This window comes from Manis javanica, chromosome 17 (genome assembly GCF_040802235.1).
Source record: "Manis javanica isolate MJ-LG chromosome 17, MJ_LKY, whole genome shotgun sequence".
NCBI lineage: Eukaryota > Metazoa > Chordata > Mammalia > Pholidota > Manidae > Manis > Manis javanica.
The window spans coordinates 27,375,826-27,520,004 of NC_133172.1; the positions used below are offsets into that span (position 1 = coordinate 27,375,826).

A 144,179-nucleotide genomic window follows, 5' to 3' on the forward strand; every position below is an offset into this window, starting at 1 on the left:
CTTGCTAAATCACTCCTATTATTTCACCCAGGATGGGAGCTGAAAATATTCACAAACCCCACATTCTTTATTCAGTAAACAACCATCAAGTACTTAATACATGTCAGACACTCTGCAAACTACTGGCACACAGCTGTGGCAGGATAGACATAGACTTTGTGCTCAAGACGGGTAAGGTCTAATTGGAGAAACATATAACCAATGTGTTTATCTTACTGGGCTATAATGACCTAGTACATACTGGAAATATATAATCATATCTAATATTTTTCTATGATGCTGATCATAGCACACATAACCCACACACTGAACTTCATATTTACACACATGAACATACAGAGAATTCAGCCAAATATGTTGTCTCCTCTTCTGTACCCTTTTCACAAATGCTCATCCCAATGCCCCCATTCAATCCTCCTATAAAAATCCTCATTTACACAAGCCTAGAATACAGATTTTTTTATTGGGAGTCCATAAGTATAGAAGGGAGGATGGATAGATGGAAGGTAGATGAGTGGGGAGAAGGGATAATATGATGATAAAAGAAGATAAGGAAAGAGAGATTGATGGATGGATGGATGGATGGATGGATGGATGGATGGATGGATAAATTAATGGATGAAAGAAGGAGGGAAGAATAGAAAATGAAAGGGGAAAAAATGGATGGATAGATGGAAAATGAATGTATTGATTCATGTGTGGAAGTTTAACTGCAGGGATAAATAAATGCATGGAGAGAAAGAGGAAGAACTCCACTGAGGGAAAGAGGAATGGACAGATGTGTGGGCAGATAGGTTACTAAAAATTTACAGAGAAATGCAGGAAAGAATAGATGCAGAGGGTTAAATGGGTTGATGGTGTAAGGATACATGGACAGTTAGATATAATGGTTACTGATGTGCTAATAAATAAATAAATGGATAGAGGAATAAATAGAGTAATTGAAGAAGAAAGAGATGGAGGTATGGAAGGTTGGACAGACATTTGAATAGAAAGAGATAAATAGGCAAATGCAAAATGGGAAAAAATTGATGATTGGGAGGCCAGTGAGCAGACAAATCAAAAAGTAACAGAGAGAGGTATGGGTGGAAGTTCATTTGGCTAAAGGAAAGGGTAGATTTATGAGCACATGAATTTAATGCATGAATACCTGGCTAGAGCACTGCATGAACTAAAATTCAACTAACAGATGGATGAGTGTATAAGCATATATGAGAAGACATTGTATGTAATTCAACTGAAATGTGGCACAAAAAAGTGTCATGCAGTAGCTTGGCCTGAAACTGTTTCCAACTGCTTGGGGATGTTAGTCTCTGAAGGCAGCTGAAGTGGTAGATGTGTGGAACCTGACAGGAGATCAAGTTTGGACTGCAGTCACACAGTAAAGGCTTTATGGAGAGGTTGGCACATTCTCCAAAGTGAGCACAACATTGGGCTGAGGAGGGTTGTGAGGGCCCCATCGCTTCCTTAGTGATTGAGGAAGTCCTCCCCTCCTCCCTGCTTCTCTGAGACAATTTGTGCCAGACACTATCAGTGATAAATTGTTTGCTGCTGTTGTTAATTAAATAACAAAGAATGTGGGATGGGAAAACATTCTGCAAGTTCTCAGGTCCTCTCTTTAGCTGTGGCACTTATACACATATTCATTCAATCAGATGTGTGTTTAGAAGAGCCAGCTCTGTGCCAGGCCCCAGGCAAGTTCCATGTGGAGGACAGGAAGGAATTAGAAAGTCACTGGGCTGTATTGAGCCTCCACCACTTACCAGCCACATTACCCTCAAGTCACTTAATCCCCACACCAATCCTATGAAGTACTCTTTTTATCCCCATTTTAAAGATGAGGAAATTGAGGCACATGAAGTTAATATATATAAAACCTTTACTACATGTCAGGCACTGTTTTAATTGTTCAAAAACATTATTAGTTTACTAGTACCCTGCTGTGGTAGACTGTTAAATGGCCACAGTCCTTCACTGACCCCTGTCCCCATGTCTTTTATATGTCACTTTGCAGCAACTCCCATCAAAAGGTGAAGTCTATTTCCCCACCTCTTCAGGCTGGACTGACTTGTGACTGGCTTAGGCCACCAGAATGTGGCAGATGTGATGTGTGCCAGCTCTGAGCCAAGGACTCAAGGGACATTGTGAGTCTCCCATGTCTTGGACTGATGCTGCCATGTGAACACACCCAAGTGACCCTACTACAGGATGAAGGACTGATGAGACAGCCGCCCTGGTCACTACAGAGGAAGCCTGCAGCTTCCAGACATATGAGTGAAGCCATGCTAGACCATTCAGTATCCCCCTCTCAAGTTACCACAGAGACCTGAGTGAGCCAGTGGAGGTTAGCTAAGCCCAGCCCTCCCTGGTCAGCAGAACTGCCTAGCCTCATAAGCAAGACTCATGCTTTTTGTTTCAAGCCACTGAGTCTGGGATGGTTTGGGGAATATAGTGGGAACTCATAAGGACCATGCAATTTTGAAAGACACACATACTCAAAGTGGCCAGGATATAAAGATGTGGGAACACAAAGAAGGAAGGACTTCTCAACAGGGGTCCCAAGAAGGGGTGGTTCTGGAGTCAACAGAATCAAGTACTTCTACTTGAGAAAAGTAGTCAAGTTCCTGCCAGGGTGGGTGGGATCTACAGGGCATCCCCACCCCCAGTAGCAAAGCAGCTGAAGTCTAAGCTCCAAAAGTCCATCCAAGCACCTCAGATGCAGGGATGACTCAGGCTCTCTTCCAGCCACAGGCACCAAGCAGACTCAGGAAATCATTAAGCTGGTCAGGACAAGCAGCACCACACTTTCCCTTGGGTGGCGTTGGGACCAGATTCCTGGATGCAAAACCACAACCCATAATGTCCAGCCAGGTTCTCTCCACCTCCTGCCTACAACCCCCCTCCTCCACTGCCCTCCCCAACTCCGTGCACTATATGCCCCTCCTCCCCCATACTCCATCAGCATTCCTATCAGCTCCCACCAAGAGCCATGCAACTCAAGACTCAGGGATATGTTCAAAACCATGTTCAAAATCAAAATTAGACAAGAGAAACTATGTTTAATTAACAAGGAAGCAAATGGTTTTGGAGATGAGATGCAAAAGACAAGAAGACAGGGGGCGCCAGTCAGCAGCAGTTACTACACTGAGGAACTCCACGTATATGCCAGCCAAGGGGCTGCTTACTCACAGGGAAGCAAATGGAAATCAACCATGAAGCAGGTGACTGCGGAGGAGACCAGGGGTGATCTCTATCTAAGCTGGTTTTGATCAAAAAGGTACACATGTTCATAGTTTAAGAGTCAGGCAACTTTACAAGGTTTGCTACAAAAATAGCAGCCCTCCGCCTCTCTACCCCACCCAACCCCAACTCCCAGAAGTAGTTACTTTCAACTCCTGCTGATTTGTTTGGTATGACTTGGATGCCTGTGCAATACCAAGAAGCGATAGGTGTACTTTTAGTTTTAGGCATTCTTTTCTTCCCTCTGTGGTAGAAAAGATAGCCCTATTTCATAGCTCCCCTCTCCCCACCTTACCACACTTCCCTTCCTGCCATCTTCCCAACCCAGATCCTCTCGAGGAAATCTCTCCCAGAACCTTTGACTTGCTCAGACTGGAGTCTCCAATCTGATACACAGTTGTTGCCCTGAAATCTCCCCTCACAGCTCTCTTGAGTTGGATCCTCCATTTCCTATATCCTATGTTTCTCCTCTTTCTCTTGACTTTAAACCCTAGTTTTGGTGGAGCATATATTCTGATAATTTTGTGACAAAGAATGCACGAGACTTAAATGTTTTAAAACATTATTATTCAACTCTTATGTTTCCTTGATAGCTTGGCTGGATATAGAATTCTATATGGGGACTCATGTTCCTCCCAGGCTTCAAAGACATCAATCCATCATTGGCTTCTAGCTTCTAGTATTGTTGTTGAAAATTCAAGCCATTCTGTTTTTTGATCTTTTGTATATTACACATTTTTTTTTCTTTCAGGAAGCTTCTAGGATCTTCTTTCAGTCCCAAGTGCAATGAAATTTTATTTCAAGAAAAGGAAGCTATTAAAAAGAAGAGCATTCAGGGAATAGGAAAACATTCTGAAAATTAAAAATTAGGCAATATGAACAAAAATTCCTAAAGAAGTATTAGGAGGCAAATATGAAAAAATACTGTAAAATAGAATAGACAAGAGAGGTTGTATTGACCTCTTTCATATTAGAGCTTTTCTAAGGTGTCTGCTGATCCTGAGATGTCAGCTCTATTTAGGGTCAGGACACTAAATGCTGACTGGAAGCTTAAGCAAATGATGGGACTTAACAACTGTGGGCTTCTTTGGAGGGTGATCATGGGGACATTCCATTGAAGAATTTCCAATGTTGGTTTCTCTGGAAAACTGACCAAGAAGAGAGGTCTAAATAAGTTTCCTCTGAACCTCTGCCCATAGAATACAAGCCTGGAAGTTAGCATCCAGAGGCTGAGTTGGGAAAGAAAGCTAGTAGAGAAACATTAAAAATAACTCCATTTTCAGACCCTATTTTATCTCTCTGAGAAGAAACCTTCTCCTTCCCACTTGGTGTAGGAAGGCCAGTCACCATCAACACTGAGTGGAAGAAGATTGGGATTCTAATAGCTTCTATAATAGATTTGTCTGATTTTTCAAGCTGCACCTTTACTTCAAGCTGCACCTGCAGAGATACCTGAGGGTGACATTTCATGAGCTATTAAGTGGTTCTTTGATTTAAGTCAGTCGACCAGTTCAGTTACCACTTGCCCATGTGCTTTTCAAAATCTGTTTTTATTTTCCTTTCCTGTTTTCCTGAGTTTGTGTTTTTAAAATCTTGTTGCTTTTTATTTACTCTCAAAACTTCATAAATATGCCAATTAAGTTATATATTCAATCAGCCATCTCTACTAAACCCTAAAGTGATTTCAACTACCTACAAAATCTCAGCCCTAAGTTAGCAAGGAGAATCAGAGAACACCATAGTTGCTTTCATTCTTTTGAGACCAAATATCCTCCCTGTGAAACTATGAAAGAGAGGAAAAGTCTCACAGTCTCCAGGCCTCCACTGTGGTGGATCATATCAGCTATTGTTTGGGGCTGCTCAGCCCCATACCCTTTCTGTGGATTAGGCATACCACCCATGGCTAACCAGATATAGTACCTCATTACCCAGAGCAGCGATTGGCCCAGGAGTGGACATGTGATCCAACCAGGACCAATCTGAGACCTTCCCTGGGACTAACATTGGGAAGAGCAGTTAGACTTCTAAGATGAAAGGATATTAACTTGGAGCTTCCAGGGGCTATCTTGTCCACCACATAGAAAACACCTTGTGGGGAGTTGGGGTTCCTATGGCCAGGATCCTCACTGAACTTAAACCCCCTGATGATGTAACTGGCCTGTTGCTAGGCTACCGCTTCCACACGTTTAGGCAATAAGCTATTATTGTGATATATAGAGAGCTCGGCCTAGTGCTCTGGGTGGAGGCAGAGACGCTAGTGCTCGACCTACTGCCAGGAGAACAAGCCGGGTAATAAACCCTTTCACCCCAATGAATGTTTTGCTGTCAATTTATTTGGTCACATTGAATCCATAGTGAACTTGCCAGGGCCCGAAACCCATTGGCAAGACACACCTGTCTGTAATGAGAAAACACAAAGCCAAGTAGAGATGTGAAAGAGAAAGAGAATACCAGTGAGAGGCACCAGAATGCTGATAGCATGCAAAGACAGCAGGAAGAGAAAAGGATGGGAATCTCTGGAATAAGATGTGAGGAATTCCATAACATGGACATGAAGACTAGTAACTGATGTTTTTAGTGGTAAGCAGGGGGAAAAGCACCAAATGAGCCAGAGACAGTAGAGCCCCAGGCCCCCAAATACCCGGCTCACAGGTATGTTGGTGGTCGTGGGGGAAAGAGAAATGGGAGGCCCAAGAAGGTGGGGTCTTCAGAGGAGCCACAGAACCAAAAAGAAAAGAAAAAGCTAAGCTTCATTGTAGGTGGCTTTTATCCCAGCATCTTTGTCTCCATTACCTAAACAAAAATCTGTCATGTGCCCATTTTGAGCCTAATTCAATCCTTTTCAAGAAAAGATATGACCAAGGGTCTTGCCTGAGGGTTTCAATTCCAGGCAAGTTCCCTAAGGATTCATTGAGACTGAAAAATGACAACAGAATGTTCTTGGGGTAAAAGCATTAATACCTGGCTTTATTCTCCTGGTGATAGGTGGAGCACTAGAATCACGTCTGCATCCAACAGTCTGCAGGCCCGTGATCCACCTCTGTCTCTGCCTCCACCCAGAGCACTGGGCAGAGCTCTTTATAGAGTGGCTGAGTCAATAACAGCTAATTGCCAACAGGTGTGGAAACAGCAGCCTAGCAACAGGCCAGTTATATCATCAAGTAGTTTAGGTTGAGGTGAGGATCCTGGCCATAGGAACTCCCATTTTCCCTAGACCAAGAAAACTTTTGCTAGGCTTAAGTTTTCCAGTGTGCTCACCTGAACAATGTGGATAGCCTTCTCTTCCGACTTTTCTGACACTGTGTGATCTATAAGAAAACTAAGCCCTCAATACAGCACAACACTTCACACACTTGGACATGCACACACACACACACACATATAAAACACACACATATGTATGCATGCTTACACATACACAGAAATTAACTTTCCCACCATGGAATAATACACTAATATTCAAAATCACCAACTTTGACTGTTACCATGGTGTCTTGTCAATGGGTTTCCACCCCGAGCAAGTTTGCTATGGATTCAATGTGACCAAAGAAATTGACAACAAAACGTTCTTGGGGTGAAAGGGTTATACCCTACTTTATTTCCAGGTGGCGGGTCAGTCACTAAAATCCCATTCACTCAGAGTGAGTCTGCATGCAGCAAACTGGTCTCTGCCTCTGGGCTCCTCTATCTGCATAGTCGTCCTCTGGGCCTCTCTGCCTGAACAGCCATCCCACCCAGTTGTCCTGCACAGCCATTCTCTGGGTCTCTGTCCTCGGCCCTGCCACCACTCCAGCCTCTGCTCTGCTCTCCTGCAGCCTTGCAGCCCTGCTACTGTGTTGCTCCCAGAGCACTGGGCAGAGCTCTTTATATAGAGTCAACAGCCATGTATTGCTCACAGGTGTGCAGTGAGCCAGTCAATCAGGACCAGGTGAGAATCCTGGCCACAGGAAGTCTCATTTTATCCACACATGGTAATGAGCAGCATTAAGTCCTGCTGCTAAAATTTCAAGAGCAGATGAGATGACATGAAGTATTTATGTGTAACTGCATTGTGTAAGGAAAAGAGCTTTTCTTTCATATAAAATATGAGTGTCTCAGATGGGATGGTTGTTTATATCACACTGTTGTCAGATGAATGCAGCCAAGTCTTTCTACCCCTTCACTCTCCACTCCAGCTCATGTTACTTCCAGAAGAAGGTGGAAAGCAAGACAGTAAACAGGGCTCAGCCTCCATGGAAGTACCGGACCTGATCTGGGCTGGAGTCATTCCAGAGACTTTCAGGGGCTCAAGTTTTTTTATATTCCAAATTCACTGGGGAGATTATTTTTATTTCAACTTGTGCAGTTGTACACCTGCTGTCCCCCATAATTGGCTGGCTCCTGAGCCACATTAATCATCATAGTGTGTCAGCATAAAGGGAACCATGCAAATTCAGAACCCTTCATTTTATAGGTGAACATTGAGAGAGCTCATAATTGGATGTTTCTGGAGAAGAGATGTGAAGTCAGTGGAGGTGTCCCCCACACACCTCAGAAGGGGCTGAGCTAGGTTAGGATTGGGCCATACTAACTGTTCCCTCATCCAAGGGCTTTCTCCAGATATTCTAATGTTGTTTTCACAGAGCACCTTCTTTCCAGAGCCAATACTGTGCAGTTCCTTACCTGACAACAACTCCAGCCATTGAACACCAGGCATTGTTTCTGACCACTACAGAGCAGGGCACCAAGCTTCTTCAAGGATCGTAGTTGAACTCTAAAAAGAAACTTCCAGTCATTTGGCATTCAAACCTCATATTCAGGACCAGGAGTAAGAACTTTATTCAATAAGTAAGTTAAGTTTCATGATTATCTTTAATCACACTTTAATGAGCTTTCTGGGAAAGGTAGAGATTTTAAATGAGAATGCACTCATCCAAATAATTCTCTGCTCCTTGAGGGAGGAAATGAATTTGGAGTACAGGGTAACATTTTATTCAAGGGGTGGGTGGTCCCTATGCTGGACACAGAACCCCCATGGAAGCAGCCCTCCTCCAGTGCATGTGGGATTGGGAGGAAGATGGACAGTGGGTAGATGAAAAATCCCCCACCAGTAAAGTACACAATGAATGAATGAATGGTGTTAGAAAGGAAGGAAAGACTGAGGGATGATCAGAGCCAGGAAGATCCTGAAGGAAATGAGCAGGCTCGGGTTGGGAGGTTTCCATGTCCAGGAAAGCCCCAGATGCAGCTGGCCTGCCATTTGCCCTCTGCTCCTGCCCTAGCATGCTCTGCCCGAAATACTTTCTGGGCCAAACCACACCTCACCATCTCTACCTCCCTAAGCTGCTGAACTTTAATGAGCTTTAATGTGTCCCCTATTACAATGCCAGAGGGAAAAAGAGAAGACAAATGAGAAATATAACTTTGATAATTTCCGCTGCCTTAACAAGAGAGTTGTGATCATGTTCTGTGTGCCTGAGAAGGGAAGCTATGGTTCGTAGCTCAAAGATAAAGCCCTTTATTGTGCACCAGTGGGGCCCACTTGCTGGGCCTGTGTCTTGCCAATGGATTTCAGCCCCAGGCAAGTTCACTGTGGATTCAGTGTGACCAAAGAATATGACAGCAAAACATTCTTGGGGTGAAAGGGTTATATCCAACTTTATTCTCACAGTGGCAGGTCAGTCACTAAAATCCCATTCACCCAGAGCGAGTCTGCATGCAGCAAGGCAATCTCTGCCTCTGGGTCTCTCTGCCTGCACAGCCATCCTCTGGGCCTCTCTGCACAGTCGTCCCACACAGCCATCCTCTGGGCCTCTGTCCTCGGCGCTGCCGCCACTCCAGCCTCTGCTCTGCTCTCCTGCAGTCTTGCAGCCCTGCCACCATGTCGTGTGCAGAGCACTGGGCGGAGCTCTTTTTTATAAAGTCAACAGCCATGTATTGCCCACAGGTGTGCAGTGAGCTAGTCAATCAGGGCCAAGTGAGAATCCTGGCCACAGGAACTCTCATTTTATCCACAGCCTGCATCCCCATAAATGAGAAGTCCACAGTCCTCAGAGGGTGCTGGGGGTTAGCTCTCCACCACAGGAGCCCGAGCCTGCTTCTTGTGGCACAAACCCCCACTGCTTCCAGCCCACTGAGCCACCCCAGGCCTTTGCCATCTTTGACATAATCACATCCTATAGTTTGGATGATATTTGATCCTAAAGCATTCCTGGGCTCTGTCTCCCCTCTCAGGTGCACCAGTGTCTTCATGCACTGCTGGGGTTCTGTCAAGCTGCCCTCCATTCTGGTGGCCAAATCATTTCTTGCCTCCACTGGTAAACAAGGCAACAGGGCTTGATGAAGGAGCTCCTTCTTTGTGGGCAGAGCAGCTGCCTTCCCTTCATTAAAATGTTTGTCAGCTGTTTCCTGTTCGCGTCTCAGGCTGGTTTGAATCTTCAGGAAAGTCAGATACTTTACTCACTGGGCAATTATTTCTTCTTATTAAAAATCTCTTTTCCTCCATGTGACCAATATGCAGTTCTCCATCATGGTGTCTCCAAGGGACACTCCTACCTCATCTACCCATCACCACCTCCATTTGGTTTATGCTATGATCCCACCAGCTGAGATGGAGCAGTCAGGCCTCCACCTTTGGAGTTTGAGCCCTACAGGCTTGCCTGCCCTCTGAGCATCCACTTGCCCAGGGAGGGCAAGCTGGCCCATGTTCTGGGCCATTCTCTCCCTCGTCCCTTGTGAAGGTCCCCGGCCATGAGAGAGGGCTGTGACAGTACTCACAGCACAAAACCCATGGTTGCCAACACTCAGAGGACATCCTTACAGCTAGTAGTCAGCATGTGGCATCTCTGCTCCTCAGAGATGATCTTGTCACAGTTGCACTGCACACCCCTTCAGGGCTGTGTCCTCAGGAGTCTCCCCGGTGCAGCTGCCTTGAGGCCTGTGCAAGCCTCTCCTGCAGCTTCCCTGACTTCTTCCCCACCTTCTGCCCAGCCTGCATTGGTTTTCTGCACTGCTGGGCTTGAGGGAAGATGGAGCAAGAAAACTCCAGAAAGTTACACCCAGAGGGAAGAGCCCAGATATAAAATGTTTTAAAAAGAAAGGAAAATGTCCATGGTCTTGGAAATGTCTATGTCAGATTGTTTTCACACCTATTTTGGAAAAGGGCAAGTTCACCCATTGGTGCTGGCCTTCCCCAGCGTACTCTGCCCCTACTTCACCTTAAAATGTAGAAAGTATTGGTTGACTCCTCTGTATCAGGCAAGGTTCCAGGTGCTGCGACAAACTTCTGTCCAATCTGAATTTATCTTTTCAGTGGATGAGAGCAGAACTTCGGCTGACTGGGAAACATTAAGAAGACAAAGTGTGACCTAGAGTGAAGGGCTGAAGGGCAGTGGCTCCTGTAGTCTGGGTGCAGGTCCGTCTCAGAGGAGGCAGCTTGCACCTGTCTGGTCTAGCAGTCTCTACCCCATCCTCCTCTAGAAACAACACTTTCAAGATCAGAAAGTCTAGTAGTAAACCTTGATGGCATTGCCAAAAGCTAAGTAAAGCCTCTAGGAAAGATTTTAATACCTGAGAAAAGAGATCTTCATTCCCAGCAAACAAAAGGGAGACTTATTTTGGTTAAATATCCAATTTCAAGTTGCTTTTATTGTTGTTGTTCTTGTGTTTCTGTTGTGCCAGATAAAGGAGAGGAAAGCTGCAATCCCTTGAAGAGCATAAAAGCAGTAGATTATTGGAAGGCAGATCTGTGGGCATCTTCCTCTAGGGTCACCAGCCATGTTTTGATGCACATACTGGGCGGAGGGGGTTGTACAAAAGGTGACCAGGTGATTTGGCAGTAAGTATCCAAAGCCTTGAAAACACACTTTGTCTTTTCATATGCTCTCAATTATTTCCTTTAAATAAATTCCTAGAAATGGAATTTAGCTGCAGTGAGATTCAACACTTTGAAGTAGTTTCAAGTTCAATAAATGGGCTTCAAAATGATAAAGGCATTTTACTTTTGAACATTTTATTGTACCAACATTTTGTAAATTCTATTTGGCTTCCAATATCTGTCCACATTAGGAACGTTATGGGCTCAATTGTATCCCCCCAAAATTCTTATGTAGAAGTTCCTAACCCCCAGTACCCCAGAATGTGACTGTATTTGGAGCCAGAGACTTAAGAAGTAATTAAGGTAAAATGAGGTCATATGGGTGGGCCCTAATCCAACATGACTGGTGTCCTTATAAGAGGAGATGAGGACACAGACATGCATAGAAGGAAGAGCGTGTGAGGACAGAGGGAGGACAGCCCTCTGCAAGCTGAGGAGATGGGCCTCAGGAGAAACCAATCCTGCCCACACCATGACCTTGGACATCCAGCCTCTAGAAATGTGAGAAAATGAATATCTACTGTTTAAGACACCCAGACTGTGGTATGACAACCCAAGCATACCAATTTGCTCATTATTAAGATGCTCATTTTTAAACTTGGTACCTGCCTCTCCTTAAATTTTTTATAATTGCTATGTGCTAAACCACAGGGTTGTCAACTAGCAGAGAGTGAACTGAGCTCTACAAGGGTTTTTATACTATTTCCCCAAATTCTTAAAGCAATATTTAACTGGAGAAGGGGTGGGGAGTTTCCCCACAAATGTAAAACTTAAATTCTTTTTTAAAAATAAAATGTTTTTTTAGAAACAACTTGCAAATTCCACTGATGCACATTATAAATGTTGGAAAGATGGCTGCCCAGAATTCCACAAAGGTGATGGCCACAACTATTCTGCATGACAGCTTGGAAGAAATGGATTTTGTGGAACTTCAATCATTGTGATAATTCACAGGAGGATTATCTGCCTCATGAGAGATGTTTAAAGCCAAGAGGTACACAATCAATTGCCTAATAACATATCAAACTCAGAAGTCCTGTCCCCCATGCAATCCTAGAGAATAAACTTCTCAGGGGCAGGGGCAGTGGTGGGTAAAGTAGTATACACCTCTACTTTATTCCTCTTTTGAAAATCCCATTATCTGCAACACTTAACACTGAACCAGGCAAAAAGTAGCCAGCACATATTTCCAGATTCACTGACTGATGACAAACCTTAAAACCCACATCAAGGAGTCTGAATATACGTGAACATAGTCATTGACTGCTGGTACAAATAATTGATCTTTTAATAGTCAAAGAAATGTAAAATATTTCAATGTTGTTTTTAATTTTTGTCAATCTGATAGGTGGAAAGTTTTAAACATATACTTCTTAAAGCAGTATGATTCATAATACCCAAAAAATGTAAACAAACCAAATGTCCATCGGTGGATAAATGGATAAACAAATGGTAACACATATGTGCAAGGGAGTATATTCAGCTATAGAAACAAAGTACTGATACATGCTACAACATGTAAGAATTATTATAGTCCAGTGAAAGAAGCCAGACAAAAAAGGGTATATACTGCATGATTCCATTTACATGCTCTATACAGACAAGGCAAATCCACAGAGAGAAAGCAGATGGAGGTGTGGGAGAAATAGGGAGTGATTATTCAATGAGTATAGAGTGTTTTCCTGAGGATAGTGAAAAAGTCTGGAACCAGAGAGAATTGGTGGTTGCACAGCACTGTGAATACACAGTCACTGCTATTCCTTGAAACACCTTTAAGAAATACTTTCACAGTGGTCAAGAGAAACTCCCTTACCTTTTCTGGGCTTAACCCATAAAGTGGAACAATTTGTTGTGAGGAATTAAAATGCTCACACAGTGCAGGGCACATAGGCAGTGCTTAATAAATGGCAGCTTAAGAAAATTTCAGGGGGGAAATAATACATTCAATAACATACACAAATCTTAAGCGAACAACCTGATGAACTTATATGTACACACCTATGTACCCTTCCCAGATTGAGAGCAGGCCTCTCCAGCACAGCAAAGATCTCCTTCAAACCCCCTTCTAAATAGGCCCCCAACCAAAGGTATACCAATTACTCTTTCTTCTGTCATACAGATTAAGTTTGCCTATTTTTTAAATTCCTTTAAATGGAATCATGTAGATTCTGATATTTGGCATCTGGCTTCTTTAACATTGTATGAAAAATTTACCCTTGTTGTTGTATGTAATAGACTGGTCTATGACCAGGCTACATTTACACATCCATCTACTGTTGGTAGACATTTGGGTTCTCTGTAGTTTGGAACTAGTATGAACAATGCCACTATGAACTCATTCCTTGTAGGTCTGAAGCTGGGAGTAAAATTGCTAGGTCATAGTGTGCATATATGTTGAGTTTTAGTAGAGACAATTATATTTTTCCAGTCACCTAAAATGCCCCTCTAAGATATACTCCAATCCCTGACCAGTCTTAAACACTCTAGGGTAACCAACTCACCTGGTCTGCCCAGGATGGAAAGGTTTCCAGCACATGGAACTTTCAGTGCTAAAACCAGGCAAGTCTTTGGCAAACCTGGATACCCAGTTTACAGCACTCTCTCCTTCTCTGAATACTGGATCATTTGACTTAATGTGAGGTACTATGGGACTTTTTCTAGGTTTCTCCCCACCTACGGAAGTTCCTTAAAAGCAGGAGCTAGATCATCCATATTCTTCACATTCTCACAATGCCCAGCAGAATGCCTTATACACAGCATTCTAGTTAAGTCACTGGGTCATTAGTTATTAAGTCACTCAGACATTATCATAGAAATAGTTGAGACAGACATTAAGGAACACTTTAAGACATTAACTGAAAGACATCAGCAAAACTACTTTTTTTTATTAAAGTATTATTGATATATACTCTTATGAAGGTTTCACATGAAAAAAACAATGTGGTTACTACAGTCACTCATATTATCGTGTCCCCCTCATACCCCATTAGTCACTGCCCACCAGTGTAGTAGACATCAGTAAAACTACTAATCCCATCTCTTAAATGAGAAAACATGCAGATGGGTTATTCACATGTTCAAGGTCACATGCTGGTAGATATTACAGGTCAGAAAAAGGAATTTTCACACAAATCTAGATATTTAGAGTTCCGGGCTTTCTGCAAACACACCACCAGGCAATAATGTAACAGCTGTGAGAGATCACGGATTAGCAGATCTGTTTCTTGGCTTGAATATTAATCAGACCTCCTGATTTCAGCAGAACACAAAATAGTGTTAAGAAATAATACGGGTCAGGCAGGGCCCACCACCCTCATTCCCTGAACAGTATTAAGGTACTATTCTACTGTGTCTTCCCTATACCAGGGGTTAATCTTAGCAGCACATCAAATTCTCCTGGGATGTCTTTAAAAATTGTTATGCCTGAACTGACTCTAGACCAGTAAATTCAAAATCTTATGAGGGGAGGGAGTAGGAGGCTAAGCATAAGGCTTTTTCTATTTTAAGTGCACCAAGTGACTCCAATATGCTGCCAAGTGCTAAAAAACATTATACACTTCTCTAGCCCTGTGTCATTTTATAAAGCTAGCAAAGACAAGGAACATAAAAGGGCTGAAATACAGGCTTGGTCTCTAGAAAAGGCTGGAGCAATAATGGGAGACTCAGACTCACATGCATGCACAGCTAATCCCATGAGTGAAGAACCTGAAATTCTACCTTCATATTCTATGGTAATTATCCTTAGAATCTCTAGAAGAAAGTGCTGAAAAAACAAGATATTTATATCTTTCTAATCTCTAAAACAGTATCTTCTGAGAGCCTTCTATACTCCTGACATTTTCCATAACTTTAACACTGTCAAAAATTGGAAAGAGACTTGATCTCTTTCCTCAAGCTCCTAGATGCCCTAAAGACATGCTACAAAAAAATACCTGTAGGCCAACATCTCCATCTTGGGAAAAGTAGTTTAACTTTACTATAGTCAATATTTGCTTTCATATTCTCAGCTCTTTCCATTATGCAGTTAATTTCATATGTATAAGCACTTGCCTAACATTACCAATTCACATCAGTCTCCCTTCCAGAAATACTTCTTGGGTACCGTGTCCCACAGCACAGCTTCCTCCCATCCTCTGCCCCAGCATACTCCCCGCCACCCTTGAGCAAATCAGTCATTACATTCCACAAAGCCAGGCAGAACCATCCCCTGTCAATTCCCGGATAGTCAATTACAGGCTGGACATAGGCACCTTACACTGATTAAAAAAAGAATTACAGCCATTGATGCTGCTTTTCAAATTAAGGGCAACATCTATGTAATATGGAATTACAGAGAATTGGCTTAACAATATGGTTATTTAAAATAACAGAAAATTGGATTTAGAGGAAAACTGTGACCAAGACAATGTGACTTTCCAGAAACGAGTAGGAAATCTGTTACCTGTCTAAATCAGTAAGATCGAAAGACCTCAGAGAACTATAAACTCTAACCTAATATCGAAACTGTGTTGAGAAGTCAAAATGTTAATTTCCTCCAGCACTGGAGAGGATTTGTCTCACTAGCAAATATTAGATAGAAACACCTTGTCAAAAATAATTCCCCAATGACTCCGAGCACTTTAATAATGACAACAGATTTGAAATGCATTTGAGAAGCAATGACAGGGAATTAAATAGATTTCTAGTGCTATAAAGCTTAATATTACTTTAGAAAGTGTTAAACTGTCTGCTCATCTTCCTTGCAGCTCATTTGGTACCTTGTAAGCACTAAAGAAAAGCTAAGGGCAGGAGCACTTTATCAATGTACCAGAAGCCACACCACTATTAGTATGCCTAACACCTTCAGAAAGTTTTTGAAAGATCTAAAATAAAACAGTATGTGAGTTCATAAAAGCCTTGATGAAAAATATCACCATCTATCACCTAGAGAGCTGCCTGTAGCTCAAGGGCCAACTATAAATTAAGGATACTTGATTTTGCAAGAACATTCACAAGTAACTGCAATGTATTATGCTTCCCATGAAAATAATGCAAAGATTTTAATTAGTTCTTAATTGCTTGCTAAATTGGTCTGATTTTATTCAAAATGGCCTTTAAAGAGCTACACACCAAGATTATTTCCAATATTTCAGGGAGAAAGTTGTCAGCCCACCTAGCCTGAAAGTAATAAAAGCTCAACTTCAGAAGTATGCACATGGTGAGTTCACACATGCTTCTTAGTAGGGTAGGATCTTATTTGTCAACCAGCCTTGACCTTACCCACACAAATTAGCCTGAATGCAGAAAACTCTTAATTTTGGATGTGAGCCAACCAAACTAGTTTCTTGCTGAGATTCTGGAATGTGAATATGTTCTACTGAAAGAGTTAATGCCCTGTGAAACCACCCTACCAATACCTCGCTTTATTTAAATGTCCTAAGAATGCTTTTATGATCAAATACCAACCGTTCTAGTAAATATTTCAACAGAAATGAGCTAGAGAAACTTGCAAATTTGACCTAGTTACCAATTGGCTATCAATATAGAGTCATCCACTTCTTTTGGAAATGGTTCCAACCTGGAGAATTCAAGACTTCCAGTTTTAGTAAAGATTGAGTAACAAGTATCAGATTTACCCTCCTGCCTTAATGAAGTAGAAAACTGGACAGAACATATGAGACAATGATTGTTCAGACACAGACAACAAACAGGTAACACGGGCCTCTGATACTTGAGAAGGGAAACAAAAAGGGTAAGCTGTATAATTATAACAGCTTACTGCCTGCAGGCAGTGTCCAGGCCTCAGCACAGGGAGGGTAAACAGACAGTTGATTCACTAAGGTAAGGAAGTAGAAATCAGAGTTCAGAGGTCAAGGCTCCCAGAATTTGCAAAGCAGAGTACTGGAGGAGGGAGATGCACAGATAGAGCTTCAGACACCTGCAGTGGGTGCCCCTGGTATTGGCTGAGTACCAACCTGCAAATGTGTGAGGATAAACTACCCAAGGATGGGGAAAGGTCACTGGAAAGAATAAGCAGAAAAAATCTCACTCCTACTAGTCACAGTGAAAATACTTCATAAGACATAAGTACCAGATAGAATTTCAAAAAAAAAAAAGGGAGGGATGGGAAATAAAATAAATGTTAGACTGAAAGCTGCTCTGGATCTGCCCAAACAAAGCTTAAAAGCAAACATTCAAAGAATCCAAATGATTCCAAATAGCTGTAATTCAGAAAAAAGCCAACACAATTTAAAGGAATAAAACAGATTACATCAATAATATGAAATACTTAATGTCCATCATCCAATCAGAAATAAGCAGACAGCAATGAAACCGGAAAATATAACGCATAACTAAAAGAAAAAAACAATCAATAAAAACAGACCCAGAAGCAACAGAGAGGATAAATCTATCAAATAAGGATACTGAAATAGCCATTATAAATATGCACAATATGTTTTCAAGTAGAAGAATACCCGATTGTGATAAAAAGAGAAAGGAAAGATATTAAAAAGAGTCCCCAAAAAAACATCTTGGGATAAAAAATATATATCTGAAGTGAAAAATTCACTGGATGAGATTAATAGCAGTTAAAACAGTGCAAAAGAAAAGATTAGTAAACTTGAAGACATAGAAATAGAAATGATCCAAAATGAATAAAGCATCAGTGACCTGTAGGACAAAATAAAAGTAGTATGTGCATAATTGGAGTTAAGAGAGATGAGAGAGATGGTGACAGAAAAAATCTGAAAAAATAAACTCACAAAATGAAGAAGTATAAGCTCCATGCAGAATAAACATAAAGAAATCCACACAAAGATACAGGATGAGGAAACTGCTGAAAACCAGTAATAAAATCTTTAAATGGCTAGGAGAAAAAGATACATGTCAGAAATTATGTAAGCCAAATGACAGTGGAGCAACATCTTTAAATAGTGAAATAATCTCTCAATTTGGAATTCTCTAAACAGCAAAATTTATCTTTCAAAAATTAAGGCATTTTCAGGCAGCTGGAAGATTCATTTGCAGCAGACCTGTACTAAAAGAAATGATAAAGGAAGTTATTCAGGATCAAGTTATTTGGATCTTCACGTAAGAATGAAGAGCACCAAAAATGGCATTATATTAGTAAACATAAAAGACATTTATTTTTTAATCTCTCTAAAGGATAATAGTTTAAAGCAAATATAACAGCAAAATATTGAAGAGTTATAATACATGTTAGGAGTAAAATGTTTGATAACAATAGCACAGAAGGGGGGAATGGACCTTACATGTAAGGTGATAAAATATTATTTGGAAGTAGTATGTGTATATTGTAAACCCTTAAGCAGGAGTTACTAAACTCAGGCCACAGGACAAATCCAGCTGCTGCCTATTTAATTTTTCTACAGTTCAAAAACCAAGAAAAGTTTTTACATTTTTACAGTGGGGCAAAGGGAGCAGGCAGGGAGATGTAAGACCATATATTTCATACAAAACATAAAATATTTACCATCTGGTTCCTTAGATAAAAAGTTGCTGAGGCCTGTCTTAGAGTAGGATTTCTCAACCTTGGCACAACTGACATTTTGGGCCAAAATGTCATTCTGTGATGTGGGGGTAATCCTGTGCACTGTAAGCATCCTGGCCTTTACCTAATAAATGCCTTAGCACCCCCACCCATGTTGAGACAGCCAAAAATGTCTCCAGATATTGGCAAGTGCCCTTTTGTGTGGGGTTAGGATACCAAACTTGCCTCTAGTTGAGAACTATTGCCCTAAAGCACAACTTAAAAAAAAAAGTATAGGTAAGAAAGAAGCCAACACTACAGACAAAATGGACCCAGTAAAAAAAAATTTTAAACCCTCAATCCAAAAGAAGACAGGAGAAGAAAAAAAAGATTTTTCAGATAAGACAAAAAAATATGAACCATGAAATAAAATATTGGTAAACCAGACTTAAATAAAATTTAAACTTCTACTGCTCAAATGATGCTATTAAGAAAATGAAAATCCAAGTCACAGACAGAAAGAAAATATTTGCAGAACATATATTTGATTTAAATCTTGTATCTAGAATTAAGAACAAACATACCTTACAACTCAAGAAGACAACCTGATTTGGGAGGGGGTGGTTTGGTGTGGGAATAGGCAAAAGATTTGAATAAACACTTCACTAAAGATACAGAAAGTTAATTAGCACATGAAACTTATTAATCATAACGGAAATGTGAATTAAAACCACAATGAGCTGTCACTGCATATCCACTAAAACACTTAAAATTTTTAAATTGACAATATCATGTATTGACAAGGACACAGAGCAACTAAAACTCTCATGCACTGATGGTACGAAAGCAAAGTGGAATAATCACTTTGGAAAACAATTTGGAGATTTCAAATAAAGTAATGTGCACTTCCTATACAGCCCAGCAACCCCACTCACAGGTATTTACCCCCAGAGGAATGAAAAAATATGGTCAGACAAATATTTTTACCCAAATATTCTTAGCAACTTTACCCATAATAAGCAAATGCTGCAAACAACCCAGTGGCCACAACTGGTGAATGAATAGAAAATACTAAATATCCACACAGTGGAAAACTACTCAACAATAAAAAGAAATAAGTTACTGCACATGAAACAACTTATACATATTTTTATGCTAACTTAAGATGGACACAAATGACTGAGTCATTATTTTTATATGTAATTCTAGAAAAGGCAAAAATGGTGACAGCAGAGCAATGGTTGCCAGGGCCCAAGGGTGGGGGAAAAGGCCTAACTGCAAAGTAAAATGAGGGAACTTTTAGAGATGATGGAAACATTCATTATTGTGATTATTGTTGTTGTTATACACTTGATATTATTTGTTAAGACTCAGAGAACTGTATACTTGAAATTGATTATTGTGATTCTATCAAAAAACTGACAAAAGCTAATTAAGGAAAAAAAACACTCAATAACGAAGGTTTCAAAAAATAAGAATGGAGTGGGAGTGAGACTGTATTTTCCTCAAGTCATTTTATCAGGAAAAACAGCTTGCTACATGTAGGGTGACTATGAAATAGGTCTGGTCAAATTTGATTGAGTGCTAGTGATTAGGATCCTTGTAACACAATATAGACTTAGATGGAGATTATTAGTTAGTGGGTAAACAGTAGGCAAATAAAGAAATTTAGTATGATTGAAAGTAAGGGGTGGAATAAATGAATTATCAATAGTATTGAGAGAACTTGCTAACCATCTGAAGAAAGACTTCTACCTCATACCGTACACAAAAGTAATGATGGATGGATCAGAAATGTAAATTTGGATTAAAGATGGCAGCATGAGAGGTGAATCACAGGTTTCATCCTAAACTGCATAGAATGCAAATATGTAATATAATTAATCCTGAAAGAATAACAGGAAAACAGGCTGTGCCAGACTGCAAACTCCTGGAGAAAAGAATAAACCTCACGGAACAGGGTAACATACAAAAGCCATGGCCCAGCTGGACCCAAGCCCTTCCCCCACCCTAGCTCACCAGCAAGAGGAAGAAAAACGGAGCAGGAGGGAGTGGAGGTCTGGGGCTGCAGAACATCTAGCTCCAGAGATCTCCTCTGGGAGCACAAACCTACATTACATGGTGCTCTCGTGATTGGGGGGGGGTTGGAAAGCTAAGACAGGCAGAATACATGGAGAGACTAAGATTATAGCCACTTGTGTAAAACAGGGATCCAGTCTGGGTGGTCAGTCTGAGAGACTTCCTAACAGCGAGAGGACTGCTAAAGGGGCAAGGATTACACAGAGCTTACTGCTCAGGAGAAAGGAAGGGTAGAAAAAATTATCCAGGTGCACTTGGCCCAGGTTGGGAACTTTCACGATCATCAGACGCTCCATGACCCTGGCTGGCTATGCATCTCCAAGGACCCCCTCCATGATATGCAGCCTGCTGCACCTTCCTCCCAGGCAACCCGTACCTGGCTGACAAAACGGCAATCCCTGCCCTGGCGTCAGGCCAGCAAGAGGGAAGCCATGCCTACAGCAGCGAAAAACACAAAGCATAGAGGCTTATACCTGTGTGTTCAGCCCACGGGTTCAGGCAGTAGAGACAGGGATAGCATCTGGGAAGCAGGAAACAGCTCTTTCCTCCCCCGACGCATCAACACTGATCCCCTGTGAACCCTGCCATTGCTCCAGGGGCTGAGCAGCTCCAAAGAGGAGAGGCTCTGGGCACTAGAGGGTGCCACAGACAAATATGAAACATCAAAGGAAACTTGTTCAAAGCAAAATTATAAATAAATCAAAGAAAGAGTCAAATGAAATTGATGAAATGAATCTTCCTGAAGGAGATTTCAAAGAAAAATCATAAACATGTTCATGGAGGTATAGAAAAATATTTAAGTACTCAGGAATGAATTTCGGTCAGAGACCTAATCATTATAGAACACAGTATCAGAAATGAAACATAAAATGGAAGGTTTTAAAAGCAGATTATATATGGTGGAGGAGATGATAAATGAAATAGAAATTAGAGAAGAGGAACACAAGGCAGCTGAGGCACAGAGAGAAAAAAGGATCTTGAAGAATGAAAGAATATTGAGCAAACCGTGTGACCAATCCAAACAGAACAATATTCACATTATAGGAGTACCAGAAGAAGAAGAGAGAGAAAAGGGGATAGAAAGTGTCTTTGAGGAGGTAATTGTTGAAAACGTCCCCAGTCTGAGTAAGGAAATAGTCTCGCAGGCCATGGAGGTGCACAGACCTCCCAACACAAGTGACCCAAGAAAGACAACACCAAGACCTATAATAATCAAAATGACAAAGATCAAGGAAAAAGACAGACTCTTAAAAGTGGGCACAGAGAATTAACATCACATACAAAGGAAAACCCATCAAGCTACCAACAGACTTCTCATCAGACACTTTACAAGCCAGAAGGAAGTGGCATAATATATTTAATGCAATAAAGCAGAAGGGCCTGGAACCAAGAATACTTTATACAGCAAGATTATCATTTAAATTTGAAGGATGGAGTAAACAATTTCCAGAGGGGCAAAAAATGAGAGAATGTACCTCCCACAAGCCATCTATACAGTGTATTTTGGAGGGAATGCTATAGGTGGAGGTGTTCCTAAGGTTTAATAGCTGTCACCACAGGTAACAAAACCACAATAAAGAAAGTAGAACAATTAATTACCAAGCAAATGCAAAATTAAATCAATAACCTCCAAAGTCAGTCAAGGGATAGACAAAGAGTACAGAATATGATACCTAATATAGAAAGAATGGAGGAAGAAGAGAAAGGAGAGGAAGAGAACCTTTAGATTGTGTTTGTACTAGCATACTAAGTTGTTGGGAGCAAACCTGTGGGCCTTTAGGCAGGCTCGGTTATGAAAGCCTTAAGACAACTGCAACCTTTGAGTAAAGTCTCTCCTGTAAAATCGGAAACAATGTATCCATCCACACGTTAGAAACAAGTTTTCCCCTATTACCAAGAAACGCATTTAGCAAACTCCTAAGCCGGAACTAGTGGTTAAGTTACCTAGCAACCTGTGCTTTTCTGTTCTTTCTACTGGCCTATTAATATTGCCAACATCTTGTTAATCAAGAAACACCCTCTGCCCCAGGGGAAAGCCCCACCCTTGAAACCTCCCTCCCAAGGGCCCCCACCCACAAGATGGCGAACTCCCTCCTTCTCTTCCAGGTCCTCCGCTCCCACCGGCACCAGCCAAGGCCCAATAACCCCTCTACACCTTCCCGCCGGTGCCACCTAAGGCCCAATCACCTTCTGACCCACCCCTTCCTTGCTACCTGTATAAATTGAGCCTGCAAACAATAAACTGTGTCAGCTTGATCAGACATCCTGTCTTGCTGTCCATTCTTTGTGTCTCTTGCCCCTTCATTCTCTCCTCCAGGTCGTCGACCCCTGTTGATAGTCCTGCGGGTCGGGACACTAAGTGAGTTAAGTCAGACTCTTAGATAGTAAGGAAGTTAACTTTGAACCTTTGGTAATCATGAATCTAAAGCCTGCAATGGCAATAAGTACATACCTATCGATAATTACCCTGAATGTAAATGGTCTGAATGGACCAATCAAAAGACACAGAGTAATAGAATGGATAAAAAAACAAGACCCAACTATATACTGCCTACAAGAGACTCACTTTAAACCCAAAGACATACACAGACTAAAAGTGAAGGGATGGGAAAAGATATTTCATGCAACTAATAGGGAGAAAAAAGCAGGAATTGCAGTACTTGTATCAGACAAAATGGACTTCAAAACAAAGAAAGTTATGAGACAAAGAAGGACATTATATAACGATAAAGGGGTCAATCCAACAAGAAGATATAACCATTATAAATATCTGTGCACCCAAAATAGGAGCATCTACATATGTGAAACAAATACTACCAGAATTAAAAGGGGAAATAGAATGCAATGCATTCATTCTAGGACACTTCAACACACCAGTCACTCCAAAGGACAGATCAACCTGACAGAAAATAAGTAAGGAGACAGAAGCACTGAACAACACATTAGAACAGTTGGATCTCACAGACATCTACAGAACTCTACACCAAAAAGTAGAAACACATTCTTCTCAAGTTCAGATGGAACATTTTCAAGAATACATCATATACTAGGCCACAAAAAGAGCCCCAGTAAATTCAAAAGACTGAAACTATACCAACCAGTTTCTCAGACCACAAAGGTATGAAACTAGAAACACAAAGAAAATGAAAAATCTCACAAACACATGGAGGCTTCACAACATGTTTTTAAATAACCAATGGATCAATGACCAAATAAAAACAGAGATCAAGCAATATATGGAGACAAATGACAATATTTGAACACCACAAAATCTGTGGGATGCACTGAAGGCAGTTCTAAGAGGAAAGTATATAACAATCCAGGACTATTTAAAGAAGAAAGAACAATCCCAAATGAAGAGTCTAAAGTCACAATTATTGAAACTGGAAAAAGAAGAACAAATGAGGCCCAAAGTGAGCAGAAGGAGGGACTTAATAAAGATCAGAGAAGAAATAAATAAAATTAAGAAGAATAAAACAATAGGAACTAAGGAAACCAAGAGCTAGTACTTTGAGAAAATAAACAAAATAGATAAACCCCTATACAGAGTTATTAAGAAAAAAAGAGAGTCTACACAAACAGAATCAGAATGACAAAGCAAAAATCATGACAGACACCACAGAAATACAAAGAATTATTAGAGAATACTATGAAAATCTATATGCTAACAAAGTGGATAACATAGAAGAAACGGACAACTTTCTAGAAAACTACAACCTTCCAACACTGACCCAGGAAGAAACACAGAATCTAAACAGATCAATCACCAGCAACGAAATTGAATCGCTAATCAAATAACTACCCAAGAACAAAACCCCCAGACCAGATGGATTCACCACTGAATTTTTTTTAATCTTTGAGCTCATCTTTATTGCAGATCACATTTTTTCTGGTATAATAAATCTACAATTACATGAAGAACATTATGTTTACTAGGCGCCCCCCTTCAATAAGTCCCCCCCACAAACCCCATTAAAGTCACTGTCCATCAGCGTGGTAAGATGCTGTAGAATCATTATTTGTATTCTCTGTGTTGCACGGCCCTCCCTGTGCCCCTCCCCACACACATTATACATGTTAATCATAAGGCCCCCTTTCTTTTTACCCACCCTTACCCATCCCCTCACACCCGTCCTCCCCAGTCCCTTTCCCTTTGGTAACTGTTAGTCCATTCTTGGGTTCTGTGATTCTGCTGCTGTTTTGTTCCTTCAGTTTTTCTTTGTTCTTATACTCGACATATGAGTGAAATCATTTGGTACTTGTCTTTCTCCTCCTGGCTTATTTCACTGAGCATAATACCCTCTAGCTCCACCCATGCTGTTGCAAATTTCACTGCTGAATTTTAACAAGACATTTAGAGAAGACCTAATACCCATTCTCCTTAAAGTTTTCCAAAAAATAGAAGAGGAGGAAATACTTACAACCTCACTCTATGAAGACAGCATCACTCTAATACCAAATCCAGGCAAAGACACCACAAAAATAGAAAATTACAGACCAATATCCCTGATGAACATAGATGCAGAAATACTCAACAAAATATTAGCAAACCGAATTCAAAAATACATCAAAAAAATCATCCATCATGATCAAGTAGGATTTTTATTCCAGGGATGCAAGGATGGTACAACATTCAAAAATCCATCAACAGCATCCACCACATCAACAAAAAGGACAAAAAACACATAATCATCTCCATAGATGCTGAAAAAGTATTCGACAAAATTGAACATCCATTCATAAAAACTCTCAACAAGATGGGTATAGAGAACAAGTACTTCAACATAATAAAGGACAATATATGACAAACCCACAAGCTACATCATACTTAACAGTGAGAAGCTGAACGCTTTTCCTCTAAGATCGGGAACAAGACAAGGATGCCCACTTTTCACACTTCTATTCAACATACTGGGGGTCCTAGCCACAGCAATCAAACAACACAAAGAAATAAAAAGCATCCAGATTGGCAAGGAAGAAGTTAAACTGTCCCTGTTTGCATATGACAAGATATTGTACATTAAAAACCCTAAAGAATCCACACTCCAAAACTACTAGATCTAATATCTGAATTCAGCAAAGTTGCAGGACACAAAGTTAATACACAGAAATCTGTTGCATTCCTATACACTAACCATGAACGAGCAGGAAGACCAATCAGGAAAACAATTCCATTCACAATTGCATCAAAAAGAATAAAATACCTAGAAATAAACCTAACCAAGGAAGTGAAAGACCTATACTTTGAAAACTACAAGATACTCATGAGAGAAATTAAAGAAGATACCAATAAATGGAAACACATCCTGTGCTCATGGATAGGAAGAATTAATACTGCCAAAATGGCCATCCTGCCTAAAGCAATCTACAGATTCAATGCAATTCCTATCAAAATACCAACAGCATTCTTCAATGAACTAGAGCAGATCGTTCTAAAAGTCATGGAACCACAAAAGACCCCGAATAGCCAAAGCAACCCTGAGAAGGAAGAATAAAGCTGGGGGGATTATGCTCCCCAACTTCAAGCTCTACTACAAAGCCACAGTAATCAAGACAATTTGGTACTGGCACAAGAACAGAACCACAGATCAACGGAACAGACAGAGAGCCCTGATATAAACCCAACCATATATGGACAATTGATATGGTATGAAGGAGCCATGGACATACAATGGGGAAATGACAGCATTTCAACAGCTGGTGTTGGCAAAACTGGACAGCTATATGCAAGAGAATGAAACTGGATTATGGTTTAACTCCATACACAAAAGTAAACTCAAAATGGATCAAAGACCTGAATGTAAGTCATGAAACCATAAAACTCTTAGAAGACAACATAGGCAAAAATCTCCTGAATATAAGCATGAGCAACTTTTTCCTGAATGTGTCTTCTTGAGCAAGGGAAACAAAAGCAAAATTGAACAAGTGGGACTATATCAAACTAAAAAGCTTCTGTACAGCACAGGGCACCATCAACAGAACAAAAAGGCATCCTACAGTGTGGAAAAATTTATTTGTAAATGACATATCCAACAAGGGTTAACATTGAAAATATATAAAGAACTCACATGCCTCAACACACAAAAAGCAAATAACCCATTTAAAAAATGGGCAGAGGATATGAAGAAACAATTCTCCAAAGAAATTCAGATGGTCAACAGGCACATGAAAAGATGCTCCACATCACTAATCATCAGGGAAATCCAAATTAAAACCACAATGAGATATTACCTCACACCAGTAAGGATGGCCAGCATTGAAAAGACTAAGAACAACAAATGCTGGTGAGGATGAAGAGAAAGGAGAACCATCCTACCCTGCTGGTGAGAATGTAAGCTAGTTCAACCATTGTGGAAAGCAATATGGAGGTTCCTCAAAAAACTAAAAATAGAAATACCATTTGACCCGGGAATCCCACTCCTTGGAATTTACCCAAAGAATACAACTTCTTAGATTCAAAAAGACATATGCATCCCTATGTTTATCGCAGCACTATTTACAATAGCCAAGATATGGAAGCAACCTGAGTGACCATCGGTAGATGAATGGATAAAGATGTGGCACATATACACATTGGAATACTATCCAACCATAAGAAAGAAACAAATCCTACCACTTGCAAAAACATGGATGGAGCTAGAGGATACTATGCTCAGTTAAATAAGCCAAGCGGAGAAAGACAAGTGCCAAATGATTTCCCTCATTTGTCGAGTATAACAATGAAGCAAAACTGAAGGAACAAAACAGCAGCAGACTCAACAGAGTCCAAGAAGGGAGTAGTGGTTACCAAAGGGGAAGGGTGTGGGAGGGTGTGTAGGGAGGGAGAAGGGGATTGAGGGGTATTATGTTTAGTACATAGGGTGTGGTGGATCACAGGGAAAACAGTGTAGCACAGGGAAGGCAAACAGTGTATCTGTGGCACCTTACTATACTGATGGACAGTGACTGCACCTGGGGTATAGGTGGGGACTTGGTAATATGGGTTAATGTAGTAACCACATTGTTTTTTCATGTGAATCCTTTATAAGAGTGTATATCAATAATACCTTAACAAAATATTTAAAAAATATAAAAAAAAGAAATGTAAACTTAAATAAGATTGTAAAAGTGTTAGAATATATTTTTATAATCGTATGATTGACAAGCCCTATGTAAATAAGCCACAAGACCCAGAAAAGCAGATTTGACCACAATTAAAATTTAAAACTTAAAACTAAATACCATAAACAAAGTTGAGACAGCTCAAGAATATTTTATATATGTATTATATATAAGCATAAGTATACCTATATTTAATACACACACTTGTAATATTAAAGGATTAAAAACCACAGTATATAAACCTCCTATAAATCAGTAACACCTACCGAATAGAACAGGCAAATGTATGAACAGGCAATTTTCAAAACATGGATATATGAAAATATAGTTAATGATAAAATATCATCATAGTAATCGTAAGAACACAAGTCAAAATTATTTTTTTATTCTTCACGAGCATCTTTCTAAATTAACAATATTTAATGTTACCAGAATATGCTAAACCATCACTCCCATGAACTGTTGGTAGAAGTATAAACCAGAGCTCCTTTCCTTAGAAAACAATCTGTCAATAGCTGTCAAAATTTAAATCCACAACCTTCAACCCAAAAAGTCTTTATCCAATAATCTAACCATAGAAAATCTTAGAGAAGTCACAAGTGTTGTATTGAACATTCTTTGATGTATACCTGTACATAATAAAGAAAACCTGGTGACCCGAATTCCCATTAATACAGTAATAGGTTAAGTTATGACTCATCCATCTGTAGCAGACATCTTTATTTTTGCATGTAAAGCAGCCCTGCCATCTTCCAACAAAAGAACCCACCTTTTTCGTCTAGAAACCGCTCTTCCACCACCTGGAGAGTGAGTCAATCACTATTCCACCCTTCTCCGTAAGAGTGAAAATGTGATCCAATGAGAACAGATGATGTCATTTCTCAGGTTTTATAGTGACTGGTCAAAGGACAAGCATACAATACAGGCAGATCTCACCTGATGCTATGTCTCTCTTCCTTCTGGGGCCATAAAGACTGGGGTTGTTGAGGGAACATTTTTATCACCATCCAGAAAAAGCCAACCTGAGGACAAAACCAACACCAGGAAAAGCAGGACTGAAAGGACGGGCCCCTAGCCACACCTCAAACCAGCTCTGGACTTCAGACCTCCTTGTTCCAGAAACCAACCCTCACAAGCATGAGTTGGGTTTTTAATCACTTGCAAATGAAAGAATTCTGATAATGGAGTATAAAAGAATCACCAAAAGAATGAAGTCAAACTTTATGTATATAGACTTCTACAATATGTTTAGGGAAAATAGCAAAAGTAATTTTCAGAGCATTATCATACTATGCATTTCATTGTTCTTAAAGGATATATCCTTTTCTACTAAGACTGATAACTAAGAACAGAGATGTTCATTTTACCACATAAAAGACTTTAAAATTTTTGTAAATATGTAATTTTTTAAATCACAGAATAAAATTAAATGTTATAAAATTAAATGCTATGTATAAACTTGGCTAATCATCAATTTTATCCTATCTTAATTTCCAAAGACTGTGGAACATTTCTTCTAGAAAGGAATAGAATAACAGCAAATCGAATTATAAAGAAACACAAGTGAGATTGCTTGTAGGAAATCATCAGAGATTTATATAAAAGTTTCTTCTCCAATCTCCCTCTGAAGAACCAAATCTGGAAAGCAGATACTCGCCATCCTTCTACAACTAGATGTTATAGAAGTCCCAGAAAAGTGGGTTTATACACTTGAGATCAAATGACCTCTACCTAAATGAATTAAAATAAATTCATATATGTATCTGTAGCAAAGTAAGAATAAGAAACAGGGAGGTACTTCTAGGGAATCTTAAATAAAGAAAATACTCAAATCAAGGTACTACTTTGCTACCTTTATCTGCCATAAATTCAAGGTCACACTAAGGGTAGATAATAAGAACAGGACATATGGTAATTCAATCAACACAGAAGACAGTCCTTTTTCCATGCCAATGTTTTCACAATTGTCAAATCCACATTCTTCCAGAGCTCTCTCTATATTCCCTATACTATGCCAGCTGAGATACTCAATTCTTCACAATTAAGGAAAAATGCACTCTCTGTAACTTAAATAAGAATACATTATGCCTATTAACTAATAACTTATCACGTGAATAAAAATTAATATAAGCTTAGATTTAAACTAAGATAAAAATGAAATCTGGAAAACTATGTTATAAAAGGGAATGAAGAAAGTAGTAACTCTACTTACCTAGCTACTTGTCATTCTCTTGACACTGGCAAACTACAATAGAATATGTAAAATCTAAACTCCAAGATAAAGTGGAAAGTAAACTGAAAAGTCAATTTGATTTATTTAAGTTGAATCAATGGTTTTTAAATCAATATTTAGCTCAAATTGATGCAAAATTAATTAGCATAAACAGGATTTAAAAGGGGTAAAGGAAAATGAATTCAATGGTCAAAAAATCCAACAAAAATCCTTCTACATGTAGTTGCTTCTAAAAAATAAGAATTATGATTTATTCAAATTTAAGAAACAATCACCCTGAGGAAAAAAATGTAATACTCTTGCTGAATACTAAAAAGATATCAAAATATTGTATATACTTCAAAGGATCATATATGGCCCATAGTGCATTTGGAAAAAGATAACAAGATTCATTTTATTATTTGATCATTATAATTTTAATCAGTAGGCATATTAATGTCACATATATTTTCTTAATATATTTTTAAAAGTTGTGTTTTACAATATGATATCAAGAACACAGAACTGATAAAGGCTGTATAGAAAACCATTTTGACTGTGTAAGATATTTGGTCAGAATACTGTTATGATGAAAAAGCAGCTCCTTCTTTTTAATCACTCATACTCAGCAATAGTGAAAATGCTCTACATACACATTAGCTTTGAATAACACATTTCATTTCTGCTTCAAACCTGCTATGCTATCCATTACTCCTTTGATGATTACATAGCTCAACATAAAAATGCATCCCACTTAAATTCTCAATAATAAGTCTGATTAGGTAGATAACCTCCCAATCATAAAAGCTTTTATTTTAAGACAAGTATTATGCAAATACAACATGAAAATCAGACTCACTGTAACTGGGATAAAAGGACAACTATGAGAACACTGCATATTTGACACATATTGCATTTTTGTGCACTCACCCTGCATTCTGCCTTTCTTCCTCCTCCTTGAAGTGCTAAATTAAAGTGTATTTACACTAGAAAGTTACTAATGGGTTTTACAGGAGAGAACTATATTTGAAAAAGCAAGACTTTCTAGATAAGAAATATCCTAAAATTTTCTGTTTTATGTTTTTATGATCTTTCTTATAAAAATGGAGAGTTTTATGTGCAACACCTGCAGATAGAAATAAATCTACATTTCACTCAAACCCAGTTGAATATATCAAATATAAAATACAGACATGAAGAGAGCTATGACAGCAGCAGTGATTCTTGGGGCAGCATGTGCAAAATCCAGTATTTTGCTATCTATTTACATCACAGTGGTCAGAAAAGAAATGTGCCAAAACTCCCTTTCCCATTCCACTTGAACTGGTTCCCCAGAATTGAAACAAACATCTCTTGTGACATTATGTTGTCATCAGCTTGTGTGATGCCCAGTTCACTCAACCGTTTCTTCTTTATCTGGCCTTTTTGTGTGGAGGCAGCAACTAGTTCATTAACAATTTCAAAATTGCCTTCAACTTGCTCAGAAAGGTCGGATCGTGCAAAAAGCTCCATTTTACCAGTTGCACATTGAATCAGGTCTTCTAGATCCACTCTTTCAGCTGTATCTGCCTCTCCACTTGTCTGATTTTTAGGTGTTGTACTTTCTGGAAAGACACAAATTATAACAAAGTTAACAAACCAAACTAACCCAAGTAAAACATGTGTTTTTACAGTCTATTAGAGTTTTCAACTTTTTTCTACCAAGGAGTCCTGTCATCTGACTGGATTTTAAAAACACTTTGCCATAAGCATCTCAACAAGCAGTTGTCTTATTCTTCATACCAAAGTTTCCTGGACCTCAGAAAGGATTACCAAGTTTAAATTCTTTTCTTTTATTAACCTAGAATCTCACTCACTCAACAGACCTTTCCTGGATACTTACATACTAAGCACTGTTAGAAGCTCAATGCAAAGATTAATAAGACAGCACTACTTTTCCTAAAGCAACTCCCAATCTAACAGCTAATTCTCATATTACAAATGAGTGCTACGATGGTCAGAATTCTAGATGGCCCCATGATGCCCACACCCTGGTGTTACTTTCATGATTATTAAATGGCAAAAGGATTTTGCAGATGTAATTAAGGTTACTAATCAGTTGATCTTAAGATAGTTCGGGTACATCTAATCTAATCATATGAGCCCTTTAAAAACAAGGTTTTCTCTGGCTGGATGAAGAAGAGGAAAGCATGAAGAAGTCAAAGCATGAGAGAGATTTTCCTTGAGGGAGGTTCTGTTGCTGAGATGGGAGAGGGTCATGAGCTAGAGCCTGACAGCAGTCTCTAGGAGCTGAGAGCAATCCCCAAACCCCAGCAGAAAAAAAAAAAAAATGTATATTTAGTCCTGCCACTCCAAAGAGATGGATTCTGCCAACAATATGAGTGAGTTCAGATGTAGATTCTCTAAGAACTTGAAAGTAACAGCCTTTCCCAGCTGACACCTCAGTTTTACCCTTGAGAGACAGATAAGCCAGCCAAGCCCACCTGGACTTGTGACCTACAGAACTGTGAAGAGAAAAAGAACTGGAATGGATCCAGTCATTCATTATTCACTATTAGAACTTGTTTTATTAAACTTTCCCCACCAATGACAATGTTTAATCCTTCTCTATGACTGAGATTTCATAGTGATCTGACTTGAAAATCACAAATATCCTAATGAGTTAGCTCAGCTTTGCTGCAAAGAAAGAGTTGACAGGGAGGCATTTACTTCTTCCAATAAAAAATAGAGGCAAACTCCATACTCCCCTCCAGTAAATGCAGTTAAATGCAGCTTTCAACCTGGCACAATCATTTTTCTGCCTCCATCCTTAACAAATGCCAGCAGAAACCACGACTGCTATCATATGCCGATCCTTATTCTATACATTTACATAAGGTCAAGCATGATAAGGGAACTGAAGGACCACAGAAACCACACATAAAGATTTTGAATGAAGAGTTGACCTTGAAAGTTTTTTCTCCCTGAGAGTCTATGTTACAGCTTACAAGCTTTCCTATGTCCATGCCCAAGCATATGCCAGTTATCTTTTCTAAGAACAGGAAGACTCAGATCCTTAATCAGAGTGTAATGCTGAAATAAAGTACATTAGATCTGGTTATTTTTTTAAAAATTACTAAATACAACATACCTTCATTTACATCTTGGGCATTTTCTTGCAGGTCAGAGAAAATTGTAGGTTTCACCAAGACAACACCATAACCTTCATTATTATGTATGACATTATTCACCATGGATATTTTGGGAATGTCATAATGCTCATCTAAGAAGTCCTGTGACATTGAAAACAAATGTTTTAAAGAACTGTCACATTCAACACTGCCTGCTTTAAAAATCTCACTTTTTTCAGGCTATTCTAAAAATGAAGTAGAAAGCTATGCTTATTAATATGGTAGCACAGTCTGAGCTCTGAGTGACACAGTATTCCCATCATTTCTGCAAATCTATAGACAGCAAAGTATTTTCATAAGAAGCTTTCAATCACCAACTATTGATTATTAAAATTTATATATTGCTTACATCTTTTCAAAACCAGAGAATAAAACCCAACATGGAAATTTAATAAAATGTAATTATTTCTTAGGTGAAACCATTCCAATCTTTGGAAAGAGGGTGTTTCAGCAGGTGCTCACCTTAATGAGTATACCTTCCTTGCAGTGATGGATCCCATTGTCACTGAGGGTGCATTTACTTCCAGGATATATTTCTATGCCAGCACCCTACAAGTCATATTTTAAGGTAATGACAATCAGTTTTTAAAAGGCAGGACTGTATTTTGATAACATTATTCAGATTAAACATGGCAGTGTGAGAGGTGAGACAGAGATCTCCTCCTAAAACCACATATAATATGAAAATATAATTAATACAACTAATCCTGAAAGATCAACAGGAAAGAAGGCTGCACCAGACTGCATACACCTGGAGAAAGAGCAGACCTCTAGGAACAGGGTAACATACCAAAGCTGTGACCAATATCCCCTCAACAAAATATTAGCAAACCAACTCAAGCCCTTCCCCCATCCCAGCTCACCAGCAGGAGGAAGATAAACAGAGTGGGGAGAGAGTGGAGGCCCAGGACTGCTGAACACCTAGACCTGGAGATCTGCTCTGGGAGCACGAACCTACATTGCATGGTGCTCTCACGATTACAGGGGTCGGGAAGCTAAAACAGGCAGAATACCTGGAGAGACACAGATTCTAGCTGCTTGTGGAAAACAGGAATTCATATCCTAACAGCAAGAGAGCTGCTAAAAGGGCAAGGATTGCACAGAGCTTACTGCTCAGGAGAAAGGACAGGTAGACAAAATTGTCTGAGTGCACACTGCCCAGCAGGTTCGGAACTTAAATGATCTTCAGGCGCTCCATGCCCCTGGCTGGCTATGCAGCTCCAATGACACCCACCGTGATACACAGCCTCCTGCAACTTTTTCCCAGCTAGCCCGCACCTGAATCACAAACCAGCAGTCTCTGCCCTGGTGTCAGTCATGCCAGAGGGCAGCCCTGCCTATGGCAGCTACAAACACAAAGAACAGAGGCTTACACCTGTGTGCTTGGCCCACTAGTTCTGGAAGTGGGGACAGGCATAACAGTCAGGACACAAGAAACAGCTCTTTCCTCACCCCAGGCACCAGCACCACTCCACTGTGACCCCCGTCATCACTCCAACGGCAGATCAGCTCCAGAGAGTAGAGCGTCTGAGCACTAGAGAGTGCGACATAAAAATATGAAATATCAAAGGAACCTGGTTCAAAGCAAAATCTCAATACCAGACAAAGGACTGAGTAAGACTGAATTAATAAATCTTCCTGAAAGAGATTTAAACAAAGAAAGTCATCAACATTCTAACGGAGGTACAGAAAAATATTCAAGAACTCAGGAATAAATTTAGGATGGAGATCCATCATTGAAGAACACAATGGAGGGTATTAAAAGCAGGATATGGTGGAGGAGACAATAAATGAAATAGAAATTAGGGAAGAGAATTACAAAGAAGCTGAGGCACAGAGAGAAAAAAGGATCTCTAAAAATGAAAGAATACTGAGAGAATAGTGTGACCAATCCAAATAGAAGAATATTCTTATTATAGGGGAACCAGAATAAGAGAGAAAAAGAGATAGAAAGTGTCTTAGAGGAAGTAAGTGCTGAAAACTTCACCAATCTGGGAAGGATATAGTCCCCCAGGCCATAGAGGTACACAGATCTCCCAACACAAGGGACACAAGGAGGACAACACCAAGACATATAATAATTAAAAAGGCAAAGATCAAGGATAAGGATAAACTATTAAAAGCAACCAGAGAGAGAAAAACAAGATCACATACAAAGGAAAGCCCAACAGGCTATCATCAGACTTCTCAGCAGAAACCTTACAGGCCAGAAGGGAATGGCATATTTAATGCAATGAAGCGGAAGGGCCTCGAACCGAGAATACTTTATCCAGCAAGATTATCATTTAAATTTGAAGGAGGGATTAAACAATTTCCAGATAAACAACAGCTGAGAGAATTTAGTTTCCACAAACCATCTCTACAGTGTATTTTGGAGGGACTGCTATAGATGGAAATGTTCCTAAGGTTAAACAGCTGTCACCACAGTTAATAAAAGGGGATAGACAAAGAGTACAGAATATTATACCTAATATATAAAGAATGGAGGAGGAAAAACAGGAGGGGGAAAAAAAAAACTTTAGATTGTGTTTGTAATAGCATACTAAGTGAGTTAAGTTAGACTCTTAGGTAATAAGGAAGTTAACCTTGAACCTTTGGTGATCATGAATTTGAGGCCTGCAATGGCAATAAGTACATACGTATCAATAATCAACCTAAATGCAAATGGTCTGAATGCACCACTCAAAATATATAGAGTCACTGAATGGATAAAAAAAAAACAAGACCCAACTATACCCTGCCTACAAGAGGCTTACTTCAAACCCAAAGACATACACAGACTAAAAGTGAAGGGATGGAAAAAGTTATTTCATGCAACTAATAGGAAGAAAAAGCACATATTGCAGTACTTGTGTCAGACAAAACAGGCTTCAAAACAAAGAAAGTCACAAGAGACAAAGACTGACATTACATAATGATAAAGGGGCCAATCCAACAAGAGGATATAACCATTATAAATATCTATGAACCCAACAGAGGAGCACCTCCATATGTGAGACAAATACCAAAAGAATTAAAAGGGGAAATAGAATGCAATGCATTCATTCTAGAACACTTCAACACTCCACTCACTACAATGGACAGATAAACCAGACTGAAAATAAGGAGACACAGGCACTGAACAACACATTAGAACAGATGGACCTAACAAACATCTACAGAACTCTCCACCCAAAGAAGCAGAATACACATTCTTCTTAAGTGCACATGGAACATTTTCAAGAATAGATCACACTGGGCCACAAAAAGAGCCTCAATAAATTCAAAAAGATTGGAGTTGTACCATCCAGCTTCTCAGAAAACAAGGGTATGAAACTAGAAATAAACTGCACAAAGAAAACGAAAAAGCCTACAAACACATGGAGGCTTAACAACATGCTCCTGAATAACCAATGGATGAATGACCAAATAAAAACAGAGTTCAAGCAGTATATGGAGACAAATGACAACAATAACTCAACACCACAAAATCTGTGGGATGCAGCAAAGGCCATGCTAAGAGGGAAATACACTGCAATACAGGCCTACCACAGGAAAGAAGAACAATCCATATGAACAGTCTAAACTCACAATTAACGAAACTAGAAAAAGAAGAACAAATGCTCAAAGTCAGTAGAAGGAGGGACATAATAAAGATTAGATCGGGAATAAATAAAACCAAGAGGAATAAAACAATAGAAAGAATCAATGTAAGCAAGACCTGGTTCTTTGAGAAAATAAACAAAATAGATAAACCCCTAGCAAGACTTATCAAGAAAAAAAGAGAGTATACACACATAAACAGAATCAGAAATAAGAAAGGAAAAATCACTATGGACACCACAGAAATACAAAGAATTATTAGAGAACACTATGAAAAATTATATGCTAACAAACTGGATAACCTAGAAGAAATGGACAACTTTCTAGGAAAATACAACCTCCCAAGTCTAACCCAGAAAGAAACAGAAAATCTGAACAGACCAGTTACTAGCAATGAAATTGAACTGGTACTCATAAAACTACCTAAGAACAAAACCCCTGGAGCAGATGGCTTAACTGCTGAATTTTATCAAACATTTAGTGAAGATCGAATATCCATCCACCTTAAAGTTTTCCAAAAAAATAGAAGAGGAAGGAATACTACCAAACTCAGCATCACCCAAATATGAGAACCAGGCAAAGACACCACAAAAAAAGAAAATTACAGACCAATATCCCTGATGAACATAGATGCAAAAATACTCAACAAAATATTAGCAAACCAAATTCAAAAATATATCAAACAGATTATCCATCATGATCAAGTAGGATTTATTCCAGGGATGCAAGGATGGTACAACATTCAAAAATACATCACTATCATCCACCACTTCAACAAAAAGGACAAAAACCACATGATCATCTCCATAGATGCCAAAAAAGCATGACAAAATTCAACATCCATTCATGATAAAGACTCTCAATAAAATAGGTATAGAGGGCAAGTAGTCAACATAATAAAGGACATGTATGACAAACCTACAGCCAACATCATACTTAACAGCAAGAAGCTGAAAGCCTTTCATGTAAGATCAGGAACAAGACAAGGATGCCCACTCTCTCCACTTTTATTTAACATAGTTCTGGAGGTCCTCACCACAGCAATCAAACACAAAGAAATAAAAGGCATCCAGACTGGTAAAGAAGTTAAACTGTCACTGTTTGCAGATGACATGATACTGTACATAAAAAACCCTAAAGAACCCACTCCAAAACTACTCGATCATATAATACCTAAATTCAGCAACATTGCAAGATACAAATACCCAGAAATCTGTTGCACTCGTACACACTAATGATGAATGAAAAGAGAAACCAGGAAAACAACTGCATTCACAATTGCATCAAAAAGAATAAAATACCTAGGAATAACCCAAGGAAGTGAAACACCTATAAAATGAAAACTACAAGAGAAATTAAAGAAGATACTAATAAATGGAAACACATCCCATGCTCATGGATAGGAAGAATTAATATCGTCAAAATGGCCATTCTGCCTAAAGCAATCTACAGATTCAATGCAATCCCTACCAAAATACCAACAACATGCTTCAACAAACTAGAGAAAATAATTCTAAAATTCATATGGAACCACAAAAGTCCCTGAATAGCCAAAGCAATCCTGAAAAGAAAGAAGAAAGTAGGGGGGATTATGCTATCTGACTTCAAGCTCTACTACAAAGCCACAGTAATCAAGATAATTTGGTACTGGCACAAGAACAGAACCATAGACCAATGGAACAGACTACAGAGCCCTGATATAAATCCAAGTATATATGGTCAATTAATAAACGATAAAGAGCCATGGATAGACAATGGGGAAATGACAGTCTATTCAACAGTTGGTGTTGGCAAAACTGGACAACTACATGCAAGAGAATAAAACTGGATTATTGTCTATCCCCATACACAAAAGTAAACTTGAAATGGATCAAAGACCTGAATGTAAGTCATGAAACCATAAAACGCTTAGAAGACAACACAGGCAAAATCTCCTGAATATAAACATGAGCAAATTCTATCTGAATGCATCTCCTTGAGCAAGGGAAACAAAAGCAAAAATGAACACATGGGACTACATAAAGCTTCTGTACAGCAAAGGACACCATCAACAGAACAAAAAAACATCCCACAGTATGGAAAAAATATATTTGTAAATGACATATCCAACAAGGGGCTAACATCAAAAATATGTAAAGAACTCACACACCTCAATACCCAAAAAGCAAATAACCCGATTAAAAAATGGGCAAAGGGTATGAACAGACACTTCTCCAAAGAAGAAATTCAGATCGCCAACAGGCATATGAAAAGATGCTCCATATCACTAATCATCAGGGAAATGCAAATTAAAACCACAATGAGATATCACCTCACATCACTTAGGATAGCCAGTATCCAAAAGACTAAGAACAACAAATGCTGGTGAGGATGTGGAGAAAGGAGAACCCTCCTACATTGCTGGTGGGAATGTAAGTTAATTCAACACACATCACATCACTTAGGATAGCCAGTATCCAAAAGACTAAGAACAACAAATGCTGGTGAGGATGTGGAGAAAGGAGAACCCTCCTACATTGCTGGTGGGAATGTAAGTTAATTCAACCATTGTGGAAAGCATATGGAAGTTCCTCAAAAAATGAAAAATAGAAGTACCATTTGACCTGGGAATTCCACTCCTAGGAATTTACCCAAAGAATATAGTTTCTCAGATTCAAAAAGACATATGCACCCCTCTGTTTATTGCAGCACTCTTTACAATAGCTAAGTTATGGAAGCTACCTAAGTGTCCATCAGTAGATGAATATAAGTAATGGAATACTACTCAGCCATAAGGAAGAAACAAATTCTACAATTTGCAACAACCTGGATGGAGCTGGAGGATATTATGCTGAGTGAAATAAGGCAGGCAGAGAAAGACAAGTACTAAATGATTCCCCTCATTTGTGAAGTATAACAATGAAGCAAAACTGAAGGAACAAAACAGCAACAGACTCACAGACTCCAAGAAGGGACTAGCGGTTACCAAAGGGGAAGGATGGGGGAGGGAGGGGGGGGAGGGAGGGAGAAGGGGACTGAGGGGTATTATGATTGGCACACATGGTGTTGAGGTAATCAGGGAGAAGACAGTGTAGCAGAGAAGGCAAATAGTGAGTCTGTGGCATCTTACTAAACTGATGGGCAGTGACTACAATGGGGTATGGGGGGACACAATAACAAGAGTGAATGTAGTAACCACATTGTTTTTTCATGTGAAACCTTCATAAGAATGCATATAATACCTTAATAAAGTAAATTAGTAAAATAAATAGATAAATAAACAAATAAAAGGCAGGACTGTAATAGAAGCTTTATTAGTCACCTCGTAGACTTAAACACAGTACAAATATAAAGTGTTCTATAGTTTTATTTGGTATTTCTAATCAACGTTTCTACTTGTTCCATTTCTAGCATGTTGTCTCTCATTTATCACTTTCAAAAAGCATACACACTCATACATACACATACACACACACAAAACACTAGCTAAGAATATCAACACTTGATTACTACTCTACTCTTTTTCATTCTGGTCAAATCAGTTTTCTGACTGTGACCCTAGAAAAGCAAAAACAAAAACAAGACATTTAACAATTTTGTTTAAAGATGCCCTTATTCAAAAAAATATCCTCTCAAAGATATTCAATTACTTGGAGAAAAGTATTTGAGTCTAGTAAAATACTGATTTGAGGACAGAAATAAGACCCTATATTTTTTTAAATACACCAGTTTTAAAATATCACCGCCTAATTTAAAATCATTTCTATGAGTTAATTAATGACCTCTACTACTATATACATGTTAAAATTAGCAGCCAATTCAACTGTCTCACTTACAGAAAGTAACCAGAAAGGTCCATGCACAGCCCAATTCTCTCATACTGTTCCCTGGGTACCCAATGGTCCCAAAAAAAGTATAACAGTAACAGAAATAATTTATTTCCTGATGCTATGCTAGGCACTTGGGAAGTAAAAATAATTCACTCAAGCCTCTTTAAACTATTTTTGGAATAATTTCATATACAATATTGAAGATGAAGAGTTGCTATTAACCATTTATAGCACATCTACTGCATGTAAGTTGAGTTATTTTTCTAACAGTAGTAGTGTACCATGAGAAAATATTTATTATCACTTCCCCTTTTGGGGATTACAACAACATATATAGCTGGGTGGCCCACTACACACCAAGCTAACTCTCTGTAGACAGATAAAAAGATCTGCTGATTGGGACCTCAAGTAAAAGATTTTCATTTTGGGGTAATGTACCAAAAAAGATTTAGGATGATATTAAAAATACATATACAACAAAATAGTTAAAATTAAATGTCAAATTCTCAGGAATCATGTAAAACTTAAAAAGGAGAATAACGTAAGCCAGCAGCCACCTAGCAAATAAGACATTCATGTTTAAAATATGCTATGAAACTCTAGGTAACTAAAAAGAAATTTAAGAGACTGCAACTTCTGGGATGATGGAGTAGATGTCCCTATTTCTCATGTTAGGTCCAAGTGAAAACCATGGGGATTATATACAGAACAAACATAAGGCTGAGAAGTGGAGAGAAGAAGACAGACCAGCTAGGGACCTCAGGATCTAAGGACCAACACTGAAACAGTGGTCAGCTCCCTGGGTTTTCCTTTTGCCTCATATTTCCCAGACTTGGAGCTGAAGAAGCTGGTAATCCATAAACAGCAGACACAGACAAGAAAAGCCTCCCCAAAAAGCCTGCTCTCTCTATTCAAAAGGACCAGGCAGCCTAAACAGACAGAAAACATTTAGACAATTTGGCTCTTTTCCAGCCAAATATGATAGGAAAAAAATAGTGGCCCATCCCCATCCATGCTGGCAAATGCCAAGGGGAGCCTAGACTTCCACCCTCCCTCTCCAGGCTGTAACTAGATGCCCCAACATCCTCACTGGGTTGGTATCAAAGAAGGCCAAGCAAGGAACCAGGATCTTCATTCCCACCAGCCAGTAACAAGGCCCTCCCCACTAGCAGTATCAGTGGAGACTATACTGGGAGACTGGACATGCACCCTGCCCCACTGGAGTGGTGTCACAGAAGGCCTAGTGGAGAGCCCAGGCTTTCATCATTGCCCACCAGTAACAAGACCACAACCATGTACCGCAGTGTCAGTAGAGACCACGTGGGAAGTCAGAGTTCCCACCCACTCCCTGCAGTGCCGAGGAGCTCCCCAACTCAACTTTGGTATCAACAGAAACCAAATGGGAAACATGGACTTCTACTTCCACATGGCAGTAACAAGGTAGTACCCTCTTCCACATCCCTCCTGTACTGGTGTCAGAGAATCCCAGCTAAAAATGAATATCCAGACTCTCACATTATAATACAAAATGTTCAAGTTCCAACTGAAAATTGCCTGTCATACCAAGAGCCATGAAAATGTTAAAGTGAATAAAACAATCAACAGATGCCAAAACCAAGATGTCAGAGGTGTTATAATTAGCTGATAATAATTTTAAGGTAACCATGATAAAAATGCTTTAATAAGCAATTACAAACATACTTAGATGAAAAATGAAAAAAAAAATGAAAAGGATCAACACAGAAAGTCTCAACAAAGAAATAGAAGATATAAAGAACCAAATGGAAATTTCAGAAGGCAAAATATAGTATCTGAAATATAAAGCTCAGTGGATGGGCTTAACAGCAGAAAGAACAGAGAAAACAATCACTGAATTGGAAGACAGAACAACAGAAATTACCTTATCTGAACAAGAGAGAAAATGCACTGAAAAGGAAAGGTGAACAGAGATCCAGGACCTGTGGAACAAAATACCCAAAATTCATGTCATCGGAGCACTAGAAGGAGAGGATAAGGGTGGAAAGGCAAAACAAGAGAAAAAAAAAATTAAAAAAATAATGGCTAAAATCTCCCAAATTTGGCAAGAGACATAAACATACAGATTCAAGAAGCTAAAAAAACCTAAACATAGTAAATTCAAAGAAATCCATGTGAAGATACATCTTAATTAAACTTTGGAAAGTGTATGACCAAAAGAAATCTCAAAAGCAGTCAGGGAAAAACAACACCTTATCTATATGGGGAAAAATTCAAATGATAGAAGATTTCTCATCGGAAATTAAGAGGACATAAGAAAGTGACAGAGAATTGTTCAGGGGCTGAAAGAAAAGAATTGTCAACCCAGAAACCTATACGCAGTAAAAATATTCTTCAGGAATGAGGAGGAAATTGAGGCATTCTAAGATGAAGGAAAATGAAGAGAACTTGTGACCACAGACCTACCCAAGTAGAATGGCTAGAGAAAGTTCGCTAAACAAAATTAAAAAAACAATAAAAGACTCCTAGAATATTTGAGAGGAGAAAGTACACAGTAAGCAAAAAGCTGAGTAAATATACTATGGCATTCCTTCTCAAATTTCTAAACTATATTTGACATTTGAAACAAAAATCCTAACACTGTCTAATATAGTTCTAGATGTATATAGAGAATATACTAAAGAAAATTATATTTTAAATAGAGGACACTAAGGAGATGTTATGGGAGGTAAAGTTTCTACCTTTCACTTGAACTGGTCAAATGACAGTATCAGTAAACTGTGATAAGTTATTTATATATAATGTACTACCTAGAGCAAGAGATACATAAAAAAAAGAGAATTCTAAAAAAAAGTTCAGGTAATCCACAGGATGGCAGAAAATAGAAAAAAGAGGCAAAAACAAGAATAAATAGAAAACAAAAAATAAAATGGCAGAATAAAGACAACATCAAAAATTTATTAAATGTAAATGGTAAAAATACACCAACTAGAGGTGGAGCCATGATGGCGGCGTGAGTAGAGCAGTGGAAATCTCCTCCCAAAAACACATAGAGCTATGAAAATATAACAAAGAAAAATCTTCCTAAAATAGAGACCACAGGACACAGGACAACATCCAGACCACATCCACACCTGCAAGAACCCAGCACCTTGCGAAGGGGGAGAGGAAGGCCACAAACCAACAAGAAGGGAAGCTCTTCCAGCGGTCACTTGTACCAGCTCTGCAAACTATCTCTATCACCATGAAAAGGCAAAACTACAGGCAGACAAAGATCACAGAGACAACAGCTGAGAAGGAGACAGACCTAACCAGTCCTCCTGAAAAAGAATTCAAAATAAAAATCATGAACATGCTGACAGAGATGCAGAGAAAAATGCAAGAGCAATGGGATGAGATGCAGAGAAAAATGCAAGAGCAGTGGGATGAAGTCCGGAAGGAGATCACAGATGTCAGGAAGGAGATCACAGAAGTGAAACAATCCCTGGAAGGATTTATAAGCAGAATGAATAAGATGCAAGAGGCCATTGAAGGAATACAAGACAGAGAACAGGAACGTATAGAAGCTGACATAGAGAGAGATAAAAGGATCTCCAGGAATGAAACAACACTAAGAGAACTATATGACCAAGCCAAAAGGAATAATATTCGTATTATAGGGGTACCAGAAGACGAAGAAAGAGGAAAAGGGATAGAAAGTCCCTTTGAAGAAATAATTGCTGAAAACTTCCCCAAACTGGGGGAGGAAATAATCGAACAGACCATGGAATTACACAGAACCCCCAACAGAAAGGATCCAAGGAGGACAACACCAAGACACATACTAATTAAAATGGCAAGGATCAAGGACAAGGAAAGAGTTTTAAAGGCAGCTAGAGAGAAAAAGGTCACCGATAAAGGAAAACCCATCAGGCTAACATCAGACTTCTCGACAGAAACCCTACAGGCCAGAAGAGAATGGCATGATATACTTAATGCAATGAAACAGAAGGGCCTTGAAACAAGGATACTGTATCCAGCCCGACTATCATTTAAATATGATGGTGGGATTAAACAATTCCCAGACAAGCAAAAGCTGAGGGAATTTGCTTCCCACAAAGCACCTCTACAGGGCATCCTACAGGGACTGCTCTAGATGGGAGCACCCCTAAGAAGAGCATAGAACAAAACACACAACATATGAAGAATGTAGGAGGAGGAATAAGAAGGGAGAGAAGAAAAGAATCTCCAGACAGTGTATATAACAGCTCAATAAGCGAGCTAAGTTAGGCAGTAAGATACTAAAGAAGCTAACCTTGAACTTTTGGTAACCACGAATCTAAAGCCTGCAATGGCAATAAGTACATATCTCTCAATAGTCACCCTAAATGTAAATGGACAGAATGCACCAAACAAAAGATACAGAGTAATAGAATGGATAAAAAAGCAAGACCCATCTACATACTGCTTACAAGAAACTCACCTCAAACCCAAAGACATGCACAGACTAAAAGTCAAAGGATGGAAAAACATATTTCAGGCAAACAACAGTGAGAAGAAAGCAGGTGTTGCAGTACTAATATCAGACAAAATAGACTTCAAAACAAAGAAAGTAACAAGAGATAAAGAAGGCCACTACATAATGATAAAGGGCTCAGTCCAACAAGAGGATATAACCATTCTAAATATATATGCACCCAATACAGGAGCACCAGCATATGTGAAGCAAATACTAACAGAACTAAAGAGCGAAATAGACTGCAATGCATTCATTGTAGAAGACTTCAACACACCACTCACCCCAAAGGATAGATCCACCGGGCAGAAAATAAGTAAAGACACACAGGCACTGAACAACACACTAGAACAGATGGACCTAATACACATCTATAGAACTCAACATCCAAAAGGAACAGGATATACATTCTTCTCAAGTGCACATGGAACATTCTCCAGAATAGACTACTTACTAGCTCACAAAAAGAGCCTCAGCAAATTCCAAAATATTGAAATTCTACCAACCAATTTTTCAGACCACAAAGGTATAAAACTAGAAATAAATTCTACAAAGAAACAAAAAGGCTCACAAACACATGGAGGCTTAACAACATGCTACTAAATAATCAATGGATCAATGAACAAATCAAAATAGAGATCAAAGAATATATAGAAATAAATGACAACAACACTAAGCCCCAACTTCTGTGGGACGTAGCGAAAGCAGTCTTAAGAGGAAAGTATATAGCAATCCAGGCACACTTGAAGAAGGAAGAACAATCCCAAATGAATAGTCTAAGATCACAATTATTAAAACTGGAAAAAGAAGAACAAATGAGGCATAAAGTCAGCAGAAGGAGGGATATAATAAAGATCAGAGAAGAAATAAACAAAATTGAGAAGAATAAAACAATAGCAAAAATAAACGAAACCAAGAGCTGGTTCTTTGAGAAAATAAACAAAATAGATAAGCCTCTAGCCCAACTTATTAAGAGAAAAAGAGAATCAACACAAATCAACATAATCAGAAATGAGAATGGAAAAATCACGACAGACTCCACAGAAATACAAAGAATTATTAAAGACTACTATGAAAACCTATATGCCAACAAGCTGGAAAACCTAGAAGAAATGGACAACTTCCTAGAAAAATACAACCTCCCAAGACTGACCAAGGAAGAAACACAAAAGTTAAACAAACCAATTACAAGCAAAGAAATTGAAACAGTAATCAAAAAACTACCCAAGAACAAAACCCCGGGGCCGGACGGATTTACCTCGGAATTTTATCAGACACACAGAGAAGACATAATACCCATTCTCCTTAAAGTGTTCCGCAAAATAGAAGAAGAGGGAATACTCCCAAACTCATTCTATGAAGCCAACATCACCCTAATACCAAAACCAGGAAAAGACCCCACCAAAAAAGAAAATTACAGACCAATATCCCTGATGAATGTAGATGCAAAAATACTCAATAAAATATTAGCAAACAGAATTCAACAGTATATCAAAAGGATCATACACCATGACCAAGTGGGGTTCATCCCAGGGATGCAAGGATGGTACAACATTCGAAAATCCATCAACATCATCCACCACATCAACAAAAAGAAAGACAAAAACCACATGATCATCTCCATAGATGCTGAAAAAGCATTTGACAAAATTCAACATCCACTCATGATAAAAACTCTCAGCAAAATGGGAATAGAGGGCAAGTACCTCAACATAATAAAGGCCATATATGATAAACCCACAGCCAGCATTATACTGAACAGCGAGAAGCTGAAAGCATTTCCTCTGAGATCGGGAAACAGACAGGGATGCCCACTCTCCCCACTGTTATTTAACATAGTACTGGAGGTCCTAGCCACGGCAATCAGACAAAACAAAGAAATACAAGGAATCCAGATTGGTAAAGAAGAGTTAAACTGTCACTATTTGCAGATGATATGATACTGTACATAAAAAACCCTAAAGACTCCACTCCAAAACTACTAGAACTGATATCGGAATACAGCAAAGTTGCAGGATACAAAATTAACACACAGAAATCTGTAGCTTTCCTATACACTAACAATGAAGCAATAGAAAGAGAAATCAGGAAAACAATTCCATTCACTATTGCATCAAAAAGAATAAAATACCTAGGACTAAACCTAACCAAAGAAGTGAAAGACTTATACTCTGAAAACTACAAGTCACTCTTAAGAGAAATTAAAGGGGACACTAATAAATGGAAACTCATCCCATGCTCATGGCTAGGAAGAATTAATATCGTCAAAATAGCCATCCTGCCCAAAGCAATATACAGATTAGATGCAATCCCTCTGAAATTACCAGCAACATTCTTCAATGAATTGGAACAAATAATTCAAAAATTCATATGGAAACACCAAAGACCCCGAATAGACAAAGCAATCCTGAAAAAGAAGAATAAAGTAGGGGGGATCTCACTCCCCAACTTCAAGCTCTTCTACAAAGCCATAGTAATCAAGACAATTTGGTACTGACACAAGAACAGAGCCACAGACCAGTGGAACAGATTAGAGACTCCAGAAATTAACCCAAACATATATGGTCAATTAATATTTGATAAAGGAGCCATGGATATAGAATGGCAAAATGACAGTCTCTTCAACAGATGGTGCTGGCAAAACTGGACAGCTACATGTAGGAGAATGAAACTGGACCATTGTCTAACCCCATATACAAAGGTAAACTCAAAATGGATCAAAGAACTGAATGTAAGTCATGAAACCATTAAACACTTGGAAAAAAACATAGGCAAAAACCTCTTAGACATAAACATGAGTGACCTCTTGTTGAACATATCTCCCCGGCAAGGAAAACAACAGCAAAAATGAGCAAGTGGGACTACATTAAGCTGAAAAGCTTCTGTACAGCGAAAGACACCATCAATAGAACAAAAAGGAGCCCTAGAGTATGGGAGAAAATAATTGAAAATGACAGATCTGATAAAGGCTTGACGTCCAGAATATATAAAGAGCTCACACGCCTCAACAAACAAAAAACAAATAAGCCAATTAAAAAATGGGCAGAGGAACTGAACAGTTCTCTAAAAAAGAAATACAGATGGCCAAGAGACACATGAAAAGATGCTCCACATCACTAATTATCAGAGAAATGCAAATTAAAACTACAATGAGGTATCACCTCACACCAGTAAGGATAGCTGCCATCCAAAAGACAAACAACAACAAATGTTGGCGAGGCTGTGGAGAAAGGGGAACCCTCCTACACTGCTGGTGGGAATGTAAATTAGTTCAACCATTGTGGAAAGCAGTATGGAGGTTCATCAAAATGCTCAAAACAGACCTACCATTTGACCCAGGAATTCCACTCCTAGGAATTTACCCTAAGAACGCAGCAATCAAGTTTGAGAAAGACAGATGCACCCCTATGTTTATTGCAGCACTATTTACAATAGCCAAGAATTGGAAGCAACCTAAATGTCCATCGGTAGATGAATGGATAAAGAAGATGTGGTACATATACACAATGGAATACTACTCAGCCATAAGAAGTAGAAAAATCCAACCATTTGCAGCAACATGGATGGAGCTGGAAAGTATTATGCTCAGTGAAATAAGCCAAGCGGAGGAAGAGAAATACCAAATGAGTTCACTCATCTGAGGAGTATAGGAACAAAGGAAAAACTGAAGGAAGAAAACAGCAGCGGAATTACAGAACCCAAAAATGGACTAACAGGTACCAAAGGGAAAGGAACTGGGGAGGATGGGTGGGCAGGGAGGGATAAGGTGGGGGAAGAAGAAGGGAGGTATTAAGATTAGCATGCATGGGGGGGAGGGAGAAAGGGGAGGGTGGGCTGCACAACACAGAGAGGGCAAGTAGTGACTCTACAACATTTTGCTAAGCTGATGGACAGTAACCGTAATGTGGTTGTTAGGGGGGACCTGATATAGGGGAGAGCATAGTAAACATAGTATTCTTCTTGTAAGTGTAGATTAAAAATTTTAAAAAAAAAGAAAGAAAGAAAGAAAGAAAAGGGGGATTACTCCTTGATAGGATAAAACTATTGGTAAATCAAAGATCAACGCATGCTTTAAATATCCTTGATGTTGATCAGTTAAAGGGTGTCAGATGATCAGCTATGGAGGTACCCTTTTCTGATAATATTCCTTTCTCTTAATAAAAAAAAAAAAAGCAGTTACTGTGTGCTCACCTCCAATGAGTTCTGCACAGTGGTATAGAGGGCATGTCAAAGTGTGGGCAAAGGGTCTGATTGTTTCTATGCAGAAGATCAAGGCCTAGCTTGGATACCCAGAAAATGAACTAAGATACGATATGAGGAGGAGCTTCAACAGTCTCTGGAGGACTTGTGCTGGGGGATGATCATCAAAAAGCCTCCACAGGGATCCGGACGATGCTGCGGTTGTGGCTGCATCCAGCCCACCGTCTCCTGGACTTGCCATAAGAATGAGGAGGGAGGTGTCTAGGCTGGCATGTGCATACAGTGAGACAACAAATTTGACCGGATCTGTACTGTTGGAACTCAACCAGGAGTTGGGAGGGGTGCAAGTTGTAGCACTCCAAAATCTTATGACTATAGACTATCTACGGTTAAAAGAACATATGGGATGTGAACAGATCCCAGAAATGGGCTGCTTTAATTTGTCTGATTTCTCTCAGACTGTTCAAGTACAGTTGGACAATATTCATCATATCATAAACAAATTTTCACAAATGCCTAGGGTGCCTAAATGATTTTCTTGGCTTCACTGGAGATGGATGGTAATTATAGATTTGCTTTATGTCACCGTATTCCTATTATGTTAATATGTGTGTGCAAATTAGTTAGTAGTTTAAAACCTGTACATACTTAAGGTACTCTACAAGAAGATATGTCAAAGAAATAATCAATACTCCCATGTTTCCTTCCATATAGTACATCTATAGCTTTTCTTCTTTCTTCCTAATTACAACCCTTAAATAGAATTCGTGCCTCATATCGAATTTACCAAGTATCATAATTCCTCCAGGTGGTAAAGATACCTCGAGACAAGTGCTGAGCATAGAAGCCACAGGGCATAAATCTGCAAAGAAGTAAAAAGCTAACCTTTTCAAACAATATGGCTTCTCTCTCACTTACCAACTTTACATTTCCCTGTATGGCCCCGGAAGATGACTGGTTAGCCAGAGACGGGTAAGATTCCTCAAGGGAGGAACAACCTAAGACAGGCACAGTCGCAGGGGGGCCATCAGGTGAGAATTTGGGGATCAACAGAGGTGAGCCTCAGAACCTCACCCCCCCTGCTTTGAGAGAAATCTTCTGCATCCATGGATGTTTTGCTGCCCTTGTCTAGCCTGGATTAATACTTAGTCCATAGGCACACACCTGATCATCTGATCATCTACATTTGCCCTCTTACAGCACTAAACTATGTTTTCTACCTTTATCTTGTATCTACCTACCACTTCAGCATTTTATTAAAAATAAAATTAATAATAATAATAGAGGGAGAAATGTGGGATCAACATATAAATCAAGTACAAAAATCAAACGAATATTCATATTCAACCTGATTGTTTATAGTTCATAATGCGTGATCAAAACTGAAAGTTTCTGTCATGAATGCCCTTGTACTGTTCACCATGTAAGAATTTATTCACTATGTAAGAATTCATTCACCATGTAAGAACTTGTTCGTTATGCTTCAGAAGATTGGAGACTGACGAGAATTAGGCTTGAGATGGATTAATGATTGTACATTGAGCATTTACCCCCCTATACTGAATTTTATTGTTGTTAACAACCATTTGATCAATAAGTATGAGATGCCCTCTCAAAAAAAATTAAAAAAATACACCAACTAAAAGACAGACTGGCAAAGTAAATTAAAAAATGAGACCAAATTATATGCTGTCTACAACTCACTTCAAACAGAATAATAAAGGCAGGTTGAAAGTAAAAGGTTAGGAAATGATATGTCATACAAACATTAATCAAAGGAAAGTACATATTGCTATATTAGTATCAGATAAAGTAGAATTTGAAACAGGAAAATTACCAAAGACAGACAGTAACATTATGTAATGATCAACAGGTTGGGTCACCAAAAAACATAGCAATCCTAAAAGAGTATGCACCTGGTAACAGAAATGCAAAATATGTGTAGCAAAAACTGACAGGACTGAAAGGGGAAACAGACAAATCCAGAATTACAGTTGGAGACTTCAACATCCATCTGTTAATAATTCACACAACAAATAGACTGAACATCCAGAAAAATATAGAACTCAAAAACACCATTAACCAACCTGATCTAGTTGACATTGATTAAATACACCGCCTAGGAGGAGGAACCAAGATGGCAGCATGAGTAGGACAGTAGAAAACTCCTCCCAAAACCATATATATATTTGAAAATACAACAAATACAACCACTCTTAAAAGAGAGACCAGAAGATTCAGGACAACAGCCAGGCTACATCTACACCTGCAAGAACACAGCGCCTCATGAAGGGGGTAAGATACAAGCCGCAGCCTGGTGGGACCCGAGCGCCCCTCACCCCAGCTCCCTGGTGGGAGGAGAGGAGTCGGAACGGGGAGGGAGTCGGAGCCCAGGACTGCTAAACGCCCAGCCCCAGCCATCCGCACCAGGAGCGCAGACACACAGTGCGTGGGGTGCTGGATACTAGGGAAACGGTATAGGAAAACCTGCAAGCGGGTCTCCACAACCAGCACTCCTGGGACAAAAGAAAACCGAGTGCTTCTTGAAAGTCTTACAGGGACAAGAGCATCACAGCTGGATGGAAGCATCCTGACACACTCATACGAGGAACTGGGAATCCCGGGAAACTCTGGGCACCCTAACCAGGAGTGGCAGTGCAGCTCTGAGGGCCCTCATGGTGATAAACAGCCTCCTGCCCGTTCCCCCTCCGGCGTGGCCCGACCTTGGTGAAGCAGAAGCCTGAGGCTGGCCATGCCCACGGTAGCTGCAGAGCTTCCTCAATAGCGACTGGGCAAGAATCAGGGACAGTGTCTGCTCACAGCTGCACAGCACAAGCCGCTAGGGGACGCCACTGAGAAAGGCGAGAGGCAAGCGGGAAGAGACTTTGTTCTCCCAGCTGACACATGTGCCAACTGTCCACGACTACATCTATCGCCATGAAAAGGCAGAAGAATTTTATCCAGACCATAATCACACAGACATACTCCCCTGAGAGGGAACCTGGGGAGATAGACTTAACCAATCTTCCTGAAAAAGAATTCAAAATAAAGGTCAAAGCCATGATGATGGACTTGCAGAGAAATATGCAAGAGCTAAGGAGGGAGAATACAGAAATAAAACAATCTGTGGAAGGGCTTAAAAGCAGAATGGACGATGTGCAAGAGGGTGCTAATGGAATAGAAATCAGAAAACAGGAACGGAGAGAAGCTGATTGGATAACAGGTCCACCAGGAATGAAAGAATATTAAGAGAATTGTGTGACCAATCCAAAAGGAACAATGTTCACATTATAGGGGTACCAGAAGAAGAAGAGAGGGAAAAAGGGATAGAAAGTGTATTTGAAGAAATAATTGCTGAAAACTTCCCCAAACTGGAGGAAGAAATAGTTGCTCAAACCACAGAAGCACACAGAACTCCCAACACAAGGGACCCAAGGAGGACAACACCAAGACACATAATAACTAAAATGGCAAAGATCAAGGACAAGGACAGAGTATTAAAGGCAGCCAGAGAGAGAAAAAAGGTCACCTACAAAGGAAAACCCATCAGGCTATCATCACACTTCTCAACAGAAACCTTACAGGCCAGAAGAGAATGGCATGATATATTTAATGCAATGAAACAGAAGGGCCTTGAACCAAGAATACTGTATCCAACACAACTATCATTTAAATATGAAGGAGCGATTAAACAATTCCCAGACAAGCAAAAGTTGAGGGAATTTGCCTCCCACAAACCACCTCTACAGGGTACTTTAGAGGGACTGCTCTAGATGGAAGCACTCCTAAGGCTAAATAGATGTCACCAGAGAAAATAAAATCACAGCAAAGAAAGCAGACCAAAAAATACTAACTAAAGGCAAAAAATAAAAGCAACTACCCATAAAAGCAGTCAAAGGAAACACAAAAGAGCACAAAATAAAACACCTAGCATAAAAAGAACCAAGGATAAAGAATGAGAAGGGAGAGAAATAAAGAATCATCAGACTGTGTTTATAATAGCTCAATAAGCAAGTTAAGTGACAGTAAGATAGTAAAGAAGCTAACCTTCAACCTTTGGTAACCACAAATCGAAAGCCTGCAATGGCAATAAGTACATATCTTTCAATAATCACCCTAAATGTAAATGGACTGAATGCACCAATCAAAAGACACAGAGTAACAGAATGGATAAAAAAGTAAGACCTATTTATATGCTGCTTACAAGAGACTAACCTCAAACCCAAAGACATGCACAGACTAAAAGTCAAGGGATGGAAAAAGATATTTCATGCAAGCAACAAAGAGAAAAAAGCAGGTGTTGCAGTACTACTATCAGACAAAATAGACTTCAAAACAAGGAAAGTAACAAGAGATAAAGAAGGACATTACATAATGATAAAGGGGGCAGTCCAACAAGAGGATATAACCATTATAAATATATATGCACCCAATACAGGAGCACCAACATATGTGAAACAAATACCAACAGAATTAAAGGAGGAAATAGAATGCAATGCATTCATTTTAGGAGACTTCAACACACCACTCACTCCAAAGGACAGATCCACCAGACAGAAAATAAGTAAGGACACAGAGGTGGACCTAATGGACATCTACAGAACTCTACACCAAAAACAACAGGATACACATTCTTCTCAAGTGCACATGGAACATTCTCCAAAATAGACCACATACTAGGCCACAGAAAGAGCCTCAGTAAATTCAAAAAGATTGAAAATTCTACCAACCAACATCTCAGACCACAAAGGCATAAAACTAGAAATAAATTGTACAAAGAAAGCAAAAAGGCTCACAAACACATGGAGGCATAAGAACATGCTCCTAAATAATCAATGGATCAACGACCAAATTAAAATAGAGGTCAAGCAATATATGGAAACAAATGACAACAGCAACACAAAGCCCCAACTTCTGTGGGAGGCACCGAAAACAGTCTTAAGAGGAAATTATATAGCAATCCAGACATATTTAAACAAGGAAGAACAATCCCAAATGAATAGTCTGAAGTCACAATTATTGAAATTGGAAAAAGAAGAACAAATGAGGCCTAAAGTCAGCAGAAGGAGGGACATAAGAAAGATCAGAGAAGAAATAAATAAAATTGAGAAGAAAAAATGAACAGAAAATAATCAATTAAACCAAGAGCTGGTTCTTTGAGAAAATAAACAAAATAGATAAGCCTCAAGCCAGACTTATTAAGAGAAAAAGAGAATCGAAACACATCAACAGAATCAGATATGAGAAAGTAAAAATCACAATGAACACCACAGAAATAGAAAGAATTATTAGAGAATACTATGAAAACCTATATGCTAACAAGCTGGAAAACCTAGAAGAAATGGACAACTTCGTAGAAAAATTAAACTTTCCAAGATTGACCAAGGAAGAAACAGAAAATCTAAACAAACCAATTACCAGCAATAAAATTAAAGCAGTAATCAAAAAACTACCCAAGGGCAAAACCCCCGGGCCAGATGGATTTACCTCGGAATTTTATCAGACATACAGAGAAGAAATAATACCCATTCTCTTTAAAGTTTCCCAAAAAATAGAAGAGGAGGGAATACTCCCAAACTCATTCTATGAAGCCAGCATCACGCTAATACCAAACCCAGGCAATGACCCCACCAAAAAAGAAAATTACAGACTAGTATCCCTGATCAACATAGATGCAAAAATACTCAACAAAATATTAGCAAACCGAATGCAAAAATACATCAAAAGGATCATACACCATGACCAAGTGGGATTCATCGCAGAGATGCAAGGATGTTACAACATTCGAAAATGCATCAACATCATCCACCACATAACAAAAAGAAGGACAAAACCACATGATCATCTCAATAGATGCTGAAAAAGCAATTGACAACATTCAACATACACTCATGATAAAAACTGTCAACAAAATGGGTACAGAGGGCAAGTACCCCAACATAATAAAGGCATTATATGATGAACCCACAGCCAACATAATACTGAACAGCGAGAAGCTGAATGCTTTTGCTCTAAGATCGGGAACAGGACAGGGATGTCCACTCTCCTCACTGCTATTTAACATAGTACTGGAGGTCCTAGCCCAGCAATTAGACAAAACAAATACAAGGAATCCAGATTGGTAAAAAAAAAATCAAACTGTTACTATTTGCAGATGACATGATATTGTACATAAAAAAACCTAAAGACTCCACTCCAAAACTGCTAGAACTAATATCAGAATTCAACAAAATTGCAGGATACAAAATTAATACACAGAAATCTGTGGCTTTCCTATACACTAACAATGAACTAATAGAAAAAGAAATCAGGAAAACAATTCCATTCACAATTGCATCAAAAAGGATAAAATATCTAGGAATAAACCTAACCAAGGAAATGAAAGACCTATACCCTGAGAACTACAAGACACTCCTAAGAGAAATTAGAGAGGACACTAACAAATGGAAACTCATCCATGCTCTTGGCTGGAAAGAATTAATATAATCAAAATGGCCATCCTGCCCAAAGCGATCTACAGATTCGTTGCAATCCCTACCAAATTACCAACAGCATTCTTCAACAAACTGGAACAAATAGTTCAAAAATTCACATGGAACCACCTAAGAACCCAAACAGCCAAAGCAATCTTGAGAAGGAAGAATTAAGTGGGGGGTATCTTGCTCCCCACCTTCAAGCTCTACTACAAAGCCACAGTAATCAAGACAATTTGGTACTGGCACAAGAACAGATCCACAGACCAATGGAACAGAATAGAGACTCCAGACATTAACCCAAACATATATGGTCAATTAAAATATGATAAAGGAGCCTTGGACATACAATAGGGAAATGACAGCCTCTTCAACAACTGGTGTTGGCAAAACTGGACAGCTACATGAAAGAGAATGAAATTGGATTATTGTTTAACCCTTTACACAAAAGTAAATTCAAAATGGATTAAAGACCTGAATGTAAGTCATGAAACCATAAAACTCTTAGAAAAAAACATAGGCAAAAATCTCTTGGACATAAACATGAGTGACTTCCTAATGAACATATCTCCCCAGGCAAGGGTAACAAAAGCAAAAATGAACAAGTGGGACTATATCAAGCTGAAAAGCTTCTGTACAGCAAAGGAGACCATCAATAGAACAAAAAGGTATCCTACAGTATGAGAGAATATATTCATACATGACACAGATCCAATAAAGGGTTGACATCCAAAATATATAAAGAGCTCATGTACCTCAACAAACAAAAAGCAAATAATCCAATTAAATAATGGGCAGGAGAGCTGAACAGACAGTTCCAAAGAAGAAACTGAGATGACCAACAGACACATGAAAAGATGCTCCACATTGCTAGTCATCAGAGAAATGCAGATTAAAACCACAATGAGGTATCACCTCACACCAAGAAGGATCGCCACCATCCAAAAGACAAACAACAACAAATGTTGGTGAGGTTGTGGAGAAAGGGGAACCCTCCTACACTGCTGGTGGGAATGTAAATTAGTTCAACCATTGTGGAAAGCAATATGGAGGTTCCTCAAAAAGCTCAAAACAGAAATACCATTTGACCCAGGAATTCCACTTCTAGGAATTTACCCTAAGAATACAGCAGCCCAGTTTGAAAAAGACAGATGCACCCCTATGTTCATTGCAGCACTATTTACAATAGCCAAGAAATGGAAACAACCTAAATGTCCATCAGTAGATGAATGGATAAAGATGTGGTACATATACACAATGGAATATTATTCAGCCATAAGAAAATAAATGCTACCATTTGCAAGAACATGGATGGAGCTAGAGGGTATTATGCTCAGTGAAATAAGCCAGGCAAAGAATGACAAGTACCAAATGATTTCGCTCATATGTGGAGTATAAGAACAAAGAAAAAATTGAAGGAACAAAAAAAACAGCAGCAGAATCACAGAACCCAAGAATGGACTAACAGTTACCAAAAGCAAAGGGAGTGGGGAGGATGGGTGGGAAGGGAGAGATGGGGGTGGGGAAGAAAGAGGGTATTACGATATCATGTATGTTGGGGGAGGCACGGGGAGGGATGTGCAACCCAGAGAAGACAAGTAGTGACTCTACAGCATCTACTATGCTGATGGACAGTGACTGTAATGGGTTTGTAGGGGGGACTTGGTGAAGTGGGGAACCTAGTAAACATAATGTTCCTCAAGTAATTATAGATTAATGATACCAAAAAAAAAAATATCTAGTTAACCTTATACTCAGTGGTGCAATACTGAATATATTCCCCCTAATAACCAAAAGAAGGTAAGAATGTCTACCCTCACTACTCTTATTCAACATAATGCTGGAAGTTATACTCAGGGCCATAAGGAAACAAAGGCATACATATTGGTATGGAAGAAATAAATTTTCCCTATTTGCAGATGATTATCTACATAGAAAATCCCAAGGAATCTACAGAAACTCTCCCAGATCCAGCAAGATCCAGGATCTAAGACAAACACAAATCACACATCAGTGTAACAGAACAGAGAACCCAGAAATAGGCCCAAGCGAATATACTCAGATGATTTTTGACAAAGGTGCAAAACCAATTTATTGAAAGAAGCAGTCTTTTCAAGAAATGCTGCATTTATAATTGGACATCCAAAGGCAAATAAATGTAACAAAACTCACATTTTATACCAAAATTAACTTAAAAAATGGATCATGACCTAAATGTAAAATGTAAACTATAAAGTTTTTAGAAAAAAATATGAGAAAAATCTTTGAGACCTAGGGCTGGGCAAAGAGTTTGTAGATCTAACACCAAAAGCACAACCTGAAAATGGAAAAATTAATTAAATGGACTCCATGAAAGAAGATGAAAAAAGATAAGCTACAGATCAGAATAGAATATCTGTAAACCTATATACCCAACTGAGAACTAGTATCTAGGTTATATATATATAAAAAACATATACCTATCAGAATGGCTAAAATTAAAAACAGTGAAAATACCAAATGCTGGTGGGGATACAGTGAAATTGTATCACTCAAATCTTGCTGGCAGGCATATAAAATGGTACAACTTCTCTGGAAAACATGTGGCAGTTTCTTAAAAAGAATTTAACATGCAACTACCATTATGACCAACAACTGCACTCTTGGGCACTTACCACAGAGAAAAGAAAACTGTGTCCACACAATAACCTGCAGACAAACGATTTTATAGCTTTATTTACAATAGCCAGAAACTGGAAACAATCTAGATATTCTTCAAGAGGTAAACAGTTAAACAAACTATAGAACAACCATACTCTGGAATACTACTCAGCAACAAAAAGGAACAAACAATTAGTACAAGCAACAGGGATGAAGTTCCAGAGAACTACACTGAGTAAAAAAAAGCCAATCCCTAGAGGTTATATACTGTATGATTTCACTTATAAAATATTCTTGAAATGATGAAATAACAAAAATGAAGAACAGATTAGGGTTCATTAATGATCAAGGAGGAGGTCGGAACGCGAGGTAGTGGATGTGGTAAAAGGGCAGCGGGAGGGATCCCTGTAGTGACGGAGACATTCAACTTGACTGACTCCATGTCATCCTGATCGCAATATTATAATTTAGAAAAATGTTACAACTAGGAAAAACTGGTAATGGGTATACATACAGGTATCTCTGTATTATTTCTTACAACAGCATATAAATCTACAATTATCTCAAAATGAAGTTTAATTTTAAAAACAAAGCACCAAGCTTCAATTGCTACAAAATTGTTTACAAAGTTATAACTTAAAGGGTCTAAATCTCTCTCAAAGTTATCATAAAGAAACCTTAAGACTTACTATTTTTCTTCCTAACCTGTTTTAAAATGTTAAAGTAGAAGAATCTCATACAACTGACTCTCACTGACTTAGTACATACGAGTGTTTGAACTTCTTTGAGGAAAGAGAATAGGAATATGCACTTACACCTTGGTCCAACATTTTATTTACTTATTTAGACCTTAAACCTAAATTACTTTTCAAAAGGATGAGATGATCATATCTTGGCCCCATATAAGTCTGAGTTCTTCATTAAGAATTCTGCTGATGTTCGTACTATGACCCCTTAAACCTAAATTACTTTTCAAAAAGATGAGATTATTATACCTTGGCCCCGTATAAGTCTGAGTTCTTCATTAAGAATTCTGCTGATGTTCGTACTGTGACCCCTGTAGTTTCACACTGCAGTACACAGTTTTCCAATGTAGTCTTGCCACGGTGAATAACTATGATAAAAACATGCAATCAAAAGCTTTAAGAGGTAATGTGTCTTTCAAATATTAGAAATGGCCTAGGGCTGACATTAGATAGTCTAAATATTTCTCAATAGGTACCACTTAAACTTTGTTACTAGAATTAAAAGTTCATAATTTTAAAACAGTGACTATTTTGAGTGATTTTCTAAAATCTAAAAGTAGCATTCTTAGAAAAAAAATGACCTCATAAATACAAAAGCAAGTTAAATAGCACTTTTCATTACAAAAAAAGTATCAGAAACTAACTTTATGAGTATCTTGGAAGGAAGAAGAAAAGGAGGCCCAATTCAAAAAAGGGGACACACCCATCGGTAGATGAATGGATAAAGAAGATGTGGTACATATACACAATGGACTACTACTCAGCCATAAGAAGTGGAAAAATTCAACCATTTGCAGCAGCATGGATGGAGCTGGAGAGTATTATGCTAAGTGAAATAAGCCAAGCGGAGAAAGAGAAATACCAAATGGTTTCACTCATCTGAGGAGTATAGGAACAAAGGAAAAACCTAAGGAACAAAACAGCAGCAGAATTACAGAACCCAAAAATGGACTAACAGGTACCAAAGGGAAAGGAACTGGGGGGGATGGGTGGGCAGGGAGGGATATGGGGGGGGAAGAAGAAAGAGGGTATTAAGATTAGCATGCATGGGGGGAGGGAGAAAGGGGAGGGTGGGCTGCACAACACAGAGAGGACAAGTAGTGACTCTACAACATTTTGCTAAGCTGAGGGACAGCAACCGTAATGTGGTTGTTAGGGGTGACCTGATATAGGGGAGAGCATAGTAAACATAGTATTCTTCATGTAAGTGTAGATTAAAAATTAAAAAAAAAAAAAAAAAGACAGAAAGAAAGAAAAGGGGGATTACTCCTTAACAGGATAAAACTATTGGTAAATCAAAGATCAACGCATGCTTTAAATATCCTTAATGTTGGTCACTTAAAGGGTGTCAGATGATCAGCTATGGAGGTACTCTTTTCTGATAATATTCCTTTCTCTTAATTAAAAAAAAAAAAAAAAAAAAGCAGTTACTGTGTGCTGACCTCCAATGAGTTCTGCACAGTGGTATAGAGGGCATGTCAAAGTGTGGGCAAAGGGTCTGTTTGTTTCTAAGCAGAAGATCAAGGCCTAGCTTGGATACCCAGAAAATGAACTAAGATACGATATGAGGAGGAGCTTCTGGCATCAGCACTCTCTGGAGGACTTGTGCCGGGGGATGATCATCAAAAAGCCTCCACAGGGATCCGGACGATGCTGCGGTTGTGGCTGCATCCAGCCCACCGTCTCCTGGACTTGCCATAAGAATGAGGAGGGAGGTGTCTAGGCTGGCATGTGCATACAGTGAGACAACGAATTTGACCAGATCTGTACTGTTGGAACTCAACCAGGAGTTGGGAGGGGTGCAAGTTGTAGCACTCCAAAATCTCATGACTATAGACTATCTATGGTTAAAAGAACATATGGGATGTGAACAGATCCCAGGAATGGGCTGCTTTAATTTGTCTGATGGTTCAAGTACAGTTGGACAATATCCATCATATCATAGATAAATTTTCACAAATGCCTAGGGTGCCTAAATGGTTTTCTTGTCTTCACTGGAGATGGATGGTAATTATAGATTTGCTTTGTTTATGTCACCGTATTCCTATTATGTTAATATGTGTGTACAAATTAGTTAGTAGTTTAAAACCTATACATACTTAAGGTACTCTACAAGAAGATATGTCAAAGAAATAATCAATCCTCCCATGTTTCCTTCATATGCTACATCTATAGCTTTTCTTCTTCCTTCCTAATTACAACCCTTAAATAGAATTCGTGCCTCATATCGAATTTACCGAGTATCATAATTCCTCCAGGTGGTAAAGATACCTCGAGACAAGTGCTGGGCATAGAAGCCACAGGGCATAAATCTGCAAAGAAGTAAAAAGCTAACCTTTGCAAACAATATGGCTTCTCTCTCACTTACCAACTTTACATTTCCCTGTATGGCCCCGGAAGATGACTGGTTAGCCAGAGACGGGTAAGATTCCTCAAGGGAGGAACAACCTAAGACAGGCACAGTCGCAGGGGGGCCATCAGGTGAGAATTTGGGGATCAACAGAGGTGAGGCTCAGAACCTCATCCCCCCTGCTTTGAGAGAAATCTTCTGCATCCGTGGATGTCTTGCTGCCCTTGTCTAGCCTGGATTAATACTTAGTCCATAGGCACACACCTGATCATCTGATCATCTACATTTGCCTTCTTACAGCACTAAACTATGTTTTCTACCTTTATCTTGCATCTACCTACCACTTCAGCATTTTATTAAAAATAAAAATAATAATAATAATAGGAGAAATGTGGGATCAACATATAAATCAAGTACAAAAATCAAACGAATATTCATATTTGACCTGATTGTTTATAGGTCATATTGTATGATCAAAACCGAAAGTTTCTGTGATGACTGCCCTTGTACTGTTCACCATGTAAGAATTTATTCACTATGTAAGAATTCGTTCACCATGTAAGAACTTGTTCGTTATGCTTCAGAAGATTGGAGACTGACGAGAATTAGGCTTGAGATGGATTAATGATTGTACATTGAGCATTGACCCCCCTATACTGAATTTTATTGTTGTTAACAACCATTTGATCAATAAATATGAGAGATGCCCTCTCAAAAAAAAAAAAAAAAAAAGGACCGTATGGTCCAACGATCACACTCTTTGGCATTTATTCCAGAGAAGTGAAAATTTATATTCTCACAAAAAGCCTACAAATGTTTATGGATGGTTAATTCTAAATGGGTCCAAACCGGAAACAATCAAAATGTCCCTTAATGGGTGAATTACTAAACTTCATGCCACCGGATACTACCCTGTAAGAAAAAGGAACAAGCCTTTGGTATGTGCAACAACTCGGATAGATCTCAGAGAGTGTTATGATTAGTAAAAGATTCCATCTTAAAAAAAAAAAAAAAAAAAAAAAAAGGGTACACAGACCCTAGGAAACAAACAGTGGCACGTGAGATAGCTGGTTTGAGTCAGGGCTAAATTGATTACAAAGAACACAGACCACAAGATAGGATGTTTTAAAACAAAAAAAATGATCACGTAAAAACCAATATTAAATTAAAAAATTTTTAAGAATAAGCTGAACTATTTTTTACTTTAGAGTAAGCTTTCTAAGTCATCATGTTATGTACGTAAATGATCAGCCTTCCATATACTACAGAGTAATATTTTACTAAATTGTATCTTCTGGGAAAGTAAAGCTTTTCTTCAAAGCCTAAACAAATATACATGAAATACTCAAATACTTACTTAAGATTCCTTCTACAGCATCATGCTGAACAAATTTTATGCTTGAAATTTTAATATCCACACCCGTACAATCCACAAAAGTGTCTCCTTTGCCCCTCTTTTCTATCACAATGTCATCTGGTAGACCATATCCTAAGGAAAGAGCAAGAAAATTTAATATGGCTGAGGGGAAATGTCTAAACAGAAAATTGCTATGACAGATTCCTCTATTTCAAATGAGCCCAAATGATATTTGAGACTAGTCAATCAAGTTACATTTAAATAAAACCTATCTCTCACATATCTTATTTAAACTAGGGTATACAATTTTTAATAACAACTCCTCAACTTGCCACTGTATCGGAAAGACTACCCACCCTATCATCCATCTCAGACCAGCTCAGCAATAAATTCACTTATAAAACTGCTATAAGGAAATAAATCATCTCCTAAGTATTCACAGCTGAGTCAAAGGGTTTTTTTAAAGCATTAAGCCCTTACAAGACTCTATTATTCTCATATAAATTAGGTTTGGAAAAGTCTAGCATTTCTTAGGATTCTGAGTTTAATAATCTCTTAAACAGATTGACTTAAAATCTGGCAAACTGACTTAAAACAGTTTTAGCTATTGGAAAAATTGGTCTTGCTTACTAACCAACAGAAAGCATTGGATCTCTACAAATCTTAATCAAACAATGCAGGCCAGACCTCTGAATGGACTTACAAAAAACTTGAGTATCAGAAAACTGAAGAACTTGTCTGACTTCTATCAAAAAACAGAACCACACAGACATAAAATTGCAAGAAATAACTCCATCTGAAGATGAATCTGTGCTTGAGTAAATGAAAGAGTAACTACATTAAACAGATGAAGCCACTGGAATTTTCTATCCCTGAAGAGTACAGACAAGCCTTCAGGGCACCAGAGAATCCAAGAGGACTCCACACACAGGAATGCTACCAGTGGTGGACTCCAGACGACTGGATAATGAGTAATTTTTTTGTTTCTTTCTATGTCTCTGCATGTACTTTGCACATGTTCTACAATAACCATTGTTCTTTTATCATCAGAAAAATTAAAAATATAAAAAGTATTGCCATATTGAGAGGAAAAAACTAAGATTATTACATAAACAGGCTATGTGTTCTTGGCAGTTTGAGACATAAAACCATCACATAAGTGAATGGATATTCTAAACTAAGAAAAAGCCCCACTGTAAATACTGTTAAGACTCTGCACATAGTAGGTACTAACTCTTGCTATAAGTGTTATAGATCAGATAAGTTATCAGATAAGCTTTAATCTTACTTATGAACAAGTATTCCATATATTCACACTAGATATACCATCTGATTCCCCAGATTCTCAGAAATGCCCTCTGTTAGTAAACTTAGTCATTTTTACACTTAACTATCAGAATTCTACATAATTATTTATGACATTTTGGCAATTTCATTATGATTTCCTCACCAATCCAGGAAGAACTCTTATCCACCATAAAATCTATAATATCAATGCTATTTTTACTAGGCCAAAAAATAAAATATTTTTATTGTAGTGATTTATCCTGCAGATGTGTTATTTTATACACACATCTGTTATACATCAAATATTGGAAAGGAGAAAGAAGAAATTACACACATCAAACAAAAAAGGGGGTGAGGTGATGTACTAGTGAACAGCAGGAAAGTAAGCTCCCAGCCTTGTTCCCATTAAGAAATTTTGACAAGATAAAGAACATAGCTTAAGCAGTTTGTGAACAGCTGCACAAGTCCCAAAATGATATACGATTTTTTGCATTACAAGCTTTATTGCTGACTTGAAGCTCTTTTGGTAAATAGTTGAACAGGTGCATCTAAATTTGACATGTTATAGAAATACAGAGGACTAAGATGAATGACTATAAAGTCACCTAAATTTAGGAATCACTCTAAAGGTACAATAAAATTATAACTGCCAAAAAGTTATATTTAATAGACTCTTTGAACATTAACGTTTTCAAGAGTACTTTGGTCAAGATACAAAGTGCAGAATTTGTGACATTCAGCAAGCTTTTAAAGAATTAAGATAAAGATTTCTGGTCCAGTTTCAAGTTGGACCTATACCTCTCACAAAAATAAGGTAAATTTAAAATAAAAAACCATGCAACAATATGTCCATAACAAAAAAGAAACAGTAAGCAACAAATTAAAAAAATGATAAACTTAACAAAAAACATTCCTGGGAGTATTTTTTTATTCTAGAAATGAGATTTCCTTTCCATAAACCAACCATAATCTGTAGACTATGCTTCTTCTTAGTGGTCTTTCTTCTCTATGTATTATCTTCCCAACACATATAACACCACAAAGAACCATATTATACATTGCTCAAACACAGAGTCAATCCCCTGTACACCTGTAGATACCCTTAATGTTTCAAGGCAACTCATTAGGGATCAAATGGGTTGAAATCATATTTCTGGAGCTTCAACAAGATGCAGTGATTTACTGTTTTCTTAGCATATCATGTATGAGAGTTTGGTTTCCATACTCACCTTCCAATTCAACGGAGTCAGAAATGGAGAATGTGCCATTAACCACATAATGGCCAGGACAAATGATAATGGTGTCACCTTCATAGCAGGCATTTATAGCAGACAATGGATCACTGTGAAACTAGAAAACAACAGCATATTGCAAATATACCCCCAAAGCAACCTGAGTATTACTTCAAGTGTCTTCATGTTTCACTTTGAAAAGGGAGCCAAAACTGCATACTTAAGAAACTCCTTTGCTACTGCACTGAGGCCAACACATGCTGATAAAAGGCAGTAGTACTCTTTGCACTCCCCATTTTACAGAAAACCAGCTCTGGGAAGACCCAATAAATACTTGGTAGAGTTCAGGAAAACCTGGGGTGAATGGGAAGGGGAAAAAAGCCACATGGAGCAAGAAACTCTTTTACCTGAATTTCTACTTCTTCCTTACAAGGCTCCTGACAAAGCCTGTCCCTGAGCAGGGACTGCAGGAGACCAGTCATCATGGTGGAGGAGACTACATGGGTGACCTTCTGACCATCTGGACGGATGCCCTTTGCTTGGATATTAGAATTCTTCTGATAACCAAACACATATCTTAAAGAAATCAAACAGACCTATTAGTTCTCAGTAAGACAGCTGGTTAGAAAAGATACAAAGAATAACAAAGACACACTTACCTCAACAAAGGATTCTCAATGAGTTTCAGCTTTTGTTTCAATTGTTCAATTTCTGAATACAATTTTAACCCTTCCACCATAGAGATGTTTTCCTGCTCAGAATCAGAGTTACAAGTTGACAAACAGCTTCTCAGATTTAAAAATTTCCTGTAACTCTCCTCACATTGAGACAACAGATTGCGGTAATCAACAATAAGTCCTGAAGGAACTCGGTCTTCAAGAATGTCATAATGCCTGAAAATTTAAAAGCAAATTCAAATCCATTGCCTTTTAGACACATTTTCCTATCACTAAGACAGCCCATTTAGTCCTCAAAGGCTCAGTAAAAAAGTCTTTGATAGTACGTAACTCAGGTACATGTTAAGCCTTTCTGAATAGCACTCCACTATAAGTAGAAGCTACTAAAAGTTTCTGGGAACATTTCATTAAGATTTTTTCTTCTTTGGAGGAGTTGCTATTTTTTTCCCTTAGATCCAAGAATTTGTACTTTAGAAACACTGAAAGTTCATGTTGCACAATTTGGACTTATTATTTAATAAGAAATGATTTTCTTATACATTAGATTGTAAATCTTATTAAAGTGGGTGGCAGAGGGCATCCTGGGGAAGAAGTGGAGAGGAAAAGTATCCCAAATAGTTTCATAACAATATTTAAGATTACTATATTTACAGGATAAAAATTTTTTAAGTGATTCAAATCACCTAGTGCTTCCTTGCATTTAAAGCACTGTGGCATGAAAGTATGCTGAATATTCCCTCAGGAAGATAATTAGATTATTCCAAAAACATAAGCCTTTCAGATTCTGATAAAAAAAATAAAGCTGTCATTTCAAAACAAGTGATTAAAATAAAGTAACCTTCTCAAATACATAGACAAAGCAAAAAGTATTTCTAGATGAAATAACTTGTGAATGTACAATCAAATTAACAGATTTTAAATTAATGAATTTGAAAGTAAACTGCAATATTACTGTACTAACTGTAGTTTTAAAATAATTGCCTTATTTCTCATTCAAAAGTATATTGACTAGCTATGCCTTAGGCCAGAACTTTTCAACCTTGGCTGCTTATTAGAATTTCTGGGGAGCTTTTAAAAATACAGATGCTCAGGTCCCCATCCAGACAAATTAAATTAGTCTCCAGAGAGAGGTTTTTTTAAAAGTTCCTTGAGGATTCTAATGTGCAGCCAAGGTTGAGAATTATTGTCTTAGATGATGTTTAACTTAGTTAGTCATGCTCTAAATAAGATGGGGGGGAAAGAACAGAACTACATCTTAAACAAATTTATACCAAATTATAGTGAACATTCAAACAGTACCCAAAATGAATAAGAAATAAATTTTTTCTACTTTTCAAGTAAATGAATTAGGTGAAGCTTGGAAAGCAAGGATTTTGTCTGCTTTGGTTAATTCATACTCATTTAAAGATTCTCTAGAAATCCACTTGGCAAATAAGAAATTGGGGACCAATTCACTGACTGCTTGATCAAGTCTATTAAGTTATGAAGATTAAAACTCAAATTTCCAATATCCATGCCAATCAGTGAACTTCTCATTAATATGAGACTTCATAGTCTGGAAGCAATGAACGAATATCTGTGTCTCAGACCCACAAGCCTTGAAGCAGTGTTTTGAATTAGAAAGGAAGAACATTTGCTTCACTGTGTAAAACCAAGACAATATGTGTGTATTTGATTCCTTTTAAATATTTTCTGTTGTTAACTCTACAACTATCTTAACCCAGGTACCATTTTTAAGAGTCTATATAGATTTGATAACATTCCACTTTCCCCATCAAGTACCATAGTTTATTCTCCATAACTGAAAACAATTCCTTCCTTATGCTTACCCATCTGCAAGTGATGCCCAAGATATGTATGTAAGATATTTTCTTGTTGTTAGAACATGCAAAGTTGTCATTCAGAATAGTTTTTAACAAGTAAAGATCTAATTTACCAGATACACAATATTCACCTACCATTACATTTCACTTCAATTAAAACCAATCATTGCTCTTTAACAGCAAGTATATCAAAACTAAAAAATTTGCAAGGTTATTGAAATTCTGGCATTTTATTTAAAAAACTATGGGAAAGACAAGCATGTATGGCAAAGGCAAGAGTAACAGCAGCGCCATCCTGGCCAAGAGCCAGGCCTGGGAGAAATGGCAGCATAAGAGGTGAGACAGAGGCTTCCTCCTACAACCACATGTAATATGAAAACATATTTAATACAACTAATACTGAAAGAGCAACAGGAAAGAGGGTTGCGCCAGACTGCATACACCTGGAGAAAAGAATAAACCTCATGGAACAGGATAACATATGAAAGCTGTGGTCCAGCGGGACACAAGCCCTCCCCACCCAGCTCACTGGCAGGAGGAAGAGAAACGGAGCAGGGAGGGAGTGGAGGCTTGGGACTGCTGAACACCTAGCTCTGGAGATCTGCTCTGGGAGCACAAACCTACATTTCATGGTGCTCTCATGATTATGGGGGTTAGAAAGCTAAGATAGGCAGAATACCTGGAGAGACTGAGATTCCAGCCACTTACGGAAAGCAGGGATCCATATCCGGCTGCTCTGGGACAAAAGAAAGGCAGGCAGTCTGAGAGACTTCCTAACAGCAAGAGGGCTGCTAAAGGGGCAAGGATTGCACAGAGCTTACTGCTCAGGAGAAAGGACAGGTAGACAAAATTGTCCAGGTGCACTCTACCCAGCAGGTTGGGAACTTTCACCATCTTGAGGTGCTTCAGTCCCCTGGCTGGCTACGCAGTTCCAGGGACCCCCTCCATGACACACAGCTTACTGTGCTTTCCTCCCTGCCAGCCCCACCTGGCTCACAAACCGGCAAACCCTACCCTGGCGTTAGGCTAGCCAGAGGGAAGACCTGCCTACAGCAGCTAAAAATGCAAAGCATAGAGGCTTATACCTGTGTGTTTGGCCCACTGATTCTGACAGTGGAAAAAGGCATAGCAGCTGGGAAGCAGGAAACAGATCTTTCATCCCCCGAAGCAGCAACATCAGTCCCCTGCGACCACAGACATCACTCCAGGGGCTGAGTATTCAGGAACTCAGGAATGAATTCCAGTCGGAGATCCAAACATTACAGAACATAGTATCAGAAATGAAACATACAATGGGAGATATTAAAAGCAGATTAGCCAGGGTGGAGGAGATGATAAATGAAATAGAAATTAGAGAAGAGGAATACAAAGAAGCTGAGGCAAAGAGAGAAAAAAGGATCTCTAAGAATGAAAGAATATTGAGAAAACTGTGTGAACAATCCAAACAGAACAATATTCGCATTTTAGGGGTACCAGAAGAAGAAGAGAGAGAAAAAGAGAAAGAAAGTGTCTTTGAGGAGATAATTACTGAAAACTTCCCCAATCTGGGGAAGGAGATAGTCTCACAGGCCATGGAGAGGCACACACCTCCTAACACAAGGGACCCAAAGAAGACAACACCAAGACATATAGTAATTAAAATGGCAAAGATCAAGGATAAGGACACACTATTAAAAGCAGCCAGAGAGAGAAATAAGATCACATACCAAGGAAAGCCCAACAGGCTATCATCAGACTTCTCAGCAGAAACCTTGCAGGCCATAAGGGAGTGGCATGATACATTTAATGCAATGAAGCAGAAGGGCCTCAAACCAAGACTACTATATCTGGCAAGATTATCATTTAAATTTTAAGGAAGGATTAAACAATCACCAGATAAGCAAAAGCTGAGAGAATTTACCTCCCACAAACCGTCTCTACAGTGTATTTTGGAGGGACTGCCATAGATGGAAGTGTTCCTAAGGTATAATAGCTGTCACCAGAGGTAATAAAACCACAGCAAAGAAAGTAGAACAGTTCATTACTAAGCAAATGCAGAATTAAATCAACTATCCTGTAAGTCAATAAAGGGATAGACAAAGAATACAGAATATGATACCTAATATATAAAGAATGGAGGAGGAAGAAAAAGGAGAGAAACAGAACCTTTAGATTGTATTTGTAATAGCATACTGAGTTAAGTTAGACTCTTCGGTAAGGAAGTTAACCTTGAACCTTTGGTAACCACGAATCTAAAGCTTGAAATGGCAATAAGTACATACCTATCGATAATCACCCTGAATGTAAATGGTCTGAATGAGCCAATCAAAAGACACAGAGTCACTGAATGGATAAAAAAACAAGATCCAACTATATATGGCCGACAAGAGACTTACTTCAAACCCAAAGACATACACAGACTAAAAGTGAAGGGATGGAAAAAGATTATTTCATGCAACTAACAGGGAGAAAAAAGCAGGAGTTGCAGTACTTGTATCAGACAAAATAGACTTCAAAACAAAGAAAGTCACAAGAGACAAAGGAGGACATTACATAATGATAAAGCGGTCAAACCAGCCAGAAGATATAACCATTATAAATATCTATGTGCCCAACACAGGAGCACCTACATATGTGAAACAAATAGTGACAGAATTAAAAGGGGAAATAGAATGCAATGCATTCTTTCTAGGAGACTTCAACACTCCACTCACTCCAAAGGACAGTTCAACCAGACAATACATAGGTAAAAAGGCAGAGGTACTAAACAACACATTAGAATAGCTGGACCTGACAGACATCTATAGAACTCTTCACCCAAAAGCAGCAGAATACACATTCTGAGCATAAATGCCACATTTTCAAGAATACATCATATACTAGGCCACAAAAAGAGCCTCGGTAAATTCAAAAAGATTGAAATTGTACCAACCAGTTTCTCAGACCACAAAGATATTAAACTATAAATAAATTACACAAAGATAATAAAAAATCCCACAAAAACATGGAGGCTTCACAACATGCACCTGAATAACCAATGGATCAATGACCAAATAAAAACAGAGATCAAGCAATATGTGGGTACCAGTGACAACAATAATTCAACACTACAAAATTTGTGGGATGCAGCAAAGGCCATGCTAAGAGGAAACTATATTGCAATACAGGCCTACCTCAGGAAAGAACAATCCCATATGAACACTCTAAATTCACAATTAACAAAACTAGAAAAAGAAGAGCAAATGAGGCTCAAAGTCAGTAGGAGAAACATAATAAAGATTAAAGCAGAAATAAATAAAATCAAGAAGAATAAAGCAATAGAAAGAATCAGTGAAAGCAAGACGTGGTTCTTTAAGAAAATAAACAAAATAAATAAACCCCAAGCCAGACTTATCAAGTAAAAAAGAGAGTATACACACATAAACAGAATCAGAAATGAGAAAGAAAAAATTACTAAGGACACCACAGAAATATAAAGAATTATTATAGAATACTATGAAAAATTATATGCCAACAAACTGGATAACCTGGAAGAAATGCACAACTTTCTAGAAAAATACAAACTTTCAAGGCTGACCCTGAAAGAAACACAAAATCTAAACAGACTAATTGCTACCAATGAAATTGAATCGGTAATAAAAAAAAAACTACCTAAGCACAAAGCCCTGGACCAGATGCCTTCACTGCTGAATTTCATCAAACATTTGGTGAAGACCTAACACCCATTCTCCTTAAAGTTTTCCAAAAAGTAGAAGAGCAGGGAATACTTACAAACTCATTCTATGAGGCCAAATACCAAAACCAGGCAAAGATACCACAAAAAAAAGAAAACTACAGACCAATATCCCTGATGAACATAGATGCAAAAATACTCAACAAAATATTAGCAAACTGAATTCAAAAATACATCAAAAAGATCAAGCAGGATTTATTCCAGTGATGCAAGGATGGTACAATATTAGAAAATCCATCAACATCATCCACATCAAGAAGAAGGACAAAAACCACATGATCATCTCCATAGATGCCAAAAAAGCATTGCATTCGACAAAATTCAACATCCACTCATGATAAAAACTCTCAACAAAATGGGAATAGAGAGCAAGTACCTCAACAAAATAAAGGCCTTATATGACAGACCCACAGCTAACATCATACTTAACAGCGAGAAGCTAAAAGCCTTTCCTTTAAGATTGGGAACAAGACAAGGATGCCCATTCTATCCACTTTCATTCAACATAGTTCTGGAGGTCCTAGCCATGGCAATCAGACAACACAAAGAAATAAAAGGCATCCAGGGGCGGAGCCAGGATGGCGGTGTGAGTAGAGCAGTGGAAATCTCCTCCCAAAAACACATAGAGCTATGAAAATATAACAAAGAAAAATCTTCCTAAAATAGAGACCACAGGACACAGGACAACATCCAGACCACATCCACACCTGCAAGAACCCAGCGCCTTGCGAAGGGGGTAAGATACAAGCCCCGGCCCGGCGGGACCCGAGCGCCTCTCACTCCGGCTCCCGGCGGGTGGAAAGAAACCGGAGCGGTTTTTTTTTTGGCGAGCGCTTTTTGGAAGCCTTAAAGGGACGGGCCCCCGTTGCTAGGGAGGCAGGGTGGCGGGACCAGTGAGCAGGTGCCTGGGAACGGCGCCTGAGGACAAAGAATATCCCGCGTATCTCCCTGCGGGACCAGCGAGAAGGTGCCTGGGACCAGTGCCTGAGGACAAAGAATATCGAGCGTTCATTCCCTGCGGGACCGGTGGGTGGGTGCTTTTTGGAAGCCTTGAAAGGACAGGGACCCTGGTGCTAGGGAGACAGGGCAGCAGGACCAGTGAGCGGGTGCCTGGGACCGGCACCTGAGGACAAAAAAAAAACAAACAAATCGCATGTTTTTTCTTTTTTTTTTTTTCTTTCTTTCTGTTCCCTCTCTCATTGTTGCTGTTGTTGTTTTGGTTTGGAGACTGCTTTTTGGAAGTCTTAAAGGGGCAGGACAGGTCACTTAGACCAGAGGCAGGGAATCTGGGGATCTCTGGGCACTCTAACCCCCTGGGCAGCAGGGAGCACAGAGGCCCCTTACGGAGATAAATAGCCTCCTGGCCGCTCCCCCTCCAACGGGGCTCCACCATTTTGGAGGAACAGCCCCAGCCAGGCCAAGCCCACAGCAACAGCGGAGATAAACCCCAAAGCAACTAGGCAGGAAGCAGAAGCCCTGTCTGCGCACAGCTGCCCAGCACAAGCAACTGGAGGTTACTAGTCTCCCAGGAAAAGGCTACAAACCAACAAGAAGGGAAGCTCTTCCAGCAGTCACTTGTACCAGCTCTGCAAACTATCTCTATCACCATGAAAAGACAAAACTACAGGCAGACAAAGATCACAGAGACAACACCTGAGAAGGAGACAGACCTAACTAGTCTTCCTGAAAAAGAATTCAAAATAAAAATCATGAACATGCTGACAGAGATGCAGAGAAAAATGCAAGAGCAATGGGATGAGATGCAGAGAAAAATGCAAGAGCAGTGGGATGAGATGCAGAGAAAAATGCAAGAGCAGTGGGATGAAGTCCGGAAGGAAATCACAGATGTTAGAAAAGAGATCACAGAAGTGAAACAATCCCTGGAAGGATTTATAAGCAGAATGGATAAGATGCAAGAGGCCATTGAAGGAATAGAAGCCAGAGAACAGGAACGTATAGAAGCTGACATAGAGAGAGATAAAAGGATCTCAAGGAATGAAACAACACTAAGAGAAATATGTGACCAATACAAAAGGAATAACATTCGTATTATAGGGATACCAGAAGAGGAAGAAAGAGGAAAAGGGATAGAAACTGTCTTTGAAGAAATAATTGCTGAAAACTTCCCCAAACTGGGGGAGGAAATAATGGAGCAGACCATGGAATTATACAGAACCCCCAACAGAAAGGATCCAAGGAGGACAACACCAAGACACATAGTAATTAAAATGGCAAGGATCAAGGAAAAGGAAAGAGTTTTAAAGGCAGCTAGAGAGAAAAAGGTCACCTATAAAGGAAAACCAATCAGGCTAACATCAGACTTCTCAACAGAAACCCTACAGGCCAGAAGAGAATGGCATGATATACTTAATGCAATGAAACAGAAGGGCCTTGAACCAAGGATACTGTATCCAGCACGACTATCATTTAAATATGATGGTGGGATGAAACAATTCCCAGACAAGCAAAAGCTGAGGGAATTTGCTTCCCACAAACCACCTCTACAGGGCATCCTACAGGGACTGCTCTAGATGGGAGCACCCGTAAAAAGAGCACAGAACAAAACACACAACATATGAAGAATGGAGGAGGAGGAATAAGAAGGGAGAGAAGAAAAGAATCTCCAGACAGTGTATATAACAGCTCAATAAGCGAGCTAAGTTAGGCAGTAAGATACTAAAGAAGCTAACCTTGAACCTTTGGTAACCACGAATCTAAAGCCTGAAATGGCAATAAGTACATATCTCTCAATAGTCACCCTAAATGTAAATAGACTTAATGCACCAATCAAAAGACATAGAGTAATAGAATGGATAAAAAAGCAAGACCCATCTATATGCTGCTTACAAGAAACTCACCTTAAACCCAAAGATAAGCATAGACTAAAAGTCAAGGGATGGAAAAACATATTTCAGGCAAACAACAGTGAGAAGAAAGCAGGTGTTGCAGTACTAATATCAGACAAAATAGACTTCAAAACAAAGAAAGTAACAAGAGATAAAGAAGGCCACTACATAATGATAAAGGGCTCAGTCCAACAAGAGGATATAACCATTCTAAATATATATGCACCCAATACAGGAGCACCAGCATATGTGAAGCAAATACTAACAGAACTAAAGAGCGAAATAGACTGCAATGCATTCATTGTAGGAGACTTCAACACACCACTCACCCCAAAGGATAGATCCACCGGGCAGAAAATAAGTAAAGACACACAGGCACTGAACAACACACTAGAACAGATGGACCTAATACACATCTATAGAACTCTACATCCAAAAGCAACAGGATATACATTCTTCTCAAGTGCACATGGAACATTCTCCAGAGTAGACCACATACTAGCTCACAGAAAGAGCCTCAGTAAATTCCAAAATATTGAAATTCTACCAACCAATTTTTCAGACCACAAAGGTATGAAAGTAGAAATGAATTCTACAAAGAAAACAAAAAGGCTCACAAACACATGGAGGCTTAACAACATGCTACTAAATAATCAATGGATCAATGAACAAATCAAAATAGAGATCAAGGAATATATAGAAACAAATGACAACAACAACACTAAGCCCCAACTTCTGTGGGACGCAGCGAAAGCAGTCTTAAGAGGAAAGTATATAGCAATCCAGGCACACTTGAAGAAGGAAGAACAATCCCAAATGAATAGTCTAACATCACAATTATTAAAACTGGAAAAAGAAGAACAAAGGAGGCCTAAACTCAGCAGAAGGAGGGACATAATAAAGATCAGAGAAGAAATAAACAAAATTGAGAAGAATAAAACAATAGCAAAAATCAACGAAACCAAGAGCTGGTTCTTTGAGAAATTAAACAAAATAGATAAGCCTCTAGCCCAACTTATTAAGAGAAAAAGAGAATCAACACAAATCAACATAATCAGAAATGAGAATGGAAAAATCACGACAGACTCCACAGAAATACAAAGAATTATTAAAGACTACTATGAAAACCTATATGCCAACAAGCTGGAAAACCTAGAAGAAATGGACAACTTCCTAGAAAAATACAACCTCCCAAGACTGACCAAGGAAGAAACACAAAAGTTAAACAAAGCAATTACAAGCAAAGAAATTGAAACAGTAATCAAAAAACTACCCAAGAACAAAACCCCGGGGCCGGACGGATTTACCTCGGAATTTTATCAGACACACAGAGAAGACATAATACCCATTCTCCTTAAAGTGTTCCACAAAATAGAAGAAGAGGGAATACTCCCAAACTCATTCTATGAGGCCAACATCACCCTAATACCAAAACCAGGCAAAGACCCCACCAAAAAAGAAAATTACAGACCAATATCCCTGATGAATGTAGATGCAAAAATACTCAATAAAATATTAGCAAACAGAATTCAACAGTATATCAAAAGGATCATACACCATGACCAAGTGGGGTTCATCCCAGGGATGCAAGGATGGTACAACATTCGAAAATCCATCAACATCATCCACCACATTAACAAAAAGAAAGACAAAAACCACATGATCATCTCCATAGATGCTGAAAAAGCATTTGACAAAATTCAACATCCATTCATGATAAAAACTCTCAGCAAAATGGGAATAGAGGGCAAGTACCTCAACATAATAAAGGCCATATATGATAAACCCACAGCCAGCATTATACTGAACAGCGAGAAGCTGAAAGCATTTCCACTGAGATCGGGAACCAGACAGGGATGCCCACTCTCCCCACTGTTATTTAACATAGTACTGGAGGTCCTAGCCACGGCAATCAGACAAAACAAAGAAATACAAGGAATCCAGATTGGTAAAGAAGAAGTTAAACTGTCACTATTTGCAGATGATATGATACTGTACATAAAAAACCCTAAAGACTCCACTCCAAAACTACTAGAACTGATATCGGAATACAGCAAAGTTGCAGGATACAAAATCAACACACAGAAATCTGTAGCTTTCCTATACACTAACAACGAATCAATAGAAAGAGAAATCAGGAAAACAATTCCATTCACCATTGCATCAAAAAGAATAAAATACCTAGGAATAAACCTAACCAAAGAAGTGAAAGACTTATACTCTGAAAACTACAAGTCACTCTTAAGAGAAATTAAAGGGGACACTAACAGATGGAAACTCATCCCATGCTCGTGGCTAGGAAGAATTAATATCGTCAAAATGGCCATCCTGCCCAAAGCAATATACAGATTTGATGCAATCCCTCTGAAATTACCAGCAACATTCTTCAATGAATTGGAACAAATAATTCAAAAATTCATATGGAAACACCAAAGACCCCGAATAGCCAAAGCAATCCTGAAAAAGAAGAATAAAGTAGGGGGGATCTCACTCCCCAACTTCAAGATCTACTACAAAGCCATAGTAATCAAGACAATTTGGTACTGACACAAGAACAGAGCCACAGACCAGTGGAACAGATTAGAGACCCCAGAAATTAACCCAAACATATATGTTCAATTAATATTTGATAAAGGAGCCATGGACATACAATGGCAAAATGACAGTCTCTTCAACAGATGGTACTGGCAAAACTGGACAGCTACATGTAGGAGAATGAAACTGGACCATTGTCTAACCCCATATACAAAGGTAAACTCAAAATGGATCAAAGACCTGAATGTAAGTCATGAAACCATTAAACTCTTGGAAAAAAACATAGGCAAAAATCTCTTAGACATAAACATGAGAGATCTCTTCTTGAACATATCTCCCCGGGCAAGGAAAACAACAGCAAAAATGAGCAAGTGGGACTACATTAAGCTGATAAGCTTCTGTACAGCGAAAGACACCATCAATAGAACAAAAAGGAACCCTACAGTATGGGAGAATATATTTGAAAATGACAGATCCGATAAAGGCTTGACGTCCAGAATATATAAAGAGCTCACACGCCTCAACAAACAAAAAAACAAATAACCCAATTAAAAAATGGGCAGAGGAACTGAACAGACAGTTCTCCAAAAAAGAAATACAGATGGCCAAGAGACACATGAAAAGATGCTCCACATCGCTAATTATCAGAGAAATGCAAATTAAAACTACAATGAGGTATCACCTCACACCAGTAAGGATAGCTGCCATCCAAAAGACAAACAACAACAAATGTTGGCGAGGCTGTGGAGAAAGGGGAACCCTCCTACACTGCTGGTGGGAATGTAAATTAGTTCAACCATTGTGGAAAGCAGTATGGAGGTGCATCAAAATGCTCAAAACAGACCTACCATTTGACCCAGGAATTCCACTCCTAGGAATTTACCCTAAGAACGCAGCAATCAAGTTTGAGAAATACAGATGCACTCCTATGTTTATCATAGCACTATTTACAATAGCCAAGAATTGGAAGCAACCTAAATGTCCATCGGTAGATGAATGGACAAAGAAGACGTGGTACATATACACAATGGACTACTACTCAGCCATAAGAAGTGGAAAAATCCAACCATTTGCAGCAACATGGATGGAGCTGGAGAGTATTATGCTCAGCGAAATAAGCCAAGCGGAGAAAGAGAAATACCAAATGACTTCACTCATCTGAGGAGTATAGGAACAAAGGAAAAACCGAAGGAACAAAACAGCAGTGGAATTACAGAACCCAAAAATGGACTAACAGGTACCAAAGGGAAAGGAACTGGGGAGGATGGGTGGGCAGGGAGGGATAAGGGGGGGGAAGAAGAAGGGGGGTATTAAGATTAGCATGCATGGGGGCGAGGGAGAAAGGGGAGGGTGGGCTGCACAACACAGAGAGGACAAGTAGTGACTCTACAACATTTTGTTAAGCTGAGGGACAGTAACCGTAATGTGGTTGTTAGGGGTGACCTGATATAGGGGAGAGCATAGTAAACATAGTATTCTTCATGTAAGTGTAGATTAAAAATTAAAAAAAAAAAAAAAAAAAGAAAGAAAGAAAGAAAAGGGGGATTACTCCTTAACAGGATAAAACTATTGGTAAATCAAAGATCAACGCATGCTTTAAATATCCTTAATGTTGGTCACTTAAAGGGTGTCAGATGATCAGCTATGGAGGTACTCTTTTCTGATAATATTCCTTTCTCTTAATTAAAAAAAAAAAAAAAAAAAGCAATTACTGTGTGCTGACCTCCAATGAGTTCTGCACAGTGGTATAGAGGGCATGTCAAAGTGTGGGCAAAGGGTCTGTTTGTTTCTAAGCAGAAGATCAAGGCCTAGCTTGGATACCCAGAAAATGAACTAAGATACGATATGAGGAGGAGCTTCTGGCATCAGCACTCTCTGGAGGACTTGTGCCGGGGGATGATCATCAAAAAGCCTCCACAGGGATCCGGACGATGCTGCGGTTGTGGCTGCATCCAGCCCACCGTCTCCTGGACTTGCCATAAGAATGAGGAGGGAGATGTCTAGACTGGCATGTGCATACAGTGAGACAACGAATTTGACCGGATCTGTACTGTTGGAACTCAACCAGGAGTTGGGAGGGGTGCAAGTTGTAGCACTCCAAAATCTCATGACTATAGACTATCTATGGTTAAAAGAACATATGGGATGTGAACAGATCCCAGGAATAGGCTGCTTTAATTTGTCTGATGGTTCAAGTACAGTTGGACAATATCCATCATATCATAGATAAATTTTCACAAATGCCTAGGGTGCCTAAATGGTTTTCTTGTCTTCACTGGAGATGGATGGTAATTATAGATTTGCTTTGTTTATGTCACCGTATTCCTATTATGTTAATATGTGTGTACAAATTAGTTAGTAGTTTAAAACCTATACATACTTAAGGTACTCTACAAGAAGATATGTCAAAGAAATAATCAATCCTCCCATGTTTCCTTCATATGCTACATCTATAGCTTTTCTTCTTCCTTCCTAATTACAACCCTTAAATAGAATTCGTGCCTCATATCGAATTTACCGAGTATCATAATTCCTCCAGGTGGTAAAGATACCTCGAGACAAGTGCTGGGCATAGAAGCCACAGGGCATAAATCTGCAAAGAAGTAAAAAGCTAACCTTTGCAAACAATATGGCTTCTCTCTCACTTACCAACTTTACATTTCCCTGTATGGCCCCGGAAGATGACTGGTTAGCCAGAGACGGGTAAGATTCCTCAAGGGAGGAACAACCTAAGACAGGCACAGTCGCAGGGGGGTCATCAGGTGAGAATTTGGGGATCAACAGAGGTGAGGCTCAGAACCTCATCCCCCCTGCTTTGAGAGAAATCTTCTGCATCCGTGGATGTCTTGCTGCCCTTGTCTAGCCTGGATTAATACTTAGTCCATAGGCACACACCTGATCATCTGATCATCTACATTTGCCTTCTTACAGCACTAAACTATGTTTTCTACCTTTATCTTGCATCTACCTACCACTTCAGCATTTTATTAAAAATAAAAATAATAATAATAATAGGAGAAATGTGGGATCAACATATAAATCAAGTACAAAAATCAAACGAATATTCATATTTGACCTGATTGTTTATAGGTCATATTGCATGATCAAAACCGAAAGTTTCTGTGATGACTGCCCTTGTACTGTTCACCATGTAAGAATTTATTCACTATGTAAGAATTCGTTCACCATGTAAGAACTTGTTCGTTATGCTTCAGAAGATTGGAGACTGACGAGAATTAGGCTTTAGATGGATTAATGATTGTACATTGAGCGTTGACCCCCCTATACTGATTTTTATTGTTGTTAACAACCATTTGATCAATAAATATGAGAGATGCCCTCTCAAAAAAAAAAAAAAAAAAGGCATCCAGATTGGCAAGCAAGAAGTTAAACTGTCCCTGTTTGCAGATGACATGACATTGTACATAAAAATCCCTAAAGAATCCACACCAAAACTACTAGATTTAATATCTGAATTCAGCAAAGTTGCAGGATACAAAATTAATACACAGAAATCTGTCACATTTCTAAACACTAACCATGAACTAGCAGAAAGACCAATCTGGAAAACAATTCCATTCACAATTGCATCAAAAAGAATAAAATACCTAGGAATAAACCTAACCAAGGAAATGAAAGACCTATACTTTGAAAACTACAAGACACTCATGAGAGAAATTAAAGAAGATATCAATAAATGGAAACACATCCTGTGTTCATGGATAGGAAGAATTAATATTGTCAAAATGGCCATCCTGCCTAAAGCAATCTACAGATTCAATGCAATTCCTATCAAAATACCAACAGCATTCTTAAGTAAACTAGAGCAAATCATTCTAAAATTCATATAGAACCACAAAAGACCCTGAATAGCCAAAGCAATCCTGAGCAGGAAGAATAAAGCTTGGGGGATTACACTCCCCAACTTCAAGCTCTACTACAAAGCCACAGTAATCAAGAAAATTTGGTACTGGCACAAGAACAGAACCATAGACCAATGGAACAGATTACACAGCCCAGATATATACCCAATCATATATGGTCAATTAATATATGATAAAGGAGCCATGGATATACAATGGGGAAACGACAGCCTCTTCAACAACTGGTGTTGGCAGAACTGGACAGCTACATGCAAGAGAATGAAGCTGGATTATTGTGTAACCCCATACACAAAAGTAAACTCAAAATGGATCAAAGATCTGAATGTAAGTCATGAAACCATAAAACTCTTAAAAGATAACATAGGCAAATATCCCCTGAATATAGACATGAGTAAGTTTTTCTTGAATGCATCTCTTCCAGCAAGGGAAACAAAAGCAAAAATGAACACACAGAACTACATCAAACTAAAAAGCTTCTGTATGGCAAAGGACACCATCAACAAAACAAAAAGGCATCCTATAGTATGGGAGAATATATTTGTAAACAACATATCCAACAAGAGGTTAACATCCAAAATATATAAAGAACTCACACGTCTCAACACCCAAAAAGCAAATAACCTGATTAAAAAATGGGCAGAGGATATGAAGAGACACTTCTCCAAAGAAATTCAGATGGCCAACAGACACATGAGAAGATGCTCAACATCACTAATCATCAGGGAAATGCAAATTAAAACCACAATGAGATGTCACCTCACACCAGTTAGGATGGCCAGCATCGAAAAGACTAAGAACAAATGCTGGTGAGGATGAAGAGAAAGGGGAACCCTCCTACACTGCTGGTGGGAATGTAAACTAGTTCTACCATTGTGGAAAGCAATATGGAGGTTCCTCAAAAAACTAAAAATAGAAATACCATTTGACCCAGGAATCCTACCTCCTTGGAATTTACCCGAAGAATGCAAGTTCTCAGATTCAAAAAGACATATGCACCCCTATGTTTATAGCAGCACTATTTACAATAGCCAAGATATGGAAGCAACCTAAGTGTCCATCAGTAGATGAATGGATAAAGAATATTTGGTACATATACCCATCTTCCATGTAAGCTGTCCAGCCATAAGAAACAAATCTTACCATTTGCAACAACATGGATGGAGCTGGAGGATATTATGCTCAGTGAAATAAGCCAGGTGGAGAAAGACAAGTGCCAAATGATTTCCCTCATTTGTGGAGTATAAAAATGAAGCAAAACTGAAGCAGCAGACTCAGAGACTCCAACGGACTAGTGGTTACCAAAGGGGAGGGGTATGGAAGGGTGGGTGGGGAGGGAGGGAAATGGGAATTGAGGGGTATTATGTTTAGTACACATGGTGTGAAGGGTCACAGGGAAAACAGTGTAGTACAGAGAGGACAAATAGTGACTCTGTGGCATCTTACTACACTGATGGACAGTGACTACAATTGGGTATGGGTGGGGATTTGATAATATGGGTAAATGTAGTAACCATATTGTTTTTTCATGTGAAACCCTCATAAAAGTGTATATCAATAATACCTTAATAAGAAATTTAAAATATATATATGTATATTTGTGCATTTAGTATTAAAGCACTTTTGTGAAACAAAAAAAAACAAAAATTATGGGAAATTAGGAAATGCTCAATAGAAAAATTGGAAAGGCTAAATAGAAATCACAGCAAATATATGAAGAGCTGAAATCAAACATACATAGTTCTAAATCAGGTAGAACCATTAACCAGACTTTTCACGTTTTTCTCTTATTATTTACTATTCTACCAAGAGAAATTTACTTAATCAAATTGGATTCCACAAAAATGTAAAGGCTTTACGTAACATAACCAAATAATCTTTCTGTATGAAGGAAAAAAATTACTGTTACAGTTGGTTTGGGAGTGCAAGTTCTAATTTTATTCTTACTGCAGTGCTGCCTTTCCAATTACCACTCTGGAATTCAAAAAAGTTACCTGGTCTTAGAGTACCATCTAGTGGAAGGCTAAATCTCACATTTAACAAAGTTGGTGCAGAACAATTATTTGGGTGTGTGGTTAACATGGGGTATTCTTATAATGGGAAGGTTTTTCCCTACCAAATGTGATAAATTAGAAGGCAAATGTGTTTAGATATTCTATAACTTTGTATTCACCACCAATATTAACTATTTAGTATTTTCATCTATTTGTCCAATAAGATTTAAGGGAAACTTGACAAAACATCTTGAGTTCAGCCAAAACACTAGTTTAGCATAGTAGGTTTCACTGTAGAACTTAGAATATAAGTCATACATCTTTAAAAGCACCCTTCAAAAAAAATTAAAGTAAAAAGAGTCTCTATAATTCAATTAATTTCACTGTTTTTCAATCATCTTTGAATTTAACAAAGAGTTTTAAAACATTAGGTCAATTGAGTCTTACTCAGATTTAAAAAACAGTGAGCTATTAACTTAGATGTTCTTAATTAAACTCTCTGCTTTTAGACTGTTCTTAAATACCAAAAGTTCTCCACACTAGAATAAGCTTCATTTAATAACTTGTCCGTGGGTTATACTATTTGTACATCAGTTTATTTCAGTTTGTGGGCCAAAAATTAAACAAAGCATAGCTATTTTTCCAACATGTACAAGGCCACTAATAAATACTTACAATCTCAATCGAGGTTCAACACATCTGACAAAATAATCATACTCGTCCTCCTCTTCTTCGTCCCAATTCCTCCATATGTTTTGGTAGAAAAACCTGGAAAGGAAATTACTATCATTCAAATTCAGTCACTGGCTCTAAATGTTAGGGTTTTGTAGGGCTAAGAGCTGAAGAGCAACTCAAAACAAGTCTAGCAACTATGATAGAGGATGCTGCATCTTTTCTATATTTGATAGTCATGCATCACACAAGAACTTCTTGATTGGCTAAAGTTTTTATACAACGCTGGTTCCATTAGAATCTTTTTATCAGAACTATTTATTGACCATCTGTACCTAGATGCATGGCAGTGCCATTTGTAAAGACAGAAAACACTGGGAAAGAAACAGGTTTGGGTTGAACATAAAGAGATCTGTTTTCACCATAGTCAGCTTGAAATGCCTATCTGGCCTCCAGCTGGATGAAGAGTGCAGATGAATTTATAAGCCCAGAGCTCAAGGCAAAGGTCAGGACCAGAGACATAAATCTGGGAGTTGTCAGAATATTGATGGCATTAAAGCAATAGATGAGATCATCTAGGGACATAATATAAAGCAGTAGTTCTCAATCCTGGCTGCACATTACAGTTCCCTGGGAAGCTTTCAAAAATTGATTCCCATCCCTATTCCAGGCCAATGAGTCAGAATCTCTTAGGGTGCCCCCCTGTGGGAGGGAGCAGGGAGCAGGGTCCATACTTTTTAAGGCTCCCCAAGCAATTAAAAAATTTTAGTGGGAAATTTCAAACATATACAAAAGCAAATAGTTTCATGAACACCGGGTATTCATTATCCAGCTCATAGACAACCTTACTTCATCTCTGCCAGTCCATGTCTCTCTCCCTCCCCCTACCATCTCCAAGATGGATTATTTTAAAGCATATGTTAGACAGGTGATATCACTCACAATTTTTTAGTATGTATGTACCTCTAAAATAAATCTTTATGCCAAAATTAAGTTTTTATTCCTTAATTCCAGTCATTGTTCAATTTTCTGAGCCTTTTCTCGTTGTCTCTGTTTCTTCAGTTGGTTTGCTCAGATCAGGCTCCAGACAAGGGTCAGCCATTGCACTTAACTACATCATTTTTATTCTATAGACTATCCCTCACTCCTTCTCCTTGCAATTTATTTAATAGTTTCCCACACTCTGAACTTTATTGATTGCATCCCCACGGGGTCATTTAGCATGCTCCATTTCCTTTATTTCTAGTAAACTGATAGTAAGATCTAGAGACTTGATAAGCTTTAGGAAAGATTTTTTGACAAGATATAATGTAGTTCCATCAGAAAGCACATGATACCTGGTCATCTCTTTTAATGAGGTTAAGAATGATTAATGAATTCAGCTGTTCTCAGCTTGATCCATCTACTACAACGTTCCCCATCAGGTTTTTATCAACAACTGTACCAGCCATTATGGTCATTGCCTAGAACATTCATTTTATTTCTGGTTGCAAAATACTGATATTCTGATTCTATCATTCTTTCTTCTTGTACCAGTTGGTATACGCCCATAAAGAAAATTCCCAGGTGACTCTGATGTGCTTCCAAGGCCGATTAGAGAAGAGAAAATAGCCTAGGACTGGGCCCTGGGAAACTCCAACATTCTCAAGTTTAATCATGAGAGGAAGAGCTGGCCACAGTCACTAAGAACACAAGCCAGTGACACACTGCCAGAATGGCACTGTCCCAGAAGCTGGGAGGTGTGTATTAAGAAGATGGAAATGATCAAATAACTAGAAACTAGAATGTGACCAAGAAGTCAAGCAAGATGAGATCGGAGAAGTGATGACTGGATATAAGAACAGAGGACTCCAGTGACCTTAAGCACAGTTTCAGTGGTGCTGTAGGGACAGAGGTGTTGCTGGACCTCCAGAAGTACAGGCTCTGACTGTATCTGTCAAGAAGTCATGCTGTGAAAAGGAGCAGTGAAATGCAGCCATGTCTTAACTCTTCTATACTGGATGTTAGAATCTTCACCCTCTAAATTCTACCTTTAAAAAGAAAAAAAAGAGTTAACCTCAGCATGTCTTCACTCGATCAAAAGAAAAACCTCTGCTAGCTCCTGTTGCCCTTTGAATAAAGTCCAAATTCCTGAAGTGATATTATACGGCCTCTAGAACCTCTCTCTTGGCTCAGATCCTGCACGCAAACTCCCAATTTCTCAAGCTCTTTCAAACCACCATGTGACATGCCCATCAGGCTGCCGAAAGTGCCTTCTACCTTCCCCACCTGGTAAGCTTCATGACTCAGCTCCACTATCATCTTCACCAGTACCATACAGGGCATTCACATATAATTCACACGTGTACCTCCTCCCATCTTTATTCTCTCAAGACAGAAACCTGGGAGTCAAACTTGACTCCTCCCATATCCGTTCATACCTCCTCATCCGCGATAGCCACGCTGCCCCCAGGACCTAGCCATCCAACTCCCTCAGTAGGCCCCCACCTGTGCTCTCCACACCCTGCTCTCGTCTACTCTCTCTTACCTAGTCTCACTATTCCATCCCCTCATTCACTTTCCACACAGCAGCCAGAATGAAACTTTTAAAACACAAGTTCATTATATTCACCCTTGAATAAAAACCCTTCAGTGGCTTCCCACTGCTCTTACAGACAAAAATGATTACTTGGCTGACAAGGCCCTGCATCTTCTGCCCGACAAGCACTCCACTGGTTTCCTAAGTCTCTCCCATTACTGTCTGTGTTCCAGCCACACTGGCCTTTCAGCTCCTTAAACTCGCTGAGCTCCTGAAGCTGTTCCCCGCAATCCCTGCCCCCAAATCCCTTCCACCTAGCCAGTCCTCTGAAGGACAAGTTGCCCAAGTCAACTGCCATTTCCTCAGGAACGAACCATGTAACAGCAACCTGGCCTAGTCCTCAGAACACTCTGTAACTGCTCCCAGCACTCGCTGCCATTTCCAGCCACGTGCAGCTCTCACTGTGATTCCTTCATCAGGGTCCTCTCCCACCTTTACACTGCCTGCTCCCTGGTGATGGTGACTGTGCCTGTTTCATGTACCAGTCAAATCGCACCCTCAACTCAGGACCCAGCACTCAAATATTTATTGACTAAATAAACAAATGAAACCCTCATAATTTGACCTTTCCTGGGCACTGACCAGAGCCTGAGCCCTCGAAATAAAGAATAAATTTAGCCAAGCTCTCCTTCAAACGGTACCATTACTAATTCCAGATATTTGTCTTTCCTAACAACATTTATATCCACAATTCCTAATTTCCTAAATTCATCAGTGATACCTTTACCTTCAAATGCTTCAATTGACAGAATTTTTAAGTGAGAGAAACATAAGGGAGCTATTTTGGTTCTGGACAGAAGCCAGTTCTTTAGATTTATATTGCTAGGCCTAATATTGAATATCTAGGGTTAAATGTTCTTGCATATAATTAGAAATTTTCCAAAAGATGTAAGAAGGGCCCAAGACACTCTGCTTCTTTGTATTCAAATTAAGCTGGTCAAAACCAGGTTAACTCACTAATAGTACAGAAACTGGACTGTATTTTTTAAACTACAAAACACCAAGCAATATTACTAACATGACTATTATATTATCCAATCTTCCAGTTCCTGAAAGAATATAATTCTATTTTTAAATAGCCAAAAGTAAGCATTTCTTAGTGAATATACTTATACCCAGAAGATGCAAAAGAACTCTTCGTATCAGGAACTATCTGACAAAAGATTTATCTGAAAAACTGAAAAAACATACCTATTAATCCAGTTATGGGCTTTCCTTCTCACTAAAGTGACAAGGAGTACACTTGTGCAAGTGGAAATCAACCATGCCAGAAAAGGTTGAAAGGCAAGAATACATTTTTTAAGCATCCTGGAAGTGGCCCAAAAAAATGTCTTCTTTGGTCAGACACATCCTTGAAAACAATGCGTCAGTTTTATCAGTGCACAGGCCATGGTATACTACTTTCTTTCCTTTCGTTTTATGTTCAAGTATATTAACCATAGCCTTAGCATCCAAAACTTTTAAGACAGTTTCTAAATATACACAAACTAAATTAAGAGTCCCCTATCTTTTGGTAACATTTGGAGACACTGAGTCTAAGCTATACAGGAATTCTTTGTACTTTTTTTTTCATCTTTTCTGTAAGTCTAAAATGATCTCAAACTGAAAACCTTTAAATAATTTTTAGAATATTTTTAATTTAAAAAAGATTCCCCTGTCTTTGAATGTTTTATAATACTGCAATCACCAAGTTTACAGATTGAGTTTTAAATCTGGGATAATACAGACCAGAATTACAGCATTTCATCCAGAGTTTCTGGTCACGAGTTCATTTTTATCAACTCTGTTCCTACCTGACATGCTCAATTGCAAGTGCCGTCTGGTCAAATACTCCAGAATGATCAAACACCACCCACAGCTCCTGCAGAGGCAATCGATGTTCCTTCAGACTGAGGAGCTCTCTCATACACTCCAAGGTAAAAGTGCTCACTTGAGATTCACAGAGGTACGGGTCAGCAAGCCTTACCACTGCCTTCAGGGCTGCAAAGTCCACATCTGTGACCTGAAATTTAAAATATGACTTCACATGCAAAACCAAAATTAAGACACACGTATAAAACACTACCTATAGCCTGATGTTTTTAAAACATAAAATGGGAGCAGGGAGCCTTCTTCCACAACATAAAAGATGAGCAAGAATGGACTGGCTCTTAACCACATGGAGCTTACACTGTAATCAGAGAGACAGATAAACAAAATGGTGACAAATACATGACAGAGGATAACTAGCAGGGGAGTGGTTGCGTTTTGCTGGGATGGTCAGGGGAGGTAACTTTGGGCCGTAATGGAAAAGGCAAAAAGGAAGCGGCCACATGAAACGCAGGAAGGTGTAAAGGGCCTTGTGGCAGAGACAGGACAGGCAGCAGGGGAAGCAGAAAGACAGCATTTCTTGCTGGAAACAAAGGAAGGAATAGATGGCGTGTCAGGGGATGTAGGGCAGCAGGAGGTGAGATGAGAGGGTCAGGGAGACCAGGACATGAGGGGGATCAGAAGGAGATTGGATTTTATTTCTTCTCCAGCACCATAAGAAGTCATGAAGCCAACACCAGGCCTTTGGTAAAGGTACTGCATTAGAGGTCTTTAAACAGAGAAATAGCATATTCTTCCTTTAAAACAATGCCTTTGACTACTTTTAGAGAATTGACAGAAGGAGGGAGGACATGGATGATAATGACACTCTCATAACCAAATTAATAAGCCTGAACCGCAGCCAGAGATATAAGCACAATCCAAATTTAAAAATCTCAAGGAACAGCTGCAACCACTGCCTCGCACATAATCACCACAGTACGTGATGTCACTTTCTAAAGGGGCTGCAGCCATGCTTGTCACACTCCCTGGTTTAACATTTTAGTTTAACAGGGTTTTTCTTGGTCCAGTTATCAAACACTGAGAAAAATTCACAGCTGTAATTAGAGTGCAAATTTAATGGAAAGGCCTACTCAGTTAAAAAATAAGATTGTTTTTACTTTCTGCAATGGGACACATTACCAAGAGATAAACCACATACCTACAAATTTGTTAGGCAAAAAAACAGGCCAGTTTGTAAATGCCTGTTTGGTTTAAGATACTTAATGGGCTACAACTAGGAAGGTAAAAAATTAAATGAAACTCTGCTGACTTCATAATTAGGCCTCTTTACTTTTTAAATGTTCTCAAATACGTACTGCATTTCATAGGTTTATAATCCATTTCCTCTTATCAAAGAACACAGAAACTTAAACCACCTCTATCCCCTGGTAGATCCTCCTTAGCTGCCCTAAAAATTTGCAGAACACTTCATACACCATGACAATTAGATGTAAAAAACATGCTATTTTCAATCAGCTCATAAACTTTAATTAAAAATAAGCACTTCGACTGTAACAGTCTAAAGAAAAGTGCTTTTAGCTAGAGACAAATGTCTTAACAACAGAATTAAATTTACCTCAACCAGCACCTCAAACACATTAGTGTGCCAGACTGCCCGCCATCCAGATGGTTCAAGGACCTTCTCCAAGAACTCAGCTGTGAATTCTCTTACCTCAGAGGCCTTGCAGTCCGCTACAAACAAATTAAACACAGTCAGAATTGAGACTGCATAAAGCAGAGAGAAGTTAATAAATCCACTTAAATGCACTCTCTCAGAACCAACAACTGGCAGTCTGAGGGATGGAGACAGACAATCTACTCATAAACTAAAAAGATAAAAGAAGCAAAAAAGAGAACCTACTCACCTAAAATGTAATCCTGGTAGGCTTTGAATCGTTCATAGAACAAAAGTTGACTTGTTTGGAACATTTCTGGGAAATGAATTTTTCCTTCTGGCACAAAACTTTGTAAACTAGAACCTGGCGTATCCTGATTGCTACAGTCACTGCAGGAATCTTCATCTTGGAACAAAACTTAAAGAACAACAAAAATAAGCAGGTTAAACCATCCCAGATGCTGCTGGTGCTTATAAACTGCTTCTATTTGTATATTCTTGCTTAGAAATTCCAAACAAAATATAAACAGGGATTGGGTATGATGCTTTACCTACCTCTGTCATTGTCAGAAGAAACCAGTTTCCCAAACCCAAATTCTACTTCAAAACAATAAGGACCTAAAATCTCACAGCTTAGGTTTCTGTAGTTCTGTATTTTCAGGGAGGCAGAGGAAGAGGGTTGTTTTTTAATTCAGTGGAAATCTCCCAAGTTACCTCTTTCAAAGGACGCAGCTGTGTATTCTTACTATAGCTAGCAAAACATAATGTTCATCTATCTTAGTCATTTTCTCCTCCAAAACAATACCGTAAAGCTGCATTAAAATAAAAAACTGATTTCCTCTACTCTCTCTCAAATGACTTGAAGCCTCCTTTTATTTTCTACAATATCAGTCTTTCAATGGCCCCTCAATAAACAGGGATGAAATTCTTAATAATGCATAAGTTTTACTTCACTAAAGCTACTGGGTTCCTCCTCACTAATTTCAATGACTATGTCTAAGGGAAAGATTAGAAAAGGCTGATCACATTAGATTTGGGCTGTATGTAATTATGTTTCATAAGGCGCAATTCGGCCGGTGGCATATCTAATTCTGTGTGATATAATGTTCTTAGTGGACAGACTCTGCTAAATAAACAATACTGAGGGTGGCATTTACTTTCCAAAGGTGGCTTCATGGAGGGTATCTGAGGCTGCCATTAGTGGCAGTCGTTGTCTCCCCCACCTCATATATTTTGCTCCCTCGATTTCTTTGCTCCTCTTAAGGCTGCCAAAATTACTTGAACCTATGGAGGGCCAGCATGTACTCAAAGATCTGCTGTTCATAAGCACAATGCACAATGAGTCTCAGAGGACACCAATATCTTATGAGCTATGTGACAATTTCTGCCTCAGCTTCCTCACCTACAAAGATAAGAGGAAAACAGTATGCCTACTTCAACTGCATTAAGATACCTAAATAATTTGTTGATCACTTACAACAGTACCCATCACATAGTATACATAAATGTTTGTTAAAGAAATAATGCCTTTACATCCATTAGGATGGCTACTATCAAAAAAACAGGAAAAACTATCAAGAAAGCAAGTATTGGTGAGGATGCGGAGAAACAGCAACACTTGTGCATTGTCAGGGGTCATATAAAATGGTACAGCCACTGTGGAAAACTGTATGGTGATCTCTCAACAACTCAAAACTAGAATTGCCATATGACCCAGCAATCCCACTTCTGAGTATAGACCCAAAAGAATTGAAAGCAGGGTTTCCAAAAGACAAATGCACACTTACATTCATAGCAGCATTATTCACAACAGCTGAAACATGGAAGCAACCCAAGTGCCTATCGATGAATGGATGAATGGAAAAACAAAATGTAGTATATACATACAATGTAATGTTATTCAGCCTTAAGGAAGGAAATTCTGTAATAAGCTGCAATAGGGATGAACCTTAAGGACATTACGCTAAGTGAAATAAACGAGTCACAAAAAGATAAATGCAGTATGATCCCACTGATGTGAGGTATTTAAGAATAGTTAAAATCATAAAGACACAAAGTAGAAAGAAGAATGGAGAGTTAGTGTTTAATAGGTATGGAGTCTCAGTGTACGAGATGAAAAGAGTTATAGGGATGGATGCTGGTGATGGCTGCACATCATTGTGAATATAACCACTAACCTGCACACTTAAGAAGGTTAAGATGTTAAATTTTATGTTATGTGTATTTTAGCACAATTTTTAAAAAGAAAAAAAAAGACCGCGGAATCCACCCCTCACCCCCTCCAGACATCCAGGGTCCCAACCAACTCCCTCCAGTCTGGAGGAAGCTGAGGCCAGTCCCAGCCCAGGCGGGCAGAAGGGGAGTTGCCCAAGGCACCCCCAGACCTGGACGTCCTAAGAGCGAGTTAGGGGCCTTGCTCCGCCACCCCCGCTGCCCAGCAGGGTCCGGAAGGCCTAAGACCCAGGCGCCCTCGGAGGGTCCCGGATCCCGAAGCCCGCGCGGACAAGGTCTGCGGCTGCAGGCAGTTCCTCGGCCCGGCGTGGCGGGTGCTCACCTTTCTCTAGGGACGCCAGCTCCTCCTCGGCAGCCCAGCTGGTGCGCTTGGGCTCCGGCGCCATCGCCTCGGACCCCAGCCAGCCACCAGCCGGCGACCCGTCAGCCATTTCAAATTTACGCGGGCCCCGCCGAGTCCAGTAACGCATTGACGCAGGCGCTTCTGATTGGATACTGGGTGAGGCTCTTGGGCCAATTAAAGGAAAGTTTGCGGGGCCCCCGGGTGTTTCTCCACGAGCCCCGCCCTCTCCAGCCTCCGCCTGCGCGCGCCAAACGGACAGCCGTTGTCCTTGAAACTTGTTCACTGGAACGAACTTGGACAAAGCTGAATTGGGACATGATTTGGAATGATTTTTGAAAAACCAATAAGCCTTGCCTGAAAATGGAGTATAGTGGAAAAGGCACTGGATTGAAAATCGAAAAACAGTATTCAGACTGTTTCTGCCATTGCTAGTGGTAATTACCTTGGGCAAATCCCCTATCAGATCATCTTCAATTGTAATGGTATATTGGCCTGTGGCTCCTCATCTTTCCCCGCTAACACTCAGCCTCAATCTCTCCTTCTTTCGTTCTCTCTCTCGCTTTCAATTACTACTATACACAGGCGCCCGCTATATTTTCAAAGAATGTTAAATTTAGTAAGTGAAAGTATGTTTTACCCATATTTATTAATCGGACAGCTATAATCCCCAATAATATCAGCTAACATTTATTGTGTACTGTGTGCGAGATACTCTCCTGCATGCTTTACCTGCAATATCATTTTTTTCCAGTTTCATTGAAAAATAATTGATGTCATCACTGTATGAGTTTAAGGCATACAGCATGATGGTTTGATTTACATATATTGTGAAGTAACTACACAATATAGGTAGGTAATAGTTTCAGTTAACATCCATCTTCTACAGATACAAAAAAAGAAAAGATGAAAGGAAAAACTATTTTTTCTTCTTGTGATGAGAACTCCCAGGATTTACTCTCTTAACTTTCCTACATATCTTAGAGCAGTGTTAGCCATAGTCATCATGTTGTACATTACACACCTGCATTATCTTATTCAACCTTCATAAAACATTCTATTGTTATCAAATCCAAGCTCAAGCCAATAAGTCAAGAGACAAGATGCTGGGGCAAGGAAAAGCAACTTTATTCAAAAAAACCAGCAAACAGAGAAGGTGGTGGACTAGTGTCCTTAAGAACTATTCTAACTCAGGATTGATTTCAAGCTTTTCTTCTAGGGATGGAGGAAGCAGAAGGGGGAGCAGGAGAGAGCTGAGGGTAGGAGGTGACAGACAGCTACAGACATCTGGGCACCAGTGAGGGTCCTTGTTTGGTTAGTTGACTTATAGACATAAGTCTGGTCACAATGTTCCTATAAATCTTTGACAAGGCAATTGTTTTTATTTTATACCTATTTCCCTATCTCCTTGGTGAGGAGACAAGTTTTGGGTAAGTGGAGTATCTGCAAAAATGAGTTGTAAGCAAAATTCCTCTGATGATTAACATGTCTACATGCAAGGCCGAGCAGAAACTATTTAACCCAAAGGTTAGGACATGAAGGAGATAGATACAATATGGAGACAGAGATGCCACACTTTCTTTCACCCAGTTAACACTGTGAGACAAGATATGATTCCCATTTTACAGATGAGGAAATGGAGTCAGCAAGGAGTTAAGTAACTTGCCCGATTTAGCCCCACACAGTCAGGATTACAGAGCAGCCGCCCTTTAATGTTTCAGCCAGGTCATGACCAGTCAAGGCTGAGATGGGCCAGCAATAGCAGAGACTGCCAGAACATGTGCTGAATGAATTCCACACCAGACCAAGAACCTAGTCATAACAGTTAGGCTCTGTAGGCTTATCCCAGGGAAAAATTTCCACTTACTGCCTTGGGTTAAAGGCAAATGCCTTACAGCTGAAAGGAAATGCAGCTGGGAGGGGTGACTGTGGAAAGCTGCACTTAATTCAGCTAGCTGTTCCAGATTCTTTGACTTGTGTGTAGAGCCTCTGACCTTATACTTAGATGCTCACTGAGCAAATATATATTGAGCACCACGAGGTGAAAACACAAAACAATAAAATTGAAACATCCAGCCTTGAGGACTAAGCAAACTTTTTCATAATTGTCACTTTACCCTCACAGCCACAAACCCCACAAGTGTCAGGATTTCTCCTGACCCATCTCTCTCAGCACCAGAGACAACATGGCTCTTTTCTTGTTCAAGTACCAAATATTTTATCAACCATCAAGATATTACCCACACCAGTGCTTCTGGAAAATCTTAGAGAGGAACAGGAGACCACAAAGTCAGAGATAAAATACCTATGTTGCTGCAAAGGCCATTAATGACAAATAATTTATTAAACTGTGTGCATTTTCAAACATATGTCAATGATATTCATTGCTTGGATCATATCAAAAGCTTTTAGAGTTTTACTCTGAGCAGAGACCTTTAAGGAGCACACAGGTCTTGGGAATTTGTTTTACCTGCTCCCCTCCCCCTTATCCTAAGGAAAGGGTTTTTTTCCTTCTTCCTTTTCAGTTCCTCCATCTGTGAACCATCACAGACCTTCTACCTGTCCTAAGGTGGGGTGGCACTCATTATTCCTGGGGTTTTTCATATCTTCACTTTCTTAACTTTATACTCTCTCTACACACAGGTTCAAAACTGCCCTCTCCAGAAAACTTCCCAAAATATTTTTAAAAGATAATACAATAAAACTGGAAACTTTTACTGACACATTTATCAAGACAAGAGAGTCCAAGCTTACATAGCATCTGGGGGTTATATACAATAGTTGGCTGAAGTGTTTATTTTTTATTGGCTCCTAGTTGAGGCACAACTCAGGTTATCCTATCAACTTAAAGGCATCTAAAAGTTAAATACTTAGTGATAAATGTGTTGGTGCAAGAAAGTACATGTGTCAGCACAACTTGTCTCTCCTTGTCTGGCACAGACATCCTGCTTCTGAAGCCCTTGTTCTACTCTGTCTACCATGATCCCTCCTGTCTCACTGATAGGGAAAAATTTACAAGGACACCAGTCTAGTCCAGGTGGCTCCCTTCTGCTTCTCTAGTTAGCAAAGACAGCAGAAATTCCCATTTTCCCCCTCCCCTTCACTTCCCACTTTGCCAGGCACTCACTCCCTAAACTTACTCCCCCTTGCTTGTTTGCTTGCTTGCTTGCTGTGCATGTAGAAATGTTGCAGGTAAGGAAGCAGAAAGATATATATTACTTTCCTTGCCTTTGTTTGGGGCTCAGACCTTGGGAGATTACTCCCCTCCGAGCCCACGGTGTAAAAATAAAACCTCAACATTCCAAGACCTCTGAGTGCCGCTTGGTTCTTTCATCAGCAATCCAGTCCAGGTTTTTCAGGGACCAGGAGCTTGTTAGAAATGCAGACTCTCTCCCCAACTGCAGATATGCTGACTGAAATCTGTGTTTCAACAAAGTGTCCAGTTCATGTCTGATACACAGGCCTTCAGAACTGATTTCTATTCTGAGACCAGGTGGGTTCTCATCTTCTTGCTGGAAAACTTGACCTGGAATTCTTGCCCACAATTCATATTCACTGTGCTGCTAGCCGAACCTAAGTGTAGCCTGTCCTCCAGCTTATATACCTCTCCTCTCATCCCACCCTCCCTTCCACAGCCCCTTGTGGCCACCCCCATCTCCCACTCAGGCTTTCAAGATGGCATCTGGAAAGTTACTCTATCTGACAAGATTTCACCCACTGTCTCACCTGCTTCCAGAATTAATGCTCCCCTCTTGCTGCTCCTAGGACAGGGGTCTGAAATGTAAATGACAAGAATGGTTCAAAGAGAAGTAGGCTCTGGTGCAAGCCCCATGGGAAGCAGTGAGTATGGACCCAGTGTGACCACACTAGTTTTCCAAGAGAAGCCAGAAACCCAGATTTTTATAAATATTCCATATTGGAAGGATGACAACTAAATTTCAAAATTCTAAATGCTATGCCAGCCAAATAAAACATATCTGTAGACCACTTGCAACTTCTGAGACCTAGTGTACTTTCAACATTTCATCAGAGGCTCTGGGTTCTTTGAAGGCAAGTATCTTGTCACACTCATCTTTGTATTGCTGGCACCTACTGCTAAACTTCACTTAGTAAAGGTACAAACTAAATTAATACTGCTCCTTTCATATATAATGTGTTTTTAAAAAGAGAGAGACAACAAACCCAAAATGGCGTTACTTGTGCCAAATCCATATCACCGAACCAAGACTTCATATAATACCTGACCTAACTGCAGTTTCAACCTCTCCAAGAATGTAATCTTAAACCAGTAAGTCCAGAATTTTCTGGTCAGCACTAGTGATGTAATCCACCTGATAGGCCTCTTCCATCCCCCAAAAATGATAAGGTAGTCTACTCTTTCCTTGACCCCAACTCCTTCTGACTATAAAAGTCTCCCATTTTACTTATCTCTTCAGAGCTCCTATCTGCTAGATGCTGCCCAATGCATGAATCATTGAATAAAGCCAACAAAATCTTTAAAGTTCACTCAGTTGAATTTTGCTTTTTAGCAAATGTACTATTACAATGCCATTAGCCAAAGGCTCATATTTAGAGTCAAGTGGCTAGGGGGCTGGGTCATTTCTGCAGCTGCTTCCCAGAGGCCTCCCAGAACCACTGATTCATCATTTGATGCTATTACTAAGTCAGGGTCAGTGAAGGCTGCCTGTGTTTGGGCCTCTCTGCCCCCAAACCAGCTCACCAGCTTCTCCAAAGACAGAAACAATCTCTAAGGTAGTGATTCATCACACAGCTAAGGGCTCTGATCCCCTTGGAGGCAGTCTCAGGATCGTCCCACTATCCCGCTGTAGAACGTGACTGCCCATCCATGTGAGTCTCTGAAAGTAGACATGGACCAGGACAGACAGCACAAATTCTGAACATCAGAGAAAAGATAGGAGAACCCCAGATCTTGGAAGGAGTCCCACTGGAGTCTGCTCTTGTAGGGAGTGCTATGTGGGTCCAGGGTAGGCAGGTAGCTCATGATGCCCACTCTGCTGAAGGGATATAAGAGATGATCTCTGCTGCTCTGATTTGAGAGTCTGGGACTCCCATTGACAAAAACAAAACAAAGAACAAAAGCCAGGCTTGAATTTCATCTTACATTTTCCACCAGAGGGCAGCTTAAGCATTCAAAAGAAAGTAAGTCTGAGGCACTTGGTAAAACATTGGAGAGTCCTTTCTTCAGGTTTCCTCTTGAGCTTCCAGGCCCTGTGCAGGACTCTGGGGCTGAAAAGGGAACAAACCAACCTCACTCTTGCCTGCATGAGCTCACTGCCTGAGGGAGAGACCTATTCAAGTCAGAGCCCGGACTAATCACCATCAAGGAAAGAGAATCCCAGGTGGGAGGTGGGGCCCCTCTTGGCATCCGAAGCCATGGGCAGACCTCACTGAGGAGAGGCAGACCTCATTGAAGAGAGAATGTTGGGCTAAATCAGGATGAGACAGCAGCAGGCACTGGTTGGAGGTGGCAAGGGATTTGGGAGAAAGGAGGGTACGCCAAGTTGGAGAGTGAAATGATCAAAAAGAGAAGAGCCCTAATTCTAGAAGCCCTGAGGCAGGAGAGAGTTTGGTGTGTTCTAGAAACAGAAAAGAGTATGAGAATTCAGCAGAAGGTGAGGCTGCTGAAGTAACAAGGCCTCAATGGCCATTCTCCATAGAAAGTTTGGATTTTATTCAATGCATGATAGTTTGCTACTGATAAACTTCAAGGAAGAAGAGGTGATTTCACTGCCTCTGCAGCAGCATTCTGAATGCTATGTGGAAAAATGCATTGCAAAGGGGCTTTGGCATTTGGGTATGAGACCGGGACCATAGATGTAGTTAGAATAGGGTGAGAACCTCCAGAGGGGGCAGGGCAGAATATTTGCAGTCAGAGCAATGTAACTACATGCAAGGAACCCCCCCACCCCGACTAAAACTCTGTGTTAAACATTGAGCTCTAGAATCATTCTTCAGTGACATCAGTTAATGTTCCCCAGATAAAGAAGAGTAGTACATGTTTTATTATGCTAATCATTTGTAACCATGTGTAAGATTCACTTTAGCATGCTAAAAGGCCCAGGCCTATTGAAAGGAAAGGAGCAACACACAGCAGCAATTCACAGGAGAGTTCCGCTTTATTAGGGAAAGGTGCTGGATTATATAGGAAGGGGTATGAATTGATTGAGGTGTCACTTCTACGGGGCTGTTGGCTGTTGGCTAGGTGCTGGGATTGGGAGGGGAGCGAGAGGTGATTGGGCTTCAGGTGGTGCCGGCGGGAACCAAGGACCCCTAAAGAGAAGACGGAAGTTTGCCATCGTACTGGTGGGGGCCCTTCATTCCCCCCTTTCTCCTCTATGGGTTTGTGGACATTACTTTCTCTCTGACTGCTTCTTGCTGAACAGGGGCGTAGAAGGGAGTGAGGGTTTGAGGATTGGGAGGAAAGGGTTGATAGGACTCCCCACAGTAAGGATGAGTAGATGTGGACTTCTTCAGGTTGGAAATCAATGAAGGTTCCCTGTAACCATAGGTCAAGGACCTGTTGATTCCAATGGTGCCAAGAGGATATGGGTGTCAGGAGCCAGGCGTCTGCAGCCATTGTTTCCAGGAACAGTTTCCAGTGGAGAGAGAGGTCCATCTCAGCATGTGGTGAGGAGGTCACGTGAGGGTGAGGGATCTTCTGTGGCCAGAAGCTGGTAGTTCCTGAGTAAAAGCTGGTTGAAAGCTTGATTAGAGATTTTTCCGACTTGGAATTTGATGAACTTTATTATACAGGGTAAGAAGAGACAGATGAGAAGAATGACTATTATGGGGCCTGCAATGGGCCAGAGCCAGGTGAGGAGGGGGGTTTGTTAGTATTGAAGAGAATGGGTTGGAATTGGAAGCAGAGTGGAGACTGGAGGCAAGATCGGTGAGTTTGGTGATGTCAGTTTCTACAATGCCGGATTCATTGATGTAATAGCAGCACTCTTACCGGAGGAAGACACAAGTGCCGCCCTTCTCGGCTGTAAGCTGATCTAGGGCCCGCCGGTTTTGAAGGGTGACCTTAGCTAGCGAAGTGACCTGTCTTTGGAGAGAGGCCAGGGAATCGGCAGTGGATGTCAGGGCTCTCTCAAGTTTGGCATTGAGATCTCTAACTGCCCATAGAGAGTGACCCAAGGCTTCTCCCGAAAACCCTGCCCCAATGGCTGAGGTGATCAAAGAGCTACTGACCATGATGGGAGGGAAAGCAGCTCTTTTTGTGCACGAGGGCAAGGGAAGTTGGAGCTCAAGAAATTCTGCCATGCTGTAAAGTGTAAGCTGTGGGATTAGGGTGATGAGAATGCAGGGTGTATCGGAGTTGAGAGGCACTAAGTTGAAAAGACTGCCATTACACTAAAAGAAGTGTCCCGGTTGCGTAAAAGTCTTAGAGCCGGAGGTAGGAGTGTAGATAGAGAGGCAGTGAAGTGCGCTGGAGGGGGGTGGAGTTGGGCCTACACAGTGGTGGATGGTGAGATTATCTGCGTATTCTGGTTCCCACAGGGGTATGTCTGCCAGGGGGCAGAGGGGTTGTCTTTCTGCATGGAAGGAGTAGTTGGAAATATTAAGGGGCATGGCGGCCAGCAGTGGGCGCTGTAGTGATGCACACAAGAAACAATTGGCTGTGTTAAGGGTGTGGTTGAGAAAGATGGTGGTGTCCTGAATGAGCTGTAATGAAGAGTAGGAGAAATGGGAAGAGGGGTGGGGATAAGAAGATGAAGAGGCGCCGTCAAGAGTTTGGATAATGACTTTTTCGGAATGTCTGCTATCTGATGCAACTTGAGAGATCTGGGAATGAGAGGGAACATACTTCTGAGAGATATGAAGGGTACTGTGGGGGGTCAAGGACCCCCCGTAGTAAACTGAGGCTGTGACTCCAGCGGCCCATCGAGAATCCCCGGGATCTGGGATTGATAAGGAGAATGAGCCATTGGGATATTTCATGAAACGGTTGGAAGAGTAATACTGTGGGTACTGGAAGTTACTCATGTAGTGAATGGCGCAAGACTAGTAGGGACATCTCCTATAGGTGTCTGGCTATCGCCTGCAAAAGGCTTGTTTTTGGTAATAGAGGAAGCAGAGGTAGGGAGAATAAGGGTAGCTGCTAGTGAACACTTCAATGGAGGGAGGAAAGTGAACGTATAAAGGCTCAGAGCAGCTTTTCAGAGGGCAGTCTGGTGTGGCAATGAGGGCAGTAACTTTTGTTTGATGCTGTGTGTAAGTCTGTCTGACTTTGAATCGCCATACAAAGGAGGCTGGGGTGGTGGGGAAGACAATAGGAATGAGGGGGAAAAAGCGAGAGAGCAGTAAAGGAGGAAAAAGTCATGATTCGGGTATGGATGGCAAAGGGGGTGAACCGGATTTTGGAGGAAAGAGGACAGTAAGGTCAGGAGTCTGGAGGGAGGGAGAGTCTGTAAACTTTTGTAGGTTAAGAGATCTTTTAGGTAATGTGGGGACAGAATGGTAAGGGACGCCCTGAATGTCAGTCTATGAGCTGCCTTCTGCAAGAGCTGTTTAGAGAGTAATGCTCGTAGGCAGGGGGCCCATCTCCGAACTGTGGGGTCTAATTGCTTGAAGTGTCGGGGTGAGGACAATAATGGTTTTTTAGGGGGTCTCTTGCTGAGGTCGTATAGGGGTCTTGCCAACAGGGAGCAGGGAGAAGTTAGGGATCTACGCGCTAAAATATCTAGCTAGGCCTAGAAAGGAAAGGATTTCTGTCTTGGTTTTGGGAATGGGCAGGTCAGAGAGGAGCTATTTTCTGTCTAAGGTAATGGACTTTCTTTGTTGAGATAGAAGGAATCTGAGGTAAGTGACAGGAGGGGAAGAGATTTGAGCTTTGATGGGGGATACTCGGTAACTTCTGGAAGCTAGAAGGATAAGAAGGGAGGCAGTGTCAAGTTGAGACTGTTCCCACGAGGGACTGCAGACTAGAAGATTGTCCATGTATTGTAATTAGGTAGACTTGGAGTGATCATGATGAAACTGTTTGAGGTCCTGAGCTAGGACCTGTCTAAAAATATGGGTCCTATCTCGGAAGCTTTGTGGCAAAACTGTCCAAGTGAGCTGTTCAGAATGTCTTGTGTATGGGTCCATCCAGGTGAAGATGAAAAAATCTTGAGAGCAGGGGTCTAGAGGGATAGAAAAATGGGTCATTGAGATCTAGGACTGAGAAGTGGGATGCTGAGGCAGGGATCTGCGATAAAAGGCTGTATGGATTTGGAACTAAGGGATGGATAGGGACAATGGCTATGTTGATGAGGCGAAGGTCTTGGACAAGGCGGAAAGATCCGTTGGTTTTTTTAACAGCTAATATGGGGGTATTAAAAGGGGAGTGAGTGGGTCTGAGGTAATTTTTGTTTAAGAGATCTTGAATGATGGGTTGGAGGCCTATGAGGGCTGAAGTGGTTAGGGGGTATTGGGCCTGAAAGATATACTGAGAGGGATCACATAATTTGATAGAGGCAGGGGGACACAGGGCTACGGAGGGGCTTGTAATTTCCCAAACTTTGGGATTTACAGGGTGTATGAGGGCGGAACCGGAGCTTTCATTGGGTAGAGGGGGGTTGTTGGCTATGAGGACCATCAGAAAGGGAGTACTGGGGGCTTCGGGAGTGGATATAGTTATGGAAACGTGGAGGAGGGAAAGGATATCTCGTCCTAGTAAAGGGATGGGACACTTGGGCATAACAAAGAGGAGTGGGAGAAAAGTATGGGATTGTCTAGGATTGTGCATAAAAGGGGGGGGTTTAATGGGAAAATCTGTTTACCTCCTACCCCGACTATAGGAGTAATGGCTGGTGTGGTAGGGCCCCGGTATTCTCGCAAGACTGAGAAGGTGGCTCCTGTATCTAGGAGGAAGGAGATGGGGCGACCGTCTACTGTTAAAGTAACCTTGGGCTCCTGTTTGGTGATGGAAATGGTCGGGCGAGAACCCCCCGGGCCCAGTCAATCTTCTTCTGCCAGCCCCACTACGGCGGGCTTAGGATGGGGGTTGTTCGTCCAGCCTCCCCTTCGGGTGGTTGGGCAATCAGACCCCCAGTGGCCCTTTTTGTGGCATCTGGTGCATGGGGTGGTAGGAGATCTGGGGGAGGGGCATGCCCTTGACCAATGTCCCTCTTTTCTGCACTTGAAACAAGCACCTGGGGGGGGGGGCTTGTTTGTAGAGGGGTGCCCAGGTTATGGTTTTATCAGCTGGGCCAACATTTGGAAATTGGCCTGATCAGCCTTTTGTTTACAGCTTTCTTTCTCCTCCTCCCGGTTATGGAAGACTTTAAAGGCCACTGTAAGGATCTCAGTCTGTGGGGTAGGGGGCCCTGTTCTAACTTTTTGAGTTTAGCTTTAATGTCGGGGTAGCTTTGAGTTAGGAAGTATGTCATAAGGACATGTCTTCCTTCGGGTGTTTCTGGGTCCAGGCTGGTATACTGTAATAGGGCTTGAGGGAGTCTAAGAACTCAAGTAAGTCTGTCTAAGAACTCGGAGGGGGTTTCGTCTCTCTTTTGAATTATGTCTTGGAGTTTCTGAAAATTGACTACTTTACGAGCTGCCTTTTTCAGACCTGCTATTAAGCAGGAGGCAAAAATATCTCGAGAGCAGAGACCCATGGCGATGTTATAATCTCAGTGTGGGTCTTGTTCCGGGACAGCAGTGGGGCCAGGGGAATAGGTGGTGTCAGTCCTGTGGGTTTCGGTAGCGTGCGTTTGGGCGAAGTCCCAAACTCGGCTACGCTCTTCAGGGAGGAGAGTATTGGCTAGGAGCATGAAAATGTCATGATGTGTGAGGCTGTAAGACTGGAGGGTCCATTGAAACTCCCTGATGTATGTCGTGGGATCAGTGGAAAAGGAACCTAGGCGTTTCTCTAGTTGGGCTAAATCTCGTAAGGAGAAAGGGACGTGAACGCGCACGATGCTTTCAAATCCTGCTACCTCCCGGAGGGGGCAATAATTTTGGGAGGCCCTCAGGACCAAGTCTGAGGGGGACTGAAGGGTTCTGGCTCAGTCTGTGGGGGAGTGACGCGGTCTAGCTGCGCCTAGTCAAGCAGGTCCTGAAGTGCGGAAGGGGGTCAAAGAAAATAAAGAAAGATAGAATCTGACTCACGTGTCACCAGCTAGCAGCCCAGCTGCTTGCCTCTGCTGCTCTAGTTGGGCTTGAACTCATGACTCTGAGGTTAAGAGTCCCATGCTCTACTAACTGAGCTACAGCAGGGCTCTGGTTAATTGCTTATGGAATGCATAAACAGAATGTTCTTTGTTCTCCATTCCTGCTACATCGGCAAGTGGGGGAAGGGCATAGCTAGAAGCAGGGGCGGTGTTTCTACACATCTTCAAGGTCTCCCTATTTTCAGAGTGAGGAGTCTTGGCAAGATATGTTTTTGTGGGCAGATAACTTCTAAGGACTGCACCGGTTGTTCTCTAGCTTATGCTTTCCCATGCTGCGTTCAGACATGAGGGAAGATGCTTTCCCATTCTCCCTACAAACATGTGAGAAGACAAAGGCGGTCCCTAACAGGGGAGAAACAGGTGATGAGGGCAAAGACGGAGGAGGCCCCCGGGACTTAGTTAAAGGGGGGGCTGAAAGGCTCAGGCTTAATCTGCAGGGGACGAAGGTGGAGGAGGTAAGATGGGGGAGGAGATGGTGGGGGAGGAAGGGAGAAGGGCTGTTGTAGGAGAAGAAGGGGAAGGGAGTGAAAGGGAGGCTTCTGTGGGGGCAGCGGCTTGCAGTCTAGGAGAACTTGGGAGGGGGCAGGGGGAGGGGGAGGCGGAAAGCTTCGATATAGGGAATCTCCTTCCATTTTTTCAGGCGCTGGCAGTAGTTAAAAAGTTCGCGAGTGATGTTAGGATCAAGAGTTCCCCCTGCGGGCCATTGGTTGTTATTGTCTAGGGGGTATGTCGGCCAATCTTGGGAGCAATATTTATGGAGAAGTTTTGGTTTTATATCAGGCATCAGGGAGAGGGTAGCCAGATGCTTAAGCAGGCATTCAAGAGGTGAACTTTCAGGGAGGGATGAGGAGGCTCCCATGGCTAAAGGACAGAGAAGGAGACAAACAGGGGAACATGAACGGAGATCCTCGGACTGGAAGCCGACCGCAAGGAGACAAAGGGCGTCCCCGATGATCCTTGGTGGTCTGCGGAAACTCGTATATGAGTCGGAAATTCTTAGGAAGTGTGGGTCGTCACCCAGACTTCCCTAAGAAGGCAGAGTGCCGGAGTCTCGAGGTACCTAGTGCTAGGAGATTTCGGCGGACGGAGCAGAAGGAGGGGGGGGAAGGGAGCGTTCTCATCCGCAAAGGAGTCACCTCGTTTATGGCTATTGGAGGGGGGTGCCTGAGAGTCTGCCGCAGCCGTGAAGGCCTAAGGCGGGGATTTATGGCTGTCGGAGGAGGGGCCTGAGGGTCTGCCGCAGCCGTGATGGCCTGAGGCGGGGAGAGTTCCCTCCTCGTCCCTGAGCATCAGGGCCTTGCCAGATGATCACGGTCAATGGCATTGCGATAATTCGGAGAAGAGTGGCCCACCCCGGGGAAATTTTGCTTAAAAAGTTTCAGCACTGATGTAAGGGACGGTGAATGCGTTTATGACTGTCAGAGGAGGGACCTGAGCGTCCGCTGCAGCCATAAAGGCTTGAGGCGGGGATTTATGGCTGTTTGGGGAGGGGCCTGAGGGTGCGCCACAGCCATGAAGGCCTGAGGCGGGGAGAGTTCCCTCCTCATCCCCTAGCGTCAGGGCCTTGCCGGACGATCACGGTCAATGGCACTGCGATAGCTCGGGGAAGAGTGGCCCACTCTGGGGGGAAAACTTACCTAAAGGCCAGAGAGGAGTGGTGAGTGTGATGAGCCAGCGCCGGAAAAAGAGGACGAGGGCAAGCTGCTGCTAGTGTCCGGGGGAAGACGGTTCCCCCGTCTCCCAGGTTTTGGCACCAATGAAAGGAAAGGAGCGACACACAGCAGCAATTCACTGGAGAGTTCCGCTTTATTAGGGAAAGGTGCTGGGGTATATAGGAAGGGGTATGAATTGATTGAGGTGTCACTTCTACGGGGCTGGTGGCTGTTGGCTAGGTGCTGGGATTGGGAGGGGAGCGAGAGGTGATTGGGCTTCAGGTGGCGCCGGTGGGAACCAAGGACCCTCCCCCCCCCAAGAGAAGCCAGAAGTTTGCCATCTTACTGGTGGGGGCCCTTCACCTATGTGCTCTTTTCTCCTTCAGATCTGATGAGGTGATTTTGCAAACTGAGCAACTAACTTAGCATGCAGACCCAGCTGTAGATGACATGCTAAAAGGCAGGAAGAATTCCATCTTAAACATAAAATTGCATTTTAACACCCAGGAAATTCAAGAGGCAAGATTCTTTAGTAAGTAGACAATACCTCGGCCCACCTTGGGGGCTGGGCAGGCAGCCTTTCGATGTGCTCCCAGACCAAGGCGCCGGTGTCCCAGAGAGAAATCAAGGCATGAAATTCCTTACAGTTAAGTTAATTTTTAATATTCAGGGACCACTTAACAAGTCCCCACCCCTAAGTTTTTTCATGGTCTCAAAAAATCCTCAACTGCCTATAAAACCCCCTAGACAACGCACCACTACGGACTCTCTTGTCCCCTCCTGGCGTGAGCCGGGAGCTCTGTCCTTCCACTTTATCTCTAAATAAAAGCCTGTACCTCACTCTCCTACCTTGACTGTTTGTGAAGCTCATTCTTCGGCTCCGCAAACAAGAACCCGGGCATCAATAGCTGTAAACAGATGTACTGACCTGTATTCTTAGAGTCAGCTAATATAAGCATAACCACTGACTGGGCTGTGCAGGATGGGGTGTCCAAGGGTTGCAGTGAGAAGGTGGGTGGGCAGCACTAGCTCTTGTCTCCACTGTACCTTCTTAAGAATTTTCAATTTTTATCCTGGACTGGTTCCCTAGACTACATATGTCCAGACATATGGAGAATTAAATATCTGACCTGCTCTCTGCAGGGTTTTGAAGATGAGCTATGGGTATCAATTTTACTGTTATGTTAGACAAATACAACTAAATAAATAATAAAAATTAAAAATGTATGTATAAGTATATTTATGCTTATCTACATATATCAAGCAAAATATATTTCAGCCATATGGTCAAAGTAAAAACTAAAAGAGTCCTGAACTGGAAGCCCAGCAGACTTTGGTTACAATCCAGATATCCTCATTTATCAATCCCTCTGACTTTGGGTGACTCTCGAGAACCCACTGAACAAATTTACTGTAGGCAAACATCTCATAGTAAAGTTGGGAAAGGAAAAAGAAATGAGGCAGAGGTTAGGGAGCAAATGAAATCACTTTTGTAAATTGGAGAGCACTGTGCAAATATTGGTTGTTTCTATCAGTTTTATATAATCTGTGTGGGCAGGAGGCAGATGAAGATGATGCCGGGGTTCTTGTTTGCGGAGCTGAAGAATGAGCTTCACAAACAGTCAAGGTAGGAGAGTGAGGTACAGGCTTTTATTTAGAGATAAAGTGGAAGGACAGAGCTCCCGGCTCACGCCAGGAGGGGACAAGAGAGTCCGTAGTGGTGCGTTGTCTAGGGGGTTTTATAGGCAGCTGAGGATTTTTTGAGAACATGAAAAAACTTAGGGGTGGGGACTTATTAAGTGGTCCCTGAATATTAAAAATTAACTTAACTGTAAGGAATTTACTGCCTTGATTTCTCTCTGGGACACCAGTGCCTTGGTCTGGGAGCACATCGAAAGGCTGCCTGCCCAGCCCCCAAGGTGGGCCAAGGTATTGTCTACTTACTAAAGAATCTTGCCTCTTGAACTTCCTGGGTGTTAAAATGCAATTTTATGTTTAAGATGGAATGCTTCCTGCCTTTTAGCATGTCATCTACAGCTGGGTCTGCATGCTAAGTTAGTTGCTCAGTTTGCAAAATCACCTCATCAGATCTGAAGGAGAAAAGAGCACATAGGCCTGGGCCTTTTAGCATGCTAAAGTGAATCTTACACATGGTTACAAATGATTAGCATAATAAAACATGTTCTGCTCTTCTTTATCTGGGGAACATTAACTGATGTCACTGAAGAATGATTCTAGAGCTCAATGTTTAACACAGAGTTTTAGTCGGGTGGGGGGGGGGGTTCCTTGCATGTAGTTACATTGCTCTGACTACAAATATTCTGCCCTGCCCCCTCCGGAGGTTTTCACTCTATTCTGACTACATCTATGGTTCCTGTCTCACTATGATGAGTAATTGGGACTAAATTTACTTCTCACCATAAACAACTAGAAAACTACACAAAATATAGGAAACAATAGCTCTCAAACAACAGATGTTACAGGACTGTGATCCTTGTGATCACCCTGGCTTTCTGCCTGAAGAGAGCTTCCAGACTGCAGAGCAGGGGAAGGGGATTCAAACGGAGCCTGGCATCTCACTAAGTTGAAGAAACAGAGGTGGCTGGAATTTTGAGAAAGGAGGACCAGGAGAAAGAGCTGATCAGGAAAAGAGTTCAAGAAATCTGTTTAGGGTTTCCCTCTAGTCTATCCTGAATGCTGAGCCACAATGTGGAGCTCTATGAGGCTAGGCCAAGAAGCCTTAAGTTAAATAAGTAGTACAACACACAGGCCTGGGAGACACTGAATTCAGACCAGCCAGAGAGAAGACTCCTCAAAGGACTAGTATAATATATACACACATCAAAACTCTACAGCAAAAAAAAAAAATTCCAATTAGAAAATGGGCAAGAAGCATCAGGAGACATTTTGCCAAAGAGGATTTAAGGATGGCAAATAAGCACATAAAAAACTATTCAATATCATTAGCCACTAGGGAAATGACAAAACCGCAATGAGGTATTACAAACACCTATTAAAGTGGCTAAAATAAAAAATAGTGAAAACACCAAATGCCACTGAGGATACAGAGAAACTGGACCACTCAAGCATTGCTGGTTGGCATGTAAAATGGCACAACTACTCTGGAAAATAATTTGACTATTTCTTAAAAAACACTGAACACAGCTAGTATATGACCTACAACTGCACTCCTGGGTTTTATCCCTGAAAAATGAAAACTGGTCACCCAATAACCTGCAACAAATGTTTATAGCAGCTTTATTCATAATAGCCAAAAACTGGAAAAGAAAACAGATCGTTTTCAACTGGTGAATAGTTAAACAAACTGTGGTGCTTGCATACCATGTATGTCAGTCAGAGTTCTCCAAAGAAATAGAATCAATAGAAGAACAGAGACAGAGAGAGAGGGGAAGGGAGAGATTTATATTAAGGAATTAACTCATGATTGTAGGGGATGGTAAGTCCAAAATTTTCAGGGGAGGCAGGCAGGCTGAAAATAGGTATGAGTCAGTACTTCAGTTTTGAAGCAGAATTTCTTCTCTGAAAGACCTCAGTTTTGAAGCAGAATTTCTTCTCTGAAAGACCTCAGTTTTTGCTCAAAGGACTTCAGCTGAGTGCACATGAGGCCAACCCACATTGTCAAAAGTAATCTCTTTTACTTAAAGTCCATTGATTGTAGTAACCACTCTTCAAAATACTGTCACAGCATCAGTAGATTAGTGTTTGAATAAGTGGGCACTATAGCCTAGCCATGCTGACACAAGAATTAACCATCACACCAAGAACTACTGAGAAAAGGAGTGAACTATAGATATACTTAACAACTAGGATGACCCTCCAGGGAATTTTGCTAAATGAAAAAGTCAATTTCAACAGGTTACATACTGTTTACTTCCACTTATACAGCATTTTGAAATGGCAAAGTTTTAGAAGTGGAAAAGCAATTAGTGGTAGCTGGAAATTAGGGACTTGGAGTAAAGAAAGAGTTGGGGTGGAGGGAAAAGAAAAAGGAGGAGAGTGTAGTTATGAAAGTGTGCCAGGCAGATCTTTGTTATATTGGAATTGATGAGTATCTTAACTGTGGTGTTGGATATATGACCTACACAGGTGATAAAATTTTATGGAAATTAATACACACATCTACACAATGAGCACAAATAACTAAAGAAATTTGATTAAGGTCAGTGGATTGCATCAGTGTCAATATCCTGGTATAATATATTCCCTATATCCTGGTATAATATATCCTATATTATACTGTAGTTATGCAAATGTTACTGGTGGAGGAAATAGGGTGATATATTCATTTAATGTGAGGAGAAACTAGAGTATTCATTTCTTTTTATACATCAACTTTATTGTTATAATTTTTTAAAAAAATATTGTTATAATTAAAATGTCAACTCCCCCGAGAACTGTTGCTTCCAGCCCGTGACATTGATCCACTTTACATCACTACAGACATATTTTTAGGTTTCAAATAAATAGAATCATACAGTATGTACTCTGTGTCTGACTTCTTTAACTTGGGATAATGTTTTTGAAATTCACCTATATTGTTGCATGTAACAGTAGTTCACTCTTTTTATTCCCATTGTTTGGGAGTTTTCCCTACAATTTATTTAACTCTTCACTTATTACAGATATTTATGTTGTTTCAAATTTTTGACTAATATGTATTATGAATAAACCTCTTTTGAATACTTGAGTATAAGTCATTTTGTGCTTGAAAGGGTATCTCCCCGTGACCCTCCCTACCCTGAAATAACTCAGGAAGGCACGGACACAGGCAAGATATTTTAATGGCTGAAAGAGAGAATGGCTGTCTCTAGCTGGAAAGCAGCAGCTCGTGGGTGAGGAAGCGCGTTTTTAAGGAATAGGGGTAGGGTGTGTTCTGCACTGGTGATTGGATCTTAAGGGGTGGGGTCTTAGTGCACCAGAATTTGCCTTCATTCCCATCTTTTTATTTTCTTAATGGGGCCCTCTGGGGAACTGAGCATAGAATCTCATTCTCTAGCTACTTCTTGCTGGAAGGGGACGCAGATTCTGGGGTTGGCAAGGCCATTGCTGTAGAGTTGGGGAAGGGCAGACATCTTGAGATGATTCGTGATGCCATCATAGCTGGTTTCATTATTCTTCATGAGAAGAATAATACAGCCCTGGAGGAGTAACTGGTTGAAAGTATGGTTAGAGATTTTCGAAATTTGATTTTGAATGAATTTTTGGAATAGGTTAATGAAGCAGGGAAGGAAAAGGAGAATAATAATAATAAAGGTAATAGGGGCTATGAGGGGCAAGAGCCAATTGAAGCGGTAAGGGAACAGATTGTTAGGGGAGTTTTCTAGAAGTTAGGAGGCTTTTGTGCCATCCTGGATGAGACCGGATTTATTGGTGTAGAAGCAGCATTGTTCTTGGAGTAGGGCATGTATGCCGCCTTGTGCATCTGTAAGGAGGTCTAGACCTCTGCAATTCTGTAGAACAACTGAGGCTAGAGAGTCTATTTGATCCTGTAGGTATTCTAATTGGTTAGAAACTTCTTTTAGCCCTTTTGTGAGTTCCCTTGATAGTTTAGTAAATTCTGAAAGGGATATTCCTAGAGCTCCAATTCCTGTTCTAGTACCCATGATTATTCCTAGGGTAGCAATCAGGGGAACTAATTGTACAACACAGCGCACTCTGGTGTGGGTTATAGGGAAGACAAGAATGGGTAGGTCAGGTGTAGCTAAGGAAAGGGTGGGAGTAAGAAGACTTAAAAGTCCAAGTCCCCAAAATCTCTCCACTTCCCTGGGTTGCTGAGCCACTGGAGAGCTCCGGCTGCTTGCAGGAGAGAGTGAGCCATGACTGCCGCCTACCTCCCAAGCTATCCTAGTTGGGGAAGCTCTCATTTTAAAAAGTAGTAAATTTGGCCCTTCCTTGCTTGCTTCTGCCTGAGTTGGAAAGAGATGGCCCCAGATTGCAGCAGTTTATCATTCGGAGGAGCCAAGATGGCGGCATGAGTAGGGCAGTGTAAATATCCTCCCAAAACCATATACATTTTTGAAAATACAACTATTCCTAAAAGAGAGAACAGAAGATACAGCACAACAGCCAGGCTACATCTACATCTGTGAAAACTCAGCACCTCACAAAGGGGGTAAGATACAAGCGGCAGCCTGGGGGAAAACAAGTGCCCCCCCAACCCAGCTCCCTGGTGGGAGGAAAGGAGTCAGAGTGGGGAGGGAGTGGGAGCCCAGGACTGCTAAATACCCAGCCCTCATCACCCGCACCAGGAACGCAGACACACAGTGCATGGTGTGCTGAAAATTAGGGAAAGAGAAGAGTAAAATCTGCGAGTGGGACCTGTAGCTAGTGACCCTGGGACAAAAGAAAACCGGGCACTTTTTGAAAGTCTTAAAGGAACAGGGGCCTCACAGCAGGACAGAAACATCCCAGCACACTCAGCAGCTGGGAATCCCAGGAAACTCTGGGAGCCCTAACCCTCTGGGAGGCAGCACAGCTCTGAGGCCCCTCACAGTGATAAACAACCTCCCGTCCATTCCGCCTCTGGTGCAGCCAAACCATATAAGGAGAACAGCCTGAGAGTGGCCACACCAACAGAAACTACCCTGAGGCTCTTCTGCAGCCACCCCAGCCAGACTCAGAGGCCCCGTCAGTACACAGCTGCCCAGCACAAGCTGCTAGGGGTCACCATTCTCACAGGAGAGGAAGGTGACCAGAAAGCAAGAAGGAACTTTATTCTCCCAGCTGCACAACCACCAACTGCCCATGACTACCTCTATTGCCATGAAAAGGCAGTAGAATTTGATCCAGACAAGAATATCCCATACAACCCCTGAGAAGGAGCCTGTGGAGATAGATTTAACCAATCTTCCTGTAAAATAATTCAAAATAAAGGTCATAACCATGCTGACGGGGCTGCAGAGAAATATGCAAGAGCTAACAGATAAAGGTGGGAGGGAGAATAAAGAAATAAAACAATTCTGTAAAGACTTAAGAGCAGACTGGATGAGGTGCAAGAGGCCATTAATGGAATAGAAATCAGAAAACAGGAACACAGAGAAGCTGAGGCAGAGAGAGATAAAAGGATCTTCAGGAATGAAAGAATATTAAGAGAACTGTGTGACCAATCCAAATGGAACAGTATCTGCATTATAGGGGTACGAGAAGAAGAGACAGAAAAAAGGATAGAAAGTGTATTTGAAAAAATAATTGCTGAAAACTTCCCCAAACTGGGGGGGGGGAAATAGTTGCTCAGACCATGGAAGCACACAGAACTCCCAACACAAGGGATCCAAGGAGGAAAACACCAAGACACATAATAATTAAAATGGCAAAGATCAAGGACAAGGACAGAGTATTAAAGGCAGCCAGAGAGAGAAAAAAGGTCACCTACAAAGGAAAACCCATTAGGCTATCATCAGACTTCTCAACAGAAACCTTACAGGCCAGAAGAGAATGGCATGATATATTTAATGCAATGAAACAGAAGGGCCTTGAACCAAGGATACTGTATCCAGCATGATTATCATTTAAATATGAAGGAGGGGTTAAAAAATTCCCAAACAAGCAAAAGTTAAGGGAATTCGCCTCCCACAAACCACCTCTACAGGGTATTTTAGAGGGACTGCCCTAGATGGAAGCACTCTTAAGGCTAAATAGATGTCACTAGAGAAAATAAAATCACAGCAAAGAAAACAGACCAACCAAATACAAACTAAAGTTAAAAAAATAAAATCAACTACTCACAAGAGCAGTCAAAAGAAACACAAAAGAGCACAGAATAAAACACCTAACATATAAACAATGGAGAAGGAGGAATAAGAAGGGAGAGAAATAAAGAATAATCAGACTGTGTTTATAATAGCTCAATAAGCAAGTTAAGTTAGTTAGATACTAGAGAAGCTAACCTTGAACCTTTGGTAACCATGAATCTAAAGCCTACAATGGCAATAAGTACATATCTTTCAATATTCACCCTAAATGTAAATGGACAGAATGCACCAATCAAAAGACACAGAGTAATAGAATGGATAAAAAAGCAAGACCTATCTATATGCTGCTTACAAGAGACGCATCTCAAACCCAAAGATATACACAGACTAAAAGTCAAGGGATGGAAAAAGATATTTCATGCACACAACAAAGAGAAAACGGTAGGCGTGGAAATACTAGTATCAGACAAAATAGACTTCAAAACAAAGAAAGTAACAAGAGATAAAGAAGGACATTACATAACGATAAAGGGGCAGTCCAACAAGAGGATATAACCATTATAAATATATATGCACCCAATACAGGAGCACCAACATATGTGAAACAACTACTAACAGAATTAAAGGAGGAAATAGAATGCAATGCATTCATTTTAGGAGACTTCAACACACCACTCACTCCAAAGGACAGATCCACCAGACAGAAAATCAGAACACAGAGGCACTGAACAACACCCTAGAACAGATGGACCTAATAGACATCTACAGAACTCTACACCCAAAAGCAGAAGGATACACATTTTTCTTAAGGGCACATGGAACATTCTCCAATATAGACCACATACTAGGCCACAAAAAGAGCCTCAGTAAATTCAAAAAGATTGAAATTCTACCAACCAACTTCTCAGACCACAAAGGGATAAAACTAGAAACAAATTGTACAAAGAAAGCAAAAAGGCTCAGAAGCACATGGATGCTTAACAGCATGCTCCTAAATAATCAACGGATCAATGACCAAATTAAAATAGAGATCAAGCAATATATGGAAACAAATGACAACAACAACACAAAGCCCCAACTTCTGTGGGAGGCAGAGAAAGCAGTTCTAAGAGGAAAGTATGTAGCAATGCAGGCATATTTAAAGGAGGAAGAAAAATCCCAAATGAACAGCCTAAAGTCACAATTTTTGAAATTGGAAAAAGAAGAACAAATGAGGCCTAAAGTCAGCAGAAGGAGGAACATAATAAAAATCAGAGAAGAAATAAATAAAATTGAGAAGAATAAGACAATAGAAAAAATCAATGAAACCAAGAGCTGGTTCTTTGGGAAAATAAACAAAATAGATAAGCTCCTAGCCACACTTATTAAGAGAAAAAGAGAATCAATACACATCAATAAAATCAGAAACGAGAAAGGAAAAATCACGATGGACCCCACAGAAATATAAAGAATTATTAGAGACTACTATGAAAACCTAATGCTAACAAGTTGGAAAAGCTAGAAGAAATGGACAACTTCCTAGAAAAATACAACCACCCAAGACTGACCAAGGAAGAAACAGAAAATCTAAACAAACCAATCACCAGCAATGAAATTGATACGGTAACCAAAAAACTACCCAAGAGCAAAACCCCCGGCCAGATGGATTTACCACGGAGGTTTATCAGACATATAGAGAGGACATAGTACCCATTCTCCTTAAAGTTTGTCAAAATATAGAAAAGGAAGGAATACTTCCAAACTCATTCTATGAAACCAGCATCATTCCAATACCAAAACCAGGCAAAGACCCCACCAAAAAAGAAAATTACAGACCAATATCCCTGATGAACATAGATGCAAAAATACTCAACAAAATATTAGCAAACCGAATTCAAAAATACATCAAGAGGATCATACACCATGATGAAGTGGGATTCATCTCAGGGATGCAAGGATGGTACAGCATTCGAAAATCCATCAACATTATCCACCACATAAACAAAAACAAGGACAAAGATCACATGATCATCTCCATAGATGCTGAAAAAGCATTCGACAAAATTCGACATCCATTCATGATAAAAACTCTCAACAAAATAGGTATACAGGACAAGTACCTCAACATAATAAAGGCCATATATGATAAACCCACAGCCAACATCATACTGAACAGCGAGAGGCTGAAAGCTTTTCCTCTAAGATAGGGACCAAGACAGGGATAATTACTCTCCGCACTGTTATTCAACCTAGTACTGGAGGTCCTAGTCATGGCAATCAGACAAAACAAAGAAACACAAGGAATCCAGATTGGTAAAGAAGAAGTCAAACTGTCACTATTTGCAGATGACATGATATTGTACATAAAAAACTCTAAAGAGTCCACTCCAAAACTACTAGAACTAATATCGGAATTCATCAAACTTGCAGGATACAAAATTGATACACAGAAATCTGTGGCTTTCCTATATACTAACAATGAATTAACAGAAAGAGAAATGAGGACAACAATTCCATTCACGATTGCAACAAAAAGATTAAAATACGTAGGAATAAACCTAACCAAGGAAGTGAAAGATCTATACCCTGAAAACTACAAGACACTTTTAAGAGAAATTAAAGAGGATACTAACAAATGGAAATTCATGTCATGCTCTTGGGTAGGAAGAATAAATTTTGTCAAAATGACTATCCTGCCTAAAGCAATCTACAGATTCAATGCAATCCCTATCAAAATACCAACAGCATTCTTCAACTAACGGGAACAAACAGTTATAAAATTCATATGAAATCACAAAAGACCCCAAATAGCCAAAGCAATCCTGAGAAGGAAGAATAAAGTGGGGGGGATCTCACTCCCCAACTTCAAGCTCTACTACAAAGCCACAGTAATCAAGACAATTTGGTACTGGCACAAGAACAGAACCACAGACCAGTGGAACAGAATAGAGACTCTGACATTAACCCAAATATATGCAGTCAATTTATATATGATAACAGAGCCATGGACATACAATGGGGAAATGACAGCCTCTTCAACAATTGGTGTTGGCAAGACTGAACAGCTACATGTAAGAGAATGAAACTGGATCATTGTCTAACCCCATACACAAAAGTAAATTTGAAATGGATCAAAGACCTGAATGTAAGTCATGAAACCATAAAACTCTTAGAAAAAAACATAGGCAACAATCTCTTGGACATAAACATGAGCACCTTCTTCATGAACGTATCTCCCCAGGCAAGGGAAACAAAAGCAAAAATGAACAAGTGGGACTATATCAAGCTGAAAAGCTTCTATACAGCAAAGGACATCATCAATTGAACAAAAATGTATCCTACAGTATGGGAGAATATATTCATAAATGACACAAATTTGATAAAGGGTTGACATTCAAAATATATAAAGAGCTCATGGACCTCAACAAACAAAAAGCAAATAATCCAATTAAAAAATGGGCAGAGGAGCTGAATAGACAGTTCTCCAAAGAAGAAATTGAGATGACTAACAGACACATGAAAAGATGCTCCACATCACTAGTCATCAAAGAAATGTAAATTAAAACCATAATGTGATATCACCTCACACCAGTAAGGATCACCACCATCCAAAAGACAAACAACAACAAATGTTGGTGAGGCTGTGGAGAAAGGGAAACCCTCCTACACTGCAGGTAGGAATGTAAATTAGTTCAAACATTGTGGAAAGCAGTATGCAGGTTCCTCAAAAAGCTCAAAATAGAAATACCATTTGACCCAGGAATTCTACTTTTTGGAATTTACCCTAAGAATACAGCAGCCCAGTTTGAAAAAGACATATGCATCCCTATGTTTATTGCAGCACTATTTACAATAGCCAAGAAATGGAAGCAACCTAAGTGTCCATCAGTAGATGAATGGATAAAGAAGATGTGGTACATATACACAATGGAATATTATTCAGCCATAAGAAGAAAACAAATGCTACCATTTGCAAGCACATGGATGGAGCTATAGGGTATTATGGTCAGTGAAATAAGCCAGGCAAAGAAAGACAAGTACCAAATGATTTCACTCATATGTGGAGTATAAGAACAAAGAAAAAACTGAAGAAACAAAACAGCAGCAGAATGACAGAACCCAAGAATGGACTAACAGTTACCAAATGGAAAGGGACTGGGGAGGATGGGTGGAAGGGGAGGTATAAGGGGGGGTGGAAGACAGGGGGCTTTAAGATTCGCATGTATAATATGTGTGTGAGGCACAGGGAGGGCTGTGCAACACAGAGAAGACAAGTAGTGATTCTACAGCATCTTACTATGCTGGTGGACAATGACTCTATTAGGGTTTGTAGGGGGGACTTTGTGAAGGGGGCAGTCTACTAAACATAATGTTCCTCATGTAATTGTAGATTAATGATACCAAAATAAAAATTTTAAAAAAGTAAAAAATAAAATAAAATAAAAGTACAAGTCGTGGTCCAGTTGGTTGGCAAGCAGACATATGCTCTATCTCCACATACCCAAAAGATGCCTGTTTCCAAGGATAGACATCCTCTGAGGTCAAAGCAGGATAAGAGGAGGAGATCTGGGGGTCGTTTGGGGAGTGAATGTTGGACTGCCTGAAATTTATGCCATGTTTGAAAAGAGGAGCTTAATGCTGCAACTGTTAGAGGGGATAGAGATGAAGCTGGTTGTATCTTGGCTGGACTTTCTTGGCTGAGAGCTGCATATTTTTGGTTCAAGATTCTACCTTCAGGTATGTCAAGTTGTTTGCTTTCTTGGTTTTCCCTATGGGCTTGGGGAGTGTCCTTTAGGGGTTTTTCCCTCTGTCTTTGCAATATTAGGATGTGGTGGCATTTAGACTGCCTTGGAAAGAGTGATATACAGGGACTCTTAAGAGAGCTCCCAGATGGTTAGTATTGTGGTGGTTTGATGGTGGAAGGAGTTGAAGGGTGTGTTTGCAGAGGGAAGGATCTACAGAGCCTACTGGAATATAGTGGCCTTGTTGGGCTCGAGAAATGCATAAGGGGGCAGATGGGTCACATAAATTTTACTCTGGGGTGGGCCGATAATGGCTCATTGGGGAGGTTGGTGGGCTTTCAAGGTTTGTCTAATCCTTTTTAGTGCTCCCGGTAGTCTGATGTCAGGTTCTTCAGCTAGGGCTTTGCCTCTAGAGTTAGCTGTTTCGGTGAAGTGAAGTCCTGCTGAGGTATTGATCCAGGCTCTTACGGGAGCAGGGGTTGCTGAGTCTGTTAAGACCTGGTGGAAGCATAGGGTGGCCATACATGAGCTCAAAAGGAGAAAGGGGGGTGGGCTTTTTGGGTAAAGCCCTGAGTCAGAGCAGAGCTAAAGGGAGAAACTTTGTCCAGTCAAGATGAAGTTCTATGGATCGTTTGGTAAGGATGGATTTAAGAGTTCATTTGGTTCTCTCCACCTTACCTGAGGATTGTGGGTGGTATGGAATATGGAAATGCCAGGGGTTAAGAGCTTTAGCGGTTGTCTGGGAAACTTGGGAGATAAATTCATGGCCATTGTCTGATTGTAAGGAAGTAGGTGCTCCAAGACGGGGAGGGGGGATGATCTCTGATAACAAAATGGTAGAGACTGTCTGAGCTCATTTGTTTTTTGTAGGGAAGGCTTCAACCCAACTTGAAAATGTGTCTACCAGTACTAGAAGGTATCGGTAGTGTTTTACTGAGGGCATATGAGTGAAGTCAAGCTGCCAGTCGATCCGAGGAATGAGTCCCTGTGCTTGATGAGTGGGAAAGGAGGGAGGTCGAGAAGGTGAATTAGGATTGACCTTTTGGCAGATTTTGCATGAGGTGGTAAGTGTTTTTAGAAAGATAATATCTGAAGAGGAGAGAGGTAGCTGGGTTTTTAGAAAGTGTTGTAAAGATTGGAGATTAGGATGAATAGGTTATGTAGATAGGAGAGTATGGCCTTAGTAGAAGGTGATTTAGAGTCAGCAGGAGAGGGGTCATTAGACGTAGAAATGAGAGCACGTTAGAAATCATTGCTGCCCATCTGGCTGCTTTGTCTGCTCTGTTATTTCCTTGAGTGATGGAAGATTGATCTGACTGATGAGAGTGGCAGTGTACTAGGCCTATGGCAGTTGGTAGGTATGAGGCCTTTATTAGTTGTATGATGTAGTTAGCATTGGTAATGGAGCTGCCCTTGGTATTGAGGAGCCCCCTTTCTTTCCAGATTGCTGCATGGGAGGGTAAAATATGGAAGGCATATTTGGAATCAGTGTAGATGGTAAGTGAAGATCCCTGTGCTAAGGTAAAAGCATGGGTGAGGGCAATAAATTCTGCCTGTTGATTTGTGGTGTAAGGGGAAAGGGGTTTTGCCTCAGTAGTTTGGTCAAGGGAGACAATGGCATATCCAGCTCAACAGACGCCCTCATGGATAAAAGAACTACCGTTGGTGAACCAAGTATGTGTGGTCTGAGGGAGAGCTCCCTCCTGGATATCAGAAGGACAGTAATAACTCATCTAGGATTTGTAGGCAGCTATGAGAGTCAGGGGAAGATTCTATTTTTTCCCGTGATTTAGTAGGAAATGGGAGAAGAGTAGAAGGATTGAGAGGAGGGCAGACTTCAAATTTGATGGATCCTGGATTAGAGCAACTTTGAGTGGCAGAATACTACAAGGGGAAAGAATTTGTAAGCCCTTGTAGGTGAGGAGTTCAGAAAGATGGTGAGGAGAAAGAACAGTGGTGGGTGATCCAAAAGTGAGCTTCTTTGATTCTTGGATGAGGATGGCGACTGCAGCCAGAGTCTGCAGACAGGGGGCCCATCCCCAAATGGTGAGGTCCAGCTATTTTGAAAGATAGGTGATGGGGGCAAAGGAAGTCCCTAACCTGTGGCCTAGGACTCCCAGAGCAAACCCTTGATTTTCTGAGATGGACAGGAAGAAGGGGCACATGAGATCAAGGAGACGGAGAGCAGGGGCTTGTAAAAGAGCTGCTTGAAGTGGATGAAAGGGCTTGGTTATGGGTGTTAGGAGAGGTTCCGAAGTGGATCCTCAGGATGCTGAATGGAGGAGAGTGGCTAGGAGGGAGAAATTGGGAATCCATGAGTGGAGAAACCCAGCAAGTCCTAGAAAGGAGAAGGTTTCATTTTTTTGTATGGGGAACGGTTATTTTTGAATGAGTTTCTTTCTGTCTAAGGTAATGGCTTTATGGCCGGGGGTAAGTAGAACCCCTAAGTAACTTATGTCAGAAGTGGAAAGTTGGACTTTGGAAGGCAAGACCCGATACCCGTGTTTTGAGAGAAAGTTGAGAAGAATAGTATTTTGCTGAAAGGTTTGTAAGGAGGGGCTGCATAAGAGAAGATCATCAACATACTGAAGAAGAGTAGAGCCTGAGAGAGTGAGGGATTTGAGGTCTTGTGCCAAGGCTTGTCCAAAGAGGTGGGGACTATCCCTGAAGCCCTGAGGAAGGACTGTCCAGGTGAACTGAGTAGACGTTTGGGTGATGGGATCAGTCCATGTCAAGGCAAAAAGGTCTTGATAGTTGGGATGGAGGGGAATCGTTAAGAATGCATCTTTGAGGTCGAGGACGGAGAAGTAATTAGAAGAGGCAGGGATAGTGATAATAAAGTATAGGGGTTAGGGACTACTACTGGATGGATTGGAATAACAGCTGCACTGATAATTCTTCAATCTTGAACTAGCCTATAAGAGCCATTAGGTTTTTTGATAGCCAGTATTGGGGTGTTGTAAGGGGAATTGGCTGGCCTCAAAAGGCCCTTTCATAGGAGCTCTTGGGTGATGGGTTGTAAACCCAATAGGCTTTGGGGAGGAAGGGGTATTGAGATTGTGAGAGGAAGGAGGTAGGGTCTTTGAGTTTGATGGTTATGGGTGGGCAGGTGACGATGGAGGAGGTAGAGGTATCCCAGACTATGGGGTTTACTTGGCAAGGAGGTAAGGGAAAAGGGGAGGGAGGTGGGTCTGTAATGGTTTGGAGAGCAAGTAGAAAAGGGATCAAAGGCAAATCAGGGTTGAGGCGTGGGCTAAGGGTAAAGGTGATGGAGGCCCCTAGCTTAGACAATAGGTCCCTTCCCATAAGGGGAACTGGACAACGGGGAATTACTAAAAAAGGAATGAGAGAGGGCAATGCCCTTAAAGAGGCAGTGAAGCATGGGAGTTTGTAAAGGCTGATAGGGTATGCCTTCTACCCTGACTACAGAGGACTGTGAGAGGGAAGTGGGCCCCCAGAACTCCTTCAGGACTGAGTAAGTAGCTCCGGTGTCTAATAGGGAGGAGATGGGCTTGCCTGCTACCACAATGACCACCCTGGGCTCCTGCAAAGTGATGTTAGTAGATGGGTGTGGGAGTCCCAGGCCCCCTCAGTCATCGGTGGCCACACCTAGAAGGACTATAGGTGGGTTGTCAGAGCTGGATGGCCTGGCACCTCTCAGTGTGTGAGGACAGTCAACAGCCCAATGTCCTTTCTGATGGCATTTTGGGCATGGACTGTGGGGGGGGGAGGTTCCGGGGATTTGGGCAGGCTCTAGCCCAATGTCCCAATAGGCCACATTTAAAACATGGACCAGGAGGTCCTCCTGGTTGTTTCTTGAGAAGCGGGGTTACCGGGGTACAGGTGGTTGAGGCAGGCTGGAAGGCCTTAGCCATCATTTGGTACTTTTGTTTACGGGCTTTATCACCTTTTCCATTGTACACCTTGAAGGCTACTGCCAGGACTTCAGCCTGGGGAGTCAAGGGTCCCTTCTCCAAGTGTTTAAGTTTAGCCTTTATGTCGGGGAAGCTCTGGGAGAAAAAGTAAGTCATAAGTAGTTGTCTCCCATCTGGGGTCTCAGGGTCTAAATTGGTATACTGTAGAAGGGCTTTAGTAAGACAGTCTAGAAACATGGAGGGATTTTCATTTTTATCTTGGATAATTTCTTGGAGTTTCTCATAATTGATAGCTTTATTAGCTGACCTCTTGAGACCCGCCATGAGACAAGTGATAAATTGATCTCGGCGAATGACCCCCCCACCCCCGCCGGGGGTGTTGTAATCTCAATTGCGGTCTCCATCAGGAACTGCCTGCCTCAGCACCGATAGGGTGAGCAGGTGTGATTTGGTGGACTTCATCGGCATAAGTTTTAGCCTGTTCCCAAACTCGCCTGTGCTCCTCGGGTAGAAGGGTATTGGAGAGGATCATGTGTACAACATGAAAGGTTAGATCATATGATTGGGTCAGGTACTGGAACTCCTTTATATAACTGGCCAGCTTGGAGGTGAAGGAGCCCAATCTCTTTTCTGCTTAAGACAGGTCAGAGAGGGAGAAAGGGACATGGGCCCGAACAATGCCTTCTGTGCCCACTACCTCTTGTAGTGGGGCTAAGATTTGGGTACGAGAGTAACTGAGGGACTTGGTAGGGGATCCCAGGATGAGAGGAAAATTGGTTGTGGTTGAGGAGGCAGCTTTGTTATGCCGGAAGCTTATAGCGGAAGACCTGGCGGGGGAGTTGAGGGGGAGGAGGCTGCGCAGGGTCTGTGGTGGCACCGGACGCACTGGGTGATTGAGGAGGAGGAGGAGGAGGAGGTGCTGTGGGGATTTGGGGTCGGTAAGGTAGGGGTTCGTCAGCAGAGTCAAAGTCAGAGGATGTAGTGGGATCTGGTTTGTTGTAGGATGAGGACTTTAGGGCGAGTAGTAGGTGTTTAGGATTTCAGGGGAAACAGAGAGAGCTTGGTTCAGAGGAAGGAGAAAGCCTGGATATAAGGAATCTCTTTCCACTTGGCCATATGCTCACAGGAGCTATATAAATCTTGGAGAATATTAGGATCTAAAGAGCCATTGGGTGACCGCTTGGACTGATTATCTAGAGAGTATTGTGGGCAGACCTCATTACAGTAATGAATAAATTTGAAAGGTTTGAGGTTGAGAATAAGGTGGAGGGGTTTGAGATTATTGAGAAAACATGCCAATGGCGAGTCCACAGGGATAGAAGGGCCAGTTCCCATGGTGAGAATGAGACAGTTCACAGATCACAAAGGTGTCCCAGAGCGATAAGGAAAGGTTGAGGAGAAGACCGAACATGGCTAGGGGGTTGTCACCACCTCTAACTGGGCGATAAAGGTAAAAAATGCCAAGGAGGCTCGGTACCTGGTACCAGTAGTTTACAAGTAGATAAAGGGAGGCCAGGCCTCAGTGAATGAAGATTCTCACCATGGGAAGGCAGAGAAGGGTCGACTATGGGGATCAACCATGGCCTTGAAGGCCATGGCTGGGGGTTCCCCTGACCCAGAGGAGACCACGGGGGTGCCGGACACTCAACTGTCACTTCCCAGGCTGAAAGAGAGAATGGCTGTCTATAGGTGGAGAACAGCAGCTGTGGATGAGGTAGGGCATTTTTAAGGAGTAGGGGTAGGGTGTGTTCTGCGTTGGTGATTGTATCTTTAAGGGGTGGGGGTCTTAGTGAGCCAGAATTTGCCTTCAGTGATCATATGTTTTTAACTTTCCTGAGTAAATACCTGGAATGGAATTTCTGGATTATATAAATGTATGTTCAACTCTTCAGGGATGGGGGTCATAGTGCACCAGAATTTGCCTTCAGTGATCATATGTTTTTATCTTTCCTGAGTAAATACCTGGAATGGAATTTCTGGGTCATATAAATGTATGTTTAACTTTTGAAGAAACTACCAAATTATTTCCTGAAGTGGTGCTATGTTTAATTTTGTTTCAACTTCACTGGGCCATGGAGTACCCACATATTTGGTCAAACATTATTCTGGGTGTTTCTATGAGGATGTTTTTGGAAGAAATTAACATTTAAATCAATAAGCTATAAAGCAGGCTTTCCTCCCTAATGTGGGTAGGCCTCATCCAATCAGTTAGAGGTATAAGAACAAAAAGGTGACCTGAATAAGAAGTAATTGATCCTGCTTCACAGCCTTCAAACTGGGCCATCAGCTCTTTCCTGCCTTCAGACTTGAACTGAAACCTCAGCTCTTCCTGGGTCTTAACCTATTGGTCTTCAGGCCTTCAGTCTGAAACTACACCATCTCTCCTGGCTCTCAGACCTCTGGATTCAGACTGTGAAGCTACATCATCAGCTCTTGTAGGTCTCCAGCTTGCTGATCCACCCTACAGATCTTGGGACTTACCAGCTTCCATAATTTTGTGAGCCAGTTCTTATAATAAATCACATTATATAATTTATGTATAGTTATATATTTATAATTTATGATTTATGTATTTTGTATATAATGGGGAGGTCCTCAAGAAGACATTACAGCCAGCTGAGTGCTAAGCTGGACCCCAGCAATTGGAGGCTCTTCACCCCCTTCCCTATCCTTGGAATGTGGGTTCTGCTTACCTTCCCCACTCCCAGAGGCTGGACAGTGTATGTGACTGAACCCAGTCAAGGCTTCTATATAACCTTTTAATAATTGGTGGATGGATGCAGAGATCTACTCATCTTGTAGCCTACCAAGACAAGCCTCCTTGGAGGCCTGCCTTGTTCCTTGGCCTCTCCCTGCACTCCAAGCATGGGGCCCAGTTTCAGATTACACCTGTGAAGCTCCCAAGGTGCTTGGGAACAAACAATATGCTATGTTTATAATCTATTGTATACACACATATTTGTATATGTGTGGGACACAGATAGATAAATGATAGATAGATAATGATAGGTAGATCAATTTCTCTGGAGAACTCTAAAACAGTGGCTATACCATTTCTATTACTCCCAGCAATAATTGAGAACTCCATTTCACAAGATGTAGTTCATATACCATACAATTCATCCATTTAAAGTGTACAAGTTAGTGACTTCTAGGAATTAATAAAATTGTTCATCCATTAATAGGCCAGGGCTGTGACCAGGGCAAGGAAGACCATGCCTACTGCCATTACCATAGTCAATTTTAGAAAATTTCCATTACCTCAAAAAGAAACTTTATACCTGTTAACCATTATTCTCCCTCAATCCCTCCATCTTCCCCAGTCCTAGGAAATCACTAATATACTTTCTGTCTCTATATTTGCCTGTATTTCTGATAAATGCCTACATTTTCTATAAACTAATCACACACTATCTAGTCCTTTGTGACTAGCTTCTTTCATTTAGCATAACGTTCTCAAGGTTCATCCATGTTGCAGCATGTATCAATACTTCATTTCTTTTTATGATCAAATAATATTCCATTGTATAGATATACAATTCATTTATCCATCTTAGGAAAAAAGAATCTGGTCTTTCACCATAAAGTATAATGTTAGCTGTGGGTTTTTTATAGACTTTATCAGGTTAAGGAAGTTCCCTTTCATTCCTATTTTGTTGAGCATTTTTATCATGAAGGGATATTGAACTTTGTCAAATACTTTTTCTGTGTCTATTGAGATGATCATGTGGCTTTTGTCCTTTATCCTATTAATGTTGTGTGTTATGTTAATGGATTTCAAATATTAAACCAACCTTGCTTTCCTTCAATAAAACCCCATTGGTCATGGTGTAATCCATTTGATGTATTGCTGGATTCAATTTGCTAACATTTTGTTGGGGATTTTTGCATGCATATTCATAAGACATATTTCCTGTAGTTTTTTTGTGGTACTTTTATCTTATTTTGATATCAGGATAATACTGACTTTACAGCATTCTCCATGTTTCCTAAGTAGCAATTATGACAATTTACACTTCTCTGTTATTCCTGACTCCCCTCTAAACAGGAGCTCCCTGAGGACAAGAATCATGCTTGCTCTCTTATCACTATGTACCAGTACCTCACTCAAAGTCAAAAGAATGGAACTCTAATGGGTGTTTTCAGGAAGATGGGTGAGTGTGGGGTCTTGTATATCACATTCATGTCACAGCCCCTCTCTTCTTTCATATCCTCAGAACTTTCCTGGCCCTTCTGACTGAAGGAGCCTCACATTTCAAGGGGACACTCCTGCCCAGCTGGGGTTATGGTGCCCTGGAAGAGGGCCCTAATCATCACATACCTGTCTAGAACTCACCAACAGACTGAGAAGGAATTGTTTCTTCAGAACTAAGGGTTTCTCCTCTTTTGAACCCACACTCATGCCTTGCTCATCCACTCAGTCCTGTGACTTTGATCTCCATCTATCCCCTCACTACTCAAAACCACACTCTGGTTACCAGCAGCAGCAATACCTGGGTAGTCATTGTGCATGCATATTCTCAGGCCCTGTGACACTCCTACTGTCTCAGAATCAGTATTTTCCCCAGGTGGCTCAGAAGCACATTACAATTTGAGATGTTTGCTCCATGACTAATGACTCCCAAATTAGCTCTGGTCCTGAAATCTGTTCCAGCCACTCTCCAGCTTCTCCCCTCACATCTCTGCTTGCATGTCCACCAGACATCTGAAAACCAACATGTCCAAAAAAAACCTCTTATTTCTCACCACACAAACCTTCCCCATTCCAGCATCTCCATTTATCCAGTGCCTTAGGTCAACAATCTTGTCATTATCTTTGAGGACGTTCCCTCACACTCCACATCCAATCCCCTGGCCACTCCTGTCAAGTATATATAATTCTATCTACTGTCTCACTTCTGGCCCTGCTACCTAGCCCAAAGTACCATGGTCTGTCACCTGAAGTAAAGATACCCCTGTCTTCTCACTTCCAATCTTGTCCCCCCAGCAGCCATTTTGATCATTTGAGAGTACAAGTGACAGCAGTCACTCCTCTGATTAGGACCTGCAATGGTCCTCTCACACCCTTGGGAGTGCCAGTCACAGAATTAACAGTGGCCTCCAGTGCCCTTCATGATCTGTACATGTCCAAGCTCTCCCACTTCACTACTGGCCATTCACCTATAGCTCACAGCTTGCCGATTAAACCAGCCACCCTTGTGTTCCTTGAGTACATGGATAAATGGGCACACTCCTGTCCCTAGTGCCAAGGAAGATCATTCCTTGCTTCATTCCACTCATCTCTCTCTGAACAGAGAGGCTTTTCCTGACCAATCTCATTTCAAATAGGGTCCCTGCTCCTTTTTTGTCCCCTTCCCTACTTTACCTTCCTCATAGCAGTAGTTACCACCTGGCATTCCAACTTACAGGATCCAAATTACTCCCACTATTTAGGTCTCCCAGCTCAACTGCTATAGCTGCCACTGTAAGTTCTCATCTGCAGTGACTGAGAAGAGTGACCATGGAGCTCTTCAAGAATGGAGCTCCACTTGTTAGGGGGCGGTTGGGTTTATTTTCCTCTGTTCTTGTCCCAGCCTCAATAAATAATTGAAGGGCAGAGACACAGTAGTGAAGCAGAATAAAAGTTTTATTTAAAGTTATGCACTTAAAGAGAAAGAAAGTATGGGTGTCCTCAGAGAGGAGGTGCCCTGAAAGGTTGGGGGTTCCTTCTTAAGGATTTTTCAGGAATGTGACAAAGGGCTAGGGGGTATAAACTTATCAAGTGGTCTCAAGATGTTTATCTCTGGTGAGAGACAACCTGTCTCCTCTACTATCAGGCTTCTAGGTAATTCTGCAAAATTAACTTAAATAAGAAATTTACTGATCGGGTTTCTCCTAGGATAGCAGCTTTCCTCTGGGAATGTATCAATCAAGACTGCCTTCCCTGCCCCCAAGGTGGGCTGAGTTATTGTCTGTTTGTTAAAGAATATGTTAGGAATCTTATTTCTTAATTTCCTGGCTTTTAAAATGGAATCTTAGCTTAAAGATGGAATCTTTCCTGTTCTTACTATACTGTTTATATCTGGATTTTTTTCATCATAGGAAGGAAAAGTTAACTATGATCCTTGTCTCCTGCCCTGGTTACAAAATTACTTGATTAGGGGTTAGAGGAAGAGGAAAAAAAGAGCATATAGGTTGTTAAATAATAAGCTGGGCCTTTTAGCAGGCTAAAGTAAATCTTACAATGGCATGATCTAATTGACACAATGAAGACATGGGCTGTGCTGGGATACTGTTCTTTATCTGGGGAATATCTGAACATTCCAAATTACTCCTGGCCTTTGGACATTCAGCTGATTAACTCATTAACTTTCTAAATCTTTTCTGGCTCTCTAGTTTTATCTGATTAACTCTTTGAGTTCCTTCTAGTGGACTTTACTGGTCTTACTCTCTCTCCACCCAGCTCATATGTATTTTTCTGCCTAACGCACTCACAAACTTATTTCTCATAGTAATGGTAATGGTACATCTTCTGGACCTTCCCAGTGTGGGTGAGTAGGTCTTAAACTGGATGGCAGGTTGATTATATTAGACCACTTATATCATGAGAAGGGCAACATTTTGTTCTTACTGTAATAAATATTTACTCTGGATATGGATTTATCTTTCCTCTATGCAGTGCCTCTGCCAAAACTATCCTTGGACTTACAAAATGCCTTTCCCACCATCATGATATTCCACACAGCATTGCCTCTGGACAAAGCACTCACTTCACAGCAAAAGAAGTCTGACAATGGGTCCATGATCATGGAATTCTTACTGTGTTCCCCATCATCCTGAGCAGCTGGTTTAATAGCAGAATGGCCTTTTGAAGACTCAGTTACAGAATCAGCTAGGTGGCAATACATTTCAGGGCTGGGGCAAAGTTTTCCAGATAATTATTTAAGTTCTGAATCAGTGTCCAATAAATGATGCTGTTTCTCCCATAGCCAGGATCCCTGGGTCCAGGAATCAAGGGGTGAGAATGAGAGTAGTACCACTCATTATTACCCCTAGTGACCCACTAGCAAAATTTTTGCCTCCTCTTTCCACACTGTTAAGCTGTGCTAGCCTAGAGGTTTTAGTTTCAGAGGGAAGAATACCTCCCTTCTGGAGACACAGCAATGATTCCATTGAACTGGAAGCTAAGACTATTACCTGGCCACTTCAGATTCCTCATCCCTCTGAATCAACAGGCAAGGAGGTTACTGTGCCAGTTGGGGTGGCGGATCCTGATCACCAAGGGGAAATTTGACTACTACTCTTCCATGGAGGTAAAAAACAGTATGTCTGGAATACAGAAGATCTCTTAGGGCATCTCTTAGCATTACCATGCCTCATTATTAAAATCAATGGAAAACACAACACAATTCGGCCAGTACTACAAATGGCCCATATCCTTCAGGAATGAAGATATGAACCATCCCTTCCACCACAGGTAAAGCAGCTGTAGTGCTTTACTTAGGGCAAAGGGAATATGGAATGAAGAATGAAAGTAGAGTTACAAATACCAGCTGTGACCATGTGACCAATTTCAGAAACAAGGACTGTAATTACCATGAGTATTTCCTTTTTCCCTATTATTCCTTCCTATTCCCTAGCATGTAACATAAGATATATTCACTTTACATCACAGTATTTAAGTAACATTAATTTTACATTATGGTTTTCAAATTACAGAATATGAAGAAGAGCAAATACCACCCAAGAACTTTACCTCCTCTTCTGGAGAAGGGGTTATTGTGTTTTGGGTTGTACACAGAATAGTTGTATCATGTTAAGTGTAATTACGACTTTGTTATTGTCTTTACTTGGAGATTAAGTATGATTTCAAGAGATGTGCAAAGGGTGGACTTGTGTCAATTTTGATGTGCTCAGATATCTGGTTAAACATTTTTTCTGGTTGCGCCTGTGAGGATGTTTCCAGAATCCACATTTGAATCACCAGAATGAGTAGAAAGGATTGTCTTCTCCAATGAGGGCAGCATTATCCAATCTATTGAGAGCCTGAATAGAACAGAAAGGTGGAAGATGGGCAGATTTGAGGAAAGGAGGATGGGGTAGGGAAGAGAATGTGGCAGCTCTCTCTGCCTGTGTGCTGAGCTGGGACATCCATACCGCTCTCAGTACTCTTAGTACTCAGGCCTCCAGAATGAGATTCAAATCTATACCATCAGCTTTCTAGCTCTCAGGCCTTAAAACATGTTTGTATCAAATCAGGACCAGCTGCCTGTCCTTGGATTCTCCCACTGACCCAAGACTGCAATCAGTGTAATCTGGGTCCTCCTCCGTGCCACCGAAGATACCCTCATGGTACCTGGGAAGGAGGGTAGCAGAGGTGCACCTTCTTTAGCTCAGCCCCAAGAAATCCCAATGTGCTGGTGCAATCCTAACATGGACAGGGCAGCCATATGTGTCATACATAGTCTGACAACTCCAAAGCAGGGCCAGACAGACTCTCAGGAAGCATCTGGTTTGGGGACAAACATTTTTAATTGAACACCTCTTCATTACTTTACATACTTGTAACTAAGGCACTAATAATAAAATTAATTAATTAAAATATTAGAATTGACCTGTGGCTGCAATAAAGCTTTCATACACCCCATATTTCTGTGTTCCATTCTGCTGGGTGAAGCTCAGTCACCTCTCTGGCACTGACATTGTCTCATCTCTTGAGCATTTATGAGCCGGCCTCCTTGTCTTAGCAGATCTTGTCCATCCTTTAAGGCACAGGGTGAGTCCACATGCTTCAGGGAGCCTTCCTTACCTGCTCTACTCTGTCTAGTCATTAATCCTACCTCTGTGAGTTAAGAAAACAGCACATATATTACTATGTTTTATAACAATTTGGGAACTGCATTTCATTATCATCAGTTTCCTTTGTAATTCTATGCATTTTGCATATTAACCTAAAAGTATCTCTGTAAAGGGGTCCAGAGGCTTCACCCAGTGGGGTATGGCCCAGAAGATATTTAAGAAGCTCTGCTTATGCTATCCCACTTTTGACTCTCCTCTCAGCCCCACTGAGGGAGACCCAGTGGGATGGACTAGAGGAGCAGCAATCAAATGGCTGTGGAGAAAGTACCTTCCCTTTCTATCTGCCCACTGGAAGTTACTTCCAACAAGGCCCTGTATTTTAACCAAACCATCAAGGAGCCCCCTTTATGGCAGATGGGAGGCCCAGCTGCTCATTATAATGTTGCTGGGAGTAGGAGTTGTCAGACGAGAACTTTGGGCTCAGCCAGGTTGGGCCCCCGACGAGGCCCAAATAGCCCAACAGGGACTGAACAGTGTGATCACGCCCATCTCTGCTGCATGTTGGACAACATGGTGGGCACAGAGAGGCTGCTTTAGACTGAATGTTTGTTTCTCTCCAAAATTCAAACGTTGAAACCTAATATCCAAGGCGATGCTATTAGGAGTTGAGGCCTCTGGGAGGTGATTAGGTCAAAAGGGCTGCACCTTCATGAATGGGATTAAAAGAGGCCCTAGAGAGGCCCCTCACCCCTTCCTGCATGTGAGGCCACAGCAAGAAGACAGCCATCTATGAGCCAGGTAGCAGGCCCTCAGCAGATACTGCCTTAATCTTCTACTGCCTTGATCTTGAACTTCCAGTCTCCAAAACTATGAGAAATACGTCTCTGCCATCTGTAAGCCACCGAGTCCGTGGTATTCCATTATAGCAGCCCAAACAGACCAAGACAGAGCCAGCACTTTCTTTATGCTTCCCCCATTTCCAGATGGTGTCTGGATTCAAATCCTGTGTCTTCCACTTACCTAGTTACATGACCTCTGGCAAGGTGCCTGACCAGTCTGTGCTCCTGCTTGCTTACCTGTAATGTAGGGAACAATAAGTGGGAGTGTCAGGAAACAGACAGGAGTTAACACACACAGGTCTTTTAGAAAAGAGCGTGGCATGGAGTAAGCAGTATGTTATTGCCAGTTTTGTTGTGAATTATCCTTTACATAACCATCCACTCACTGAGTGACATGAGGCACATGTTTCTGCCCCAACAGGGGCCTGGCACATAGTAATCATTCAGTAATTACCCACTACTGTCATTTTTACCATGATTTCCACCCTCAGACCCGGGACTGACTTTAGAAAAATGAATCCAGCCCCAATTTGCAGGAAGATCTCAGCCACAGGTTCTCTGGCCCAACTCTGTGGTGCCGGTATACTAGAGCAGCTAGAACAAAGAGTGGGGATCCTAGATTCAGGGACCACAGCTTGTCCTGTAACATATCCAAGCTCATGTGATTAATGAGGATGGAGAGGAGTCCAACCAGACTGATCTGGTACATGAGCTGCTATCACACCGGGCAGCTGCCTACCCCCCTTTCCTGCCTGTCCCTGTCTTACCTCTTAGGCCTGTCCACCCTTCAAGGAGGCCCATTATTGCTACTTCAGTCCCTCAATCCCTCCTGTTGAGAGGTTCTCAGTGCTGGCAGTCCATACTCCAGCACAAGGCCCTCCACTGGCCCCTGAACCAGTCCCCTAGCACCTCAAGGGCAGAACAACATCTCCCCTCTCCCCTTGGTTCATTGATATCTTCTGGCACAGAGCATCCTCAAGTCACTGATTAAATAACACATTTATGGTAGGTTGATTAGTTGATCAATTGCTGGAATGAAGGCCAAGAATAGTAAGGAGAACTTAATTAGTGATAAAAAAAGACTCAGGGATGTTGAAATCATGAGCATCTACTCTTGTGTCTGGCTTATTGATGCATCATTATGAACTAGATGCATCAACATGGATACATCCTAGAAACAAGGTTGAATGAAAATTAAAAATTGCAGGTGATAAGCAAAACTTTCTGCAGTAGTCATTAATGTAGTCTACCAAATATTTCCAATTGTCCCAAGCACAAGATTCCGACTCCTTGGAGTTAGGTGAGGCCATATGACTTGCTCTGGCCAGTGACATGTGAGAAGTGATAACTAGCTTCTGAGTGGAAGCTTTAAGAGGAAGTGCACTGTGCACTGTTTTTTCTCTTCTTCCCTCCTTGGCCTCCATCAGCTGGAGTCCCTCAGTGACACCAACAAACAGATCCCCATTGTAGATGCTCGTGAAACATGTGTTGGATGAGAAATAAATGTGTGTTAAGCCACTGAAATTTTGGAATTGTTACCACAGCAGAGCCAGCCCATCCTGACTGATACACACACACACATACACACCAATTTTTTTTTAGTAAAAAATATACTTTTTAGGTATATTTAGTAGGTCAAACATAAAATGTAACAGGAGTGAGTCATAGGATTAGGGGTGACAAGTCAAAAGGGACTTTAGCTTTATATATAAAGTGATCTACTTTTTAAAGTAGAATGGATTGTATTTAATTTTATAATTTAAAAAAATTATAAAGCAACATTATGTCCTCCTATATCTTCAACATGCCCTTTCTTTGACTGGCAGCCAGGTAACTGCTGTTAATAGGACAAAGACCACATCCTTGTCCATTCAACTTGCTCAGCACTGGGGTCTCCAGTTGATTCTGGACCAAGAGTATTATCAGCCCATTGCAACAGTAGCAAGTAGAGGCCTCTGGCCAAACTATACAGGCCAAACTGCTGCCTCATCATTGGAGGTAGTCCTGTTACCTTGGGTCTCTGGGAGAGGAGCCTCTCTCAGGCTCAGGATGGATGAGGGATGGGAGAGGGTATAGTATCAGTCATACAGTGGCTGTGTATTTTCTCTCTGCACAGCATCTCTTTGGGGAGCAACCACTTGACCTTGCTCAGTCCGTCCACTTCAGAGATGGGCACATGAACAAAGTCAAGTCAATCAGGGAACCCATCCCCCTGGCCATAGTGACTGGCCCAGGGATCAGCACAGGACCAAAGCTGGCTAGTCAGAAATCTCTTTGGGACTTTTGCTAGAGCTGTTCAGAAAAAGGAATTGCTCCTTTCACTGGGCCGTGAGGATGATGCAAGCTTAGCACTGCCAGAGCCATCTTTGCCAGCCCATGGGAGATGCTGCTTGAATAAGATGGCACAGAAGAAAAGAGAGTCAGGGCCAGAGAAAAAGAGAGGATTCCTGGGGACAGTGACTCACTCCCTGGGTCTACCTGTGCCTCAGCCAGGTTCTCTCTTAAACACACACATTACACACACTAATCTTTTAAAGTTTGTGAGTCAATAAACTCCATTTTCTATGTTGTTTGAATTAATTGAATTGGTTTCCTGACACTTGCAAAAAAAGGGGTCTGTCCTGACTCATACTGCGCTTTCTTTTTTGAAGCTCCTTTGCAGCCCATGTGGTCCTCACATCATCACTATAGAGTGAGTGGAACATATATTCTTCCACCTATTTTACCAAAACAGAAACTGAGGCCCAAACAAAGCAAGCAACTTGCTCAGATCCTTCAACACTTAGTGTCATTGCCAGGGCTAATGCCATCATTTTGACTCACTCACCCAACCCCACTGCCCTTGGTCACTATTTACATTCTTAGCTGAGAGCCTCCTGGCTGCAGGTTGGTGAGGGCCTGCGGGGAGCCAGACTGGAAGGAAGTCAGGCATAGCTTCCCCCATTAATCTCTCCAATCTGGAGACTCAGAGTTCACAGATAAAATTAGCACAATACTTCTCCAGCAACTCAGTGTCTGTTATTAATTATGAGGTCATTAACTTTTACTCGCTAACATGCTTATATTTAATTCAAACAGGTCTGTTACCAAGGCAATCAGAATCTTCATCTCCTTCTGGGAAGGGTTGAGTGGGAGTGGTACAGGCAAAGGAAGGGAGCTTCTGGATATTTCTCTGGCTTTCAATGAGTTTTGTCTGATCTCAAGAAAATAACACCACAAGCCTCAGACAGCTCAAGCCTCAGTTTCCCCAAATGAAAAATGAAGAGTGTAGACTAAACCCACCTCCAAGACAGCCAAGGAAGTTCCAAGAGGGGGAAAGGGTGCCAGGCTCTGCAGCCCCCCTGTTTCTCCTCAACCAGAGCAGCTATATTTTTATCTGTGTTTTAAATTTTCATCAGACATGTATAAATATATTCCTGTCGTAAAATACCCAACCAACAAGGTTAAGTTCCCTGGCCATTTCTCCTAATTCCGGTTACTCTCTTCCAACCCCCAGAGATGACTTACTCATTTGGAAGAGTTTTACCTTTCAGGCCTTTAAATATATATATATATATATATGTATATATATATATATATATATATATATATACACACACACACACACACACACACATCTATATACATAGACACACATCTATACATCTATATATATACATACACATCTATAAATATATATACACTCATAGAAATTGGACATAGTCTTTTATGTGTGTGAGTTCTTATAGATTTTTGAAATAAATATAACTTTGGCAACTTATTCTTTAACCTATGGAAACAATGTATCATGAATAGAGTCCACCTTAGTATCTAGAATTCTACGCCATTCTTTTTAACTGCCACCAAGTCACTTCATTGCCAAGTTTCTGAAATAAATCAGTAAAACATTTTCCACTCTCCTGTAGTTGTTCTGTTTTTTAAATTTTTTTTCATGGTTTTTCAAACCGGAAAACCACATAGAATCACATAAAAGAGTTTAGTGATAAAAAAAAAAAGGAATCATTTGTTCAAGGTGAATGTCTTTACATGCATTTTTTGGATGTGAAATTTCATCTGACTTTTATGTGTGTGTCTCAAAAATGCCAAAAATAAGAAGTGGATAATGTTTTAATCATCCCAAGAGGGCAACATTGTCCTCAGTGGTTCAGACTCAGTAGCTTCCTACAAGTTCTGTCAGGTTGCTCCTAGGGAGAACTTACAGACCTCACTGATCTCACATTTCCCTAGTGATGATATAATTTCCCTTCAAATGGGCAGCTCCTTTGCCAGCCTACCTCTTAATCTGGTCCTGGCTCAGAATTTTCAAATAAAAAGACTGGAGGAGGGGCCACAGAACAAGATCACTCACTGACCAGACAACACAGTGGCCGAAACAGCAACCTTTCCCTACAGTCATAAACAAGGCCCATAAGTGCAAACTACAGGGTCTGGAATGACCCAATGAGGGGTGGAGGAGATGACAGCCAATGCTCCTTTTTATGTCTTAGCTAAGTTACTGAGACCCTCAGTAAGCAGCCATAAGTCAACTTCTGTTGCTATTTGGTGGTGAGCAACAGAAACAGACTGGCCAACTGAAGCAAAACTCAGCAACAATAGAAATAAACCTTGGAAGCATATGGGCCAGCGTATAGAATGGAAGAAAAGCAAAAGGGCAAGGGATTAGAAACCCAAGGAAGCTCTGGGTTTCAGTAAGCAGTCTCTCTGAAAGTGAATTCTCATCCTCCTTCAGGATGACCTGCTTCCCTGGTTTTCCATCCTATGCCATTTGCTCAAGGTTCAGAGTCCTTGTAGATTGCAATTAACCAAGTTCAGGCCCATGCCCATCCTCTGGCTAGGGAAGGGCAAGCACCTTGATCTACAACACCTGTTCCCATGGTACAGATAGTTTGCAAAGAGAACTCAAGATTGTACTGTTACCAGAAAGAGGGAAGATGTTTGCTGGGAAGGGGAAAAAAAATGCCTACTCTGTAAGCAATCAGTTCACAAATATTGGCTAACCTCTTTGCCCAATAGAGGTCAGTAGAGGAGGAGAAAGAAGAGAGTCGGGGAAGACTGCTTGAGGCTGCAGAGCCTCCCCTGCTGTCTCCTGGTTCAGTGACTGAGCTTTCAGCTGGGAGTAGTGCTGGTGGTTGACCCTGTTCTAACCCACAACCTTTGGAAGATCTCTTTGCTTCTGAACATTTCTCTGACTTTCCATGGGTTTTGTCTGGTACTATGGGAATAATTGAAATGAAATATCCTGAAATTACCCATACCCACAGCCCTCCCCCACCCCCTACCCCCTACCCCCTTACCCCTTCCCTCCTCCCCTCCCCCTCTTGGGTCTGGTCACAGGGGAAGAACCCAGATTCAAACATCACTTTTCTTATGCGGTTAGAGGCTGCTTCAATCAACCTGCGTGAGATGTCTGCATTTTGCCCACCTGTCATCTCTGTGCTTTCCTCATTTATACACCCAGATAGAGCAATTTCAGGAGCATTCGCTGTCATTCTGTGCATTTTAATTTAGTCTTTTAAAAAAAAAATGTGTGCCTGCCTGGTCGCATCACTGTTTTTTTCAGACAGATGGTTTTGTTTCTATGGCAACCGAGGGGTCTATTGTAAACAAATATTGAGCCCCACCAAATTGCAATCTTCTCATCCCCGCTACAGTTTGCTTTTTTATGCTGCTTTTCTTCTGCATTCTCAATCAGGAGGTCAGCAGTCACTTAGCTCTGATGGGCAAAGGCCACTCAAAATGCCACTCCAGATGGCTTAAGAGCAGGTATTAAAATCATTATGTTTACTTCAAATGCCAAAGTCAAAATGCATGTGCCCAATTTCCCCTCAAAAGAGCAAGACTCTCAAAGAACATTTCCTTTAACAACATTCTCATGTCATAATTGCCTTTGATTTACATCTGATTGCAAATTGCGCTGGTCCTTCTGATAGGGAAAGATTTACGGGGACAGTGATGCCGAGGTTCTTGTTTGTGGAGTCAAAGAATGAACTGAGCATCCGATGGGGGAGTGATGGGGAAAGATTTAGGAGGACAGCAATCTGGCCTGGGTGGCTCCCCTGTCTCACCCCAGTCCTCAACACAAACAACAACAAAGAAACACTCCCGTGGTTTCCCACTCTGTGGCGCACCGGTTCCCAAGGTTCACTCCCTAAACTACCTCCCCCTTGCCTGCTCGCTTGCTGTGCACATAGGAATGTTATAGATATGGAAGCAGAAAGATATATATTGTTCCCTTTGCCTTTGTTCAAGGCTCAGACTTTTTGGGAGATTACTCCCCTCTGAGCCCGTCAGTGTGAAATAAAGCCTCAACACTCCAAGACCTCTGAGTGCCACTTATTTTTTTGGTCAGTGATCCAGTCCAGGTTTTTTCAGTATTTTCCGTAACATTTGGTTCCCTGACTGGGAAACCCAACTGCGCTGGCCCTTTGTTGCCACGGGTTTGGGGGCAATGGCGGGGTGGTGATGGAATAGGAGATGGCAACAGAGAAAGCACACCCTGCTTGATCTTTCATCAGTCTCCTGCCCAGTTGTCCTGGGCCAGCCCCACTCTGCTATTCCCACCGAACTCAAGGAGACTTGGGAGGTGAGGACCTGGTTCCGATGTCGAATCCGGTGAGGCCCTGGGGCACCTGACCCAGCCAGGCCCACCCGTTGAGGTGGAAGGGGAGTCTGATCACCTCCTGGAGACTTAATAGAAGTCTCACAGGTAGACATTCCCAGGGAAGGAATGTTTAAACTCGTGTGTGTGTGTGTGTGTGTGTGTGTGTGTGTGTGTGTGTGTGTGTGTGCAGGGCAGCTGAAGTCATTCAGTCTGCACTGAATCTGTGATTCCACAGCCTGTGCTACAGAATCTGCGTGGACCCTCATCCACTTTCGTTGTGGCATATCGGTGATTCAGCTGACCTGGCCTGGGACTTATATGGGTGCACTTTAGTCAAGGCTGGGCAAAGTCTCCGCGAGGAGTGCAAATAGATGGGCATCTGACTGGTCTCCTCTCTCGAGGAGGCACCCCTCCCTTGTCTGTTGTCACAGTGATGCCAGGGTTCTTGTTTGCGGAGCCAAAGAATGAACTTCACAGTCAAGGTAGGAGAGCAAGGTACAGGCTTTTATTTAGAGATAAAGTGAAAGGACAGAGCTCCTGGCTCACGCCAGGAGGGGACAAGAGAGTCCATAGTGGTGCATTGTCTAGGGGGTTTTATAGACAGTTGAGAATTTTTCGAGAACATGAAAAAACTTAGGGGTGGGGACTTGTTAAGTGGTCCCTGAATATTAAAAATTAACTTAACTGTATGGAATTTCCTGCCTTGATTTCTCTCTGGGACACCAGCGCCTTGGTCTGGGAGCACATCAAAAGGCTTCCTGCTCAGCCCCCAAGGTGGGCTGAGGTATTGTCTATTTGCTAAAGAATCCTGCCGCTGGAACTTCCTGGGTGTTCAAAATGCAATCTTATCTTTAAGATGGAATTCTTCCTGCCTTTTACCATGCCATCTACAGCTGGGTCTGCATGCTAAGTTAGTTGCTCAGTTTGCAAAATCACTTTGTCATATCTGAAGGAGGAAAGACAGCACATAGGCCTGGGCCTTTAACATGCTAAAGTGAATCTTACACATGGCTACAAATGATTAGCATAATAAAACATGTGCTACTCTTCTTTATCTGGGGAACATTAACTGATGTCACTGAAGAATGATTCTAGAGCTCAATGTTTAACACAGAGTTGTAGTGGGGGGGGGGTTTCCTTGCATGTAGTTACATTGCTCTGACTGCAAATATCCCACCCTGATCCCTCTGGAGGCCCTCACCCTACTCTGACTACATCTACGGTCCCTGTCTGAACAGCACCATCCACAAACATGTCATGGGGTCAGGGCATAGTAAACCCACAGTCCTTGACACTATGTTCAAGAATTTCAGGAAGGGATTCTCAGAAAACTACAGAGTAAAATTAACTCCTGGCAGGTTGAAAACGCTGTGTGAATCTGTATTGCCCACCTTTACTGTAGGGTGGCCCTCCAGAAGGAACCCTAGAAGTCCCAACAATCCGCTGAGCCTGGCGGGTCATCCCTAGAGATCCAGATCATCCTAATCAGTTGCCATACTTTAACTCCTTGGTCGGGGTGCATAGGCTGAAATTGCTGTCCCTGAGGATCATCCCAAGAGGGACTTCACCACCCCTGAGGGACAGCACCAGATCCACCAATATCAGGACGCCCTCCTCCAGGAGATCAAAGCTGGGTCCAAAAAGCCTATGAACATGACTAAAGTTTCTTCAGTCACTCAACAACCAGGAGAGTTTCCTGGGGACTATTATGAAAGACTGTGTGAAACTTATCGCATCTACACCCCTTTCAACCCTGAGTCACCAGGGAGCCAGCAGATGGTAAACACCCCATTCATAGCCCAAGCTGCTATAGACATCAGATGAAAGCTCCAAAACCTTGAGGGTTTTGCTGGGATGAATATCACTAAGATGATTGAAATTGCCAAGGAAGTATCTCTAATCAGAGAAGTTCAGGCCAACAGAGAGGCTGAAAGAAAAATAAAGAAAAAGGCCAATCTCTTGGCAGCTGCCCTGAAAGAGAGAGATGGGCAGAAGGCATAGAGAAGCCAGCCAGCAAGAAGGGGGAAGCCCAAGACCCCATTAGCCAAAGACCAGTGTGCTGACTGTAAAGAAAAAGGGCATTGGAAGAATGAATGCCCCAACCGAAGCAAAGCCCTGAGGCCCGGTCGCTGCTGGGAGGAGCCCCACGGGGAAAGGCTCACTGGCCTGGCAGGAACAGACTCAGATTGACAAGGACGGGCTCTCTCACACTGAGCCCCCATGAGCCCACGGTCAAAATGAAAGTGGGGGGGACAAAACATGACTTTTATACTTGACACAGGGGCAGAACACTCTGTGGTCACTCTCCCTGTTGTCCCCTTTGGTGAAAAAGACTGCAACTATTCTCAGAGCGACAGACAGTGGCAGTATCCCCTCCCACAAGAGGTGAGAGCAGGCATCCAGGAACACCTGATCAGACTCAGAGAGTCAGGCATTCTAATCGAGTGTCAGTCGCCCTGGAACACCCCACTTCTACCAGTCAAAAGGCCAGGAGGAGGGCACCAGCCTGTTCAAGACCTACAAGCCATTAACAGAGTGACTGTTTCTTTACACCCAGTGGTCCCAAACCCGTACACCCTCCTCAGCCAGATCCCAGAGTCTACCAAATTGTTCACTTGCCCAGACTTAAAGATGCTTTTTTCTGCCCCTGGATGGCCCTGCAAACCCAGCTCTTATTTGCCTTTGAATGGACTGAACTGGATATGGGGCAGCAGATGCAGTTAACATGGATGTGGCTTCCACAAGAGTTCAAGAACTCATCCACTCCCTTTGGAGAGGCACTGGCTGCAGACCTTACCAGCTTTCCAAGAGATGCCACATGCTGCACCCTCCTGCTGTACATAGATGACCTCCTCTTTGCCAGTGACACTTAGGAAAATTGTGCAAAAGGCACAAAGGCCCTCCTGCAACTCCTGTCAGACTCAGGATACTGAGCCTCATAAAAAAAGGCACAAATCTGCCAACAGCAAGTCTGGCACTTAGGCTTCCTCCTTACCCAGGGAGAAAGGGCACCAAGGCCAGAGAAGAAAAAGGTCATTAACTCCTTGCCGCAGCCCAGGATGAGGGGGAGGCATGTGAGAATTCCTAGGGGCCACTGGGTTCTGCAGAAATCTGGATTCCCAGATTCTCAGCAATGGTAAGGCCCCTCTGCAACCTCCTGAGGGGGCCAGACTGAAAGCTCCCTGTCTGGACAAAAGAGACAAGAGCCACCTTCCTGGAAATAAAAGATGTTTTAGAACAGGCACCAGCCCTAGGCCTGCCAGATATAAAAAGGCCTTTCAATCTCTTCATACATAATAAAGGTAGCAATTCTGCATTGCAAAGAACATCAAAAGGAAAACAACCCTATAGCACAAGAGAATCAAATGGCAGATGAAGCTGCCAAAGCAGCAGCCAGTAAGGAGGCAGGGAGAGCTCCTTCCTTCACTGTGGCCCTAACACCCCCCAGTAGAGGCCCCACCACTCAGGTACATTGAAAAGGAGAAAGATTGGGCCATAACTGAAGTAGCCACTTTAACTGAAAACAGATGGTGGATGTTGCCAGACAGATGCATCTTTGCCCCAACTGCAACCGGAAGGCAACTGATCAGCAAATACCACCAGCTCACCCACCTAGGAAAAACTGCCAGTTAAAAGCACTATGTCAAGCAGTGAGTAGACAGTGTGCAACTTGTGCCAGAAATAATGCTTGATCTGCGCCACAACTCCCACCTGGTGTCCAAAGAATGGGAGTTGCCCCCTTTGGAGACCTTGAGATAGACTTCACGGATGTCCAGTCAAGCAGGGCACTCAGATACCTCCTAGTAATAGTGTGCACATACTCTGGCTGGGTCAAAGCCTTCCCAACCAGAACAGAATGAAGCCAGGAAGTAACCAAAGTCCTCCTGAGAGAAATTGTGCCCCAGTTTAGCCTACCGTCCACAATCTACGGTGACAATGTTAACTAAATCCCTCAACATTACCTGGAAACTTCAGACTGCGTACAGGCCACAGAATTCAGGGAAAGTAGAGCAAATGAATCGCACCGTCAAGGGAACCCTAGCTAAAGTTTGACAAGAAACTGGCCTCCCAGGCCCAGATTCACTGCCCCTGGCTCTCCTGCATGCTCGCTGCACACCTGGAACTCAAGGTTTTTCCCCTTTTTGAATTAGTGTATGGATGCCCTCCCCCATGTCTAGGAAGCTTCCCAGGGAACCTACACCAAATAGGAGATAAGAGAACAAGAGAACAGCTCCAGGCCTTGGGAGCCACCCTAAATAAACTACAACAATACACCATAGAAAGAGCCCCGATCTCTCTAGGAACCCCAGTACACTCATTCCAGGCTGGGGCTTCAGTTTGAGTTAAAGATTGGAAAAAAGACCCCCTCAAACCTCAGTAGACTGGCCCCCACATTGTTGTTCTAACCACTCATACTGCCCTCAAGGTTGCAGGCATCACTCCATGGGTCTGTCATTCCAGAGTGAAAAGGGCCTGAGGAGGCATATCAGTGGGAGGCCCAGCCAGACCTCCAGATCCTCTCCACCTCCGCATCTGACAATTGCCCTCTGACTAACAGACACCTGCACACTGTGAATACTGGCTCTCGTTGGTGAAGGGCCCCCACCAGTAAGATGGCAAACTTCTGGCTTCTCTTCGGGGTCCTCAGATCCCACCGGTGTCACCTGAAGCCCAATCACCTCTCGCTCCCCTCCCAATCCCAGCACCTAGCCAACAGCCACCAGCCCCGTAGAAGTGACACCTCAATCAATTCATGCCCCTTCCTATATAACCCAGCACCTTTCCCTAATAAAGCGGAATTCTCCAGTGAATTGCTGCTATGTGTCGCTCCTTTCCTTTCATTGGTGCCAAAACGTGGGAGATGGGACACCCCAACTGGGTCCCGTCTTCCTCCTGACACCAGCAGCAGCTTGCCCTCATCCTCTTTTCCGGCACTGGCTCATCACACTCACCACTCCTCTCTGGCCTCTAGGTAAGTTTCCCCCCCCCCCCCCCCCCCGGGAGTGGGCCACTCTTCCCCGAGCTATCGCAGTGCCATTGACTGTGATCGTCCGGCAAGGCCCTGACGCACGGGGATGAGGAGGGAACTCTCCCTGCCTTAGGCCTTCACAGCTGTGGCAGACCCTCAGGCCCCCCTCCAACAGCCATAAATCCCCACCTCAAGCCTTTATGGCTGCGACAGGCCCTCAGGCCCCTCCTCCGACAGTCATAAATGCATTCACCGTCCCTTCCATCAGTGCTGAAACTTTTTAAGCAAAATTTCCCCGGGGTGGGCCACTCTTCTCCGAGCTATCGCAGTGCCATTGACCGTGATCATCTGGCAAGGCCCTGACCCTTGGGGACAAGGAGGGAACTCTTGCCACCTCAGGCCTTCACGGCTATGGTGGACCCTCAGGCCCGTCCTCTGACAGCCATAAATCCCAGCCTCAGGCCTTCACGGCTGCCGCAGACTCTCAGGCACCCCCCCCCTCCAACAGCCATAAACAAGGTGACTCCTATGCGGATGAAAACGCTCCCTTCCCCCACCCCTCCTCCTTCTGCTCCATCCACTGAAATCTGTTCTGTCTGCCAAAAACTCCCAGCGCTAGGTACCTCGTGACTCCAGCAAACTGCCTTCTTAGGGAAGTCTGGGTGACGACCCACACTTCCTAAGAAATTCCGACTCATACACGAGTTTCCGCAGACTACCAAGGATCATCGGGGACGCCCTTTGTCTCCTTGCGGTCGGCTTCCAGTCCGAGGATCTCCGTTCATCTTCCCCTGTTTGTCTCCTTCTCTGTCCTTTAGCTATGGGAGCCTCCTCATCCCTCCCTGAAAGTTCACCTCTTGAATGCCTGCTTAAGCATCTGGCTACCCTCTCCCTGATGCCTGATATAAAACCAAAACTCCTCTGTAAATATTGCTCCCAAGATTGGCCAACATACCCCCTAGACGATAACAACCAATGGCCCGCAGGGGGAACTCTTGATCCTAACATCACTCGCAATCTTTTAAACTACTGCCAGCGCCTGAAAAAATGGAAGGAGATTCCCTATATCAAAGCTTTCTGCCTCCTCCTCCCCCCCACCCCCTCCCAAGTTCTCCTAGCCTGCAAGCCGCTGCCCCTGCAGAAGCCTCCCGTTCACTCCCTTCCCCTTCTTCTCCTACAACAGCCCTTCTCCCTTCCGCCCCCACCATCTCCTTCCCCATCTCACCTCCTCCGCCTTCATCCCCTGCAGATTTAGCCTGAGCCTTTCAGCCGCCCCTTTAACTAGGTCCCAAGGCCTCCTCCGTCTTAGCCCTCATTACCTGTTTCTCCCCTGTTAGGGACCACCTTTGTCTTCTCACATGTTTGTAGGGAGAATGGGAAAGCACCTTCCCCCATGTCTGAACGCAGCATGGGAAAGCACAAGCTAGAGAACAACCCGTGCAGTCCTTAGAAGTTATCTGTCCACAAAAACATATCTTGCCAAGACTCCTCACTCTGAAAATAGGGAGACCTTGAAGATGTGTAGAAACACCACCCCTGCTTCTAAATATGCCCTTCCCCCACTTGCCGATGTAGCAGGAATGGAGAACAAAGAACATTCTGTATATGCATTCCATAAGCAATTAACCAGAGCCCTGCTGTAGCTCAGTTAGTAGAGCATGGGACTCTTAACCTCAGAGTCATGAGTTCAAGCCCAACTAGAGCAGCAGAGGCAAGCAGCTGGGCTGCTAGCTGGTGACACGTGAGTCTGATTCTATCCTTCTTTATTTTCTTTGACCTCCTTCTGCACTTCAGGTCCTGCTCAACTAGGCCAGCTGGACCGCGTCA

At 41.1% G+C, this 144,179-nt stretch overlaps 1 protein-coding gene across 1 annotated transcript; it reads right to left on the reverse strand.

The window, feature by feature from the left end:
- Nucleotides 1-30,377: 30,377 nt before the first annotated feature.
- SHCBP1 (SHC binding and spindle associated 1) lies at nucleotides 30,378-92,146 on the reverse strand. The gene is made up of 13 exons (XM_037020702.2): nucleotides 92,014-92,146; nucleotides 89,710-89,877; nucleotides 89,421-89,536; nucleotides 87,787-87,995; nucleotides 83,419-83,511; nucleotides 65,935-66,168; nucleotides 65,683-65,851; nucleotides 65,273-65,393; nucleotides 62,757-62,888; nucleotides 59,299-59,417; nucleotides 33,591-33,677; nucleotides 33,089-33,230; nucleotides 30,378-31,562 (listed from the first exon to the last, which is right to left on the reverse strand). Exons 1-13 carry the CDS (start codon nucleotides 92,120-92,122, stop codon nucleotides 31,237-31,239), a joined length of 2,025 nt encoding a protein of 674 aa, XP_036876597.2. The 5' UTR covers nucleotides 92,123-92,146; the 3' UTR covers nucleotides 30,378-31,236.
- Nucleotides 92,147-144,179: the final 52,033 nt, after the last annotated feature.

What these genes read in the sequence shown, in the direction of transcription:
- SHCBP1 (XM_037020702.2), bottom strand. Translation starts at nt 92,122, where the DNA reads ATGGCTGACGGGTCGCCGGCTGGTGGCTGGCTGGGGTCCGAGGCGATG. An exon ending in GTTGAACCTCGATTGAGATT is followed by an intron (nt 66,169 to 83,418) that starts GTAAGTATTTAT and finishes TTAAATTTTCAG; the next exon opens with GCATTATGACATTCTTGAAG. An exon ending in ATTGAGAATCCTTTGTTGAG is followed by an intron (nt 65,852 to 65,934) that starts GTAAGTGTGTCT and finishes GATTTCTTTAAG; the next exon opens with ATATGTGTTTGGTTATCAGA.